The sequence below is a fragment of the Oryx dammah genome, unplaced genomic scaffold, assembly GCF_014754425.2.
Source record: "Oryx dammah isolate SB20612 unplaced genomic scaffold, SCBI_Odam_1.1 HiC_scaffold_17, whole genome shotgun sequence".
Lineage (NCBI taxonomy): Eukaryota > Metazoa > Chordata > Mammalia > Artiodactyla > Bovidae > Oryx > Oryx dammah.
In genome coordinates this window covers 44,871,443-45,000,899 of record NW_024070201.1, presented here as the reverse complement: position 1 = coordinate 45,000,899, position 129,457 = coordinate 44,871,443, and the positions used below count along the sequence as shown (strand labels likewise).

General features: G+C 39.0%; 7 protein-coding genes and 2 pseudogenes across 15 annotated transcripts in view; 5 read left to right on the top strand and 4 right to left on the bottom strand.

Annotated features, from left to right (window-relative positions):
* LOC120875876 (olfactory receptor 10A5-like) lies at positions 1 to 702 on the top strand (the record flags this gene model as incomplete). The annotated part of the gene is made up of 1 exon (XM_040257634.1): positions 1 to 702. A coding segment is annotated over one exon (702 nt), but the record flags the coding sequence as incomplete, so codon positions are not given.
* Positions 703 to 12,438: 11,736 nt separating this feature from the next.
* On the top strand, positions 12,439 to 13,386 carry LOC120876529 (olfactory receptor 10A4). Its single transcript, XM_040258492.1, has one exon. The coding sequence runs from the start codon at positions 12,439 to 12,441 to the stop codon at positions 13,384 to 13,386; it is 948 nt and encodes a 315-aa protein (XP_040114426.1).
* A 1,326-nt stretch (positions 13,387 to 14,712) lies between these two features.
* LOC120875875 (olfactory receptor 2D2) lies at positions 14,713 to 15,696 on the bottom strand. Its single transcript, XM_040257633.1, has one exon. The coding sequence runs from the start codon at positions 15,694 to 15,696 to the stop codon at positions 14,713 to 14,715; it is 984 nt and encodes a 327-aa protein (XP_040113567.1).
* Positions 15,697 to 33,633: 17,937 nt separating this feature from the next.
* On the top strand, positions 33,634 to 34,620 carry LOC120876528 (olfactory receptor 2D3). The gene has a single exon (XM_040258491.1). It carries the CDS (start codon positions 33,676 to 33,678, stop codon positions 34,618 to 34,620), a length of 945 nt encoding a protein of 314 aa, XP_040114425.1. The 5' UTR covers positions 33,634 to 33,675.
* Positions 34,621 to 43,700: 9,080 nt separating this feature from the next.
* ZNF215 (zinc finger protein 215) lies at positions 43,701 to 67,109 on the top strand. 5 transcript variants are annotated; one of them, XM_040258488.1, is made up of 6 exons: positions 43,701 to 43,771; positions 52,160 to 52,717; positions 60,453 to 60,541; positions 61,929 to 62,061; positions 62,604 to 62,699; positions 65,284 to 67,109. In XM_040258488.1, the coding sequence occupies exons 2-6, from the start codon at positions 52,318 to 52,320 to the stop codon at positions 66,150 to 66,152; spliced, it is 1,587 nt and encodes a 528-aa protein (XP_040114422.1). In that variant the 5' UTR covers positions 43,701 to 43,771; positions 52,160 to 52,317; the 3' UTR covers positions 66,153 to 67,109. The 5 variants fall into 5 exon arrangements, with proteins under 5 accessions (XP_040114422.1, XP_040114423.1, XP_040114419.1 ...); XM_040258489.1 differs by having other exon boundaries at positions 43,708 to 43,959; positions 52,160 to 52,275; XM_040258485.1 differs by having other exon boundaries at positions 43,710 to 43,959.
* On the bottom strand, positions 58,355 to 59,525 carry LOC120876527 (annotated as a pseudogene).
* An 8,477-nt stretch (positions 67,110 to 75,586) lies between the features above and the next one.
* Positions 75,587 to 98,396, bottom strand: ZNF214 (zinc finger protein 214). 5 transcript variants are annotated; one of them, XM_040258481.1, is made up of 6 exons: positions 98,115 to 98,396; positions 97,711 to 97,767; positions 96,998 to 97,086; positions 89,232 to 89,279; positions 84,093 to 84,253; positions 75,587 to 82,994 (listed from the first exon to the last, which is right to left on the bottom strand). In XM_040258481.1, exons 5-6 carry the CDS (start codon positions 84,217 to 84,219, stop codon positions 81,304 to 81,306), a joined length of 1,818 nt encoding a protein of 605 aa, XP_040114415.1. In that variant the 5' UTR covers positions 84,220 to 84,253; positions 89,232 to 89,279; positions 96,998 to 97,086; positions 97,711 to 97,767; positions 98,115 to 98,396; the 3' UTR covers positions 75,587 to 81,303. The 5 variants fall into 5 exon arrangements, with proteins under 5 accessions (XP_040114415.1, XP_040114416.1, XP_040114417.1 ...); XM_040258482.1 differs by having other exon boundaries at positions 98,242 to 98,341; XM_040258483.1 differs by lacking the exon at positions 89,232 to 89,279.
* An 8,350-nt stretch (positions 98,397 to 106,746) lies between these two features.
* On the bottom strand, positions 106,747 to 107,637 carry LOC120876523 (annotated as a pseudogene).
* Positions 107,638 to 111,918: 4,281 nt separating this feature from the next.
* NLRP14 (NLR family pyrin domain containing 14) overlaps positions 111,919 to 129,457 on the top strand; it is a 36,810-nt gene continuing 19,271 nt past the window's right edge. The window contains exons 1-5 of the mRNA XM_040258479.1: positions 111,919 to 112,210; positions 113,231 to 113,302; positions 117,398 to 118,994; positions 122,434 to 122,598; positions 125,497 to 125,664. Coding sequence (XP_040114413.1) covers positions 111,919 to 112,210; positions 113,231 to 113,302; positions 117,398 to 118,994; positions 122,434 to 122,598; positions 125,497 to 125,664 — 2,294 coding nt within the window. The remainder of the gene's footprint in view (positions 112,211 to 113,230; positions 113,303 to 117,397; positions 118,995 to 122,433; positions 122,599 to 125,496; positions 125,665 to 129,457) is intronic.

The window sequence follows — 129,457 nt, the reverse complement described above, 5'->3', positions numbered from 1 at the left end:
ACCCTGATTGCCCAGGACACAACCATCTCCTTTCTTGGCTGTGCCACTCAGATGTATTTCCTCTTCTTCTTTGGGGTTTCTGAATGCTTCCTCCTGGCCACCATGGCCTATGACCGCTATGTAGCCATCTGCAGTCCCTTGCACTACCCAGTCATCATGAACCCAAGGACACGTGCCAAACTGGCAGCTGTCTCCTGGTTTCCAGGCATTCCTGTAGCTACTGTGCAGACCACGTGCCTCTTCAGCTTTCCATTCTGTGGCATCAACAAGGTGAACCACTTCTTCTGTGACAGCCCTCCTGTGCTGAGGCTGGTCTGTGCAGACACAGCACTGTTTGAGATCTATGCCATCATTGGAACCATTCTGGTTGTCATGATACCCTGCTTGCTGATCCTATGTTCCTACACGCGCATCGCTGCTGCCATCCTGAAGATTCCATCGGCTAAGGGGAAGCATAAAGCCTTCTCTACCTGCTCCTCTCACCTGCTCGTTGTCTCCCTCTTCTATGTATCTTCAAGCCTCACCTACTTCCGTCCAAAGTCCAATAATTCTCCTGAGAGCAAAAAAGTGCTATCACTGTCCTACACTGTTGTGACTCCCATGTTGAACCCCATCATCTACAGCCTGAGAAATAATGAGGTGAAGAATGCCCTTGGTCGGACCTTCCACAAGGCCCTAGGCCTTAGAAACTGCATCTCATAAGCATTAACAAATAATACCAAAGTTTATCAAATAAGGAACAATCAGTTTGATATTTAGAATCCCTCTGCCTATCTCCGTTGTGATGAAACCCACTGCTGAAATGAATATTGGAAAGCTCAGTGAAGAGAAAACATCACAGAGGTAGTTTAGACCTATCACAACCATCTGGAAAATTCCTCTGCTTGTCCAGTATAGACTACATTCTTTTCTTCTTGTCAATTTAACACTTCTGTGGCCAAATAATTCCAGATATTCACATTCCTCTTTCCATACTGTTAACAGTATGAAACTGCTTATAATCCTAGCATGGGAACACACATAATAAAAAAAGGGCAAAACCCACTGAAAATCACCATGTCAGTTTGTCTTCCTTTGGGCAAATCTGACTCTGCTCATCAGATAGGAAGCTCTACTAGTCCTCCCCCGGTGCATAACTCTCCTTACTTTAGTTTTCATGTTCCTGAAGGAGTGTTAGTTCTTTTAGGCTCACTAGTTGCAGTATGGATATTGGAAAGTAGATCAATAATTCCCATACTTACACCTTTATAATTCTAGCAACCTCTTTATTCCTCATCTATTTATCCTAGGAAGAATAACCTGAGCTTCCATTGGCTCTCTAGATTTGGGGTGTCAGTGGTTATTTGTTTAAAGGTCATTTTTAATCATTAATTTTGTTTAGGTTCTTAACCTTGTTGAAGTAATATCATAAATTTCAATCATGATGCTGGTTTCATCAAAGGTTAAAATAGATCCAGCTAACTCCAGCATAGCTCTTCTGTAACACAAAAGATTCCCCATTCTTTTTATAAATTCATAGTATTCTATTTTATAGATATGCCATAGTTTATTTGATGAGTCTTCTACAATTACAAAGAATAGTTTTATGCATAAGCCTTTTTATATTTTTGCCAGTGTACCTGACATGTGGAAATCTGGAAGTTGGGTTTATTGGCCAAAGTGTAAGTATATAGTGTTTCTATCTTGGCAAATTTCTCTCCAAACTTATTGTACTATTTTACACTCCCAACAGAAATTTATGAAGGTTCTTTTCTCCCCAGAGCCACAACAATAATACTTGTCATCAATCATTTAGAAGGTAATAGGTGAAAAAAATCATAATTGAATCTTACTTTGAGTGAATAAATTTTGAAGAATACAGAGGGGATAGGTGAGTACGTCAGAGGAAAGATGCACTTTACTTAGACTTCTGAATTCATGGTTTAGATGATTTGCAATTGGTGATGTCTTGGTACTCTATTTTCTCCACTTGAAAGCTTCTTTTGACCTTCATTTTAACCAAATCCATTTTATATTTCAAGGTCTACTACAACTCCCCAAGCAGCTAAACTACTCTTTGCTCAGTCAGTTCAGTTGCTCAGTCATGTCTAACTCCTTGCAACCCCATGGGCTGCAGCACATCAGTCCTTCCTATCCATGACTAACTCCTGGAGTTGCTCAAACTCATGCCCATCGAGTTGGTGATGCCATCCAACCATCTCATCCTCTGTCATCCCCTTCCCCTCTTGCCTTTAATCTTTCCCATCATCAGGGTCTTTTCCAATGAGTCAGTTCTTTGCATTAGGTGACCAAAGTATTGGTGCTTCGGCTTCAGCATCAGTCCTTCCAATGAATATTCAGGACTGATTTCCTTTACAATTGACTGGCTTGATCTCCTTGCAGTCCAAAGGACTCTCAAGAGTCTTCTCCAACACCACAGTTCAAAAGCATCAATTCTTCAATGCTCAGCTTTCTTTATGGTCCAACTCTCACAGCCTTACATGACTATTGGAAAAACCATAGCTTTGACTAGATAGACATTTGTTGACAAAGTAATGTGTCTGCTTTTTAATATGCTGTCTAGGTTGGTCATAACTTTTCTTCCAAGGAGCAAGTATCTTATAATTTCATGGCTGCAGTCACCATCTGCAGTGATTTTGGAGCCCAAGAAAATAAAGTCTGTCACTGTTTCCACTGTTTTCCCACGTATTTGCCATGAAGGGATGGGACCAGGTGCCATGATTTTCATTTTTTGAATGTTGAGTGTTAAGCCAGCTTTTTCACTCTCCTTTTTCACTTTCATCAAGAGGCTTTTTAGTTCCTCTTCGCTTTCTGCCATCAGGGTGGTGTCATCTACATATCTGAGGTTATTAATATTTCTCCCAGCAATCTCAATTCCAGCTTGTGCTTGCATCCATTTTAAGTTTGTCAATGGACAAATTAACTTCTGTGTATACTATCCTATACTTATTTTTATATGTTTGCCTTCCCCCAATGTACCTGTAACTCTTTGAAAATGAATCCTATACAAGTGTTTCTGTTTTAGTATAACATAGGCATTCCTGAAAACTTTTTGTTCTGCAAAAGTCACGTGGAGAAATAGGGTTAAGGCTGGCTTCTCAACTTAATGGACATGAGATTGAGTAAGCTCCAGGAGCTGGTGACAGACAGGAAAGCCTGGCATACTACAGTCCATTGTGTCACAAAGAGTCAGACATGACTGAGCAACTGAACTGAACTGAACTGAGGCTTCTCAAAATATATGCAACTTTGAAGCTAGAGGTGGAAAATGAGGGAGAAGGTTGGTATTTTAAATATGCCTTGTGGAAAAAGACAAGCAGGTATGTGCAGGCATTGTGCCAGATGCTAAGCAAACAATAATAAACAAGTCAGATGTGGCTACCTCTTTTGGTAAGAAACATGAAGTCAAACGTCTATTCCAGAAGCATTGTAAGGAATGTCTAGATATGCATTAGGCTGCTTGGGTTAAGCCATAATCAGTTGGAGGAACTTTTATCTCAAACATGGACATCATCTTACTCCTTCAATTTCAATTCCTGTTCCAGAAGGGTTAAAGATTTTGAGATGTTAGCCTTTTCATCTTAACCAGTAGTTGATAGCCTCCCCTACTGAGAGCATCCTAAACAAACTGCTTATGGTTTTCATTAATATTCTCCAGTTTGCTCAGACAATGATTATTGAATTATCCTCTTCATGCCTCTTCTGACCTCTCCTGAGTCCAGGTCAGAAACAGTCCTAAGAAACAAGCCCAATAAGAATCAAAGTGAAAGGAGATGTAAAAGAATACTAGTATGGAAGTATTAAATCATTACCTTGAAGATACCTGCACTCCCATGTTCATTGCAACACTTTTCACAATAGCCAATACATGGAAACCATCTAAGTGTCCATCAACACATGAACGGATAAAGAAAACTGGCATATGTATACATATATGCAATGCAATATTAATCAGCTGTAAAAATAAAAAAGGAAATCTTGCTACTTGTGGCATCATGAATGGAACTTGACGCATTATGCTAAGTGAGATAATTCAGACTGAGAAAGACAAATATTATATGATTTCACTTATATGTGGAATCTGAAAATACCAAACTCAAAGAAACAGAGATTAAAATGATGGTTGCCAGGATCTGGGTATGTTGAGGTTGGTCAAATGGTACAAACTCAGTTTTAAATAATTAAGTTCTGGGGATCAAATGTACTGCGTAGTTACTCTAGTTATCAATACTGTGTTATATATTTGAAAGTTGCTAAGAGAGTATATCTTAAATGTTTTCACCATATATACATAAACATACAGCTAATTATGTGAAGTAATGGGCCTGTTAACTAACTCTATTTTACTCATGTCACAATATACACATGTATCAAATCATCACACTATACGTCTTAAACTTACACAATGTTCTATGTTAATTATATCTCAATGAATCTGGAAAAAAAATTAAAAATAGTGATATGCTCCTCTAATCTCTCTTTGGTGGAAACCTTGGAGAAGAGACAGACCACTGGGTTTTGTTCCTTTTCTCTTGTAGCCTCACAAGTGCAGGAGAAGTTGAAGCTGCAATAAAATCTTCCTCCAAGGAAGGTTTCATGCAGAATCTTCATGAGATTTTGTACTCTTGGGATCCCCTCAAAACTCATACCTGTCAGAAAGTGAACCTATGACCTCTCCTGAAGAAGAGGAAGTATTGGAGGAAGTCACTTCCTTAGAGTAAACAGCAGGCACCAGGGAGTCCTGAGACCCAGCCTGGAATCCTCTAGAGTGAATGGCGCAGGCCCAGCCCAGAGCTTCTCTGGAGTGATTAACGCTGCACAGCTCAGACTGCTTTACAGCTGCCCACAGTGTCTGAGACGCTGGGACAAAGCTTCTTTGAGAATGTGACAAGGCAAACCCGAGTTCACCAGCAATGTGGACCAGGACGAGCACAAGCCAGAGTGTCTTTGGAATAACGGGTACAGACACAGTACAGGGCTTTTCTGGGGTGGCTTGAACAGACATCACCACAATTTAAAACTCCCCTGGAGTCACCCATTCAGACACAATCCAAAGCTGTTCTAGAGCGACTGACACAAACCAGGGCTTCTCTTCAATTTGAAACAGAAAAACTTCACTCACAGGAGGTAAGTGATGAGAAGGATGAGAAGGCAGGGCTCAAACTCGAAATCTGTAAAGAGTATGATGGCTCACCACCAACAAAGGTGTCCTCTTTGACACATTTCTGAGAGATAAGAAAGGTGATCAGAAGTCTCAAGTAAAACACATGGGGTTTTATAGAATTTGACAAAAGAAGTACGACAAAAGGAATCTGCTACAGAATAGAAAACAGTGATAAAATGTGTATTGTGCTTTAGACTGTTCAAAGTGTTTGCACATGAATTCTCTCATTTCATATCCACAACCACCCTCTCAGGTGGGTAGGGCATTTATAAAAACTGTCATTTTATGGTTGGAAAGAAACATAACTCAAAAAATGTCATGTCAGTAGCTCTATGTCTCACATCTAAAACACATAATAACCAGAGCTTCAGCTCCCCCCAGACCCTTGCCGTGATAACTGTGTGGTCTCAAAGTATCATTTATGTGGTAGTTTCACAAAGTTCTCTTGGGTGTGTTAACTAGTTCTTCCTTGTTGAAACAAAACAGAATCTCCAAGATGTCATCCCTGAAAGGAGACAATCTGGATAGAGACAAAGCTGGTCACACAACCTCAACTGAGAGGAGCAGGATTTTGAGTTTCCCCGTGATGTCCCCTCCCCTAGGAAAGGGACTCTCTTCCCCTCTATCACCCCTTCCTTACTTACTGGGAGAAAACAGTTACAAACAGAAGAGAGAGGTGAAAGCCATGGAAGAGGACGAGAAGGAAGTCTAGGTCCAAAGAAAGGAATATAGAGGAAGATGAAGGCAAAGGAAGGACAACATGGCATGAAAAGTGTGGGAAGGAGGCAGACACAAAGCCAAGAGTCCTGCTCTCACATTGCGCTTCGTGCAGCCCCAGGGTCCTAAGGAGACTCATGAGGGGGCCTTTTCAGGGGCCAGGAGAAAAGTGAAAGCCAAGCAAATGGGTTTCTTAGCCCCGGCCCCTGCCCTAGTTCATCCTCATTTGACTTCAAGTCTTGAGAGTTTCCCAAAGACTTGGTTTGAAAGAAAAGGGAAGGAGATCCTCCACTTTAAAAGACAGAAAAACTACTGTTATGCATACATAAATTCCCTCAGCTTCCTTAACTAAGAGTTCAGAAATTCTTTTTGATAACTTCTGAATTTGGAGCCCAAGAACCTTTTCTTTTCTGGACTCTTGTCACATACTATCTAGTGTCTAAGTAGTATCATCAGGAAATTCTCCAACTATGTTTGCTTCAGTATTCCTCTGGTTTCAACTGTCATACGACTTGGCCACACCTCATTGGATTGCTTTCTATCTGCCTAACACTGCTTTACCAAAAGGTTGGATTTAGAGGCTTCTTGTAACTATAGAAACTGTAGTATATATTTTTATATATATGTATACAAATTATATATATTTTTATACATGTATATATAAATTATATAATGGGCTTCTCTGGTAGCTCAGCTGGTAAAGAATCCGCCTGCAATGCAGGAGACCCTGGTTCAATTCCTGGGTTGAGAAGATCCCCAGGAGAAGGGAATGGTTACCCAGTCCAGTGTTCTTGCCTGGAGAATTCCATGGAGAGAGGAGCTTGGAGGACTACAGTCCATGGAGTTACAAAGAGTCAGACATGACTAACACACATACTATTTATAATATCAATAATATTAATGACTAATAATTCAACTGTTTTATAATTTTACATTTATTTCCATATCTCTTCAGCTCAGTTCAGTTCAGTTGCTCAGTTGTGTCAGACTCTTTGCAACCCTATGGACGGCAGCACGTCAAGTTTCCTTGTCCATCACCAACTCCCAGAGCTTGCTCAAACTCATGTCCATTGAGTCGGTGATGCCATCCAACCATCTCATCCACTGTCGTCCCTTTCTCTTCCTGCCTTCAATCCTTCCCAGCATTAGGGTCTTTTCCAATGAGTCAGTTCTTCTCATCAGGTGGCTAAAGTATAGAGCTTCAGCTTCAGCATCAGTCCTTCCAATGAATATTCAGGACTGATTTCCTTTACAATTGACTGGCTTGATCTCCTTGAAGTCCAAGGTACTCTCAATAGTCTTCTCCAACACCTCAGTTCAAAAGCATCAATTCTTTGGTGCTCAGCTTTCTTTATGGTCCAACTCTCACATCCTTACATGACTACTGGAAAAACCATAGCTTTAAATAGATAGACCTTTGTTGTCAAAGTAATGTGTCTGCTTTTTTAATATGCTGACTATGTTGGTCATAGCTTTTCTTCCAAGGAGCAAGCGTCTTTTCATTTCATGGCTGCAGTCACCATCTGCAGTGATTTTGGAGTCCAAGAAAATAAAGTCTGTCATTGTTTCCATTGTTTTCCCATCTATTTGCCATGAAGTGATGGGGCTGTATGCTATGATCTTCATTTTTTGAATGTTGAGTGTTAAGCCAGTTTTTTCACTCTCTTCTTTCATTTTCATCAAGAGGCTCTTTAGTTTCTCTTTGCTTTCTGTCATAAGGGTGATGCCATCTGTATATCTGAGGTTATTGATATTTCTCCTGACAGTGTTGATTCCAGCTTATGCTTCATCCAGCCTGGCATTTCGCATGATGTACTCTGCATGTAAGTTAAATAAAAAGAGTGACAATATACAGCCTTGACGTACTCCTCTCCCAATTTGGAACCAGTACGTTGTTCCATGCCTGGTTCTAATGGTTGCTTCTTGACCTGAATATAGACTTCTCAGGAGGCAGGTAAGGTGGCCTGGTATTCCCATCTCTTTAAGAATTTTCCACAGTTTGCTGTGATCCACACAGTCAAACACTTTGGTGTAGTCAATATAGCAGAAGTAGATGTTTCTCTGGAACTCTCTTGCTTTTTCTATCCAATGGATGTTGGAATTTTGATCTCTGGTTCCTCTGCCTTTTCTAAACCCCCAGCTTGAACACCTGGAAGTTCTTGGTTCATGTACTGTTGAAGCCTGGCTTGGAGAATTTTGAGCATTACTTTACTAGTGTGTGAGATGAGTGCAATTGTTCAGTGGTTTGAACATTCTTTGGCATTGCCTTTCTTTGGGATTGGAATAAGTGACCTTTTCCAGTCCTGTGGCCACTGCTGAGTTTTCCAAATTTGCTGGCATATTGAGTGTAGCACTTTAATAGCATCATCTTTTAAGATTTGAAATAGCTCAACTGGAATTCCATCACCTCCACTAGCTTTGTTCGTAGTGAGGCTTCCTAAGGTCCATTTGACTTCACATTCCAGAATGTCTGGCTCTAGGTGAGTGATCACACCACCACACCATATCTCTTACCAGCTAATAATTTAAAACATTGTTAAAAGGATTTTTACAAATAACAAAAAAGATAGTGATGAGTTTAATCCATCATGGAATCCCTAAGAATTTCATAACAAAGAGCTCCATTAACTTTTTAAGATATTAGTGCACATGGACAGGTTCAGTTGCTCAGTTTTCGGACTCTTTGCAAACTTATGGACTGTAGCCTGCCAGGCTCCTCTGTCCATGGGATTCTCCAGGAAAGAACACCGGAGTGGGTTGCCATTCCCTTCTCCAGGGGATCTTCCCAACCCAGGGATTAAACCTGGGTCTCCCCATTGCAGGCAGATTATTTTCCATCTTAGCCACCAGGTGACCCCAAGATGTTAAGCCAGTTAACAGATGGCTTTAAGATAAATGCTAACTACTCATTCAATAAACATTTACTGTTATTTTGTGGGTAATAGATAATGTAATGTGAATATAGCGATGGATATGCTTTGGTTTGTGGCTTAAAGAAGTGCACAGTTTGCAGGCAAGGACACATATAAAGATAATTGTGACACAAAACCATTATTATAATAAGAGTATTTTAAAATCTTGGAGGAACACAGGGAAAGAGTAATTAGTTATATCCAGTTAGGGGTTGGGAATGATCAGAAAAGTTTTTATTAGGAACTTGACATTAGACTTTGGGTTAAAAAATAAGTATTTATATGGTTTACATGTGTTTCACCTAAGGCATTTGATGAACTTTTTATGAGACCTTTGTTACTATTTTAAAGAGATGCATTCCAGATGAGAGTACATATAACTGTGTTTATTTATACCCAACCATGTCCAAAATGATTTAAGGTCGCTGGTAAAACTATAAGGTAGCTTTGCTATTTGTCTAAAGAGTAGAGAATAAAAATTAATTTCAAACCATTTGGGAATAAGCTTTGAGTTATGTGCCCTAGAGCCTTGGCTCTATCCTAAGAAATATTTTGATTAAATATGTGAGGGAACAAGACTTTTATGGCACACTGAGTAATGCAATGCTGTTATAATGGAGTAAAGCTTTAAAAATGTCTTCTCAGTACACAGCAAAAATAAAAATAAAACAAACATAACTTGGAAGATAAAATCTAATGTATCACTTAAGAAACACACACACACAGACCTTATATGATTATTGGTTCAACTAGAGATCCAATAGTATCATCAAACTGCTTTGAAAATAGTTAAACCTTAGGCTACATTAATTATTAAGCACTTAGAATTAAGCACTCCGCTAGCTGCAAAAGATACAATGATGAATGAATACATTTGTCCTCATGATGTTAATAATTATATAACATAAATAAATGTACACATACACAATTATAAAGATGCTCTAATAGCAGTTTACATCAAGTGTTGAAAGAGTAAAAGAATAATCCCTTGATCTGGCCAAGGGAGGACAGGGAAAGAAAGGGGCATCACAAAGAAAATGATGTTTCCACTGAGACTTGCAAAATTAGCAGAAAGTTATACATAGTTGCTGGAAGAGGTTCCCAGAGTAGAGAGCCACAGGCACAAAGGCAAGGAGGGGTGAGAGGACACCAGGTGTGCACAGAACAGAAAATATTTTGGTGTGATTAGAGCATCAGCTCTGTAGGGGATTTCAAACTGGAAAAATAAGCAGAAATCAGAGAAAAAGACCTTTTAAGAATTTTACTTACGGTATGGAGTGACTGAAAGACAGTTAGCAGGTAAATAACCTTGTTCGAGCCGCTGTCAGATCACATCCAAGTCAAGGATGGATCGAAGAGAATGAGATAGAGTCGGGTTCCTAGAAGATTCTAGGCCAAAGGAAATAAGAGCCAAAACCTAAAGCCATGGAGATAGAGATGGAGAAGGTGATGTTGAATCAGTCTTCAGGAAGAAAAATAATCAAGTTTGAGGATGAATTAAGAATTTTTAACCCAGTTCCTGGGGACACAGCCAGGTGGCATCATTTCCTGAAATGAGGTAGATGAAAGTGGGGAGGAGAGGGTGGCGGAGGTTGGGCAGGAGGAAGATATGACTCACCAATGACGTATGCAGTCTTTTGTGTCTAAACTCCTTATGAATGTGGCTCACTGTGCCTACACACTGCCTATATAGGTATTTCCCTAATTATTTTCATATCTTCTTCATTCTTCAATTAATAACAAATTACTGGGCATGTGCCTTAAAAGTTGAATACCACAATTTCTGCTCTCAAGGAATATACCCCCTAGAATATGAGATGGAGACATATATTCATGATTATTCTAAGATAAGGACTGTGAAAGTGGTATTTCAGGTCTCCAATGGTGCTAACACCTTGAAATGTTCTGCCCTTCTAGACGTAATCTTGCTTCTTTTCTCCTTTGCTACCATCCTATGCTGAGCACTCCAGCTTAGTCTCACCTGTGAGTTCAGATTCATTTCTGTTCTCAGAGAGGGGGTGAAATTTCCACCTAACAGGAAAACCCATGGTTTGCAGTCAGATAGATGCCAATCCTTGCTGGCTGCCTAACTTTAGGAAAACTACTCCTTTCTCTGGGCCTCAGATTCCTTGGATGTAAAGTGAAACTAGTAATAGTCCCTACATCTTCTGGTAGTTGTGAAACAACTGTAACACTTGCAAAACACTGAGAATACTGTCCAGTATTGACTTGGTGCTCAATAAATGTTCATTTTTACTATGAAAATAAATAAGATTTCAAAAAAGTTTCTATAAAGTAAGTGATGCCCAGCTTGAGATTTTTAAAATAAATAGGAATCAGGAAAAAAAATTTTAAGACTCTGTTTTACTCTTTACCTCCCTCCTTTTTTCGCCACCTCGACTTCGTCTTGCACCTGCTCAGGACTTTACTCAAAACTCATCTTCTCAGTGAGGCCTTCTGTGACACACCCCACACTCTAAATCCTGTCTTCTCCACTGCTTTATTCTTCTCATCATCTAACATAATAAACATTTTATTCATATAACTTAATATAACCCACATTTCCTGTTAAAAAGTGAGTTATATTTTGTTTGCTTTATTTACTAGTATATTATCTTCAATATCTAGAGCAGTGTCTGGCACACTAAAGATAATCAATATTTATTGACTAAATTATTTTTTTCTCTTAGTGATTGAAAATAAAAGGCTACAGTGATTTGGGGCAATATATTATATAAGTAGATCAATGGTGAAACCTTCTGATTCTTTTTCACAGGAGTTAACATTATTAGTCACACTTGCATGTTTGATTTGGTCTTTATTAATGTGTAAAATTTGTTTCATATTTTCTGAGAGTCAAGACCCAAGATAACCAGAAGAAGCTGATGAAAGGGTTCATACATAACATACCTGTCTGCTCTCTATGGTCTGACAGTATTTTGAGTCTACGTTCTCTTAGTCTGATCACACACAGCCACATGCAGGGTATTTAGTCCTGTGATCAGGAGAAGCCAGAGTTCCTATATTATTCATCTTCTTGTTTAAACTACAATTGTCTGAGTTTAGAATTGATTGAGTTTAGAAATGATTCTTCCAGTACACTGAACTCTTCCCAAGTATGAGCTGCTCCAAACAGGGACACATTCAGGTCTCCTCCTCAGGGATCATTGGTAACAGTTGATTCACTTTCCTTGACTTTCTCCTTCCCTCTTTCATTTTGCAGAAAACACACCCTCACCATCTTTCTGTGCATTGAGACCCTTCTCTTCAGACATGGTTGGCCTGGCTTCTTTTTTAGCACTACTGACTGTTGAAGAGAGATAGGATAGAAGCACAAAAATGAAGCTGTGTCTTTGACCATCCTCTCTTGAGTAAAGAAAAGTTAGGACATGTATAGATATATATGGTATGCTTCAGTTCAGTCTGAAAAAAAAGTTGACATTCTTCAAAAATACAAGTGACTCCCATAATCAGACTTGTTTTTAACATTGGAAAGCATAGCTGTTTGAGCTGCAACAATAATAAGAGGATAAAGAATGAAGCCATGGGAATTTCCCTTTCTAAGGGTGTAACAAAGTCTAAATAACATATGGAGACTGCCACCTTCCTGGGGTGTGAATGTCCAGTGAAATCCTGAGCAGAGGAATGATGCGAGGAAACGGGACAGTTGTCAGTGAGTTTGTTCTTGTGAGCTTCTCATCCCTGTCCTCTCAGCTACAAGCTCTGCTGTTTCTCCTTTTTTTGACCATTTACCTTGTTACCCTGATGGGAAATGTCTTCATAATCCTGGTTACTACAGCTGACTCTGCCCTCCAAAGTCCTATGTACTTCTTCCTCAGGAACTTGTCTTTCCTGGAGATAGGTTTCAACTTGGTTATTGTGCCCAAGCTGCTGGGGACCCTGATTATTCAGGACACAGCCATCTCCTTCCTCGGCTGTGCTACCCAGATGTACTTCTTCTTCTTCTTCGGAGCTGCTGAGTGCTGCCTCCTGGCCACCATGGCGTATGACCGCTACGTGGCCATCTGTGACCCTCTGCGCTACCCAATCATGATGGGTCACAGGGCCTGTGGCCAGCTGGCAGCTGCCTCTTGGTTCTCAGGATTCCCAGTGGCTACTGTGCAAACCACATGGATTTTCAGCTTCCCTTTCTGTGGCCCCAACAGGGTGAACCACTTCTTCTGTGACAGCCCCCCTGTCATCTCACTGGTCTGTGCTGATACCTCTCTGTTTGAACTGGAAGCTCTCACAGCTACAGTCCTGTTCATCCTCTTCCCTTTCTTGTTGATCCTGGGATCCTACGTCCGCATCCTCTCCACTATCTGCAGGATGCCCTCAGCCGAGGGGAAGCGCAAGGCCTTCTCCACCTGCTCCTCCCACCTTCTGGTTGTCTCCCTCTTCTACAGCACTGCCATCCTCACATACTTTCGACCCCGGTCCAGCAACTCTCCTGAGAGCAAGAAGCTGTTGTCGCTCTCCTACACGGTGGTGACTCCCATGTTGAACCCCATCATCTACAGCTTGAGGAACAGTGAAGTAAAGGCTGCACTAAGGCGGGCCATCCGCAGGACCTTGGGCTTTCAGAAACTATGACTGACTTAGATGGAAACTGAGGGGGTAGAACACATAGGCAAAGGAAAGAAAAGCAAGTTCCTCAAATACGTCTTTGGTCTCTATTCTTTCCAAGAGCCAAAGTATACACACTGGGACTTTGGACTTTCCATTGGGATCCATTAATGAATGAAAGAACATGAGTGATGCAATAAAGAACTTCAGTAGGCCCAGAACTCTCTGGGACTGGGGTACCGATGTCTCTGAGGATGCTATATTGGTTTACACAGATCGCAGTCTGGTGGTTGACAACTTCATTACTTCTTGTCATTTCTTATTTGCTTTAACTTTTCTTGAACTTCTTCATGTCATTTTATAATTTTCTGCTTTATTTTCTTTTGTACATCCAAGAATTCCACCAGTAACTTTCAAAGATCTTTCTGCTTAGAAGATAAATTAATGATAATTGTGATAATAAATAGTAGAGTTTGCTTCATTCTTTCACTCACTTTTTTTTTCAAAATCTTTGGGTTTAGAATCAAACTTTCAAAAGTTAAGAACTCAAAATGTCAACAAATTTTTATTCAGCATATGTCAGACCTTATTTAAACCCTGAAGACACATGGGTGAATAAGACAAATTCCTTGCCTCATGGAATTTATATTCTAGTGAGAAAGAGAGAAAATAAAATGATACTTTAAATCCACCATTTGCTTGTAAAGTACCCATGTTTAGAAGGGTATGATTTGAGGACTTCCTCTGCTACCATAATTGGTCTATGCCTCATATGGGGAAAACTAATTCACTACATGGAAAACAGCCTTAATCTCAAACTATCCACCTTGAATATGGGAGTTGCTTGACAGAAAGGGTGTAAAAGAATCCCAAGTTAAGCAGATGTGGACAGATTATGGGAAACTACTGTGAATAACCCAAAGATTTTTTGTTTCTAGATTTTTGGGGGAGTAATGTTATTATGATTGGATGGAATCAACTGTCCTTCTTAAGCTTGCATATCCCTCAACAAATTTTGCTGCCCCTTTAAGACTTTGTCAGTGAACATAGTTCAGTTCTAGACTCTTGGCAAAGAGCAGACTTGGGACTTGGGCACCGTAGCTTTGTGTAAAGTATTCATAAGAATTTATTGATAATTCATTGATATATTTATTGATATAAAATGGGAGTGTTTCTCAGGTAATTTTTTTTTAAAGACTGACCAGAAGGAAGCAGAGCATCCTTTCTAAAATTCCATGAATTATTGTCCTTCTTCTTCTACAAAGGGAGTGCTGGATAAAGGATGGAACGTGGGTCCACAGATGAGTACCAAGGATGAAAGTTACCATATTCCAGTCTTGCAGAGCCACCTACTCAGCCAGTCTTAGAAGTAGACAACCAGGAGGTTCTCGGTGTCTGGAAAACTCCAAACCTGCATGGGAAATTCGTGGTTACTTTCCTCAGAGCTCCCTTCACATCCTTGTTCCTCAGGCTGTAGATGAGCGGATTAAGCATGGGAGTCACCATTGCATAGAACACAGATATCAGCTTTTCCTGTTCTTTGTAAGACTTTGGTGTCATGTAGGTGACAATTGCTGACCCATAAAAAAGGATGACCACCACAAGATGGGAGCCACAGGTTGAGAATGCCTTGAGCTTGCCCTCAGCTGACCTCATCCTGACCACAGTCACTATGATGTGGCCATAAGACACAAGGATTAGAGAAACCGGTATGAGGAGAATCACAACCCCCATGAGGAAAATGGCCATCTCTGAGGTGTGGGTGTCTGTGGATGCCAGGATCAACATTGCAGGGGCTTCACAAAAGAAATGAGCAATATTATTGCTGCCTTGGTAGGGCAGCCTTAGTGTGAAGGTGGTGTCCACCACAGACACCAGAATGCCACTGGTCCATGACCCTACAGCCAGCTGGATGCACACCCTCCAAGTCATGGTGCTAGGGTAATGCAGAGGGTTGCAGATAGCCACATATCGATCATAGGACATCACCGCCAAAAGGGCACATTGTGTACACCCAAAAATGAGGAAGAGTAGAAGCTGAGCTGCACAACGTGTGAATGAAATCACTTTCTGTCTGGATAGCAGGTGGACTAGGGCTTGAGGAACAATGTTGGTAGAGAAACAGAGGTCAGCTAGAGATAAATTGCAGAGAAAAAAATACATGGGTGTGTGAAGCTGAGAGTCAACCTGAATAAGGAACATGAGAAGCAGATTTCCAAGCACAGTGACCAGGTAGACACCCAGGAATAAGGTGAAAAGCAGCTGTTGGGTGTATTGGTCATCAGAGAGTCCCAGAAGGAAGAATTCTGTCACCTGAGTCTGATTTGTCTGTCTCATAGTTTTATCAGTGTGAAGCCACTATACAGTATATATAGTTGGATATAGCCTATAAGATTATATAATTCAGAACTGGAAGGCTTAGAAATTGCCCCCAATCTTACCAACCATTTTAAGAATCCCCTTTATTAGGCTGTTAGAAAATGACTATACTGCTTTATTGGAATGTTTTCAATGTTGCAAAACTTAATACTTCATAAGATGGTACATTCATTTCTAGTGTCATCTGACAAGCATATGGTAGATCAAAAGAATCATCTTCATCATTTTCTCTATCTGAACATCATACTTCTAATGATAAAACAATAGATTGAATTCACCTGAAAGTCATGAAATTTAATTTCTCTTTATTATCAGCAAAAACATTTGAGTCTTATTTTGCTCTTGTGACACCTCCCCCATCTCATGATTGTATAGATATTTTTTTTTAGTCTCTCAAACATACAAATCTTCTTATTGTTTCTTTCCTGAAAAAAAAAAAAAAAAGTCACTCACCAAGGTATAAGAAAAAGAACCAAAGTACCTTGTAGAATTGATGTTTTTTTCTTGGACAAAATAACCTGTTTTGAAAGAGCTAGGAAACCAAGGGATAACTCTGTATGGTGTGCTATAATCTTTCTGAATGTCCTGTCCCCCACTTCAACTGGAGCTCCTGAATATAAATCTTAGCCATCAGTGAACTTCCAAAACACCATTATAACATAATTTCCATTTTAAGCCGGCACCCTGTCCAGTTTTGTTCAGACTAAACAGCACTAATCCACCATTTCCAGCACAACATCTCTCGCTTGTTATTGCCTTATCATCTGTCTTGCATTATCTGTCTACTCTTCTCAGAGACCAAAAACTCCTTTGATAACTGTGTCTATGTCTTTTTCATTTTTGTGTTCTTTAAAAGACATAGCATAGAACTTTATTCAATAAATTATGTTCCATGAAGTAAATAAAAATAATTTGACCACATAGTTTTTAGTCGAGTTGTTAAGAAAGCCTAGAGAGACTTGCAATAATGTGGGAACAATAATAAAATTTTTTGTGGAACTGTTGCAAAAAAGAAAGGAAAGAAATTTACTTAAGACGAAAGTTTAGAACCCTATGCAAGTTTTGGGCTATCAATCCTTTATGTGTTTGGTAAAGGTGATTCAAAGTATTTTTTAAAATATTTCACATTAAAAATAAATTTAAAAATACATACATCAAATAGAATGCATAAGATTACCAAGGAAACAGTTACCAAAACAGTTTTGGGGGAAAAAACTATGTGATATAATAAAATGTGTGGCTCTTTAACACATTAAAACTTAGGCAGATCTAATAATCACCTTAGTTTCAAAATGACGAGCTTAAACAAGATTTTGAGGTAACTTCAACAACTGCAATATTATTTTAAAATACTTCTAATTTCTGTTGGTGATAAAGTCATGGGTACTGCTACATCCAAACAAGAAAAAAATTTCAGTTAAAGTAAAAGCAAAGGAGATTGAAGAACCCTCATGGAATTGAAGAATCCTCATGGAATTGAAGAATTTCAAGTTAAGAAGTTGTGGGCTAAAGGAATTCCCAGGAGTTTTCTCAAAAAGTCATAATTATATTCTATGTTATCAGATAATGGAGTCTTAGGTTTCTGGATGGTTCCAGATGGGTCAATATGATGAAAGATTTCAATTCAACATTGAAATAATAAGCAAACAAATAAAACATTAATAAGAACAATCTCATCTCTGCTTGATGGTCATTTATGGTTTCCTTATCCAACCCCAAGTCACTTTTCTAGCTTTTTTTCCTGCCACATACCCAGGACACACTGCATTTTTAAACCTCATTGGTTTTTGCTCAGCGTAGTCTCTCTATTAACAGATAAGCCAGCTACACAGAGATAGCATTGTTTTCCTTGAGCATTCAACACTCTTGCAATATTCAATTACCTGATTTCTGAGCATTATTGGCCAACCACATGCTTAGTAAAGGGGATAGAGATAGAAGACCCAAAGCCAGAGACCCTCAGATAGGAGGGACCAAACTATAGTCGTGTTTCATCTCTAGTGTAATAGTCGTCCCTAGAACAACATAGATTCACAGCATATCATAGTTTAATGAATGAATGTACTGGGCCAAGTGAGTCTGTATCACCTAACAATTACTTACATCAAACTGATATAGAATTGCTTCTAAGGGAAATATTGTCTGTTGTCAAAATAGCTGATATAAAAATAAAATTTGAGAACAAGCTATGTTAAGATAGATACTTTTAGAATTGTCACCCATTTAGTGGAAGTTATTACTTCATAGGTTCTTAGTCTCCAGGATGTAGTTCAGTTTGGGTCCTTTAGACTTAAGTTATTTCTCTGCCATACATCCTTCCCAGAATAGAAATTAGTGCAATTGTATCAATCATGTGACTAGATCTCAGGGAAAATTAAATGGTAAGCAAATATCTTTCTGTTCTGATGCAAAGAAGTAGAGAGCATAGAACTAAATAAACACTTGTTGCAAAGTTCAAAGTGATGCCTACAATCAGTGGTTAACTTATTGAATGGGCAGTTACAGGATATTGGTAATTTCTATGCCTTCTTCATCTGCTATAGATTTTTCAAGATCCCGTTTGGGAAAAAATATTATTTTGGAACATTTTCTTTTCTGACCCACACATTTTCTCCACTCCCAACTCCCAGTCACTCCCAACAAAACAGACATAGACTCATACACAAACACACACATTCTCAAACATCTAGTCTATCCTAGATACATAAGTGTACCTATAGCATCATAACTCTTAATGAATTATATTGAAATTATTTTCTTTCTCTGAGACTGTAAGATGTTCGAGGGTAGGGATCTCAACTGAATCATCCTTATTTAGAGTAAATAAGATAAATCCTGGTACAGAAATAATTAACTCACCTTTTTCGAATTGATCTGACCTGAGCCAAAGTGGCAGGAGACAGAGAGGTCAATGTGAGTCAGAGAAGAGTGTGAACTGTCAAAGGGTAGCAGCTCTCATGGGCCCTGGGAGTGCAGCATTAGAGGGCTACACTCTGACCTTGCTTGATTTGTTTTTAAAAGCATATTATTCTCCCATGCAAGCATGGAAAAGAAAATGTCCCCCCAGGAGACTGCAAATCTGCCCCTAGGGTCAGGAAGCCTTTGTAAGAAAATGATGTTTATTGTCAATCTTTCTCTTGTGTTATTATACCTTTTCTTCAGATTCAACATCAGATTGTAAGTTCATTTCTCTAAAAATGACATGTGTTACTGGATGTGGAACAAGACGATAGGGTCACAGAGCCAGCCATTGTCTAATCTGACATTTCTTTTAGGAAGAGGATACTGAGGAAATCCATAGGAACCAACAAAAAAATATACTAAATTTATTTTCTGAGGCCAAGATCTTTTGGGCTCAAAATCACCTGGTTCCTATTTCCCATACCTATTTACCGTCTTCCATGCCCAGCTCAACAGAAGCATGAGAAGTGTAAGAATCCCCATGGAAGTTCTGCTTATGTCTCCGTCAGGTGAGAACCACAATTCCTCGTCACAAAGAATGTGACATTGTAATTGTGGTTTGATAAGGTAAATTCACTGTGGAAAAAACTTTGCCTAGATCTATGCCAGAAGATTTAGCAGTAAGAATCAGACTGCTGGGACAAAATTATTAATAGTTGAATTTTAAAAATCGAATCTATGAAGAGCTTTAAACCAGTTCACTCCCAATATATGCCAAGTTATCCCCTTTGTTCAACTCATACCTTCTCTTTTCCTCCCTCTAACAATCATATCAGCATTTTCTCATCCAGTGGAGAGAAAACAAACAAACAAAAAGATCACATTAGCATGTTAAAACCAGTAAAAACATCTCACTGTTGAGGGGAAAATTGCTGCAGGTGTATTGGTTGCAGAATTAGAAGAGCGGAGCCTGGGGTATTGTGTTATCAAGTTAAATTGCTCAGTAAAATCTCTGAAGTCAAGATCAAGGACAAAGCAGGAAAGGGAATCCGCACATCTCCTGTGTCCTCCTGCTTTATCCAAAGTTCTTATTGATCTGGGGGCATATTGTGCAACAATAGTTCCTTTTAAATGAGCTAAACACCAGAATATCAGGAGCAGCCTCTGGAGCAGCTGAAGTGCTCAGGAGAATCTGAACCATTAGGGTGGATCCTGAGCTGCATTCCTCTCAGAAGTTTCCCAAATGGTTATAAGGAGAACAGAAAATAACATTTAGTAAGCACCCACATCTCCATTTACAAGCCACATTACCAGTTCCTCTAACATGTCTTTTCTTTGGAGAAGTGTTGTATTTTGTAATTAAGGATCGTTTTCCGGGGATTCCCTGGTGGCTCAGACGGTAAAGCATTTGCCTGCAATGCGGGAGACCGGGGTTCAGTCCCTGAGTTGGGAAGATCCCCTGGAGAAGGAAATGGCAACCCACTCTAGTACTCTTGCCTGGAAAATTCCATGGATGGATGAGCCTGGTGGGGTCGCAAAGAGTTGGACACAACTGAGCGACTTCACTCACTCACTCATTGTCTGGAGGAAAAATTATCAGGTGGCAACCCCCAGGTCTATCACATAGTCTGTGTATGATTTTGAGGAATTTTATAATTTACAGAATGCAAATGTAGTATGTCTCAGAAAATAACTAGATCCTCTCATTATTAACATTTAATAACACTTTATTTTCACATACAGTATTTTAATAATTTAATAGTAAGCTATAGACATGATGCCCAGAATATATAAAGAACTTCTACAAATTGTTAGAAAAGTCAGAAAATTCCAGTTTTTAAAATGGGTAAAAGACTTGAATATGTCTTGCAATATAGAAAATAGTTCATAAGCACATGAACAGCATAATTAGACACCAGAGTGTATAAATTTAAACCATAGTGAAATACCACTAACCCTTAATAAAAATCCATAAAATGACTGAGGATGTGGAAAAATTTTTATTGCTGATTGGAGCATAAATTGGTACAATGGATTTTAAAAGTCTTTTTGGAAGTATCTTTGAAAACTAACCTAAGCATGTGTCTTCGTTCCAACAACCTAGTAAATTTTTTCCTGAATATATACCATATAGAGATGCATGTTTATATTTATCGCAAGATATGTACAAGGATGTCATAACTCTATTCATAATAGGTACAGGTGGAAACAATATAAATTTCCATAGACAACAGAAAAGATCTACTGTGGTACAATCAAGCACTGCAATCCTATTAAATAATTTTAAAAGGAAGAACTACTGCTATATACAACCACACAGATGAAACGCACAGCATGATGTTCTGTAAAAGAAGCCAGACATACAGAGAAGTATGTACTGCATGGTTCCATTTATTTGAAGCACAAGAACAGGAAAACCTAACCTGTGCTTTTAGAATCCCAAATAATGGTTACTGTTGAAGGAGTGTTGACTAGGCACATTTTGATATGCTGTGAATGTTCTACATTCTGACCTACATAATGGTTATGTAGGTGTACACATATGTAAAAACTTCTTGAGCTATACTTAAGATTGGTTCACATTACTGTGTGTAAGTAAATACCTCATTAAAAGAAAGAGAGGTGAGAGAGAGAAGAGAGAGAGGAGAGAAAAAGTAAAGTGATGCATTTAATTAAAGCTGCTGGGGGCAGAGGTGTGAAGTAGTAGAGTAAATCCAAATTCAAAGGAGGAGATCAATGAAATAGACAACAAAATATAAACATGATAAGATTATCAAAATACCAAACTGGTTCTTTGTAAAGATTACTAAGATAGTCAAAGTTCTGTCCAAAATTATTTTTAAATGTGAAACAGTAAAAGAGAGGATCGCAAAGGGCCATCCCGCCAAAGAAATATAAAAGAAAAAATGGCAAATACTGTCAGAAAAAAAATCTTTATCTGGACTCTGGAAAATACCAAAAGCTTACAATAAGCAGTTGCACGTTTAATCAAGAATAAGACAACTGGAATCCAACTAAGAGAGCTTTGTGCTATTTTAACCAAGAAACTGAAAAGGACAACCTATAGAATAGGTAGAAAATATTTGCAAACCATATAGCTGATGACTGTTTAGTATCCAGAATGTATAAAGAACCCATTCAACTTAAGACAAAAACAAACAGCATAATTTTAAAGTGGACTAAATAAATAAAGTAAAAATGCACAAAGCACTTAAAAGGCATGTCTCCAAAGAAAATAGCTAAGAAGAATATGAAAAATGCTCAACACCATTAGGCATTTGGGAAATGGAATTTAAAACCACAATGAGATATCACTTGACACCCACTAGGATAACTATAATAATAATAAAGACATGAAGGAAGGAAGAAAAGAACAAGGATTGGTGAAGATGTGGAGAAATCGGAACCCTCATGCATTGCTGTTGGGAATGTAAATTTGTGCAGCTGTTGTGGAAAAGTTTGGCAGGTCCTCAATAAGTTAAGTATAGAACTACCATACATCTCGGCAATTCCACTCCTCGGTAAACAATGAAGAGAACTGAAAACAAGAACTCAAACAAATACTTGTGCATAAATATTCATAGCAGCACTGGTCAAAATACCCTGAAGTTAGAGACAACCCAAGTGTCCACCAACTGAGGACTGAAGAAGCAAAATGTGTTATACCCATAGAAGGGAATTAAGTACTGATATTCGCGACAACATGGAAGGGCTCTGAAAACACACACAAGGCTCTCAATACCCTTCTCGGCCTATGGTTTGCAAATATTCTTTTCCATTCTGTGACAGATTCATTTGGGGGAAAGAACTAAGAAGCCCTTATCCCACTCCTTACATCAAAATACATTCTGGATGGAACAAGATATAAATGTAAGCAAAAATATGAAAATCTTAGAAGAAAGAAATTGATATTTTTTAAAAGCATAATGATTTAAAATATCAATAGAGACCTTTTAAATATTAAAGACTGATTGATTTGGCTAAATTATAAACACACATGTGTGATATAAAAATCCATAAAGTAGGTCAACCAACAAAACGGAAAAATACTTATTTCTGAGGGAAAATTGAAGAGTCAGTTTTTCAAAATATTTAAGGGTCTTACAAAGCAGTTAAAGAAAGTTGGGGTTTCCCTGGTGGCTTAGCAGTAAAGAATCCTCCTGCCTACGCAGGAGATACAGTTTTGATCCCTGGGTCAGGAAGATCCCCTGGAGAAGGAAATGGCAATCCTCTCCAGTATTCTTGCCTGAGAAATCCCGTGACAGAGGAACCTGGCAGGCTACAGTCCATGGGGTTGCAAAAGAGTTGGACAGTACTTACTGATTTAACAACAGAAAGAAAGTTGAGCAACCTAATAAGAGAAAATGAGTAAACCGTCCCTTTACAGAAAAGGAAATGAAAAGGATGAATAAACATATAAAATTATGCTCATCCTCAAATATAATTGAAGATTATATAATAAAATAACAGTGAGGGTTTTTTCCCTAATGGATTAGCAAAACTGAAGAGCATGACCATACCAACTGTAAGGAAAGATGTAATTAAATAGGAACTTGAATGCAATTTTAACGGAAGTATAAATTAATGCAATTGACAATATTTGTTAATATTTCAAAGGAATATACTTTTAGACCCTCAGGAAACTTACTCATCAAATATATTTGAAAAGGACACAAAGACATGTATTCAAAAGTATTCATCATAGCACTGTGTTGATATCTAAAGATTGGAAATAACCCAGAAGTTCATTAACATGAATATAGTTAAATAGATCACAGCATGTCTATACCACAAAACAAAATCCATTTATTTTTAATGAGTTGCATTTATATGTTTGTTCTGTGAAACCTCAACTAAATTACCAATAATGTCTAAGCCAAACCACAAAACCAGTAAAACTATAGAATTCAAATTAATAGCATTTCCTTAATGTCACAGATGATGTCTTGCTGAAACTAAATTGCCACTTGAACTATGACTGGGGAACTAACAGCTTCAGGACATTTTCTAGAATCTTATATGCCTACACTATCCTTCGATAACTCGATTCTTCCATCATTTTTATCTTGCATTGCTTGGCCTTTAGATAATATGTATGCCCAATTTAGATATATTTACTTTTTTTTCATTAGCTTGAGAGAACTGTAGCAGTAGTTCCATTTCCACATAGTCAAACCAGTCTTAATAGTTTAAGAAACAAAGCTAAAGTTTCATTCTTCAAAACTGTCTTTTGATTGTAAATTTTCTCCACAAAAGAAAAGCTTTGACTTTGTGTTCAGTAAAAGTATACAATTTTAATATAACAGTACACCCTGTTCTCATGTGATATCAGACAGCACTAACCAAACTCTGCCACTTAAGGTGATCACACAGCACCTAAACAACCATAAACTGAAATGAAAATACAAGCCCTTCAACCAAGTTGTATAACTCAGTTAGAAAGCTAGCATCTGCATAATCCAGTATCTGCCCATTTTCATTTCTATTTAATTATCATACCAATGAAGACACAATTTTCGATGACTTATGAACCTCTGAGACTAGATGTGCTGACATTATTTGAATAACATCATAAGGTTTAAAAGAGAGATGATTATGATTTGAAGGCTTTAGTCTGTGATTTCAAATATAACATGAAATGCCCTAGGGTGCCTCAAAGGATGGAAAGTATTTAGATAATAAGGTAAAAAGGTTGAGGGCTCTTGAACTCCAGGGATTGCCCTGTTTACATCACTTTCAGGACCTCGCTTTTAAATATTCCATGGAAGGAAAATCACCTGTCCAGAACTGGGACATAAAGAATGGGAATTTGTACCTTGAATTAAGTAAGGCAGAGAAGCTTGGGTTTGAGTGAAACTCACAGGATGACTCTAGTACAGACCTTGAGAGGCATTGCTTAACAGCCTACCTACAACTGGAGATGTTCTTCAAGAGTGGCTATGCAGGCTATAGGAATCACTCCCTCTGGCGCTTGATCCTCATTTCCTTTACCAGTGACTCCTCAGCCTTTTTCTGTTTTCTCTCTGCTCTCAGGTAAGAGTAGGAAAGTCTCTGATGGACCTCAGTCTACAGTTCTGCGATACAGGTTGGGGACTGGGGTGTGGGCATGGTGTCGGGAAAGATGAGTTTTGTCACTCTCTTACCCATTCATGTTTTCCTTGCTAGACTCCCAGAGACAATTCTATTTCCAGTCTTCTCCTCCAGAATCCCAGCCCCAAATCCTCTTCCAGAATTTCTCCTTCTGGGATGAGGTTGTTTCCAGAGAGGTCACATGACTTCCCTTTTGCTGTTGAAAAACAACTCTGATACTCCCCTGCCCTCTGCTGTCAGCCCTTCAGTCTTCACGGCTCCCCCAGCATCTCCTCTTGAACAGGCAGGGAGCTCAAGGATACTGGGAATCCTGCTTTGAGGAACCCCTTTAAGAGTTTCTTGTCTGTGAACATGCTCTGGGTAAATGTGAAGGAACCTGGCCTGTATGATACACTCTTCTAGGAATGCTGGCACTGCCGCCTCCAATCCCCTTGATGAGTCAGAGCAGATGGGGAAAAGCTACAGTCAGCACTGTCCTTCCAGTCTGGAGGAGGACACTAGCCTCCACTGCTGGGCCATCACACGTATACCTCATATTCCAATATTCTTCTCATACGAGTCAGGCACGGTGACTTCCTATATGACCCAGCCTCGGCCAGTATCCAGCTGGCCCAAAGCTTACTCTGCAACTCCTTTTGTTATGGAAGATTTGGGGGCTATGAGAGTAAGCATATAAGAATACAAAACACTCATGTGAGTCTATCTGTGATGTGTAGCTATCTGTGTGTTTGTGTGAAATATTGCTTGTGAAGTTGACTGAGTAGGTATGCATAGCATCGTTATCTGTGTATGACAAGGAGTCATTCCCAACTGTGCAGTTGTGTGTACATAAGATTAAATCACCAACAGAAGATATCTGGAAAGACCCTACCGGTTATGATGTTATTAGGGCCTCAGAGGTATAAAAGATTCACTGCCTGTCTTTTTTGTTTGGGAAAACAGCCAGACTTACAGATCTCATCCTTTTGCTTTTCTCCACATCTCTGGCTTCCTGTCCTCTACGTTCAGCCTCCCCTCCCTACTTTCTTCTAACTTATATTCCCATTAATATTTTTCCCATACATTTTTGCTTCCTCATTTTCTATCTGTATTTAAGAGAATTATTTAGTCAAGTTGACAAAGGTATATGAAAATTTAGAGAGTAAAAGAATAATTTTCCCTGAGGTTCCTTGGGATATAAATGATACTACATTTCACCTTATTTGGCCCTTTTTTCCACTCATTTATTACTCTCTCTTTCAGCTTGGAGATTAAACCAAATTCTTCCCCAACCCACATATATACACACATGGATGTTAAATGTACAAATGCTAGCTTAGATAGAGAGATAACCATTGTTCATATATACTGTACAGTTTCTACCTGAATTCTCAGTCTATTGTGTGTTAAGTTTATCAGTGTGATAAGGTGTTATTTAAAGGATTCATTGAGATACACACACACACATGTTATTTTGCAAACTACTTTTTTGATGCAACAGTGTCAGACATCTTCCTATGGAAAATATAGATCTACTTACCTTTTAATGGTTGATTGCATCATCATCATCACCCTAAAGGTAGGAAGGCATTTCTTTAATGTAGTTGCCAGACATTGAGCAAACTATTTTCATTAAGTTCTTAAGTTAATCTTGATAATCATACAGTGAATTTGTGTTATGTCCATTCTACGTTAGGAAACTGTCACATGCAAGCAAGAGATACTTAAATTGTCCAGGGATACAGAGTTAAGAAATAAGGGGGAAAGGATCCAACTTACATCTGTGAGACTCAGACATCTTTACTCTTACCTGTTTCTCTTGCTATATTGATTACATTAAATAGCAAATCTAGAATTTATTTAACATATCACCTATTGTTAAACTTTAAGTGTTTTTTTCTGGAAATAATTCTATATGTGAATATCATTTGAGACAAAGATTTTGAATATCTATAATGATTTCCAAAATATAAAGACCTAAAATTAGCATTGTTCAGAAAAAAGATAAGCTTATTTTAGAATTTTGTGATATTTTGAGATTACCTTTCAGAGATATTTTGGTAAATGTACATGTTACATACTTCAAATCTGTTTGCCCCACTCTCCAATACACAGTGGGGGGCTTCAATCTATTTTCACCTTTGCTAATCTTCTTATACAGGATTATATTCTGAGTTGGCTATTGTCCAATGTCTGAAAAATGATTGTTCTATATTTTGTTTTATATTTGCTTCCAGAAAGATGGCTAGTTCTATACCACTTATTTTATCAAGACTAAAAGTAGAAACAATAAAATGACCTTAGTTTAAAGCATCCTCAGTTAAATACTGAGATTTTCCTATTTTCATATTTTTTTCTATATTGTAACTATATGGCCTTTTAAAGAGCAACTTGAAAGCATCACAGTATCAGAAAAGAAGAAAAATAAGCCACCTATAATTCCAGTACCTAGAGTAAACTGCTCTCAACATTTTGGAAAATTTTGTTCAATATTTTCTATACATTTTGAACGTGTATGTAGTGTAGTATAGTGTGTGTTTGTGTGTGCGCGCACGTGCTCAGTTGTGTCTGACTCTTTTGCAACCCCATGTTCTATAACACACCAGGCTCCTCTGCCCATAGAATTTTCCAGCCAAGAATACTAGAGTGGGTTGCCATTTCCTACTCCAGGGGATCTTCCCCACCCAGGGATAGAACTTGCATCTCCTGCATTGGCAGCCGGATTCTTTTGCATTAGCACCACCTGGGAGCTGTTATTTTTCTCTCTCACACCACTGGAAGATTATTGTCCTCCTCATCATTATTGATAATCACTATTTGTAGGGTGTAGAAGAAATGGTGCTCAGATAACACCTAGACAAGAGAACAGAAAAAAGAAAATGACAGATTTGACTTTGAAGCTGAGCCTGCTGAGAACAGGTAAGTTATTCCCTGTGGAATTTCAAAAATACCTGGAAAAGGAAATATTTCTTTGAATAACTACAAGAACTATGCTATACAGTACATCTCTAGGACTCATCTTGTCTAAGTGAAACTTCATATCATTGGACTAATACTTTCCCATTTCCTCCTCCCCACAGCCCCTGGCAACTCTCTGCTTCTATGAGTTTGACTATTTTATATTCCTCATATAAGTGATATTACGTATTTGTACTCCTGTGTCTGGCTTATTTCACTTAGCATAATGTCTTCTCAGCTTACCCATGTCATCACAAATAGCAGGATTTACTTCTTTTTAAGGGTGAATAATGTTCCACTGTGTGTATATCCAACACTTTCTGTACCTATTTTGTATTGAGGTATACTTGCTTATGATATTATATTAGCTTCAGGTGTATAACACAGTGATTCAGTGTTTCTATATGCAGATTATACTCTAAATTTACCATAAAATGTTGACTAGATTCTCTGTGCTGTAAATATATGCATGTAGCTTATTTACTTTATACACAGTATTTGGTGCCTCTTAATCTCCTACTTCTGTCCTGCCCCTCCCTCTGTCTTTCTCCCCATCAGCGACCACGAGTTTGTTCTCTAGATCTGTGAGACTATTTCCATTTTGTTATATTCCTTCATTTGTTTTATTTCTTGGATTCCACATATAGTGAAGTCATACAGTATTTGTCTTCCTCTGACATATTTCACATGATACCTTCTAGGTCCATCCATCTTGCTGCAAATAGCAGAATTTCATTATTTTTATGGCCGAGTAATATTCCTTTGTGTGTATATACTACATCTTCTTTATCCATTCGTTTGATGGATATTAAGATTGCTTCTATATATTGATAAGTAATGCTGCTATGAACATCAGGTGCACTTATCTTTTCAAATTAGTGTTTTTATTTTCTTTGGATATATACGCAGGAGTAAAATTGCTGGATTATAGGATAGTTCTATTTTCAGTTTTTTGAGAAACTTCCATGATGTTTCCAATAATACCTGCACCAATTTACATTCTCACAGTGTTGAAGTGTTCCCTTTTCTCTACATTTTTACCAACATTTACTATATCTGTTTTTTTGTTTTTTATAATAGCCATCCTAACAAGGATGAGGTAATCATTGTGATTTTGATTTACATTTCAATGTTGATAAGTGATGTTGAGCACTTTATCATCTACCTGTTGGCCATTTGTATGTTTTCTTGGGAAAACATCTATTCAGTTCCTTAGTCCATATTTTAATTGTGTTATTTGCCCTTTTGACGTTGTGTGTATGGTTTCTTTATGTACTTTAAACATTAACCTTTTTTCTGATAGATGGTTTGCAAATATTTTCTCCCATTCCATAGGTTACCTTTTCATTTTGTTAACTGTTTCTTTGGGATTGTAGAGGCTTTTTAGATGCAGTTTCACCTGTCTACTTTTGCTTTTGTGCTTGCACTTTTACTGTCATAGTCAAGGAATCATTCAGGCAGGTCAGGTGGTCTGGTATTCCCATCTCTTGAAGAATTCTCCACAGCTTGTTGTGATCCCCACAGTCAAAGGCTTTGGCATAGTCAATAAGGCAGAAATTGATGTTTTTCTGGAACTCTTCCTTTTTCGATGATCCAGTGGACGTTGGCAGAGGTTTTCCCCCATATTTTCTTCTAGGACTTAAGTCTTTATTTTGAGTTAATTTTATATAATGTGAGAAAAGGGTCCAGTTTCATTCCTTGGTGTGTAAGTATCCACTTTTCCCAACAACATTTATTGAAGAGACTATCCTTTCCACATTATATATTCTTGACACCTTATTAACCATATATGTGAGGGTTTATTTTCAGTTCAGTTCAGTTCAGTTCAGTTCAGTTCAGTCACTCAGTCGTGTCCGACTCTTTGCGACCCCATGAATTGCAGCACGCCAGGCCTCCCTGTCCATCACCATCTCCGGGAGTTCACTCAGACTCACGTCCATCGAGTCGGTGATGCCATCCAGCCATCTCATCCTCGGTCGCTCCCTTCTCCTCCTGCCCTCAATCCCTCCCAGCATCAGAGTCTTTTCCAATGAGTCAACTCTTCTCATGAGGTGGCCAAAGTACTGGAGTTTCAGTTTTAGCATCATTCCTTCCAAAGAAATCCCAGGGCTGATCTCCTTCAGAATGGACTGGTTGTATCTCCTTGCAGTCCAGGGGACTCTCAAGAGTCTTCTCCAATACCACGGTTCAAAAGCATCAATTCTTTGGCGCTCAGCCTTCTTCACAGTCCAACTCTCACATCCATACATCACCACTGGAAAAACCATAGCCTTGACTAGACGGACATTAGTCGGCAAAGTAATGTCTCTGCTTTTGAATATACTATCTAGGTTGGTCATAACTTTTCTTCCAAGGAGTAAGCGTCTTTTAATTTCATGCCTGCAGTCACCATCTGCAGTGATTCTGGAGCCCCCAAAAATCAAGTCTGACACTGTTTCCACTGTTTCCCCATCTATTTCCCATGAAGTGATGGGACCAGATGCCATGATCTTCGTTTTCTTAATGTTGAGCTTTAAGCCAACTTTTTCACTCTCCTCTTTCACTTTCATCACGAGGCTTTTTAGCTCCTCTTCACTTTCTGCCATAAGGGTGGTATCATCTGCATATCTGAGGTTCTTGATATTTCTCCCGGCAATCTTGATTCCAGCTTGTGCTTCTTCCAGTCCAGCGTTTCTCATGATGTACTCTGCATACAAGTTAAATAAGCAGGGTGACAATATACAGTCTTGACATACTCCTTTTCCTATTTGGAACCAGTCTGTTGTTCCATGTCCAGTTCTAACTGTTGCTTCCTGACCTGCATACAGATTTCTCAAGAGGCAGGTTAGGTGGTCTGGTATTCCCATCTCTTTCAGAATGTTCCACAGTTTATTGTGATCCACACAGTCAAAGGTTTTGGCATAGTCAATAAAGCAGAAATAGATGTTTTTCTGGAACTTTCTTGCTTTTTTGATGATCCAGCAGATGTTTGCAATTTGATCTCTGGTTCCTCTGCCTTTTCTAAAACCAGCTTGAACATCAGGGAGTTCATGGTTCACGTATTGCTGAAGCCTGGCTTTGAGAATTTTGAGCATTACTTTACTAGCATGTGAGATGAGTGCAATTATGCAGTAGTTTAAGCATTCTTTGGCATTGCCTTTCTTTGGGATTGGAATGAAAACTGACCTTTTCCAGTCCTGTGGCCACTGCTGAGTTTTCCACATTTGCTGGCATATTGAGTGTAGCACTTTCACAGCATCATCTTTCAGGATTTGAAACAGCTCAACTGGAATTCCATCACCTCCACTAGCTTTGTTCGTACTGAGGCTTTCTAAGGCCCACTTAACTTCACATTCCAAGATGTCTGGCTCTAGATTAGTGATCACATCATCATGATTATGTGGGTCGTGAAGATCTTTTTTGTACAGTTCTTCTGTGTATTCTTGCCACCTCTTCTTAATATCTTCTGCTTCTGTTAGATCCATACCATTTCTGTCCTTTATCGAGCCCATCTTTGCATGAAATGTTCCCTTGGTATCTCTAATCTTCTTGAAGAGATCTCTAGTCTTTCCCATTCTGTTGTTTTCCTCTATTTCTTTGCATTGATCGCTAAATTACATTGCATTGGTCTGAATGTCTGATTCTAACCATTATTTCACTATATGATATGAGAATGTACTTTCTTGTGAATATTTCCTGAAATTTAGAGTATTTATTTAGAATGGACTCCTAGAGTCAGATTTAGAAATTGGGATAATGTTTGGGGGTGTTAGAATAAATTAGGCTTGGTGAAAGTGAAGTTACTCAGTCATGTCCGACTCTTTGTGACCCCGTGGACTGTAGCCCACCAGGCTCCTCCGTCCATGGGGTTCTCCAGGCAAGAATACTGGAGTGGGTTGCCATTTCCTTCTCCAGGGGATCTTCCCGACCCAGGAATCGAACCCATGTCTCCCGCATTGCAGGCAGACGCTTTAACCTCTGAGCCACCAGGGAAGCAGGAGACCTTAATACTACTCTATTCCGAATCATTCCTCCCCTTAGAATTCTATAAAGGAAATATGAATTAATGAAAAATAAGATGCCACTTTTTATTAATCAGGCTAGTCCCTAATGCCACTGAAGTTCAGAGCTCTGAAGAGCATGGGTTGGGCTACATGGTCTAGTCTAAAGTTCTTTAAATTTCCTGTATGGCTTAAATCCATATTGTATCATAATATTGCTTTCTGGCTGGCAAAGTGATGATGAGTACACTAAGGAACTAGTCAAAAATGAGTGAATAGAGCAAGTAAAGTTCTAAAGCACGACCTTGTTCAAGGTCCATTAAGGGACATTAACAGTCCTCTCTTTGGAAGAAGAGAAAAAATAGAAATGAGCATGGCCTTTTAAAGCACAATAACTCTACCTAGTAGTAAACAGGGACCAATCAACATCCTCATGTTACAAATCAGATTTTTACTCCTCCTGGGGAGAAAGGACTAGTAAAAACAGTTTCTTCCTTACCCATGCTACTGAGAACTGGGTCAAAGCATAAGAGTATTTGAGTCATTTAATGTATTTAACAAAATTGTTTCTCAGAAATACATTAACTTTCCTACTTACATTGTACAAAAATGCCTTTTTCTCTGCATTTTTGTCATACAGCTAATGAATTCTGACATTTATTAATTGGGTGATTTAACCTCTTTGTGCCTCAGTTTTCTCATCTGCAAAATAAGACAGTGTCTACTTCAAGATGTTATTAGGACAATTTTACCAAACAAAACCCTTAAAGGAATGCCTGATATGTGTTAAATGCTCAATAAAATACTAGTTATTATTTTTTGTTGTGACTTTTTCTATTAAAACCTTAGCTAATTTCCCAGGTAAAAGATGTATCTCTCATTGTTGTGATTGTACTTAGTCATAATAATATTGAAGTCTTTTCTTATGGTTAGTATTTGCATTTTTTTCTTTGTAAATAGTCTGTTCATGTCCTTGGTCCATTATTTCTTAGACTCAACAATTTTCATAGTGTTTTATATAGAATCATAATGTAATAAACTATTTTAAGTTTTTTCTGATATCTCCCTCAAATATTTTTCTCAGTTTGTAGTTTAATTTTATTCATGATATTATTATCTCATTTATGTTGTAAATTCTACACTTTTCCTTCAAGGTTTCTTAGAAAACTTTTGTGATTTTCAAGTCTAATCCTAATCATATTTCACAACTTTAACCTATTTTTCCTTTTTTTGTGTTGTTTTACTTTTACTATTTTATTCTTTAATCCAAACAGAATTGTCCTTAGTGTTAATATGCTAAGGCTTTATTTTTAAACCCAATAAAAGTTTGCTGTTTCTTAAGAGGTCAAATTAAACTTGATGCCTGAAATTGTTTCATGTTTTTCAAGCATATGTTATAACTTAACACGTAGTGTTTTGAACAGTTAGTGGCACATTTGTTACACACGGTGATAATAGTAACAGTATACACAGTCATTTCCTAACAATCTGTGTATAGCCATTTAGTAAAGTTCACATGAACTTTAATACCCTCATATCAGAACATACAAAACCCAAGAAGGTTTTAACACCATATTTTATCTGTAAATAAGTGGTACTGGGGAGCGAGATTTGGGGAAAAAATAAAGTGAATTTAAATTATAGCCAACTAATAAGAATAAAATATTCTACTTAGTATCAATTAGAACAAGTTGGATAGCATAAAGCTAGAAATATCCAATTAGGTTTTTAAACTGAGCTTTAAATGAGCCTCTTCTACAGGTTGTTGTTCTAAGTCAGTCCAACTCTTTGCAACCTCATGGATAATAGCCTGTCAGGCTCTTTCTGTCCATGGGATTTCCCAGGCAAGAATACTGGGATGGGTTACCATTTCCTTTTCCAGGGCATCTTCCCTACCCAGGTATTGAAACTGTGTCTCCTGCATGGCAGGCAGATTCTTTACCACTGAGCTACCCAGGAAGCCCAATATCATAAACCCAAAGTTTGTTATTTTTGTTTGTGCCAAACAGGGAAACAAGCATAAACCTCAATGGGAGAAGAAAACCACACTTTTGTGGCAGAATTTATCTTCCTTGGCCTTTCACAGGACTCACAGATCCAGATCCTGCTGTTTATTCTTTTTCTCATCATTTATCTGTTAACTGTGCTTGGAAACCTGCTTATCATCATTCTCATCTTCATGGATTCTCGACTTCACAGCCCCATGTACTTTTTTCTTAGAAACCTCTCTTTTGCAGATCTCTGTTTCTCTACTAGCATTGTCCCTCAAGTCTTGGTCCACTTCCTGGTGGAGAATAAAACTATTTCTTTTGTGGGGTGTATGACACAGGTCATTGTCTTCCTTCTGGTTGGGTGCACAGAATGTGCACTTCTGGCAGTGATGTCCTATGACCGGTATGTGGCGGTCTGCAAGCCCCTGCACTACTCCACCATCATGACCCCACAAGTGTGTCTCCAGTTGGCCATAGGGTCCTGGGCCAGTGGTGCAGTAGTGTCTCTGGTAGACACCACCTTTACTTTTCAACTTCCTTATCAAGGACAGAATATCATCAATCACTACTTTTGTGAACCCCCTGCCCTCCTGAAGCTGGCTTCAGCAGATACTTACAGAACAGAAATGGCCATCTTTGCAATGGGTGTGGCCATCCTCCTAGCTCCTGTCTCCCTGATCCTGGTCTCCTACTGGAATATCATCTCCACTGTGATCCAGATGCAGGCTGGGGAGGGGCGGCTCAAGGCTTTCTCTACCTGTGGCTCCCACCTCATTGTTGTTGTCCTCTTCTATGGCTCAGGAATATTCACCTACATGCGGCCAAATTCCAAGACCGTAAAAGAGCGGGATAAAATGATATCTGTGTTCTATACGGTGGTGACTCCAATGTTGAATCCAATAATTTATAGCCTGAGAAACAAGGATGTCAAAGGAGCTCTCAAGAAACTGTCTGGAAGAAAGTCCTTTTCTCAGAGACAGTGACCTTTAGGTCTGACTTTCGGAGGCATGGTAACATCCTTAAAAGAAGAACAGTCAGCAGTTATGAATTAGGTCATTTCAGGAAGAAGGATAAAAGTAAGGAACACATTTCAGAAACTGTGCCTATAAACAAAGGGAAGAAACAGAAGGATGAAAAGTTAGGTTACTTCTTGATTATGAAAAGGATTAAGTGCTATTTTGAAGGCACTTTTGGTTAATTCAGTTAACATGGACGTGTTCAAAGCATAGTCACTATTGAATCTACAAGGTTTAAACTGGATTATCCTGAGATAATATCTAATATGAGTTGAATACATTATTTTAACATCAAAGACATTTCAAGTTTGGATGTCCCAGTCATACAAACCTAGGAATAGTCTGATCAAAACCATCAACATGTTTGGAAGAGTCTTTAATACTGGGATCATTCACGGCCCAGAGCATTCCAGTTGCAAAAAGGTTCCAGAGACAACCCTACTTCCTAGCTCATGATGTTCTTTTCTGAAAGCTCCAGAAAATTTATTTCATCACCCCAAAGTTCATCAACCACAGATTATCAGAGTAAAAAGGGAATTCAGTCATCTAATCGAAACATGTCTGAGGCTTAAACTACTCTATAATATTTCTATTAATTGTCCATCATCTGTCTAAACAAGAATGATATAGCTAGCTCCGTATGCTCTAGGATCATTCCCTTTCATATATAGACAGTTTTTTACTATCAGAAAGATCTTCCTTCAGTTTTCCTGTATTTTCAACCAACTCTCACTACTTTTACTCCTAGAATAATTTTTCATTATCCTTCTGTACTAAAACTCACTGAAGTCAATTTCTATATCTACCCAAATTCATTTCTCACAGCCAATCACTCACTCACTTGTTCTTTTAAAATTCCTTTATCTAACATTCTTTGTTACCCTATATCCATTCAGATCATCTTCCTTTGAATGATCCCAATTTACCCAATGAATATCTCTTCTGAAAGTAAAACAGAATTAGAATTTTAGAAATTGGAGTTTACCAACTCTAGGCTGGTACCTCCATAAACTTAGCTGTCTCTAACTACATCTCACTGTGGCTCATCTTCTCTAGAATGGTCAATTCTGGAGTTCACTTCAGGTTCTCATGAAATCTTAATCCAAATAAACGGGCTGACAACTGCTTGGCTCTTTTACCCAAACTTTAATCAGTTACACATTTAGAGGCAATTCCATGGTAACCATTCCATAGTTACCATAAACATGGATCAGGAACAACATGCCTCAGATTGATTTTGCAGTAGAATATCTCCCCATTGAGGAGATATCTAGTAGCTAAAGTTCTTATTTCTTCCATTCATGTATCCATGAAATCATTTAAAAACCATTTATTGAGCTCTTATTTCATTTTATCTTATCCAACTCTGAGTGTATGCAATACACCCAAAGAAATGACTGACACATAATGTGTTTTCATACACATGTTTTGCATTTGTCACTATCCTTCCAAAATTACTAGAATAGACAAACTCTAACTGGAGAATAAGGATCAGAGAAAACCCCTGTTCAAGCTTGTGATAATTGAGGTGATATAGAAAAGGACAAAAAATTCATAGTTGAAGTTTGTAACTTGGCTGCCAGTGATGATCCAGATGAAATCTAATTCAGTAACTGGAGAAAAAAGAAAAAAACAGAAAATGTACGCAGAAAATGCAGACACTAATTTGGAAAAGTTTCGCCATGAAGGCGAAGGAAGAAATAAGATATGACTGTGAAAGTGGGATTGTGGACTTTTAATTTTCCTTTTTTTCTTTTATTTTTTTTAGATTTCTAGGCCCCTTCCCCTTTCCTTCAGACTTTAACCCCTTACTGCCACTTTCCCTAACACACTGCTCTTTTAAAAGCTCTTGGTTACTTTAATTTTCACACAGAATTAAATATTCAGATACTTTGCATTCTCATAATTCTTTGATCTTCATTCCTTCAATGATTTCAACCGTGGTCATATCTTAAATATTGTTGTTGCCTATAGTTGTCATCCCCACTTTCCAAACTGTGGAACTGCAAAATCCTGAGCAAATAAAATGACTGCTGCTTTAAGGCACTAAGTTTTGAGATGGCTTGTTATGCAGCAGTGGATAACTAAAGCTCAGAGAGAGTCATCTCCATCCCATTCAAATAGATGTCTGTGGGGCTTTTTCACATTGCCAATGAAAACTACTACCTCTCCTGCTATTGAGGGAGATGGGGATAAAGGACCAAGAAGCTTCTAAAGAATTATAATAAAGATGATGTATCAGTCAGGGTTTTTAGTTGCAAGTAACAGAAACTGTATGATTTAAGCTAAAAAGAAAAATCACTGAATAATATTAATTTCTATCTTCGGCCAGAACCACAGGTCTAATTCATTTATCACAGAATGGGTCAGAATCCCATGCACAGAGGAGCCTGGTGGGCTACAGTCCACAGGGTCACAGTCAGTCAGACACGACTGGTAACTTTGCACGCACGCATGCACGCACAGGTCAGCTGAGGATATTACTGCCATTTAGCACTAGGTGGCGCAATTTACACAGTCAATACCGTCTTCAGGCTGGCGCAGCAATTCGCTGAACCCGGAAATTGGAATATTGCAGCTTCCTCTACCGCTGGTAGAAAAAAAGAAATTGCTAACAACACAACCTCAACCGAGTGATCAACGTTAACATAAATAGTGTTAAATCCTGTTGACAGTATGTTCCCTTGAGATGATGTGATGGAAACAGCACTTTATGATCGGAAGATCTTCAAACCCATAACCTCAATCTCATTAGGAGAAAATTATCAAATTCTCTTACATGGGCTTCTTGTAAAATGTATAACCTTTACTCCTCAAAACTTTAAACGCCCTCAAAAACAAATCTGAGAAACTGTAACAGCCAGGCGGAGCCTAAGGAGACATGACAGTTCAGTTCAGTCGCTCAGTCGTGTCTGACTCTTTGCGACCGCATGAATCGCAGCACGCCAGGCCTCCCTGTCCATCACCATCTCCCGGAGTTCGCTCAGACTCATGTCCATCGAGTCCATGATGCCATCCAGCCATCTCATACACGGTCGTCCCTTTCTCCTCCTGGCCCCAATGCCTCCCAGCATCAGAGTCTTTTCCAATGAGTCAACTCTTCTCATGAGGTGGCCAAAGTACTGGAGTTTCAGCCTCAGCATCAGTCCTTCCAAAGAAATCCCAGGGCTGATCTCCTTCACAATGCACTGGTTGTATCTCCTTGCAGTCCAAGGGACTCTCAAGAGTCTTCTCCAACACCACAGTTCAAAAGCATCAATTCTTCGGCGCTCAGCCTTCTTCACAGTCCAACTCTCACATCCATACATCACCACTGGAAAAACCATAGCCTTGACTAGACGGACCTTAGTCGGCAAAGTAATGTCTCTGCTTTTGAATATGCTATCTAGGTTGGTCATAACTTTTCTTCCAAGGAGTAAGTGTCTTTTAATTTCATGGCTGCAATCGCCATCTGCAGTGATTTTGGAGCCCCAAAAAATAAAGTCTGACACTGTTTCCACTGTTTCCCCATCTATTTCCTATGAAGTGATGGGACCGGATGCCATGATCTTCATTTTCTGAATGTTGAGCTTTAAGCCAACTTTTTCACTCACCTCTTTCACTTTCATCAGGAGGCTTTTTAGCTCCTCTTCACTTTCCGCCATAAGGGTGGTGTCATCTGCATATCTGAGGTTCTTGATATTTCTCCCGGCAATCTTGATTCCAGATTGTGCTTCTTCCAGTCCAGCATTTCTCATGATGTACTCTGCATAGAAGTTAAATAAGCAGGGTGACAATATACAGCCTTGACGTACTCCTTTTCCTATTTGGAACCAGTCTGTTGTTCCATGTCCAGTTCTAACTGTTGCTTCCTGACCTGCATACAGATTTCTCAAGAGGCAGGTCAGGTGGTCTGGTATTCCCATCTCTTTCAGAATATTCCACAGTTTATTGTGATCCACACAGTCAAAGGCTTTGGCATAGTCAATAAAGCAGAAATAGATGTGTTTCTGGAACTCTCTTGCTTTTTCCATGATCCAGCAGATGTTGGCAATTTGATCTCTGGTTCCTCTGCCTTTTCTAAAACCAGCTTGAACATCAGGGAGTTCACTGTTCACATATTGCTGAAGCCTGGCTTGGAGAATTTTGAGCATTACTTTACTAGCACGTGAGATGAATGCAATTGTGCGGTAGTTTAAGCATTCTTTGGCATTGCCTTTCTTTGGGATTGGAATGAAAACTGACCTTTTCCAGTCCTGTGGCCACTGCTGAGTTTTCCAAATTTGCTGACATATTGAGTGCAGCACTTTCACAGCATCATCTTTCAGGATTTGAAACAGCTCAACTGGAATTCCATCACCTCCACTAGCTTTGTTCATAGCAATACTTTCTAAGGCCCACTTGACTTCACTTTCCAAGATGTCTGGCTCTAGATTAGTGATCACATCATCATGATTATCTGAGTCGTGAAGGTTTTTTTGTACAGTTCTTCCGTGTATTCTTGCCACCTCTTCTTAATATCTTCTGCTTCTGTTAGGTCCAAGCAACTCAAGACGGGCGGGTCATGGTGAAGAGATCTGACAGAATGTGGTCCACTGGAGAAGGGAATGGCAAGCCACTTCAGTATTCTTGCCTTGAGAACCCCATGAACAGTATGAAAAGGCAAAATGATAGGATACCAAAAGAGGAACTCCCCAGGCCAGCAGGTGCCCAATATGCTACTGGAGATCAGTGGAGAAGTAACTCCAGAATGAATGAAGGGATGGAGCCAAAGCAAAAACAGTATCCAGTTGTGCATGTGACTGGTGATAGAAGCAAGATCCGATGCTGTAAAGAGCAATATTGCATAGGAACCTGGAATGTCAGGTCCATGAATCAAGGCAAATTGGAAGTGGTCAAACAGGAGATGGCAAGGGTGAACGTCGACATTCTAAGAATCAGCGAACTAAAATGGACTGGAATGGGGAATTTAACTCAGATGACCATTATATCTACTACTTCAGGCAGGAATCCCTCAGAAGAAATGGAGTAGCCATCATGGTCAACAAAAGAGTCCGAAATGCAGTACTTGGATGCAATCTCAAAAACGACAGAATGATCTCTGTTCATCTCCAAGACAAACCATTCAATATCACAGTTATTCAAGTCTATGCCCCAACCAGTAACACTGAAGAAGCTGAAGTTGAATGGTTCTATGAAGACCTACAAGACCTTTTAGAACTAACACCCAAAAAAGATGTCCTTTTCATTATAGGGGACTGGAATGCAAAAGTAGGAAGTCAAGAAACACTTGGAGTAACAGGCAAATTTGGCCTTGGAATGCGGAATGAAGCAGGGCAAGACTAATAGAGTTTTGCCAAGAAAACACACTGGTCATAGCAAACAGCCTCTTCCAACAACACAAGAGAAGACTCTACACATGGACATCACCAGATGGTCAACACCAAAATCAGATTGATTATATTCTATGCAGCCAAAGATGGAGAAGCTGTATACAGTCAACAAAAACAAGACCAGGAGCTGACTGTGGCTCAGATCATGAACTCCTTATTACCAAATTCAGAGTTAAATTCAAGAAAGTAGGGAAAACCGCTAGACCATTCAGGTATGACCTAAATCAAATCCCTTATGATTATACAGTGGAAGTGAGAAATAGATTTAAGGGCCTAGATCTGATAGATAGAGTGCCTGATGAACTATGGATGGAGTTTCGTGACATTGTACAGGAGACAGGGATCAAGACCATCCCCATGGAAAAGAAATGCAAAAAAGCAAAATGGCTGTCTGGGGAGGCCTTACAAATAGGTGTGAAGAGAAGAGAGGCAAAAAGCAAAGGAGAAAAGGAAAGATATAAGCATCTGAATGCAGAGTTCCAAAGAATAGCAAGAAGAAATAAGAAAGCCTTCTTCAGCGATCAATGCAAAGAAATAGAGGAAAACAACAGAATGGGAAAGACTAGAGATCTCTTCAAGAAAATTAGAGATACCAAGGGAACATTTCATGCAAAGATGGGCTCGATAAAGGACAGGAGACATGACAACTTAGTGTAATATGGTATCCTGAGTAGAATCCTGGATCAGAAAATAAGGATAAAAAAAAACAAAAGGAAATCCAAGCAAAGTGTAAAGTTTAGTTAATAAAAGGTATCATTCTTATATTCTTAATTGTAGTAGATGTGCCATAATAATGTAAATAATAACAATGGACTGTGGATAATGACTGAAGCCATGAAATTAAAAGACTCTTGATCCTTGGAAGAAAAGCTATGACAAACCTAGACAGCATATAAAAAAGCAGAGACATCACTTTGCTGACAAAGATCCATATAGTTAATGTTTTTTTCCAGCAGTCATGTACGGATGTGAGAGTTGGACCATAAAGAAGGCTGAGCACCAAAAAATTGATGCTTCCATACTGTGGTGCTAGAGAAGACTCTTGAGAGTCCCTTGGACAGCAAGGAGATCCAACCAGTCAATCTGCAAGGAAATCAGACCTGAATATTTATAAGAAGGACTAATGCTGAAGTTGAAGCTCCAATACTTTGGCCACCTGATGTGAAGGGCCAATTCATTGGAAAAGACCCTGATGGCTGGGAAAGATTGAGGGCAGGGGGATAAGGGGGGTGAAGGAGGATGAGATGGTTGGATGGCATCACTGACTCAATGGACGTGAGTTTGAGCAAACTCTGGGAGATAGTGAAAACCAGGATAGCCTGGCATGCTGCTGCAGTCCATGGGTCACAAAGAGTCAGACACAACTAAGTAACTGAACAAAAACAAGGTCAATAATGGGAAAAGTTTATGGGGAGGTATCTGGGAATTCGTTGTACTACCAGGTCAGTTCAGTCGCTCAGTCACGTCCAGCTCTGGGACCTCATGGACTGTGTAGCACGCCAGGCTTCCCTGTCCATCACCAACTCCCAGAGCCTACTCAAATTCATGTCCATCGAGTCGGTGATGCCATCCAACCATTTCATCCTCTGTCATCCCCTTCTCCTCCCATCTTCAATCATTCCCAGCACCAGGGTCTTTTCAAATGAGTCAGTTCTTCACATCAAGTGGCCAAAGTATTGGAGTTTCAGCTTCAGCATCAGTCCTTCCAATGAATATTCAGAACTGATTTCCTCTAGGATGGACTGGTTGGATCTCCTTGCTGTCCAAGGGACTCTCAAGAGTCTTCTCCAACACCACAGTTCAAAAGCATCAATTCTTCAGCACTCAGCTTTCTTTATACTCCAACTCTTATATCCATACATGACTACTGTAAAACTATAGCCTTGACTAGACGGACCTTTGTTGGCAAAGTAATGTCTCTGCTTTTTAATATGCTGTCTAGGTTGGTCATAACTTTCCTTCCAAGAACTAAGCGTCTTTTAATTTCATGGCTGCAGTCACTGGTGCTGCTGCTAAGTCACTTCAGTTGTGGGACCCCATAGATGGTAGCCCACCACCAGGCTCCCCATCCCTAGGATTCTCCAGGCAAGAGTACAAGAGTGGGGTGCCATTGCCTTCTCCAGCTGCAGTCACTATCTGCAGTGATTTTGGAGCCCAGAAATATAAAGTCTGACACCGTTTCCATTGTTTCCCCATCTATTTGCCATGAAATGATGGAATGATCTTAGTTTTCTGAATGTTGAGCTTTAAGCCAACTGTTTCACTCTCCTCTTTCACTTTCATCAAGAGACTTTTTAGTTCCTCTTCACTTTCTGCCATAAGGGTGGTGTCATCTGCATATCTGAGGTTCTTGATATTTCTCCCGGCAATCTCGATTCCAGCTTGTGCTTCCTCCAGCCCAGCGTTTCTCATGATATATTCTGCATATAAGTTAAATAAGCAGGGTGACAATATACAGCCTTGACGTACTCCTTTTCCTATTTGGAACCACATATAAGTTAAATAAGCAGGGTGACAACATACAGCCTTGACGCATTACTTTCCCAATTTGGAACCAGTCTGTTGTTCCATGTCCGGTTCTAACTGTTGCTTCCTGACGTGCATACAGATTTCTCAGGAGGCAGGTCAGATGATCTGGTATTTCCATCTGTTTCAGAATTTTCCACAGTTTATTGTAATCGCCACAGTCAAAGCCTTTGGCGTAGTCAATAAAACAGAAGTAGATATTTTCTGGAACTCTCTTGCTTTTTTGATGATCCAGCGGATGTTGGCAATTTGATCTCTGGTTCCTCTGCCTTTTCTAAATCCAGCTTGAACATCTGGAAGTTCACAGTTCACGTACGCTGTACTATAGCTTCTCATTTTTTCATTAACTCTAAAACTGACCTAAAAAATAAAGTCTGTTTTTAAAAAAGCAAAGGAACTGATGCTCTTGCTTTAATCCCATGGACAGAGGAGCCTGGAAGGCTGCAGTCCATGGGGTCGCTGTGGGTCGTAAACGACTGAGCGACTTCACTTTCACTTTCATGCATTGGAGAAGGAAATGGCAACCCACTCCAATGTTCTTGCCTGGAGAATCCCAGGGACGGGGGAGCCTGGTGGGCTGCCGTCTCTGGGGTCACACAGAGTCGGACACGACTGAGGCGACTTAGCAGTTCTTAATTTACAGTCTAGACTGGGTGTATCTAATTGATTAATTCTTAACTCCAATGCAGATCAAGGCATTTAATATCAGATGTATTCAGTTTCTACGGACAGAGACAGGCTCCAACTCTCCACAACACTCAACAGAAGACTATAATTATAGAAAGGTTATTCAAATGATCAGACGCCTAAAACTAACAAATATCCATGGCACATAGCCCATGAAACTACCCCTTCTCGTATCTTGACAATCTACAAATTCCTGACTGCTTTTTGATTCCAGGAGAAAGGGGAGATGAGTAGGTGGGGCAGTGAAAACGTGTAAGAAAGATTTCGGCCAGTTTTAGATGTAGATAGAGGAAGCCACAGAAGTTTGACAAGCCTTTTTCCCACCTACCCTAAGGGCGGCCCTCGGTTCTAGGCTCTAGAGTCAAATTCAGTCTACAAAGTGCGGGGGGGGGGGGGGGGGGGGGAAAGGGGGGGGGCTGGGAGAGGCCCCACCCTCTGTCAACTTTACAAATGGGTCGCGGGTGCTGCTGGGAGCTCAAGCCGAGCCTGGTGAGCATGCGCTGCTGTGTCGGCCTGCTTCCGGAATTTAAGAGGTACGGAATCGGCGCCGGCGAGTAAGGGTCAAGTGTGATCCACGGTACTACAGTTCTGGAGTGTTTACCAACGCAAAGCTCCCTTCCCCGACCGGGCGGGCGACGTGTGCGGCTCCTCTAAACTGGCTCCTCTGAACTGGCTCCTGGGTGTGACTGAACCCAGCCCTGGCTGGGAACGGTACTTGCAGGTATCGCGCGGCTCAGCGGGCAGTGAGGAGGCGGGTGAGTGGAATTGGGAATCACGCGGGCATTCACGCGGAACGCACGGGCCTTCTCGGCTTGTTCGCAGTTGCCCGGATTCCAGCTCTGCGCTCTGCAATTTCTGCTGGAGACGCTGGAGGAGGGCGCGACCTGACGGGTGGAGGCCTGGGCTGTGGAAGGAAGTCAGCGCATGGGAGAGGAGAAGTAAGCAGGGTATGGGTGGGAATCAGCAAGGCTAGGTTTCATGTCCAGCTCCCCTGTCTCCCCTTCAATTCTGCGATGCGGGCGGTCTCCAGGCGCTTACCGTGGTAAATATATCTTGCGCAGCTTGATTTTGGAGTGAATCGTGGATTCCAGATCAAGTGTGATTGGATCCATTAACTGGAAAAGAAAATGGAGAAAAGTTCATTCCAACTTGCCTTGCTTTCTGTCATTCTTGGCCACACGCTGAAAGTAACTTAGTAATTTTATATTTAGTAGTAAATATAATGAATAATTTATTAAATTTTAATCTATAAATCCCTGTTTTTTTATTTTTCTCACTTTGAATGTGTAATTCATCTCATTCTTGTTTGTTTATATATGTAAGGCTTCACCTTTGCTTAACAATAGAACTTGAGCTGTGCTATATAGATTTTGAAGTGCAGTGTTAGGAAATGTTTTTAATTTGAGTTGTGTTTTAGAAGCAAAAGTTAAATTTCTAAGTAGTTGAGATTGTTTTTTTCTATTTCTACTTGGTGTTAAGATCTAGTCTTCATTCTGGTAATAAACGTGGTTTGAACAACTTTTATTTACTTTTTGTTTATTGAAGAATTTTTTGGTACCTTAATGAAGTAGCGGCTTTTGTAAGCATTCTCTTTATTCAGATACTTATTGACACACTGCTTTATGCTCCTTTTTACAAGCTAATCTCGGAAGGTAAGATTCTCCTTACCTCGAAATATTGCTCTGCCTATGACGTATTTGATTAAAAACAACCCTTCTTACAGATACTACCTATTCCTCATAATTAGCGTCTGTTCCAGTTCCTTGACGCTGTAAAATCATTTGAACTTGTGTCAGCTGGCTATTTAATCTAACTCCAGATTCCTGTCACCTGCGCCTTACTGAACCCTTCCTTCAGAGGTACTGGCTTAGCGCCTTAACTCTTCATCCTGAGTTACACCATCGTCCTTAAAGGTGTCTGTTTAGTACTTTAAAGTTTAAACTTAAACAGTTCTTGACTGTTCCATTGCTCCTCCCAAGGAGCACTTAAGCTATTCGCACTCATGGTGGTACCTTGGTCCGTTTATCATCCCTGCTGTTCCTCCTTTGAAATCTTCCTGAACATCTCTAACCTGCTCTCCTAGGTCTATAATTATTTATACTGAGTAATATATTTTTAACCTATAAATCCCTAGTGTATTCTGATGCTTTTTCTCTCTTTGAGTTGAATGTGTAGTTCATCTCATTCTTGTTTAATAAATGTAAAGCTTCACTATTTCCTAACAGTAGAACCTGAGCCGTGATATATAGATTTTGAAGTGGGGTGTTTGAAGTGTTTTTAATTAAGTTGAATTGTGTTTTAGAAGCAAAAGTTAAATTTCAAAGTAGTTGAAATTGTTTTTTCTATTTCTACATGGTGTTAAGAGCTAGTTTTCATTCTGATAATAAATATGGTTTATGCAAGTTTTGTTTACCTTCTGTTTATTAGTTTTTTTACCTTAATAAGTAGCAGCTTTTTAAAGCATTCTCATAAGAGCTTGAATAGAAATTACATTCTATCTGGTTTTATATATCAAAGTAAGCATATTCATGTCCACTGTGCTGTTAATTTTAGTTTACTTTATTTGCTAAGGACTGAAAAAATTGTCTTAGTTTCCTATTTATATTGTGCTATTATTGATCACATCTCTTGTCTGGAAGTTTTGCTATAAATATATTTCAGTTATGGATTTGATACAGATAGTAGTAGTCATAATGTCATGAGTCATGCCTTCAATCATTAAAAAGTTTCCTCGTCTAATTTCATTCATTTGAGCTTTCAATTCAATATATATCTTAATTCAGGTTATCCCTGCATATTTTGTTGTTTACATTTGCTTGTTATTTCTTTAATCATCCCTTTAAGCTTTGGAGTTCTTTTGGATGTCTCTTGAGTTTTTATGTAATTGAGTTAAATTTTTACTCAGTGCATTTATCGTTACAATGGATATTCTTGTTTGTTAAATCTACTTTTTTTTTTTTTAATGCTCCCTTGCTTTTTGTTTTTAACATGTGATCTGTGAACTGTTTCTTCTTTTTTCTCCTTGTATATTATTAATTCTTAGAGTATCTGGGCCCATAGTTAACTCTGCTGAAACTCAGTGAGTGATACCTCTTCAGCACTTGGAACTTTTTTTTTTTTTAAATAAACCCATACATTCCTAAAGTTTGGGAGAAGGTTTGTGTTGGATCTCAGAATCTTTCCTCAGTTGATCCACTTTGCCCTGTGTCCCCATTTAATGGGGACCTTAATGAGTATATAAATGGTTTCAAATATTTGTACAAGACAGTGAAAATATGCTTTAAAGAAACAGTTTAGCAAAGGCTACCACTTAGAATATGCTAGGTGGTGACCACAGTGAAGGTGGAAACTCATCTGCCTGTGTGAATCTTAAACTGTTTCAACAGAGCAGGCAGGCCGAGTCAAATAGAAGATAGGGATTGAGTGAAGGGTTACATGTGAAACATCTATTCCAGTTATCTCCCCAAACTCCCAGCCCTCTTTTCACATGCATAGAGAAGCAGTTTAGCTCCAGTACCTTCTTCCCACATATGGTTCTTTTCTAAATAAATTGATTAAACCCTCTGAGAATAATGAAGACTTTCAGGTTTGATGTTGACATTTTTTATAGTAAAACCTTTTCACTCTGTTGTGTAGGGAGCCCATAGCTTGACAGCCAGCTCCTCCTCTCACCCTAAATCAAAGCCTACCAGTGTGTATGTCTCACTGATATTCACATGAGTTCAGTTCAGTTACTCAGTTGTGTCTGATTCTTTGCAACCCCATGGACTGCAGCACACCAGGCCTCCCTGTCCATCACCAACTGCCAGAGTTTACTCAAACTCATGTCCATTGAGTCAGTGATGCCATACAACCATCTCATCCTCTGTCGTCCCATTCTCCTCCTGCCTTCAATCTTTCCCAGCATTAGGGTCTTTTCAAATGAGTTAGTTCTTTGCATCAGGTGCCCAAAGTATTGGAGTTTCAGCTTCAGCATCAGTCCTTCTAATGAATATTCAGGACTGATTGCCTTGAGGATTGACTGGTTGGATCTCCTTGCTGTCTAAGGGACTCTCAAGAGTCTTCTCCAGCACCACAGTATGGAAGCATCAGTTCTTTGGTGCTCAGCCTTCTTTATGGTCCAGCTCTCACATCTGTACATGACTACTGGAAAAAACATAGCTTTGACTATATGGATCTTTGTTGGCAAAGTGATTTCTCTGCTCTTTTATATGCTGCCTGTGTTGGTCATAGCTTTTCTTTCAAGGTTCAAGCGTTTTTTAATTTCAAGGCTGCAGTTACCATCTGCAGTGATTTTGGAGCCCCCCAAAAATAAAGTCTGTCATTGTTTCCATTGCTTCCCCATCTATTTGCCATGAAGTGATGGGAACAGATGCCATGATCTTAGTTTTCTGAATGCTGAGTTTTAAGCCAGCTTTTTCAGTCTCCCCTTTGACTTTCATTAAGAGGCTCTTTAGTTCTTCATTTTCTGCCATAAGGGCAATGTCATCTGTATATCTGAGGTTATTGATATTTCTCCTGTCAATCTTGATTCCAGCTTGTGCTTCATCCAGCCCAGCGTTTTCTCATGATATACTCTGCATTTAAGTTAAATAAGCAAGGTGACAAGATATGCAATAGCTCTTGGTAAGTCTCCCATTCAGGGCAAATACCCATTAGGAAACCAGTCTACTGATACAGAAGAAGTAGAAATTCATATGACAATCTAGAATAATCAACCTAACGCTTGATTCTTAAATATGAGCAGACAACTGGGGAAGACTAGATGTCTAAAAACCATAATGATTAAAAACCTTGCTCACAGAATCAAAGGGAATTTAGGAAACAGGAAAATCTTCAGAGAAATTTGAAATGATATTGTAACTGTGCAAGCACAATGTTATGGGAAGAGAACCATCAGTAAGGAATAGTTTATAAATTTAAAGTGACTGATAGAAACATTTTGTTTCTTTATAAAAGTAAATTCTTCAAAGTCAAGTGAAAGAAATCCCCCATAACTCAAAAGAAAAAATAAAAGCTTTCATCAGTTAAAAAAACAAAACAAAAAAACACTTCTGTGGAGTAAATCTGGAGGTAGAAATTAAGATAAGGTAGAAAATGGTTGATTTTTATCATAAAAAGTTCTCATGTGCCATTTGATTGTTTTTCCTTTTGCCATGTGCATGGATCACTTTGATTTGAAATTTTTTTCCCATATTTTATTTTTTACCATAAATTTTTTTTCTCCCTTTTCCTCCATATTTTAGGAGACATTTTTAGGCTTTTCTGTCATATCATTGGTTCGATGAAATGTCACTTCTGCTTTCTACTGCTTCCAATCAAGATTTTAAGTCTGCTATACTTACTTTCATCTCATTCCTGTTTTACCAACAGGATTTTTAATTCTCTTTTGTTACAGTACGTCCTTTTGAATCTGTAGACATTAGGCAAGTGTCTTATTTTTTTACATAAAGATTGTGTTTTAGAACAATTTTACATTTACAGAAAAGTACAGTTCCCATATACCCAAACCATTTTCTCTCTTAATGACAAATTAGTATGGTACACCTGTTTCAATTAATGGGATAATGAAATACTATTTAATTATATTTCAATTAATGAAATAATATTGATACATTAACTGAAGCCCATACTCTATTCATATTTCTTTAGTTTTTACCTAATATCTTTTTTCTTATCCGTGGTCCCAGCAGGATGCTGTATTTTGTTTATTTGTTTTATATCCTTAAGCTCCTTGGCTATAACAGTTTCTCAAACTTGCCTTTAATGACTTTTACATTTTGAGGAGTATAGGTCAGGTATTTTAAAGGAAGCCCATCTATTAGAATTTGTCTGATTATTTTTCTCATGATTAGATTGTAGTTATTGGTTTAGAGAAGGAAGATTACAGAGAGAAAAGTGCTATTTCCACCACATTGTCTCAAGGGAACATACTGTCAATGTGACTTACCACTACTGATGTTACCCTTCGTCACCTGGTTGAAATAGCGTTTGTGAGGTTTCTCGTGTGTGCGTGTGCGTGTGTGTGTTAGTTGCTCAGTCATGTCTGATTGTTTGCAATCCTGGAGACTATAGCCCATAGCTATTCCCTTCTCCAGGGGATTTTTCTGACCTAGGGATTGAACACAGGTTGCCTGCATTGCAGGCAGATTCTTTACTGTCTGAGCCACCAGGGAAGCCCTTTCTCCACTATAAATGCACTTTTCTCCCTCTCCATAGTGTACTCGTTTGGTAGGAAATCACTACAAAGAGCCCACACTCAATGGAGAGTTATGCTCTACCTCTTGGAGGGCTGAGTATGTAAATATTTGGAATTTTTCTCCTGGGAGATTTGTGTATTCTTCCGCACTTATTGATTGATTCTTGAGCTATGTTAATGTACTATGCATTTACCCTAGACTCTGTCTTCAAGTCCTTTCTGCCTAATGGCTCAGAACCTACTTGACAAACCAGCATGTTATACTCAGATATTGTTCCCCTAATCTATGTAAATAAAACTGTTTGTATGGTAATCTGCCCTTCTACAAGATTCAGGTCAATCGTTTTATGGCCCAGAATGAATCATCCGGTGCCAAGATTATCCCAAAATGCATCTTATGGATAGGGGCTTGGTGCCATTCTGAGTTTTAAGACATTCCTTTCTTTCACTAACAGACCGCTAGTGACTACAGCAGTTATAAGAAGTGACACTGTCATTTCTGTAACATCCAGCTGAAGACTAGCAGGGGGGTACTCTTTCTGCCCCCTCCCATGTCTATGTCAGAAGCTTTCTCTATCTCCTTTAGACTTCAGTAAAACTTTATTACACAAAAGCTCTGAGTGATCAAGACTTGTCTCTGGCCCCAGATTGAATTCTCCAGAGGCTAAGAACCCCCAGGTCTTTTCGTTCAGCAACAACCTTTCACTACCCCAGTCCTCAAAGCATCCATTTGTCCATGGAACCCTGGTTCCTTTTATTACAGAATGGTTTTAGAAACCAAGATCTGGGGGTTAAGTGTTCCTTCTATGCCTACTCTGCTGACAGAGCAAGGAAATGTATGTGTGTACACTAACCCCTATATATTCATATATCTGTAAATATTTCTATATGTAACTTCTTTACCTGTATTAAGCTAAACATAAGTTCATACTGATATCTCCAGCTCTAATTCATTACCACATGGATCATTTGGCCTCCTTCCCTTGGTTATCTGAAAACTCCCACTCAAACATTGAGAAACCTGGCTCTCAGAAACTGCACTCCATTTACTTATTATTCAGTTCCAGCACAAGTGTATATCAGTATCAGAATTGTTCATTTCTGCCTTCATGGAAAATAACTGTCAACTGGAGCATGTTTCTTATGCCTTTAGTCTTATGGATTCTGCTTATTTCCAAACTCCTTTTCTCCCCGTCCTGGAATGTCATATTCTAAAATGTTTTCTTGTCCTCTCTAGCATTGTGTATTTTTCCTTCTATTGCACTGTCATTTCAAAGGCCTTCGTATATCCTTCCCCTGCTGCTGCTGCTGCTGCTGCTGCTAAGTCGCTTCAGTTGTGTCCGACTCTGTGCAACCCCATAGATGGCAGCCCACCAGGCTCACCCATCCCTGGGATTCTCTAGGCAAGAACACCGGAGTGGGTTGCCATTTCCTTCTTCAGTGCATGAAAGTGAAGAGTCAAAGTGAAGTCGCCCAGTCGTGTCAGACTCTTCGCGACCCCATGGACTGCAGCCTACCAGGCTCCTCTGTCCATGGGATTTTCCAGGCAAGAGTACTGGAGTGGGGTGCCATTGCCTTCTCCAATATCCTTCCCTTACTTTGTTTATTAATCCTTACTTGAATGTTGATTGATCTATTCAAGTGGACATTGCCAGTAGATGAGGTCAGGAAATACTTTTATACATAAACTTTTGGCCAGATTGTAAGGTATACTTATAGGCAGACACATCTGTGTTGTGTATGATAATATATGATAATCTATTGAATGCTTACTATCTGCTGAGAAGTGAGGTGAGTATTCTTTTAATCCCTATAATTCAATCAGACAGATTTTGTTACATTCATTTACAGTTGAGAAAACTCAGACTTTGGCTAAACAATTTGCTCAAGTTCATACATGTAGTAACTAGTACAGTCTGGATTTAACCTCATGTCTACAACTCCAAAGTGTGTACTCTTCGCTACTATATATAGACTATATCAGGGTTTCTTAGCTTCAGAATTATTGACATTTGGGGCTGGATAATTATTTTTTATAACGGAATGTAATGTGCACTGCAGGGTGTCTAGCAGCTTCCCTGCTATACCCACTAGATGCCAGTAACAGCCCCCACTTGTGACACCCAGAACTGTCTCCAGGCATTGCCAGATTTTCTGTGTTGGCAGAATTGCACCTGAGAACCACTAGCCTAGTGGCTTACAATAAACATGACTCCTGAATGGTAAATTGCATCTGGACTGGGAGAGCTGTAAACCTGATGGAAAGTTCGATCTGAACTTCTCTGACTGTAGTGACTCTTACAATCAGGCATGTTCTTTTGGGGAGCTCTTAGAGCTTCACTTGTAAAGTTGTTAGATATTGGTCCTGTGGAAGGAACCTTTCAGTCAAGATGCTTTCTGCCCAACCCACATGGGCCACATTGCCTTGCACTTGAGCTATACTCTGTGAGAACTCCCACTGAAGAAAAATTCCAGTTCCTCAGTCTTCTGCTAGCAAGCATTGTTTTCTGTCTAGTAGCCTTCTTAGTAGCTGGGGCCAAATATGATGTGTGGTAGTCTTGTAAGTCTTGAATGTTGGGCTGAACCTAAGACCTCCCTGTTGCACATTGCAGACTGGTTCATAGTGAATCCTAACAAATGAAAACTTGTAATTATTATAGTCTGGGAATATACTTTTTGACCTAGATCTCGTTTGTCTTTTTTTTTTTTTTTTTTTTTTCAGTTTCTCAGTTACCTGAATATTGGCTGTGTGTCTGAAGCTCCTGGAACTTTTCTCACTGCATATATACATTGTACAAAAGTGCTTAGCCCCAGCCTGAGAATTATTGGAATCTTCTGGTAAGACAAATTTGAACTGCAGTGGGAGTTCTGTGGAGGAGGATGCAGCCTTTGAGCAAGCTGATGACTGTCTCAAAACCTCATAACCTGGCTCCTCATGAACAAAGTGAGGTCCTGAGAGCAGATACGTCTTGGCAGCAGGAAACCATCCCAGTCGTGGAGACAGATGACTGTGAGGCCTCTCGTCAGAGATTCAGGCATTTCCAGTATTTGGAAGTGTCTGGGCCTCGTGAAGCCCTGAGCCAACTCTGGGAGCTCAGTCTTCAGTGGCTGAGACCAGAAATTCATACCAAGAAGCAGATTCTAGAGCTATTGGTGCTGGAGCAGTTCCTGACAATTCTCCCTGAAGAAGTCAGGACTTGGGTGAATTTACATCATCCGAAGAATAGCAAAGAAGTGGTGAGCCTCATACAGGATGTGATTGATATGCTTGAAGATGAAGGTGAGAATATAGAAAATTGGAGGTGAAATAGTTGACCCTCTCCCATATGAGGAAAAATTATCTTAAAAATTTTTTTATTTGTATATAGTTGATGTACAATATTATATAAGTTGGAGGTTTATGATATGTTGTTTAGTCCCTAAGTTGTGTCTGACTCCTTGCAACCCTGTGGACTGCAGCGTGCCAGGCTCCCTTGACCTTTACAGTCCCCCGGAGTTTGCTCAAACTCATGTCCGTTGAGTGGATGCTACCATCCAGCCATCTCATTCTCACTCCCTTCTCCTCCTGCCCTCAGTCTTTCCCAGCATCAGGGTCTTTTCCAGGGAGTCCACTTTTTGCATCAGGTGGCCAAAGTATTGGAGCTTCAACTTCATTATCAGTCCTTCCAATATAGTGATTCACAATTTTACAAGATTATACTCCATTTATAGTCATTATAAAATATTGGCTATATTCCTTCTGTTGTATAATATATCATTGTAGCTTATTTTATACATAATAGGTTTTACCTATTAATTCTCTACCCTTTTACTCCCCTATTCCCTCTTCCCACTGGTAACCACTAGTTTGTGAGTCTGTTTCTCTTTTGTTATATTCAGTAGTTTGTTGTATTTTTTAGATTCCACATGTAAGTGATATCATAGAGTATTTGTCTTCTTCTGTCTGACTTATTTCACTTAGCATAGTAACTTTTTCTGAAGCTGAATGGTGTCAAGGGCCAGATCATAAAGAATTTTACTAGGAAGGCTGAACTGAGAACTCAGAGATTGAGTAGGGGAGTAAAATAATTTGATTTGCTTTTCAAAAATACTCTGTTGGTTTCATTGTAGAACAGGGGTCAGTAGACCATGACCACAGGCCAACTATTTTTGGAAATAAATTTTTATTGGAACACAGGTACATCCCATTTGTTTACATTTTGTCTGTAGCTGCCTTCCTGCTATGGCTGGAGTTGATTGGTTATAGCAGAGTTATGGCCTGGAAAGCCTAATTAAAATATTTATAATCTGATCTTTATAGGAAGAGTTTATCAACATCTGCAATAAAGGATAGCACTGCGAGCTCTGAAAATAGGAAAACCAGTTAGGAGCTATTGTAGTAGTCAGGTGTTAGAGATGAGGACGCATTGGGAAAACAGGAGATTGAACCTAAAGGATTTACATATTATCTGTGAATGGGATAAATATTCTGGCTTGCATGAATGGGGTGTTAAATAACAGATTTTGTTGGAGGAGAGATTGATATATTAATTATGTGATACATTGAATTTGAGGTCTTTGTGCAGCAGCCACAGTGAACCATCTAATATGTAATGAACAATTTGGCTTTAATGTTGAAGCCATTTTAGTAGAAGTTTAGTAGTTTTTGTTGCTGCTATAACATGTTACCATTAATTTTATTTCTTAAAACAATATGAATTATAGTCCTACATGTCTGTAAGTTAGTGGGTCTTTCTGCACTAAAATCAAGAAGGAAAAATACGTAAACTTATAAGTATGAATGGGAGTAGAAGAAATACAGATTCTTAGGAAGACCCAGTATTTAAGAGCTGGTATAGATAATAACTCCCTGGAGGAAGAAATGGCAATCCACTCCAGTATTCTTGCCTGTAAAATCTCATGGACAGAGGAGCCTGGTGGGCTACATATTCCATGGGATAGCAGAGTCGGACATGACTGAGCACACACACATAGCTTTAACTACCATTATAGAAAACAGATCTAGGATAGAGGAATGTGTTAAACTATACCATGGGAATGCAGTTAGTAAAATCTAATTTGTCAGAAACTGCAAAACAATCCAGTTTCTAGAACAAAATTCTAAGGAAGTAGGGAGGGGCATGGAAGAGGGATTTAGAGATTAAAAGAAACATGAAAGATATGTAACTGATCATGTGAATGTGTGGACCTTATAACAAACACATGAGGTAATTGATTGGGTATTTGACTAAGGATTATTAATTAGAAACAGTGATGATATAGGTGTTGGAGTTATATTTAGTCTTTATCTAAAAGGTAAAAATGAAGGACTGAGAAAAATTTAAAAAACTCAAAATAAGGTCAGCAGGCTAGAAAGGAGTAATCCAGAGAGTCAGAAAACCAGGCAAGATTGGTGTCTTGAGCTAAGAAAGAAGAAATCTGAAAGAAGGGATTGGTGAACACTGTTGCAACAAAAAAAAAGTCTTATAAAAATGAGTACTGAAAATAATTGATTGAAGTTGTTGGTTAGATCAGTGGTCCAGCATGGGTCTGTCTGGGCTAAAATCAAGGCTTCAGCAGTTCTTAATTTCTTTTTGGGTCTCCTGCTCCCCTTCCCCCATCTTCAAATGGGCCATGGTGAACTGGGTCCTTTACACACTGCCGTTTCTCTGATGCTCCATTCTATTGTCAAAGTGTGTGCTGGCACACATGCAGTTGCTCACACTCATTCATTCTTTCACTTTCTCTGTCTCACTGACCACAGCTGGGAAAGGTTCTCTGCTTTTCAAGAACTATGTGATTTGATTGCGACCACCCAGATAATCCAGAATCATTTCTTCATCTCAAAGATCTTTAATGTTACAGAATCCCTTTGCCATACTATCCAAGAGTTTGGGCATGAATATCTCAAGGGGCCTATTATTCTGCCTATCACATGGGTAAAAAAAAAAAAAAAGAAATATGAGGTGAGAGTGTGATAATGATTATAGACTATTCCTGAGAAGTTTAATTGGGAAGGAAATGAGAGGTTGCAGGGTAATACAGGACTGGGAAAGGCTTTTGGTTTCTTTTAACATGCCGTGGATCCCTGAAAAATCCACTTAAAGCGTTTGCCTTTATTTTTACTTAACTTAGATCTCTCAGGAGGGCTTCCATAGTGGTTCAGACGGTAAAGAATCTGCCTGCAATGCAGGAGACCTGGGTTCGATCCCTGGGTTGGGAAGATCCCCTGGAGGAGGAAATGGCAACCCACTCCAGGATTCTTGTCTGGAAAATCCCATGGACAGAGGAGCCTGGCGGGCTACAGTCCATGGGGTTGCAAAGAGTTGGACAGGACTGAGTGACTTAGCATACATAGATCTCTCAGGGCTGAGAAGCTACTGGCTAGCATTTGTTGAAAACATTTAATGAAAACTGTATTAGCTACTGCCACCTGGAACAGCAAATAAAGAGTTGGGACAAACATAAACCAAACAAAAAGATTGGGAGGAAAGTTGCTTTAGGGAGTAAAGAATTTGAAAGCTCCTACAAATTCTTAGAGATCTAGGAGGCTGGGTATGTGTTCTGAAAGACCTGAGGATTCCCTGATTCTCACCTCTGTCCAGTCTTCAGGCTCTGCTCAAGCAGAGGTGATGACTATCTGGCTGAGTGTTGAAGGCATTCCCTATGCAGACAGCCCGTCTACAAAGGCTAGGGAATGATTTTGAGTTTTTTCCCCTTCCGTAGTTCAGTTCAGTCACTCAGTTGTGTCTGATTCTTTGCAGCCTCATGGACTGCAGCACACCAGGCTTCCCTGTCCATCAGGCTTCCTCTCCCTGTTTCAAGCATTTAAGGGAATCTCTGTGGAATTGCTAGCTAACCACTAAGCTGACAAAACACACTAAAGTGGACACAGAAAACAAAGAATATAGGCTTTATAAAATTTTTTAAAAGTTGAAGATAAGCAATATTGATAAAAGTTTAGCTACAATGATCAAGAAAAAAAAAAGACTAAAATCACTGAGATCAGGAATAAAGGTAGGGAGATTATTATTAAACTTGCATAAATCAGAGGACACTGTGAAAACTTAGATGAAATAGAGAATTTTCCAAAACGACCCAAACTGATTCTGAACCCATCTATAACAGCCGATTTTTTAAAATGTCAAGCAAGTAAAAAATCTTTTTGAGGAAGTGGAGATGGAGAAAGTATGACTATATCTAAGCAACTACCAAGACCATAGTAGTGGAGAATGAGAGGAGGTGACTTTGGTGGGCAAGATCCATTTTAAATTAAAAGAGAGAAAGAATATAGAAACAGCTTGAGAATGTATGAATTTTTCTTTGAATGGCATGAGAGTTTCAGAGAACACAATTGTAAAGGTTTAGAGAGGAGGTCAGGAAGGAAAAGGAAAGGAAACAGTACTCAGTGAGAGTGATAAAATGGAGGATGGTTGGCTTAAGGCTTTTGCATCTTTTCAAGATATATCTTGCATGGTTCCAAGAATGACAGACTGAAAAAACATGGACTAGTCACTGTCCGAAGAATTACGGGACCAAGGTTTCACAAAGTGTTACAGGCCTGAATAAAGTTAACAGACTATAATCTTATTGGCAACATTCAAATGGCATGTTGCTGAAATTTGGGGGTTTTTTCCCTCAATTTTGCCTTTATTTACAAAGTGGTCTCATAAATATTTCTTGCATTGTTTTTGTTTTTTCTTATTTCACCCTGAATCAATAAGGGTGAAATACTTACAGACCAGTATTGGTCCATAGTCTGACATTTGAAGATTAGTGGTGTAACTAATGAATCTTGGAGTAACATTAGAAACTAGCCCTTGGGTGTGTGTATATATATATATGTCTCACCAAAGGGCTGGAGAACAGAATTGGTCACCGCAAAGATTTTTACATCATGGAAGAGTCATTAAGTCTGTGTGTAGTATACACAAAACAACTTAGAGGAAAAGAATCCTTGCGCAGAGTAATCCCCAATGTCTTTGAGGACGTGATTGGTTAGGTAAAATATTATTAGCTCCCAGTAGAATTACAGCCTGTGGTGGCTAAGCCTTAATAAGGATTTAGTTTTGACAAGATTAAAGTTTTTATTTTTTTGATCTGCTATAACCACAGATGAACCATGAACTTCCTGATGTTCAAGCTGGTTTTAGAAAAGGCAGAGGAACCAGAGATCAAATTGCCAACATCCACTGGATCATGGAAAAAGCAAGAGAGTTTCAGAAACACATCTATTTCTGCTTTATTGACTATGCCAAAGCCTTTGACTGTGTGGATCACAATAAACTGTGGAAAATTCTGAAAGAGATGGGAATACCAGACCACCTGACCTGCCTCTTGAGAAATCTGTATGCAGGTCAGGAAGCAACAGTTAGAACTGGACATGGAACAACAGACTGGTTTCTTTCTTTTTTTTTTTTTTTTTAATTTATTTATTTATTTTTAATTTTTACTTTACAATTCTGTATTGGTTTTGGCATAGATTGACATGAATCCACCACAGGTGTACATAGGAAAAGGAGTACGTCAAGGCTGTGTATTATCACCCTGCTTGTTTAACTTCTATGCAGAGTACCTCATGAGAAACGCTGGACTGGAAGAAGCACAAGCTGGAATCAAGATTGCCTGGAGAAATATCAGTAATCTCAGATATGCAGATGACACCACCCTTTTGGCAGAAAGTGAAGAGGAACTGAAAAACCTCTTGATGAAAGTGAAAGCGGAGAGTGAAAAAGTTGGCTTAAAGCTCAACATTCAGAAAACAAAGATCATGGCATCTGGTCCCATCACTTCATGGGAAATAGATGGGGAAACAGAAGAAACAGTGTCAGACTTTATTTTTTGGGGCTCCAAAATCACTGCAGATGGTGACTGCAGCCATGAAATTAAAAGACACTTGCTCCTTGGAAGAAAAGTTATGACCAACCTAGATAGCATATTCTTTTTTTTTTTTTTTTCAGTTTTTACAAATATTTTGTTTATTTTAATGAAGCTGGTACAGACACTGTCCATTTAAAACCCATATCCCAGGCCAAAAAGTACAAATAAAGTCAAAAAGAGCAGTGTTCTGTTGTATACACTTCTGCATGAATAACTTTAACTGCTAATGAAAATTAGATCTTTTCTGGGATCTTCTGACAAGATTTTTCTTTCATCTTAAAATGCTTTCTCTTCAGTGAAGCCATCTTTGGAGTTAGTCATTATTCTCTGTCATTTTGACTCCAACTGGATATTCCTCTTCTTTTGGTCCAGACCCTCAGATTTTAAAAGTAGCTTCAAGTTAAGGAAAGGTCATTTTTCCACAGTTCTATTTTCGGAAAAACTTCCATCTCCCACTGAAAGTCATAGTCCAGGAGTGAAGCAATCACATGCTAGAACTTCAGGGCCAATTGGAAAGTCATTAAGAACACTTGCATTAGTTGATCTTATTTATCACAAGCCTGCAAATGCACAGTCCTGGAAAAGGCGGGCTCTCTATGCACACATGTAATTTTTAAAAAGGAGAGAGTGATATGAAGGGGGCTGAGGTTTGATCACCAAAAATCAGCACAATGAAAAGAAACAATAATGAATAATGGGCACTAGAATTCAAATTACCAGATGTTTTAAAGAGATGGGGTGCCAGTTTTCAATTATGTTTTGAACACCACATTACAAAAGAACTATTTTTAAAAATAAAGGATTAAGGGGAAAGAAAAAAATAAAAAGAATATCTAAACCGTTGAATGACCCCCTGTTTGTTCCTGATAAACTTCAATCACATCTTCTTCCTCCATTCCCAGTTCTTTTGGAGTGTGATTATCAGCAATTCTCTGACCTTCAAAGAGAAACCTGAGTGAATCATGGGAACTCCCTGTCTTTGACAGTATGATTCTTTGAGTTTCTTGAGATGTGTCGTCATTTTCACTTTGAAGTGAATCTCACTGCTGTCCTGTCCAGTGACTTTGAGTTCAGTATATTCTCCTTCCTTCTTATCCCCCACGTCCTCGGTTGAAGGGTTTGCTTCCTGGTCAGACATGGTGACGGTGGTTTCCCCTGGGGTCTCCGCACACCAGGGGCCTCGGGCAGGTAGAACCTCGCTCTGGGGTTTACAAATCCGTCTCTCTACCCGACAGCACCACAACACCGCGGCTCTAGATAGCATACTCAAAAGCAGAGATACTACTTTGCTGACTAAGGTCTATCCAGTCAAGGCTATGGTTTTTCCAGTAGTCATGTATGGATGTGAGAGTTGGACTGTGAAGAAGGCTGAGCGCCGAAGAATTGATGCGTTTGAACTGTGGTGTTAGAGAAGACTCTTGAGAGTCCCTTGGACTGCAAGGAGATCCAACCAGTCCATTCTGAAGGGGATCAACCTTGGGATTTCTTTGAAAGGAATGATGCTAAAGCTGAAACTCCAGTACTTTGGCCACCTCATGAGAAGAGTTGACTCATCGGAAAAGACTCTGATGCTGGGAGGGGATTGGGGGCAGGAGGAGAAGGGGACGACAGAGGATGAGATGGCTGGATGGCATCACTGACTCGATGGACGTGGGTCTGAGTGAACTCCGGGAGTTGGTGAGGGACAGGAAGGCCTGGTGTGCTGCGATTCATGGGGTCGCAAAGAGTCAGACACAACTGAGTGACTGAACTGAGTGATAACCACAGATGAGGCATCAAAGTATTATTTTCCCTCTTCTCTCTGACCTAGTAGTTCTCCACCTCTGGTAGAATATCAGAATCACTTTTAGACCTTTTTAAAACTATAAGATCTGGGACTTCCCTAGTGGTCCAGTGGTTTAGACTCCTCGCTTCTACTGCAGGGGTTGTGGTTTCCATCCCTGGTTCAGTGAACTAAGATCCTGCATGCTGCATGGTGCAGTCAAAAAGTAAATAATAACAATAATAAAGAATTAAATAAAAATCTGGGCCCCACCCCTGGAGATTCTGGTTGCTGGTAGAACTTGACATTTTTTTCAACCTTTGAAGTAGCATGGTGAAACTGCTGTAATTATTAGGGGAAAAATGTTTTTCCCTAATGTTTTCTTCATCTTCAGATATAACCTGCAAGGATTCTGTCCTACATCAGAAGGGGAGCTTCAAGAAAGAGAAAATGGAAGCTGACTTAATAACAGACAAATCCCAGGTAAATTAGGATTCCAATCTTTATTGAAAAATCCTGCCCTTCCTTTTTGGTCTTTGAACTTTTGCCAAACATAAGGCCATGACTGTTATACTCCCACAGGACACTGGACCTATTTTAGCTGATGATACACTTTTTGGAAAATATTTAATTTTGTATATTCTCTGTGCATCTATGCCCTCAAGATTGTAGATGATAACTGAAACTGTAGGCATAGGGCCTCCCCAGGGAATATTTAGAATTCAAAGTGAAGAGAACCAAGGGCAGAATCCTGAGCAATGTCAATTAATAGGCAAGAGCAGAAGAAACCTCAAAGGATACTGAAATGAAGGGACCAAAGTTGTAGAGGAAAACCAGGTCAATATGATGTCACCTTGAAAGCAAAGGATGAACATTTTCAAGTATATTTCATATTTTAGTTCTTCAAAAGTTCAGGAAAGTACAGCTGAGTAGTGTCTGTTCTCTTAGCATAAAGGAGATATACGCATGCATGGGAACAGAAGCCAGATTGTTGAGGGTTGAGGAGAGGAAAAGTGAGGAAGTAGGCCGAACACACGTAGACAGCTTATTCACAAAGCCTGGCTCTGAGGCAGAGGAGGGTTTGTGTGATTTGTATTTCAGTGTGATTGGTGGTGCCTAGAAGGACAAGGTTAAGAGTGCTGAACAGAGAAGTGCAACAACTAGTGGGATGAGGGCCTGCAGTATTTTTGCAGTGCCTAACATTTCTAAGGGCTGGGAATATGACAGTAAAGCAAACACCTGCCTTTGTGGAGATTACACTCTAGTAGAAGTAGACAGACAAATACAAGCAAATAAGATAATTGCAGAGAGTAATAATTATTACAGAGAAAAATAAACATAACCCAGTAGACTAATTAGGAAGAAGGCTACTTTGTTGGGTAATCAGAGGGGGAAAGAAAAAAAGTATTTAACAGAGTGACATTGGGCTCTGAGACCTGAAGGATGAGGCATTAAAAGGTTGCATTTCCCAATTAGAGATGCTCCCTCTTCTGCTAGGGGAGCCTATATCTTCATTACAAATTTCCCACATTCTACCTTAAACTCTTCCTGTTCTGAACTCTTTGTGTAAGTTATTTGTACTCTAATTTTTTGTTCCACAGTTATTCCAACTGTTTTTTCTCTTCAATTAAAATATAAGTTCATCTAGAGTTAGGACGGCCCTTCATTTTCCTTTTGCAGCCCTCACAGAGTACCAAGTTGATAGGGCCCTCATGTAACTTGATTTTTTACCACTTAGAACTGCCAACACTGTCGTATCAATTATTTTTGTATATTCTGACCACCTACCCTCTTCTTTCCAAATTCATTTCTTCTCTAGTAATACTGATATTTTGGAGACCTTTAATTAAATAGGAACTTAATGTTTTAGGAACCAGTGAAATTCGAAGATGTGGTTGTGGAATTCAGCAAAGAAGAGTGGGGGCAACTGGACCCTGCTGTAAAGAACCTGTACAGGCATGTGATGCTGGAGAACTATAGGAACCTGAATTCACTGCGTAAAGGTGATACCTGTGTATTTACCTAATCTGCCCTTTCGTAGTCTCTTCGTGCGTGCGTGCTCAGTCGCTTCAGTGGTGTCCAACTCTTTGCAACCCTGTGGACTGTATGTAGCCTGCCAGGCTCTTCTGTTCATGGAGATTCTCCAGGAAAGAATACTGGAGTGAGTTGCCATGCCCTCCTCCAGGGGATCTTCCTGACCCAGGGATCCAGGCCTCATCTCTTATGTCTCCTGCATTGTTGGGTGGGTTCTTTACCACTAGCGCCACCTGGGAAGCCCAGTAGTCTCTTCATCTTCTGTTAAAAACTAGGACTGCTGAAGTGGTTGAGGGCATTTGAGTTTGAGTTTAGATTTTCTAATAACTTTTGGGAACAATAGCAGATGTTCTTGCTGAATGTGATTGAAAGTCCTTTCTGATGTAGAGCTAGAAATATACAGGTTCACTGGCCTTATCTTTTAGCAGCTCAGAGACTACTACTTTGAGATTGAATTCTCTTCTCTCTAAAAATGTCTAAAATGTCTTTGTTTCCTTTTCCCCATGAAAAGAGCATCTACTTTCCAAACCAGTTGAGACCTCCAAGTTGGAGAGTAAGAAAGAAAGTTGGATAATGGAGCAAGAAGTCCCAAGAACAGCTGTTTTTGGTAAGAATCAGGCAGATCTGAGGCATTTGTAAGAAGCTTCTGTTCATTAAATACACAGATAATGTATGACCCAGTTTGAGTTGGTAGTCAGGAGGTGACAACAAACCAGCTAAACTTTGAAGAAAAAGTCATTGCTTTTCATTCATAGACTTTTTTTTTTTTTTTCTTATGTGAACAGGCAAAACAGTGGTGTGGATTAGAAACACAGACTCCTTATTTTTTTTTAATTGATGTGTAGTTGATTTACAATGTTGTGTTAGTTTCTGGTGTACTGAAAAGTGATGCAGTTAGGCATGTATATATATCAAAATATATCCTAGTATCAAAATTATTATATCTGTTAAGGATTTTGTAAGATGGCCAGATATAAAATAAATAGATTAGTAGGTTTTCTACATCTTAGAACTAAGTGACTTGAAAATAACAATACATTAAAGTGATTTTTTAAATAGAAGTAAAGAAATTACGTGAAAAATGAGTTGTACAAATGTAAAGAGAGCATAGACTTCTTAGGGAAATACAACCAGGAATTTTGCTGTTCAGTAAATCCTGCTAAAACAATTATGGTTTTGATCATCTATTACTTCTTACAGATCATTCTAAAACTTGGTGACTTAAAACAGTTATCTTAGTAATTCTCACAATTTTGTGAGTTGACTTAGGAATTCTTACATTCCATATGATATTGGCTGAGGATGCAGTGTTCTGGCCACTTGACTGGGCTGGAATGGCCAAGATGACTCATCACATAGCCGGAGGTTGATGCAGGCTGTCATGGGAATTTTGGTGGTCCTGTGGACCAGAATACCTGTACCTGGGCTCCTGAGGCAAGGACTCCTCACAGCACAGCAGCCATACTCTGAGAGGACACATCCTGAGAGGAATTGGAAGCTGTCAGTCTCCTAAAGGCTAGGCCCAGAAGTAGCCTAGTATCACTTCTGCTACATTCTGTTGGCTAAGCAGGGACAGAATCAGCCCAAATTCCTGGGGAAGAAAAAAAAAAAAAAACACTAAAAAACACTGCACTTCTCTATGAAGAGCATATCAGAGAATGTGCCATAATTTTGATCTGCTGTAGTTTGTCCTCTGACCACAAATTGACTTCATTTTCCTCGTTAATTACATTTACTCTCTCCCCAGATGTCATCTCATTATGGCATCAAGTTTGAAGTCCAGAAACTCATTCTGTGAATTAAGTCCAGGTTTGGAAGAGATTCCTCTCCCTCTGAAAACCTGTGACTTCAAGGAACAAGTTATCTGCTCCCACACATCCAACATACACTGGTGAGGTAGAGACAGGAAAACGGCAGTCAGTATTCCCAGTATATGCCTAGGCTCCACCCTAGGACACTGATTTAATAGTCTACTTTCTAGCATGGGCATTGTATAGACAAATGATGATTTCTCCTAGAAATAGACTAAAGGAGGCTGAACTGATACATACTTGACAAAGTTGGATGTGTCAGTGGGAGCTGCTTTGAGGTAGAAGTCATTTCATCAAGTAAAACAGTATTACCTAAGGACAGATTAGATGTGAGACGAAGAGCCGTGGTTATTCAAGTTTTCTTTATAAACTCCAGTGTAAATGTAAATGGAGGGAGATGGTCTCTCATTTGTTGAGTTTTGAAAGAGAGTAGAGATAGTCAAGTGGAGATGTCCTAGAAACTGTGTGAAACTGCAAAGCTGAAGATCTTACTTAGCTATTGATAAATCATGGAAGATAAGAGTGTTAGACATATCTGAAATTATGTGGGAAAAGAGAAAGGAAGGTCATTTAAATTTAATTTTTAAAGAAATGCTAGAATGCACAGTTTACTGGGTATATATAAACACACAGAAACTAAGTGAAAAAGGAATTTTGAGAAAGGAAGTGAAACTTTATCAAAAGAAATAGAGAAACTAAAGAGAGGTGGAAAGAGAAAAACCCAGCCTGAATCAGGTAAAGTTTTGAGTCCTAAGAAACACATAGAAAAATGTCTGAGCACTTTTAGAATCGGGAGTGATTTTTGCACCCAGAATAAGAATAGTTTCCATGCTATCATATATTTCAGTTCTTTCTGCCTCTGTTAAATACAGGGAATAATTGCTGCTGTAAGGATAATAGGGGCACTATGATTGCAGGTTTGCTTTAAGGTACGGGGCCTATAAATTTAGACATGTTCCTAAAGAAATGATTAAATTGGTATTTTAGAAGGGTGTATTATTTGAAACAGCTTGGGTTAAAAGAGACAAGTTACTGGAGAAAGCAAGATTAGGTAAAACTCATAACAGACTAGTTATGAACCAGTGATGGCTTGAAATGTGATATGCCATGCCATCTCTGTGTATTTACTGATACTCTGCCAAGTTCTGTGTATTCTCCTTAGTATTCCTAAATAGCTCTCCTCATGTTTTATGATCTCCTCATCCTCTTTTTAATATTTTTATCTCGTTTATTTCTTCTATAATCTTTGTTTTCTAACCCCACCTCACATTTTAATTCTGTATTTAAAGATCCATAAGATATACCCTTATGTGGCTTAGCATTCCTTTCCTAATTAAGGAATTTTCCTCCCAGTTCATGGCATTTTTTATTTATTTTTAGACAGAGAGAGAATTTCAGAAAATCAGGAATTAGTCCCCACACAGAGAATTTCTGGAGAAGAATCATCCCGTGCAGTGATTATGACAAGACTGACTGAAGGTGGACATTTTCCTATAGATGCCCGGAACAGTGATGACTGGTTATATAGGAATCAGGAACCCTGGGACATAAATTTGCCACAAGAAGTTTTCATTCCTAATATAGTCTACACAAAGGAGGGAGACTTTGAATACAGTGAAAATAAAGTAAGCTCTGATGTTAAGTCAGTTAAGTCAATTTTTGATACACAACAGGGAATTCCTATGAGAAAGGATTCCCCAAAGTGTGATCAGCTTAAAACTAACTTTGAATTTAATTTAGACTCAGTAGGTAAGCAGCATTCAGCATATAAGTGTGGGAGTGCCTTGAGCCTGAGTACAGATATTCAGCTCCCCAAAAGTCATACCGTAGTGAAATTCTATAAATGTTATCAGTGTGGAAAGGCCTTCAGCCGCAGTTCATCGCTCGTTCGACATCAGATCATTCACACAGGAGAGAAACCCTATAAATGCAGTGAATGTGGAAGATGCTTCAACCGACGTTCAAACCTTACTAAGCATCAAAAACTTCACACTGCAACAAAAGCCTGGGGAGGCAGTCAATGTGGAAAAGCCCTCAGTGAGCATAAAGACAGTAATAAAAATCCAGGACTCCGTTCTCCAAATAATCTCTATGAATGTGTTAAGTGTGGAAAATCCTTCACCCGTAGCTCCTCACTTACTCGACATCAAACGATTCATACAGGAGAGAAACCATTCAAATGTAAGCAATGTAAGAAAACCTTTACCAGAAGTTCAAACCTGCTTAAACACCAAAAAATTCATGCTTGAGAGAAGTCCTGTGATAGCAACAATGTGGGATTCCTTCAGTCAGAGTGCAAAACTCATTCAAAGTCTGTGAATTTCTTCTGGAAGGAATCCTGTGAATATAGTAAATGGAAGAAATATTTGTCAGAGATTATTCTTTAATTGATATGACTGAATTAATACTGGAGGTAAATTGGATATAAATCTGAGGGAGCTTTTCCAGGTTTCATATGAAGCCATAAGGGTTCGGAATTAAACAGCAACGTGGTAGTGTTTGTCATTATTCTGATGTCCATTTACCATCATCTCTCCCTAGTTCATAAATGAAACCTATGGAATAATTACATTCACCTGATACGTTGATGAAGTAGATATAAGGGCGGAGCCAAGCAATACCCTTGGAGTTGAAATCTAATTAAACTCAAACTTTCAGTCCTTAGAAGAAGGTCACAAGCAACCAGGAGCTCATGAGAATATAGAAGGACACTTCTAAGGACTGACTCTGAATTAATGCAAAGACCACAGAGACCGCCAGTTACCCCGCCCGTGGTGATGTCCTTGGGTGTCCTGGTGCTGAGTGGGGACTGGAATGGAAGAGTATTATCAGCTGCAATGGTGGGTAGATATGTTGTTAATCTACATGTATTCTCAATATCTGCATTTGTTAAAGTACTCTGGGATCTAGGCTTGAGAGACATCCATAACCCTAAGGCTGTCATTTATCCCAAACATTAAAAGGTCAACAGAGTCCTAATCCTCTGTGTATCAGAACTTCCTCTTTCTTCTGTAAGCTGCCTCGGGATCCCAGAGGATTCTTGAACCAATATGCTTATGTTAGTTTGCCCCCAAAGAAACATACTGGAGACATGCCCAGTGAATGTTGATGGTGGCTTTTGTCAGGGTTCATACCTTATCCAAAGGCGGAAAATGTATTCTGAAGTGAACCCCTCCCTACAATGAGTTAATAAATGTGAAAAATTATTCTGTGTTCATCTGTTCATCCTTTACACCACAAGCTGTTAACTTAAGACAAATCCCTACACAAGTAATTGGTAGGATTCTCCACAAGTTGTCTTTTATTTATATGAATTTCCCAAACAAAAGCAAAACACTCCAAACATAAGAAATTCTTGAGGTACATAGTTCAGTCATTCATCAAAGCAATGACACATTTAATATAATGGGTTATGACACTCATTTTAGGCATTCTGAGTCTAATAGTTTACCTTTTTTATAAGCTGTTTTCTTTTGGGTAATTGAAAGATAAAAGTACTATTTTCATTTTTTATCTTTTTTTCTCAGGAGCTATATTGGCCTAAGTAAAATGCTTATTTTTTCTCCTAGATCTCTAAGCATTCCAAAAAAAAAAAAAAAAAAGATATGTATACTATTTACTAAGTTAAACATACTTAGCTTCAAAGAAAATCATAGATTTAAGAAGTGAATTTAGATACAGTACATACATCCCTCTTCCCTTAAAAAAATACCTTGAACAAGTAGGAATATGTTTCTAGATGAGAAGATTATTGTAGAGATGTTGAATCTCCCCACATTAAACTTTTAAATTTTAATTAAACATTTTACTAGGAAGATTTCTTTCACAAAGTGATGAAAAGTTATTTTGTAGAAGTAACAAGTTAAAATAACTATGAACTTTTTATTAAAGAGGAGTGATAATAGGAACCTTAATAACATAGTATGGTACTAACCTAGGAATTGAAATCTCTGGAACAGAACTGTAACTAGACCTAGATGTTTGTAAGAATTTAGTATATCATAAATTATCACTTCACATTGGTGTGGGAAAAAAACTAGTTAATATTACATTTATATCATGCAGGTACATTCATTAGATGAATTTATAATGTAGGTTGATATTTATTAAAAGCAAAAATTAAAAGTTGAACATCAGTGAAAACTGGTCTAAACAGTGAACTGTCAATACATGAAAAAAGGATAACCAATAAATGGGAAACACTGTTTTTACTAATAATAAAAACATAGCATTTGGTGGTCATAACATATGAAAGGAATAATAAAGCTTATTTTAACAGAACTGTCAAGAAATGGCAACTATAACCATTGGCATAATGGTTAACCAAATGGCAACTAATAACCACTGACTTACTACCTTTCTGGAGAGCCAGTTTGACAACGTGTATGAAGAACCTTTAAAAAGAATACATTGACGGGAACAGGTCAGGAGGTAAGGATTCAGGAACCTCAAGAATGCATGACTTTTCCCTAGAGGGCAGGCAGCACAGGATCACAATCTACAACAGAAAAGCACAGAAGAGTTGCAGAAAGGACCAGGCATCCAGCCTATAAAGTAAGGGAGTAAGCAGAGCTCAACCTGAGATAGCAAAACAAGCATGATTCAAGAACCACCTGACTTAGCAACAGCAGCAGGAGCAGCAGCAACAATCAGTGAGGGACTAGGTCAGAGATGAGCTAGGGGTGAGCACATCACACGGGTTCTCTGATAACCACTTAAATATAACAGTAATCACTTAAATATTTGTCCATCTGCTTCATATTTAGGGAGCTGTGATCAAGTTTTCATTGGCACAGATTCCTCTGGATCAGAACACTGATAACTCCTACCTTCCCATAACTTATTGCAGTAATGATGATGATCATTTGTCTCTAACACATGTACACCATCTGGTCATCTGCCTCTCTTGAATTATATGATTATGATCAAGAAACTGCTGCATTTCCTTTGCAGCAGTTTTCACCATCATCTCTAGCCTAGACAGACACTGCAAAACTCTTCAAGAATGTCTTTTTCAAAACATCTCTTATCTTTGGAGAAGAGAGTAATAATCCATTCCAACATTCCATCACCCTGAACCTCTTAACACTGTCCCTATGGTATTTGAGAAGTTATTAGAAGTAGGCCCAGTTTGATTCCAGGTTCTAATTAGCCAGTTTAACAGAATAGGTTTTCTTGTGTTTAAAGCAACACATTAAACTCCAGGCCCCAGATGTTTGCACCCATGACAGTGAATTCAACCCAAATGTAATTTACATTTGGTCAATCTTAGAATCTACTCCCACAATTTCTCTCACGGCTCTTGCTAATACAGAGATCTTGCAGTTTTTACAAAGCTAACAACAGGTAATCTCTAGGAGCAGGGAATGCTCACATTTTTTCTATCAGGGCTAAGTTGAGATCTAAGTCTCATTATGGGCCTGGAGCCAGTGACGGTGGTGGGGGTGAGTAGTGGAGAGGTATGGTATCAGCTTGTGAGGCAAATGCTCCAGGTGTAGTCAGGAGTAAGCTTGAATCGTCTGGGAGGTGTGACATGCTCAAATAAGTAGATCAGGGATACTGTTTCATTGAAGAGAGGTTCTGAGGAGTGGGGTGGCCGTGTTAGCCTCATTGGTGTCTACCCAAGTGCCTGTCCATTTTCTTCACCAATTTTTTAACCGTATTTCATACCAAGGTACTGCAGTTCTGCAACTGTTTCAATCAGAGTGGGGTTCAACCCTTAGTCATGTTTGCCTTGCAATTGTTGAAAATCAGAACTACTTCAAAATTTCCATAGGGTCCCTCTGGTGATCCTCCCCTGGTTCTGAATCGTATGCTCACAGCTCTTGTTCTCTGTGTTTATTCTCTAAGGTGACAGAAAATCCAGATGGCTCCACATCTTTAAAATCATTATTTTCACCATAGCAACTGAATGCCATGGCCACTTGATCTCTCAACACCTTGCCCTCACCTGCACTTTTATTCACTTCTACCACTAGTGATAATTGGAGAAATCTCTATGCCCTGAAATTATTTTCCCCCAGCAAGGAGGTTATCTCTGTGCTGCTCCTAGCAGCCCAATGAACCCCATTTAAAGGATCTGTTTTGTATGTCCACATTGGTCCCAGTAAATATTTCAGTCTGGGTCCTAGCCGGAAACAGATTCTAATTTTAGAATAATTTGATGACAGTTTGACAATATAGGACTATTTAGGAGGTATGGACAGAGTTTAGGGAAACCCCAAGAAATAGGGGAATATTCCAAGGGTAGTAACAAGGGGATATCTTATTGCTAGGCCTGTCTGAAGAGGCAAGAGCAAGGAGAAGCTAGAAGGAGGTCATGTAAAGAAGGCACTTTGGTAAGAAATGTGACTTCAGATCTAGAAAAGTAGCCTGTCAAAATCAACCCTCCAGTCTGTCAGGGCTCCCCATTGGCCAAGCCTAGTCACAGCCGGAGTCCTAGGGGAGCCATGTAGGTCTGTCTTTTCATGTTAGAGAAGGATAGAGAGTGGATTTAGAAAAGCAAATGGAAGACATCCTGGCAGTGGACAGGATCCAAAATGATCTGATGAGAGACTTTGAGTGGACCTCAGTCTTTCTTGATGTATCTGTGATATATATAGGGTGTCCAGATCTCCTTGGAGTGGCTTCTGTACCCAATTAGATTATCTGTAGCATAAATAGAAGTGTTTTTGTTTTTGAGATACAGTTGACATATAACAGCTTCAGGTGTACAACATGATGGTTCATTATTTGTGTATATTGTGATGACCACAAGCAGACTAGTTAACATTTGTCATTGCATGTAACAGTTTTTTTCCTTAAAATGAGAATTTTTAAAATTAATTCTTAGCAACTTTGAAATACACAATACAGTATTATTAACTATAGTCTGTCCATACTGTACATTTTATCCCCAAGACTTATTTATAACTGGAAGTTTGTGCCTTTTAACCACATTCATTCATTTCATCCATTCCCCGCTCCCTGACTACTGATAACCACCAATCTGTTCTCTGTATCTGTGAGTTTGTGGAGTTTTGTTGTTGTTTAGGGGTGGTTAATTTTTTTTTTTAAGATTCCATACATGAGTGAGATCATACAGTATTTGTCTTTCTGTGTCTAACTTATTTGCCTTATCATAATGCCATCAAGACTTCCCAGGTGGTGCTGGTGGTAAAGAAACCCTCTGCCAGTGCAGGTGATATAAGAGACATGGATTCAGTCTCTGGGTTGGGAAGATCCCCTGGAGAAGGAAATGACAACCTGCTCCAATATTCTTGCCTGGAAAATTCCATGGATAGGGAAGCCTGGTGGGCTATAGTCAGTGGGGTTGCAGAGTCAGACATGACTGAGTGCTCATACCCACAATGCCATCAAGATCCATCTGCATGGTTGCAGATGGCAAGATTTCCTTTATGGCCGAATAATATTCCATTGTGTATAAATATACATACCACATTGGACACTTAGGTTGCTTCCATGTCTTGGGTATTGTAAGTAAAGCTGCTGTGAATATGGGAGTGCAGGTGTCTTTCTGATTTAGTGCTTTGTTTTTTGGCTAAATACCCAGAAGTGGAATTGCTGAATCTTACAGTAGTTCTGTTTGTAGTTTTTTGAGGAACCTCCATACTGTTTTCCAGCAGTAATGGCTGTACCTATTTACATTCCCACCAGCAGCGCACAAGGGCTCCCTTTTGTCCACATCCTTGCTGATACTTGTTATCTCTTGTCTTTTAGACAGCCATTCTCATAGATGTGAGGTGGTATCTCCTTATGGTTTTGAGGATGTCTCCTTGATGATTAGTGATGTTAAGCACCTTTTCATGTACCTTTTAGCCATTCATTTGTCATCTTTGGAAAAACATCTGTTCCAATCCTCTGCCTGTTTTTTCATTAGATTATTTTTTGCTACTGAGTTGTGTTTATGTATTTTTGATATTAACCCCTTATCAGATATACTTTTTTATTTTTATTTTTTTACAATTATTGTCTCCCATTTGGTAGGTTGCCTTTTCATTTTGTTGATGGTTTCCTTGGCTGGGCAGAAGCTTTTTAGTTTGATGTAGTCTTACTTGTTTCTTTCTGCTTTTGCTGCCTTTGCTTCTAGTGCCAAATCCAAAAAATCATTAAATAAGTCAGATAAAACTGAGATGCTTAAAGTATACATCCTGGTGATTTGCTGCCTATACATTGTGAAAGGATTCCTCCCATCTATAGTTAACACATCATCTCCAGGCCAGCCAAACTGCTTGAAGGTGTTGTCCATACTGGCTCTGTACTGATGATTCCACTAACATATACTAGTACTTTTTTCAAGTTTATATGTTCCTTTGAATTAAAAAAAAAAGTATTTGTATTGTTCACACTAAATTACAGTGGTCCTGATATCTTCATGAGTGAGTGTGAAAGTTGCTCAGTCGTGTCTGACTCTTTGCAACCCCATGGACTATACAGTCGATGGAATTCTCCAGGCTAGAATACTGGAGTGGGCAGCCTTTCCCTTCTCCAGGGGACCTTCCCAACCCAGGGATTGAACCCTCCCACATTGCAGGCAGCTTTGATTGATTCTTTACCAGCTGAGCCACAAGGGAAGCCCGATTATCTTCATAGATGTGATCTTTAAAGTTAGTAATTTACCAATACTAGTTGTGCTCTTGGAGAAGGCAGTGGCAACCCACTCCGGTTCTCTTGCCTGGAAAATCCCATGGATGGAGGAGCCTGGTGGGCTGCAGTCCATGGGGTCGCTAAGAGTCAGACACGACTGAGCGACTTCACTTTCACTTTTCACTTTCATGCATTGGAGAAGGAAATGGCACCCCACTCCAGTATTCTTGCCTGGAGAATCTCAGACACTGGGGAGCCTGGCGGGCTGCTGTCTATGGGGTCGCACAGAGTCGGACACGACTGAAGCGACTTAGCAGCAGCAGCAGCAGTTGTGCTCTATCAATTTTCTCTTAGAACTCTTTGATATCCAAGTTGATTTCTCTTGCTCTTATTACTTCATTTTGATGCTGTAATGGCGAAAGCATTGGTTATTTCTTACAAGAAAGATTTACTTTTGTTTGTCAGAGATAACTAGGTTACCATTCTAGCAAGTGAAGAAAATCATAAGAGATACCACTTACTAAATATATCTGACAATGAATTTAGTGACTAAAAAAAAGTTTCTGAGGAAAATATGTAGGATTTGTATTTTGATACTCACTTTTCAATGAAAATTTTTATATATCTCCTAATATAGTCTTAAGAGATGGAAAGGCAAACTTCTAAGTTTTAATTCTCAATTTGCCACTTCGTTGTTGACTGAGCCACTTCAGTTGCTCAGTCATGTCTGACTCTTTGTGACCCATGGACTGCAGCACACCAGGGTTCCCTGTCCTTCACTATATCGCAGAGTTTGTGCAAACTCACGTCCTTTGAGTTGGCGATGCCATCCAACCATCTTGTCCTCTGTTGTCTTCTTTTCCTCCTGCCTTCAGTCTTTCCCAGCATCAAAGTCTTTTCCAATGAGTTGGCTCTTCGCATCTGTAAGGTCGGACCCCGGTTGCCATGACGAGCCGCCCCTTCCTCTCCCCCCGCCGGCGGGGGAAGTCCCTAACAGAGGGAGCCTCCCGGGATCGGGACCAATGACAGCACACTCCACCAGCTAAAGCCGCCCCGCCCCAGCCGCATAGAGAAACCCATCAGCTCCTGACGCAGCGAACCAGTAACCTATAAACAAACCCCCTTCCGCCAGCCCAGCCAGCCCTCACAGCGTTTTATATAAACAGACTTCCAACACGGCCCCGGGTGCGGATTCCCTCGACCTGCCCAGTTCGGCTGGGAACCCCGCCCGGGAGCGCTTCGCCATTAAAGCCCGTTAGACATTTTTTGGTGTACCTGGTCGTCTTTTACCTAACAGCATCAAGTGGCCAAAGTATTGGAACTTCTTGTCCTATAACCAGTTATTCGACTTGGGATTCTAATTTTTATTTGAGAAGGGATAGTGGGTCCACATTTTGATTGTTATACAGCTCAAATGGAATAATATGTATTATGTAAGTACAGGAATTGCAAATGAAATGCAGATATATGACTTTTAGCAGTGTTTGACTCATTGTAAATGCTAAAAAGTCACAGCCATTATAGATGTGTATCATTGACCAAAGAAGCAATAGCCTGGCTCAGAAATTGTTAAACAGTCAACCCTCTAAAATATCAAATACAATAAACAAATTCTAGCTCCAGGGATGAAGGATTCCTCAGCGTATGTGTTCAGATTTTCTAAGAGTGAAATTTATTTTTCTCTGGGAGAACCTTTAGCCCTAGAATTCATCACTGATACAGCAATTCATTTTTGACAGGGATAGATCCCACTCTGCCCCCACTATTTACTTTAGTAATTTTCCGCTGTGAAATGATTTAATTTTTTTTTCAGAAGGAGAGAGGCTTACCTTTACTTTTCCTATCACTGAACTAGAAAAGGAAAGTAATAACTCCTGGAGACCTGTTCAGAGATGAATATCAACTATGGAAAAATCCATTCAAAAATCCTATGCCTGTGGCAGTACTCTCAATAAAGTGTGTCTATGTTTACACATTCAGACTTGATTTTGGGGGGCTCCAAAATCACTGCAGATGGTGATTGCAGCCATGAAATTAAAAGACGCTTACTCCTTGGAAGAAAAGTTATGACCAACCTAGATAGAATCTTAAAAAGCAGAGATATTACTTTGCCAGCAAAGGTCCGTCTAGTCAAGGCTGTGGTTTTTCCAGTGGTCATATATGGATGTGAGAGTTGGGCTATGAAGAAATCTGAGCACCGAAGAACTGATGCTTTTGAACTGTGGTGTTGGAGAAGACTCTTGAGGGTCCCTTGGACTGCAAGGAGATACAACCAGTCCATCCTAAAGGATGGACTTCCCTGGTGGCTCAGATGGTAAAGCATCTGTCTACAATGCGGGAAACCCAGGTTCAATCCCTGGGTTGGGAAGATCCCTTGGAGAAGGAAATGGCAATCCACTCCAGTACTATTGCCTGGAAAATCCCATGGACAGAGGAGCCTGGTAGGCTACAGTCCATGGGGACTCGCAAAGAGTCAGACACGACTGAGCGACTTCACATTTATCCTAAAGGAGATCAGTCCTGGGTGTTCATTGGAAGGACTGATGCTGAGGCTGAAACTCCAATACTTTGGCCACCTCATGTGAAGAGTTGACTCATTGGAAAAGACCCTGATGCTGGGAGGGATTGGGGGCAGGAGGAGAAGGGGACGACAGAGGATGAGATGGCTGGATGGCATCACCGACTGGATGCACATGAGTCTGGGTGGATTCTGGGGGTTGGTGATAGACAGGGAGGCCTGGCATGCTGCGATTCATGGGGTCGCAAAGAGTCGGACACAACTGAGCAACTGAACTGAGTGTTTACACATGTGAATGCAGGCTTACCAAGGATAGCAGATACTGACTAGATCAAAGAAATTATTTTGAAAAGAAAAACCAGCAGAAACTAACACATGGGAGCATACTCATCTGTTGTCTGACAATCGGAAAGTGGGTGTTGATAAGGATCTGCCCAGGTGGAAGACAACAGGAAAGCAAAGGGGCCTTTTGCCCACTGGAAGATAAAACCAGCTATCTGGTCTAATACTAAAATACAGGCATACCTTGGAGATACTCTGGGTTTGGTTTCAGACCACCTCAATAAAGCAAAAACTGTGGTAAAGCAAGTCATTTTTTATTTTTTGGTTTCTCAGTTCATACAGAAGTCGTTTACACTGTACTATAGTCCATTAAGTGTACAACAGCATTATTTCTAAAAAGAAAATGTATATAACCTTAATTTAAAAATACTTTATTGCTAAAAAATGCTATCATCTTACGAGGCAAGGTTGCCACAAACCTTCAATTTGTAAACAATTAATAAAACCCAAACCTCAACATCTGTGAAGAACAGTTAAGGGAGGTGTGCCTGTATGCACGTCATAGAGGAAACCATAACTAAAAAGGACAAGAGATAAAAGGGTTGAGGGAAGAAAAGGAAGAGGCTATTAGATTAAACTTCCCAGAATAACAGAATTTTCCTTTGTGTCTTCATGGATACAAAATGGTAACATCTCAGTGGTTTTGATTTCTGAATGAAAATGTGTAATCCCTTGGAATTAAAAAAATCTAAATCAATATTCTGCATCAGCTACTATTTGATTCTTTGATCCTAAAGTAATTCCTTCATGTTCACCATTTAGTGGATAATACAAAAGTGGAGAAAGAAAGCTGACCTAAGGACAACCTGCACAGTGATCTGCTTGATGCTGTTTTAAAGTTTTATTTCTTCTCAACTGCATTATGAATATAAAAAATGCTGTAGTTTAAAGAGTACAGGAGTTTTTAAGTCAGGTTTCTCTTTCTATGACTCAGTTTTCATATAAAAGGAACTGGAAATAACAGGCTTCCTTGGTGGCTTAGACAATAAAGAATCTGCCTGCAATGCCAGGAAACCTGGGTTTAATCTCTGGGTGGGGAAGATCCCCTGGAGAAAGGAATAGCTATCCACTCCAATATTCTTGCCTGGAGAATCCCATGGACAGAGCAGCTTGGCGGCCTGTGGGGTCACAGTCAGATGCGACTGTGCAACTACATTTTAACTTTTTGTGGGGCACCTGTAAAGATTTTAATGGATTCTTTGCTCCTAAACCCCCCAAATTATTTTCCTCTCAATAGACTTGAAATCATTCAAAGATGTGAAGTTAATTAAGATGATGTTGTCTCTTTAACAGTAGCCACCCCTAAAACATTTATAGTATGTCAACACTGTGCTAGAAGTTGGAGACCCTCCAGGAACTCATGATACCTATATAGAAGGTACTATACGAATGATGTGAAAACACAGGATTCCAAAGACCAGATTTGGCTAAGTTTAAGCCTCCACCTTGAGGATAAGATCTTTGAGATGACTCTGAAACTGCATTTCAGCATGAAGAAACAATAAACTCATTTTTTAGTGACTGTGTTTTCCAGTTTTACTCTGGTGGGCATACTAATGAAGTAAAAAACAAATTCAACTTTTATAAAAGGAAACTGCTTCCTATTATCAAAACTCATTGATACCTCCTGGTTGTCATGTCTACTGTATGGCCTCATGACCTCCATGCTTGCTCCTTCTTTGACAGTAGCTGGTTGTATCATGTAATTTCATTATTCCATTTCTTTACCAAATTATATTTCTGCTTCCTTTTAACCCAATAACTGAACATAGAAAATCATTATAAAAATTATCTAAAGTAATAGAAAACTTGATACATGAGCACATTTATGGCAGTTCAATTCATGATATAAAAATTAAAAATGTAAATCCCTGATAATATAATTACATATTATGATACAGTCACACAATGGAATATGTAGCCATTATTTACATTTTCAATTTTATGTAAAAAAGTTTATATGAAACTAAGACACCAATAAAAATATAAAAGATACAGAAAAATATGAAGAACATTAAGAACCACAATTCAGCCTATCAAACTCACTAACATTTTTGTATATTTCCAATATTTTCTCCATGAAAATATAAATACATATTTATATATAAATAGAATCTTATCCTATATAGAGTTCTATATATATCTTGTACTTTTTCTCTTAATACCATAAGTATATTCTTATCCTTACAACATTCTTGGAAAATATAAGTTTTAATGACTGCATAATATTACATCATGTAGATGCATCATAATTTGACCTTTCCCCTATTTTGGGGGGGGGAGGACAGCATAAAAATATTTTTGTAAATATCTTGAACATTTATCTGTGTATGTGTTCTAATGTAGTTCAGAATGCTTGGCCCAGACCCACCACTTTCTGGAGAAACCTAATTGAACATCAGTGCTCCCAGGGCATGTTTGAAAACACCAGAGTTAACATCTGAACAAAGCTAGCCAAACCAAAGGCTTACTTACTAGCCTATGGTTTGGCCCAGACTAAAAGACTTGTCAGGAGGTAGTAATTATAAGTTGAGCCAATCATCTCCCTGCCACTCAGAAATCTGGAGACCCAGAAAGAAGTTACGAGTTAGTGGTGGACAATAAAATTGAAAAAAAAATATATATATATTCAAGGGTGTGGTGCGATTATAAGCATGCACAGAGTGAATAAACAGGAAGTCAGTCTGTAGAGGAGTGGATAACCAAAGAGAAACAAAAATAAGTTCTTGAAAGAGTAGCCTCGTTGTCTAATGGCTTTCTAGAGCAAGTTTTCACATTTAAGCTTCTGTCCCTGTGGGTTTTGTTGTTTTGGTGAGATTATGAAACATAATGTTATATAACACTTTTTGTATGAAATAAGTAGAGCTTTGCTCTTTGCAGATATGATTTCCATAATAGTAGGTAACTCTATTTCCATAGAATATATGCCTAGATATGAAATCACTGTAGGAGAATAATAACAATTTTAAGGCTTATGATTCACCAAATAGCTTTTCCAAAGTCTATCAATTTACTCTCAACAAAAGCAGTATATAAGTATCAATCATTCTGTACTCACTGAAAATACCTTTTATAATTTTTGTTAATTTAAAAAATGGTATTTCATTGCTTTAAGGGGCTTCCCAGATGGCGCTAATTGTAAAGAATCTGCCTGCCCAATGCAGGAGACAAAAAGAGACATGGGTTTGATCTCTGGGTTGGGAAGATCTCCTGGGAAAGGAAATGGCAACCTGCTCCAGTGCCTGGAAAATTCCATGGACTGAAGAGCCTGGTGGGCTACAGTCCATGGGGTTGCAAAACGCTGGAGATGACTGAGTGCACATATACACATTGCTTTAATCTGTTGGTGTCCTTTGCCATCTCTTACTACAAGGGCTTTCCCTGTGGCTCAGCTGTAAAGAATCTGCTTGCAATGGAGATCTGTATTCGACCCCTGGGTTGGGAAGATCCCCTGGAGAAGGGAAAGGCCACCCATTCCAGTATTCTGGCCTGGAGAATTCCATGGACTGTATAATCCATGGCGTCGCAAGAATCAGACACGACGGAACGACTTTCACTTTCACTTAGTATTACAAACTCTATTTTGCACCCATAGTATTTTTAAGATTATTGTAATATTTAGAAAGTTATTGGTTTTTATATTTTTACCCACCTTAATGGGTTTATAATTAGTTCATTTAAATTAAGTTTTAAAACATATTGTAGACATGCCTTTATGTTTGCCTAATAAATATTTGCCTGTTCTCTTATATGAATAAGATTAATCAATAAATCAATACTGAGAAGTTGAAAATTGGTCAATTAACCAGTATCACTTTGCTATAGTCTTTGAATCACATATAAGTAAAAATTTTAATTCAAGGGTTTTCAAAACTTCTTAAAGGGAGATTTAAGCTATTTTGATAAATCTGATTTGCTCTCACCTAGATATGTGTTCTCTAGTTTTTAAAATCATATTGTTTTTGTTTTCTGCCTTTTGCTTTAGGGACTGAATATTCTTTGTTTTTATCTTCCTGTTTTGAAATAAATGTGCTTTCTTTAGTTCTTTTAATTGTAATTTTGAACTCTGTAAAAAAATATTTTAGGCCTTTATTTCTAGAATTGTTAAATTCAAGAAAATATAATGAATCCATGCTATTTAAGACCATAAATATAGCATACTTTCTTTTGCTATTCTTCCCTCCTCTTGTTGGCAAATTTAGCGAATAAAAACACAGGGTGCTGTTAAGTTTGAATTTCATATAAGCAAATACTTTCTTAGTATAAGTTCTATGCAGTATTTGGGACATGCTTATAAAAAATGATCATTGTATATCTGAAAAATCAGATATATGATGAAAATTCAGAAAAACCTGATTGAAGGCAGGAGGAGAGGGGGACAACAGATGAGATGATTGGATGGCATCACCGACTGGATGGATGTAAGTTTGAGCAAGCTCCGGGAGTTGGTGTTGGACAGGGAAGCCTGGTGTGCTGCAGTCCATGGGGTCACAGAGTCAGATACGACTGAGCGACTGAACTGAATTGAACTGATCTGAAAAATCAGACCTAATTGGGTGTCCTGGATTCCTTTACCTGATAATCCTACTATCTCATCCAGTCTTTAACATATAATGTTCTTATACTCAGCATTTCTATATTAATACCTTATTGTACAACTATTTTAACATTTTTCAAGTTTTGTAAACAAATTAACAATTCAGAATTAACTGCATGTTTAACTAATTTTAGTGTTTGTTACCGTCCTTTTACATTATGACTTCCACATTCTTGAGATCTGTTTAAGAAAGGTACATATATGTTTTCTGGGTTTTGTTTTTGTTGTTTTTGCTTATCTGTTACCTATAAAGACAATTTAGTTGATAAGAAAAAATATAGGTGATAACAGATTTTTGAGTCTCACAATTCTGAAGGTGTTATCACACTGTCTCTTCACATTTACTATTGCAGAGTTCTGTATCTATTCTCCCGCTTAGGTTTTGTAGATAACCAGAATTTTTCCACACCTCCTAGGGTCTAAACGAATGCATAAATATAGAAAACTGGGCAGGGGAATGGGTGGGAGTGTGTTATGGTAACTTCAGAGTGTAGCACCCTTGCAAGAAAAGGATGGCTCTTGAGTTTTCTGGCTGACAGAAATAAATTATCTAAGATATCCTGTCTTGGATAAAGGGAAATACAGTGTTTTCTGATCTTTTCTCATAAGCAATTGAAATTTACTGACCCTTTAGTTAATTCTTCCATATCTGAGTTGTCTGCCAGTTTGAGTTACAAGTTTTGCGTATTTTCTTTTTTTCTGTAGCTTCTAAGGGACTTTACAGTTGAGTCAAGATTCTTGCTGTTCATTGAGAGCTAGCCAATTTCAATTCAAACCAAAATACAAGCAAATGTTTTGAAGTCAGTGAAAACACAAAGTTGAACGTACAGTATGGTTTCATGCACATGAAAATGCACAGAAAGAAGACTTAGAATGAAACAGGATGAGACGTTTTCTTCTTGACTCATTTACATATTTTATAAGGACTATGCATATGGGGTTTCCCTGGTGGCTAAGATGGTAAAGAATTCACCTGCAATGTAGGAGACCTGGATTCAATCCTTGGGTCAGGAAGATCCCCTGGAGAAGGGAATGGCTACCCACTCTAGTATTCTTGACAGGAGAATTCGATGCACAGTGGAGCCTGGCAGGCTACAATCCATGGGGTTGCAAAGAGTCGGACTCAACTGAGCAACTAACACACACTATTATACCTAATATATATGATAGAAAAAGAAAATACTTCAAAATACTGTCCTATGCATCTCTTCTTAAAGCAAATGATTCTTAGTAGGAATTAGAGGAAACTTTAAATGGTGCTTGGGATTATTTGGGTTATTTATAGCACTTTTCCAGCAGCATTTACTAGGCTTAAAGTGAAGCTTTGATTAAAGCCGTTACAACAAAATGAACAGAATTACAAGGTTTCTCTTCTGAAGTTATTGTAAAGATGTGAATTCTGATTGAATCCCTTGTAATACTCATGGCATTTATAAGTTTTCTCTCCTGTGTGGACTCTCTGATGAATTCGAAGAGCTGAGCTGTGGCTGAAACCCTTACCACACTTAGCACATTGATAAGGCTTCTCTCCTGTGTGGATCCTCTGGTGAATATGAAGATTTGAGCTGTGACTAAAGCCCTTTCCACAGTCACCACATTTATAGGGTTTTTCTCCTGTATGGACTCTGTGATGAATGAGAAGATGTGAACGCTGACTGAAACCTTTACCACACTGTTCACATTTATAGGGTTTCTCTCCAGTATGCACTCTTTGATGAGTGTGAAGTTTTGAACTCTTGCTGAAGCCCTTCCCACATTCATGACAAATATAGGGTTTCTCCCCCGTGTGGACCCTCTGATGAATGCGAAGATCTGAGCTGTGACTGAAGTCCTTCCCACAGGTGTCACATTTGTATGGCTTCTCTCCTGTATGCACTCTCTGATGGATTTGAAGATTTGAGCGCTGGGTAAAGCCCTTACCACAGTCGCCACATTTATAGGACTTTTCTCCTGTGTGGACTAACTGATGAATTCGAAGATTTGAGCTCTGACTGAAGCCTTTGCCACACTCATCACACTTATATGGTTTCTCTCCGGTGTGGACTCTCTGATGAACATGAAGTACTGAGCCCCGACTAAAACTCTTCCCACACTGATCACACTGAAAAGGCTTCGCTCCTATGTGAAGTCTCTGGTGAATGTGGAGCAATGAATTTCTACCGAGGTCCTTATCACACTGCAATTTGTAGAGCTTCTCTTCCAGGTGGAATCTTTGATGATGGTGAAGCCTGGGGATCTGACTGAAGCTATTACTACACAGGTTACATATATAAGGTACCTCCCCTGGGTGGGCTCTCTGATGAAAGTGAACACCAAAGCTCTGACTAAAGTTACTGGCAACTTCATCACATCTGTACAGCTGCTTACCTGTGTGGATTCTTGGATGTCTGTATAGGTCTGATCTCTGAGGGAAGCATGTGGGGCTGATGGAGCATGGATACCACTTTTCTCCAAGCTGATTTCTCTTGTGGAGAACACACTGTGAGTTCCAGTAATCAATTTCTTTACATTTTTTACATGCACAGTATTTCTCTTCCATAGAGCCTTTCAGCAGGTAATTTTGGCATATCTCCCCAATGTACTCTGGAAAGGCTTCCTGTCCTGGGATAGAATGCTGATGTATGAGCTGCTGTTCTTTTTCCAGAGAGAGATTTTTTCTGGATATGCCAACATGGTATCTGAGTCCTTGAAAACCACATGAATCACTCACATAGATTTTTCTACCATCGTCTTCAGAGTGTTTTCTTTCTAAGGACTGACAAGGTATACACTTGGTATATTTTAAGTTCCTGGGACTTTTGCTTTCAAAAGTCAGTTCATAGTTCCCATACCCTGCTACTTGTGTGGGGAGTGTTGACCATTCTTGATAGTGAGAAAGGTTTTGCTGCTTTAGGTCTTTGGAATCTATACCTTGAACCATTTCCACATAGTTTTTATTCTCATATATCAGAGTGCTGGCAGTCTTCCAGCCTTGCCAGCAGGAAAGATTTTCATGGTCTAAATAGCTGAATCTTTCTTCCTGGGGTTTGCAGCTCTCCTTCCAATTTCCTAAAATATAAGCAGATAATCCAGTGGTGAGATGAGAGCTATATTTAAAAATTTCCAAGTATCTCAGTCAACAAGCTCCAGAATTATAGGAATATATGTATGGGCACAAGTGAGAAAGAAGGGCTATGATTTAGGCTGCTCCATATTGGGTGTGAAATTCATTTGTTTATTCATTCATAGATGTATTCATTTCATTCATTCAATAAACATACCTTGAGCATCTACTACTTACTAAGTACTATTAGAAATAAAAAAGAGAGTGATTGGCTGCATGGAAATCCTCTTAAAGACTGAGATTTAATTAGATTACTCCATTTGGAAAATTATTATAAGAAATAAGATACCTCTTTCTCTTTTTTGTTCTAAAATAGTGTAGTAGATTGTGTAAAAAAAAATTATCTGCTTATTTACATTTTTGGGTGTTCCTCTTACACACTGACTCTCTAATTTGCTTTGGCCACTGGGACAAAAGTGAGACAAACAGAAATCTGAAAAGTACTTGTATTTGGGGTTGGTTTCTTTTGCTGGTTTTGATAGTCCTGTGATCACAAAATGAGCCTGGGCTGGCCTCCTTGAAGAGAGACATATGGTCAACAAATGGCCATTATAACACTGATACTGACCAGACATGAGACATCTGAATAAGGCTCTTCAGCTTCATTTTAGACCATCTAGCCCCAAACAAGTCACTCCTGATAGAAGATCCATGTAACCAATTGGAATCATGAAACATAACAAAGTTTTAAGTTACTAAGTTTAGGGTAGTTTGTTATATAGCAAAAGCTAACTCATACAAATAGAACATGAAGCGAGAACAAACTTAGGACTGCACAAAATTATAGGTGGAAATCTGTGCTTTATGTGTAATCCAGAAAATATTCACAAATAATAATAATCACAGACACCTATTAATTACATAGCCAAAATGTTTTGGAAGATACCTTGTTTTCTTTATCTGTTATTTTTCATGTGATTTAAGACCCATTTTTGAGAATCTCTTTTACCTCAATACAGCAATCAGATAAAGAACCAAAATACTCAACAAAACAGGTCCCAGAAAAAACTAACCTTATTCCCTAAGAGTTGGGATAACTTTACCTACTAACATGACATTTGTGTAATTCTCCCACATGACCTCTCTGTAGAGCTTTTTCTGAGAAGAATCCAAGAATTTCCACTCCTCCCAAGTAAAAATAACAGTCACATCTTCAAATGTTACTGCCATCTGGTCGAAGATTAGCTTTTCAGGAGGAAGCAATCTAAATAAGATGGACAATAAAAAAAACATTCAGCATGTAACATAAGTGGTAAACCAAAAAGAAATAACTCTAATAATGAAGAAAGACAAGAAAAGTAAGAAGAGACATAACATAGGTCAAGTGGTTAAATAATGTATATAATCACTGAATACCATCACCATCATAAGAAACATTTATATACCATTTATCTGCTAACCACTGGGCCAGGTAAGTACTTCACATATATCTCAAGTAATCCTTATAGTGATCCTTTGTTGCAGATACTATTATTATCCCCATTTACACATTAGTAAATAATGGTTGAAAAAGATTAATTCCCAAGATCATGAACCTGGAGGTATTGCAGCTAGGATCCAGGTCTACACATTTTGAAAAAGAACTGTTTGCCAACTATAACAATATCACTTCATGTTGCTTGTATTATTGCTTCATGATTGGTCATTTTAGACATTATCTATTTACTTCCTACCTCTACTTTTCATCCTCCTATAGCATTATTGCTAATTTTCTGGTTAAATCAATAAGCAGCACTTATATAATTTTGAATATGATTATACACTTGGGGAGGATTACCTGTTTAATTTTCACTTGATAAATTTACTGTCCTCAAATTCTTGCTTTATTTAAAAGGCTTTATCTAATCTGTTTTGTCAGGTGTCTCATTCCCTTGCCCACCTCTTTTATTTTGGAAAGTCTATCCTCCTGCTCCAGTCAGGGCCTGCTGCTCTTTAGTGCTCCATTTTCAAAATCACGTGACTCTTCCTCTTTTGTGATTTACTCCATTAGTTGGAGGGCACATAACAACATGAGTTCAATCAAGCCTGTGAACATTACCCTTTTTAGCCACTGAAAAAAGCAAAGGTGAGAAACAGGTGAGGTTTTCTTCAAAGAATCTCCAAACATAGTTACTAGGAAAGATTCCCAAGAATCATTTCAATCACTGTATACCTGAAGTCCCTCACAAGTGGCTGAGTGTAGAATTCTAGAGTGAAAATATTTTTCCTTAAAACTGTTTCACTGTCTTATAAGGTTAGTGCTGCCAAGACTGATTTAAAATAATAATAAACTGTAATTCCTTTGTAGGCAACTTTTTCTTTCCTCTCTGGAAATATTTTAGGGTGGTCTTTAATGGCTGGCCTTCTGCCCCAAATGGTATATGGATTTGAGCTTCTCCAAAGTTCACAGGGCTCATCAGTTCCTTTCTTGTCTGTTTTACTCTGCTGTACTCTGGGATATAACATCTTTAGCCCTAAATGGCTCTTACCACTATTCCTACTGTTGCCATCCAGTTTTTTGTTGAAATTTCTCATTTGCTGATGGCTCTTCAGTTTCATCATTGTAAGTTCATTAATTTCTTGGTTTTTTATTAGTATGCAGTTTTAGAAAGTTGAAGGGATAAATGCATGTATTCTGCCTAAAAATAATTATTTTAGTAGAACAGATCATAAGTTGGTTGTGTAACAAATTCATTTTATTTCTTTGATGACATATTCTTAATTGTAAAGTTCAATTTAAAATGTTCAATAAATATTAAGAATAAAAGAAATAGATACTTTTAAGGAGATTACAATAAAATGAAAAAAACTAAACTACCGTCATCATAAAATTATAATCATAGCAGCAGCTAAATATTTTCTAGCAGTTAGGGGAAGTTATGTGAAATTGGCTACATTATCTCATTTATCATCACAACAATCCAGTAAGGTATTATTATCAACACTAAAAGAGGAATCTAAAATTTAGCAAGATTGAGTAACTATTACAAGGTCTTGTAGTTACAAAGTAGTGGTTTTTTTAACACAGGCCTACTGCTGCTTTACCTCCTAAGCAAAAGTGAGAGAAGTTAAAAACAACTTGTGAAGGGTGGTAAACCAAGATTTCCCCACACAGCCATATGATGTTAATATAGAAGGACAAAAGGAAGATATACTGCAATATTCAAGGATTCAAAATATACCACCCAGGTACCATTTTCCAAATAAACTAAATAAAAACCCATGCCTAAAAAGTGAAACATTAATCACAAATATGAATTCAAGAATGAGAAAATACAGTGCTATTTATTTTTTAAATGTTTATAAATGCTAAAAATTTTAAAGACAGTAAGTCTACTTAACACATACAAATTGGGATTCTCAGAAACTGACAAACTGGTATCAGTATGAAAAATAAATGAACTCACTGGTCCTTCACTTTTTAAAAAGTACAGGATATAAAACTCAGTCTGTTGTTACTGGTTTTGATGGTCATTTTAAGACAGATTTAAGAATTTATTTTTAAAATATACTAGAGATTAAGAATCTAGTATCTTTTACTGAAAGTAAGTTCATAAAAATTGTAACAGTGCTAAAATAGTATAAGTAAAAATTAAGTCTACCCTCCACAAATAACTTATGAAATAACCACTATTATTTTCATTATATCCTTTCTGACCTTATTTTCACACATACCCCACTAATGTTTTTTTCATAACAAAGACATCATAATTCTGCAGTTTGCTTTTTCAGGTAATGTATAGTGTACAACTTCCCATTTCAGTACATATAGGCCTGTGTTATTTGTGGTGATTTTTGAGTATGTCCAAAATTATTTGATTTTGTCCAAAAATTATTTGATATGCTTCCCTTCAAAAGGGAAAGTTCCCCACTTCCTTGAATGTGGCCTGGTCTTAGGGACTTAGTTCTGATGAATAGAGGAAAATGGAGACGAGAAAGCCATGGTGTGCAACGTTTAAGACTAGCCCATAAAAGGCACTACATCTTCCTCCTTGTGCTTGCCTGATAGCTCAGTTGGTAAAGAATCTGCCTACAATGCAGGAGACCCCGATTCAATTCCTGGATCAGGAAGATTCCCTGGAGAAGAGAAAGGCTACCCACTCCAGTATTCTGGCCTGGAGAATTCCATGGACTGTATAGTCCATGGGGTCGCAGAGTCGGACACGACTGAGCGACTTTCACTTTTCTTCCTCCTTGCTCTTTTCTTGGATCAGTTACTCTGGGAGAAGCTACCTAAAATACCATGAGAATACTTAGGCAGCCCTGTGGAGAGGCCCATGGGGTGAGGAATTGAGGCCTTCTGTCCTCAGTGAGAAATGAGGTATCTGCCAACAGCCATGTGAGAACCATCTTAGAAGTGGATCCTCCAGCCCCAGTGAGGACGAGATGGCTGGATGGCATCACCGACTCGATGGACGTTAGTTTGAGTGAACTCCAGGAGTTGGTGATGGACAGGGAGGACCGGCGTGCTGCAATTCATGGGGTCGCAAAGAGTCGGACACGACTGAGCGACTGAACTGAACTGATCATGTTTTTTAAATCTCTCTTGTTCTGTAAGTCACCTCCTACCTTTTAAAAAATTCATCGCACCACTGATTTGTTAAAGAAACCCAGACATTTATCCTGTAAAACAATGGTTTTCAAACTTCATTAAGCATCAGAATCAACTGGAGAACTTGCTAAGAGTTTCCTGGACATCATCCCCAGAGATTCTGATTTATTAGGTCCTAGAGAGGAACCAAGATTCATTTGTGATAATATTCCCATGTGATGACAATGCTGCTTCCAGGGACCACACTTTAAACAGCACTTCTACAGAACATCCACATCAATAATTTGGCTAATTGTTTCCTTGTGGTGTTTTAACTTGTTCTTTATTCCATTCCTGGTACTTGGTCCTTTTATTCCAGAAGTCTGTGAAGACTAAAGTTCTTTTTTTTTTTTTTTTTCTGTAAAGAATACCTGTTATACACTTCCTGTTACAATACTTGAGGGCTGCTAAATTAACTAAGTAGTGGGTTCAGGTGCTTTCAAGTTCCAACCTTCCGTTTTAATGTTTCCCATAAATCTTTCACTTTAAGTTTTGGAAGTAAATGATGATCATTTCTTAGATATGTTATGTCATTAAACATTGTAAATTGGTTTCCTAATTCTACTATCCCTTGTACACATGCAAGCTATAATTCTTCTAAAGAAATCCCCATCACAAATTTTCTGGTTACCCTGAAATGTAGTCCAATCAAAAAAGTCAGGATAAATATTTATTTCCCAAACTACCCCCTTTAAAAAATTAATTTGCAGAGTAATTAGATGGTAGATTGGGACAAAGTAACCAACAAATGTGACTAGTATGATTTGAATTGTTTTGCTTTTAAGCATTTTTATGAATTCATTGATTTTTACATATTTGATGTGTTTCAATCAATTGCAGTCATTTTACTTTTAGATATTCAAACCTCCCTTATCTTAAGCTAGTGGGAATTCTTTCAGGTTGGCCTCAAGTTCTTGTGACATAACCATTTTTAGTGTTTGAAAACATCCTTACGTTCTTGGACAAGTGTCTTAGATTCAGTTTTGTTGTTTTTCCGGTACCAACCAAGATTCACCATTTCTCCAAAATGTTTGAAAACCTCAGTTTTTTCTTTTCTATATAAATGAACCTCCCCCACAATATGTAAACTTGATAGCCCTCTTGTCTTCCATCCATAAATATAGTTATCTCTCCAATAATTAAAATTTTCTTTAAAGGTCCTTTTCAAGAAGATGTTAAAATTATTCTCTAAGTATTTGAAATTTTGATTCCTTATAATTTTTTCAGGTTTTGCTATATATAATTTGAAACACATTCTTAGCTACACGTTTTGTTCATGATTAATACATCTAACCTTTTTCATGGCATTACTTTAGGTAGGTCTCCAGTAAATAGCACAGAGCAAGATCATGTTTTTCATCAACTCTCTCTGACTCAGTTTTTTTATAGGTAAGTTTTATCCATGTTCATTTATTGTGATTACTAATATATTTGGACTTATTTCTAAAATCTTACTTATTATTTTTAAAAATTCTTCCATCCATTCCTGTCTTTAGTTTTTATTTTTTCATTTCCTCCCATTTTGTCCTCTATGATTTTGATTCCATACATATATTAATAATTTATATTCTTTAAGAGTCACCCTAAATATGCTTTAAACATATACGCTTACCTATTTTTCTAATAAGTCATTTAAGAAAAGAAACAAATCCAGGAAAGGCTGCATGAGATATAATAAGGAAAGATGATCAAATGCCTTGGTAAAGTTTATTGTTATCGTAAAACAAGTAAAAACAATAAAATAAAATCTAAGAACAAAAAAGGAAAAAGAGAGCACATCTACACCTACCCTACAGTTCTTGAAAATACAAGCACTAATGCTTGGGAGGTAAGAGAAAAGGGACGTGGTGGTGGGGGTTTAATCACTTAGTCGTGTCCGATTCTTTGCGACCCATGGACTGTAGCCTGCCAGGCTCCTCTGTCCATGGGATTCTCCAGGCAAAGACACTGGAGTGGGCTGCCATTTCCTTTTCCAAAAGGGACATGAGAGGGTGCCAAAGTATTTGTCTGTTTAGAAAAATGACTTAGATATAAGTTTAAGAAGTCAATAGGAGTAAATAAAAGTCAACATGGGTTTTAAGAGCAATTACCAGAAGAACCATAGTAGAATCTATAAAAAATAAAGCAAGAACAGAAGACAACCTGTTTCAAAGGAAAACAGAAAGGAGAAAGGCATATGATAGCAAAAATAATAGTATAGCTGAATCTCACAGATTAAAAGACAGATTTGTAGGTTAAAAAAATAAAATTCAATATGTGGTTTAGAAGAGATACACTAAAAAGGAAAAACATGGGAATAAAAGGATAGAAAAACATATTCCACACAAATATGAACCAAAAGAAAGTTGTAATAAATTTAATTTCAGCTGAGATAAAATTTATAGCAAAAAATTTGTAACTGTGTATGGTAATAGATGTTAACTAGACATTGTGATCATTTTACAACATATAAAAATGTAGAATCATTATGTTGTATACCTGAAACTAGTATAATGTTATATGTAAACTATATCACATTAAACGATTTATGGCAAAAATACCATAAGGAACAAAAACATAGGTTTTTATATATTAGTAATCCTGGAGAAGAGAACAGCTACCCACTCCAGTATTCTGGCCTTGAGAATTCCATGGACTGTATAGTCCATGGGGTCACAAAGAGTCGGACATGACTGAGTGATTTTCACTTTCACTTTCAAATAAATAGTAAGAAAATATCCAAAATAGTTAAATTGCATCCACAAATAAAATTTCAAGATGTATGAATTATCATAAGTTCAAGGAGATATATACATCATTGATGGTAATTATGGATTATTAATAAACTCCTCTCAGAAAATGATAGATCAAGCAAAACCAAAGAACTCAACAATATAAAGACTAGACAGTACAATTAATACACTAGTTATTTTTATCTGTGTTGAATTCTTTACTTCTGAAACACTAAAAACACATTTTCATGCACCCTCAATACTATTATAAGATTGGCCATGCAGTGGTCCATTAAAGAAATCTAAATAAACTCCAAAGGATTAATATAATGCTAAATACATTCTTTACATAAAATGTAATAAAATTAGGAACTATTAACAATAAAAAACCAAGTAATATATTAAATAGCCCTTAAACTTAAAATGAAAATATAATGATAAAAATTTGAATTGAATAATAATAATTACCTATCCAACTTTTTAAGATCCAAATAAAAAAGTACTTAAAGGAAATAAGAATGGCTACATATAATCAACCTAAGCATTCAACTCAGAAACTTAGAAAACAGAAACCCTCCTGCTTTAAAAAAAATAAGCAAACTTCAGAAATGGAGAATAAAGCTGAGAGTCAAAGGTGTAATAAACAGATGATGAGAAAATGCATAAAGTCAAAAGATACTCTTAAAAATTTAAGAAGTCAATTCTCTATGTCTGTTTCTCCACTGCTGCCTTGCTTTGTTATGGACATGGGGAGAGGGTGAGATGTATGGAGAGAGTAACATGGAAACTTACATTACCATATGTAAAATAGATAACCAAAGGGAATTTGCTTTATGGTTCAGGAAACTCAAACAGGGGTTCTGTGTCAACCTAGAGGGGTGGGATGGGGAGGGAAATGGGGGGAGGCTCAAAAGGGAGGGGGTATATGTATACCTATGGCTGATTCATGCTGAGGTTTGACAGAAAACAACAAAATTCTGTAAAGCAATTATCCTTCAATTAAAAAAATTAATTTTAAAAAATTCAAGAAGTCAGATCTCTGCAAGTCTGATTTTCTTTAAAAGATTATTACAAACAAAATATAAGACAAAATGAGTAACCACAGGTATAAGTTTTTAAATAAAAGGCATTATGAACTGTCTACAAATACACTTGAATATCTATATAAAAGGACAAATTCCTAGTAAAGTACACAATGCCAATATAAATGCCAAAATAGATTTTAAGAGTAATAGGCTTCCCTGGTGGCTCAGAGGTTAAAGCATCTGCCTGGAATGTGGGAGACCTGGGTTTGATCCCTGGGTCGGGAAGATCCCCTAGAGAAGGAAATGGCAACCCACTCCAGTACTCTTGCCTGGAGAATCCCATGGAGGAAGGAGCCTGATAGGCTATAGTCCATGGGGTCCCAAAGAGTTGGACACAACTGAGCGACTTCACTTTCTTTCACTTTCAAGTATTAAGGAAACTGAAATGGCAGCCAGGGTTCTTTCTCTCTTCCCGAAAATCACAGGCCCTTTTATAGTTGAGTTCTAGCAAATGTTTACATAAACATTTGATTAAATGTTTAATTAATTACTATTACAATCAAATTATTTTAGAAAATAGAAAGTGAAAATTATCGACTCATTATATGGCCAGTGTAATCTTGATTACAAGACCTGATAAGAACAATACAAAAAAATAAAACTACAGGCCCATTTTTAAGTTTGATAAATATGTAGAAAGTCCTAAATAGATATTAGCTAACTTAATTCAGAAATATATGAAAACTGTGCATCATGATAAAGCATAATTTATAACAGGAATGGAGAACAGTTCAACATGAAAAATTAATCAACATAATTCACTCCAGTAATAGACTACAGAAGAAAACCATGATTATCTCAACTGATGCAGAAAAATTGTGTACTAAAGATAATAATTTTTACCACCTATATAAGTCCTAAACTTTTAGCTAACTAGAAATAAAAAGAAACTACCTAAATTCGTAAAGATTATATACTAAGAATCCACATCAAACAATAAACTTAAGGGAGAAATTTTACATGTATTCCTTTTATGATGGTACAAGATAAGGATATACACCATCATCACTGCTTTCAAAATAGTACTAAGAGTTCTGACAAATACTAGAAGAAAAGAAAAAGAGATAAGCATAAAGATTAGAAGAAAAAACATAAAATGTCATTATCTGCATATGTTATGGTCATTTACCTAGGAAAACAAAAGTATATAGATAAACCATAAATTAATGAGCAAGCTCAGCAAAATTACCAGACAAGATAAAGCAAAAGCATCATGATAGCAGCAATCAGTTACCAGGTAATAAGATATCATTCACAACAGCCAAAAAAAAAAAAAAAGCTATCTTATAATAGTTTTATCTTTGACGACAACTTTCAGATTCCAATGAAGTAGTAAAAAGATTATCTGAATAAAAGAAGAAGCATGCCTACATGTTCTTGGATGTGATGACTCAAATTAATATACCTTCAGTCAAATTTCTAGCTGGATTTTTTGAGGAATATACTTTCCCCCCTAAAATTATAGGGAGGGAAAATAAGTCCATAAAGACTTAAGTAAACCAAGGAACACTTGTCTTCCCAAATATCAACATATCAACAAACGAGAGCAGTAAAATCAAAATAGGCCAGTAGAATGGAATTGAGGATTCAGAGAATAAGGAATGTACTTGTTTATATATGAAAACTTATTAACAATAAATATGGTATTAAAAATCAAGAAAGAATGGATTATTTATATTAGATAGCAGTGAAACTGATTATATGAAAAAAAATAAAGTTGGATTCCAACTTGATAGCATATACAATGAGAACACTAGATGGATTAAACATTTAAATGTTAACATTACAAAGTCAGTAAAAAAGGTGTTGGAATTGAGAAATATTTACCATTGTTAAATGAATCCAAGGGACAGTTCTTTGTGAGAAAAATATTAACAAGAAAATATATCAATCCCTGACTAGCTACAAAAAAAAGAAAAAGGGATGGGCACAAACAAAAAAGTTAGAAATGAGATTAGTGAAAAAACAATAGATACAAGTTTAACTGAACATGAGGTGGGCACTTTCCATAATTCTATAGAAAATAAATCTGAAAATCTGGATGGGAATTTATCTTCTCCTGGCAACCTTTTGATATGGCCCTAAGAAAAGGGAAAAGCCATGAACAGATCAGATATTTTGAAACAAATTGGTTATCGAAGGCATGTGACTTTCACAATAACAACCCAAAAGTTTCCTTAAATGAATTCTTTCAAATTTTCAGAGAGTAGATTATTTGATTCTATTAAATTATTCCAAGGCATATAAAAAATTATCAAAATTTTAAGAAACTCAAGAAAATAGATGGCAAAAGGCTGAAGACTATAGATTTATATTATTAATTAATACTGACAAGCTTCAGAAGTAAATAAAGTAAAATATAAGGTCAATAAAATTCAGCAACACCTGTATTTATAATCTACTGCCACATAACTAGTTACTTCAAAATTGAGTGGCTTAAAACAGTGATTATTATCTTTCATGGTTTCTCTAGGTCAGATATTCAAGGGAGGCTTGGCTGGGCAGTTCTGATTTGGACCTCTCATGAGATTCTGTGGAGTTGTCAGCTAGCTCTGCAGTCGGAAGGATTCATTCCCAGGGTGGCTCACTCATGGCTGGCAGGTTGGCTGTCTCAGTTTCTTTCTACTTGGTCCTTTCTTGTGGCCTGAGCTACCTCTCAACATGGTGGCAAGTTTCTTGAGCGAGACAGGCAAGCACAAGTTGCATCCTTTTAGTGACTTAGCATGGGAAGTCACATAGCATCACTTCTGCTGTTGTGGTATTCTCCACTGAGTTCTCCATTGTTCTTCAGTGTTCTCCAATTGTTCTCCAGTGTTGTTCTCCATTGGCTGAGGCAAACACTCACCCCAGCCAGATTTGAGAGGAGGGGTCATAAATCCCATCTTTGGGTCAGAAGTGTGAAAGTCACATTGTAGAAAGAGCATGAGGATAGGATAAATTATAGGTATGGCCATCTTTGGAAAATGTAATCTGCTACAGTACCAAAGTATATTATAGCATGATGAAATGGTGGCTCATTCCAAAAAAGCAAAGGAAGGTTCATAAGAGAAAATCTATTAGTTATAAGCCATAATCATAATGTCAAATAAGAAAAGCCATATAATTATTTTAATCAATGTTCAAAAGGTATCTCTTAAAGTTCAACATTGGTCTTTCATTTAAAGCTACAAATAAAGCAAGTTATCAAAACAAAGACATGCAAAAACAGTACAAATCCAAAGGTAAAACAATAAAGGCATTCCCATCAAAACTGGAAACAAGGATACTACAAATTCACTATTTTACAGCCATTAATATGAAAGCATTTGCTAGTGCAAGCAGACAAAATTATCTGTAGAGGGTGTGATTGTTTTTTTCTGGGAAGTCCAAGAAAATAGGGAGTTCAACATCCCAGAAATTCCATTACAAGGTTTGTATCCTAAAGAAACTTAGATATGAATACCAGAGGATATGTGTAAGAGCATTTAGAGTATGACTGCTGTAGTAGCAAAAACACTGGAAAAAATCCAGAAGGCACAATTTATGTTGGATAAATGAGCTATTTTTTATACTGTGAAATAGTGCACAGCAGTGAAAATAAACTACAGTTACATGAATCAACATGGTTGCACTGTAAAAATCTTAACTTATGCTAAAGTAGCCATTCACAAAATGTATACAGTGATTCCATTTATCTAATGTTAAAACTAGGCAAAACTAAACAATTTTGTTTAGCAATACAGACATAGGTAGTTAAAACTACACACACACACACACAAAAGCTAGAGAATGCCAAACACAACATTTAAGGTATCAGTTGCTTCTTTAGGAGAAGGAAGAGTGAAGTTGTGGGCTTATCAGGGGGCTTTTAAAAGTATTTGCTGGTCTATATGGTGGGTACCCATGCTATCATTGTATTTTAAATTCCACATATATGTTTCCATATATTCTTTGTATTTTTTTCTCACACCAAAATAAATACCTGATAGGTTTAAGAGTTAAATTATAAAAATACTTGAAACCATAAGAAATAATTGAGGAAAAGTAATTATGTATTATTAGACTTGGGATGAAGAACTTTCAAAGCATAAAACTATACATATAAATTAAAAGAAGATTCACTTATGCAAATTTAAGTTATATAAACAAAGTCTTTAAAAGTAAAAGACAAATAACTTAGAGTAATGCTTATACCATACAACAGATGGTTGCTGCATTTTATATACAAATTACACCTTTTATCACATTGAAAAAAAATCAATAGGAAAAAAGGTAATGTATGTCCAGTCATTTTATCAAAGAAGGAATGCAAATGATCAAGAAGTATATGTTTAAAATGATCAATCTTAATAAAGACTGAAAAGATGCAATTCAAGGCTAAATTTTAAAAATATTCAATGCTGGTAAAGGTTCAGCAACACAAGATCTTTCATTACATGGTTGTACCAATTAGTTTATGCAGTATTTCTAAAAAAGAACTTGTTTTTCAAAAGCCTAAAACATGTTTGTATTCTTTGATGCTGTTATCTTATTTCCTAGAACATATCCTGAGGAAATAGAAATACACTTAATAAATTATAAGAATATTTATTAGAAGTTGCTTATAATAGCAAAATATTGGGAAATACTTAAGTTTTTCCCAATAAAAGAAAATTTAAATAAAGCATGGTATACACTTGGGATGAAAGATTATATAGCCATTAAAACTCATGCTACCAAAACATACTTGGAAAAATGTCCACTTCATATGTTAAATGAAAAAATGAAACATATAACAGCCATTCACATATTCAACAGCTATTCATTGAGTGCTTACTATATGCCAGGCATATATATATGCCAGGGAACATTCTCTGCCCTCATGGAGCCTATCTATCATGATTCGAACTTTTTAATGTATATTAATCTTTCCATGTGCATGCGTGCTAAGTCACTTCAGTCGTGTCTATTTGTGACCCTATGGACTGATTCTGCCAAACTCCTCTGTCCATGGGATTCTCCTGGCAAGAATACTGGAATCGTTTGCCATTTACCCCTCCAGGGGATCATCCTGACTCAGGGATCAAAACTGCGGTTCCCGCAGCTCCTGCATTTCAGGCGGATTCTTTACCACTGAGCCACCTCAGTGGAAGCCCCTCATATTCTGCTGGAGACTAAATGATGGTCTTCCTGCTGGAATGATATCTTCCAATTCATAATAATAATTCAAATTTGAGTACCTGCTCCTGTCTTTTACTTAAAATTGCCACTCATTCCAGCACTGTTTAACATATGGTAACTTTAGAAATTCTTGTTAACCTCATGTGGTTTATTTGCCCAAGGTTAAAGAAATACATTCTGACATTTATTTATCTCAGGGTATCAAAGACAGTACGAATTATATAGTAGACTTGAATGGTTGGCTGGCTGAATGAGTAAATGTCAAGAAAAGACCCTGGGCGGGAGGCAGGGGCTTGCTGCGTAGGAGGCTTGAAAGCTTCCCAGGCAAACGAGGAACAAGTTCCATTCAGTCTGGTCCCTCCATCCCTGCTGCCACTTCTACTCCTGCTAGCCACGGAGAAGTCAGGGGCATTTTATAAATAAGAGAAGACAGTCCTACTCACCCAGGATCAGACTGTGAGGGAAAGAGTGGCCATTCTTTCCTCCTTTGTGCTCCTTTTCTAGGGAACGCTGGAGTGTTGAGAAAGCTGAGCTGAGAGAGAAGAGAGAGGAATGAAAAGACTGGCATGACTTGAAATTCCCAAACTCACTACAATCCCCATGCACTAAGATTTGAGTATGACCCCCAAAACTGCCAGAAAGATGTCAGAAAGAGCCCAAGAACATTTCTGTGCCCTTTCAAAGACCAGGAAGGAGACTTATATGAATTTTCACTCAGGACCTCATTTCTGAACATCTAGAAAAGTACAGTTCTAGCCTGGGCATGAAAACATAGAATTTGATCTCAAAGTTTAGTCGCTCCAGGAATACAGATGCTTTCCATGTAATTTAACCTCTCTGAGCATCAAAATTTGCCTAGTTTATTATTAAGAAAAATAAAAAACAATTGGAATAACAGCACACTTAAAAAGCTTCTTTCTAAAAGTATTTTTAAAATTTTGTTCAGTCAGTGAAGTAGAAAGGTTAATTCCATCACCCTCTTCCGCCCCACTTCTTACAACATAAATACTGGATTTACTATTAGATCAAAGTATAGAGTCTCAGCAGAAGATCTCAGATCTAGGGCTTCCACGACGTGATCATAATCCCACCAACCACTTGTAGAACTCTGAAAAAGACCAAACTTCTAGACCTCCTAGGACCTCACGTTCCTCACCTGTAAAATGGGGGCATTAGTCTGCCACTGTGGTCCTCCCTTGCGGATCACAGGTCCCTGGAGAAAATGATAAACAGTTAAGAGCCCTCTTTCTCTAGAGAGAAAACTGATTCATGGTGTTCCAGGAGCAGGACAGGTTTGTACTCCCCCTTACGCACCAAGGGCCGCCAGAGTTTGTACATGTGAAGCTCCCGGTTCAGACGTACAAACTGTTCTCGCAGAGCAGGATCCACAGGGCCTCTGCTCCTGCCGCGGAGACACAGGCAGCCTCTGTTCCGCATCCAGACCTCCGTCTCAGCACCTCCCAGCCCCGAGCACCCCGGCCCGAGAATCCAAATAGCCTCTGCCTCCTCTCTCCTTCCCCTTCAGTTTTAACGTGGGGAGGGCGGTTGTGAAGGACTCACCTACACGGGAGTCGGAGATTTCTAAGCCTGAGCGACTTCTCGACACCTGGCCCTCTCTCTTCTGCCACAGCTCTTCTCGTCCTTGTCTGCTTCTGGTTATGTGCTCCTGAGAGTCCAAGTCACCTACCGAGCCTCTGGAGAGGAACAGGGACCAACTCAAATACTCCGTCCAAACAATGTCTGCCACCCTGCTTGACCAAAACCAAAGCCTCAGGCCTCAGACTGGACACTCAGAGCGTTCCCATGGAGACGGGAGGGGGCGGGGCAGGAAAGGAGCGCGCCGGAGGACGTGGCTCCTGATTGGCCAGAAAGATCGGGGCGGTGGCTGGGTCTTAAACCGCCAGTGTTCTAGGGCGGGAGGACCGTGCCCTACTGAATGCACTTTGAACCGAGGATGGGCTTGAGCCATCTAAGATATTACTAACCTTAATGGACAATTCTAGGTTTTTTTTAGGACCCCTGGGAAGGGGGCAGGGCTGGGGATTCTGGGAAATAGTCACCCAGCGGGGCGAGGGGTGGTAGCGCCTGCTGTCCGCGCATTCAGCGAAATAGGCACCCCACTAGCTCTGGTTGTAGCATCCTCCCCAAATTCGAATTACAGAGCCGCGAAGAAGGCTTTTCAATTTTCGGTTTATGGTTGCCGGGACCCGCTTCTCTCCTGCTAACTCGTTGGTCGGGTTGGGCTTTTCTCCCTCTTCTCTTCCTGCTAAGTCTTAGGCTTCTCTGGTATCATCGTGTTCTCTCACCTGGATTCAGTCAATTTAGTCCCTCAGTCGTGTCCGATTCTTTGCGACCGCATGGACTGCAGCACGCCAGGCTTCCCTGTCCATCACCAACCCCTGGAACCTGCTTAAACTCATGTCCATCGAGTCTGTGATGCCATCCACCCAACCATCTCATCCCCTCTCCTCCCTTTTCCCTCCTGCCTTCAGTCTTTCTCAGCATCAGGGTCTTTTCCAGTGAGTCAGTTTTTTGCATCGGGTGGCCAAAGTATTGGAATTTCAGCTTCAGCATCAGTCCTTCCAATGAATATTTAGGACTGATTTCCTTTAGGATTGATTGGTTTGATCTCCTTGCATCCAAGGGACTCTCAAGAGTCTTCTCCATCAGTGTGGAGATTCCTTAAAAAACTGGAAATAGAACTGCCATATGACCCAGCAATCCCACTGCTGGGCATACACACCGAGGAAACCAGAATTGAAAGAGACTTGTGTACCCCAAAGTTCATCGCAGCACTGTTTACAATAGCTAGGACATGGAAGCAACCTAGATGTCCATCGGCAGACAAATGGATAAGAAAGCTGTGGTACATATACATAATGGAATATTACTCGGCTATTAAAAAGAAGGCATTTGAATCAGTTCTAATGAGGTGGATGAAACTGGAGCCTATTATACAGAGTGAAGTAAGTCAAAAAGAAAAACACCAATATAGTATATTAACACATATATATGGAATTGAGAAAGATGGTAATGATGATCCTATATGCAAGACAGCAAAAGAGACACAGATATAAATAACAGACTGTTGGACTCTGGAAGAAGGCAAGGATGGGATGATTTGAGAAAATAGCATTGAAACATGTTTATTACCATATGTGAAACAGATTGCCAATTCATGATCTATGCATGAGTCAGGGCACTAAATGCCAGTGTACTGGGATGACCCTGAGGGATGGGATAGGGAGGAAGGTGGGAGGGGGGTTCAGGATGGGGAACACATATACACCTGTGGCTGATTCATGCCAATGTATGACTAAAGCCACTACAATACTGTAAAATAATTAGCCTCCAACTAAAATAAATTAATTAATTAATTTTTTAAAAAGAGTCTTCTCCAACACCACAGGTCAAAAACATCAATTCCTTGGTGCTCAGCTTTTGTTTAGTCCAACTCTCACATCCATACATGACTACTGGAAAAACCATAGCCTTGACTAGATGGACCTTTGTTGGCAAAGTAATGTCTCTGCTTTTTAGTATGCTGTCTACATTGGCCATAGCTTTTCTTCCAAGGAGCAAGTGTCTTTTAATTTCATGGCTGCAGTCACCATGTGCAGTGATTTTGGAGCCCCCCCAAAATAAAGTCTGTCATTGTTTCTATTGTCTCCCCATCTATTTGCCATGAAATGATGGGACCAGATGCCATGATCTTAGTTTTCTGAATGTTGAGTTTTAAGGCAACTTTTTCACTCTCCTCTTTCACTTTCATCAACAGGCTCTTTAGTTCTTCTTTGCTTTCTGCCATAAAGGTGGTGTCATCTGCATATCTGAGGTTACTGATATTTTTCCTGGCAATCTTGATTCCAGCTTGTGCTTCATCCAGTCCGGCATTTCTCATGATGTACTCTACATATAAGTTAAATAAGCAGAGTGACAATATACAGCCTTGATGTACTCCTTTCCCGATTTGGAACCAGTCGGTTGTTCCATGTCCAGTTCGAATTGTTGCTACTTGACCTGCATACAGATTTCTCGGGAGGCAGGTCAGGTGTTCTGGTATTCCCATCTCTTGTCAAATTTTCTGCAGTTTGTTGTGATCCACACAGTCAATGGCTTTGGCATAGTCAATAAAGCAGAAGTAGATCTTTTTCTGGAACTCTCTTGCTTTTTTGAGGATCTGACGGATATTGGCAATTTGATCTCTGGTTCCTCTGCCTTTTCTAAATCCAGCTTGAACATCTGGAAGTTCACAGTTCACATGCTTTTGAAGCCTGGCTTGGAGAATTTTGAGCATTACTTTGCTAGTGTGTGAGATGAGTGCAATTGTGCATTCTTTGATTTGAGCATTCTTTGGTTTGAGCATTTTTTGGTATTGCCTTTCTTTGGGATTGGAATGAAAAGTGATCTTTTCCAGTCCTGTGACCACTGCTGAGTTTTCCAAATTACTGTGGGCAAGAATACCTTAGAAGAAATGGACTAGCCATCATATTAAAAAAAAAAAGAGTCTGAAATGCAATACTTGGATGCAATCTCAAAAATGGCAGAACGATCTCTGTTCATTTCCAAGGCAAACCATTCAATATCACAGTAATCCAAGTCTATGCCCTGGCCAGTAATGCTGAAGAAGCTGAAGTTGAACAGTTCTATGAAAACCTACAAGGCCTTCTAGAACTAACACCCAAAAAAGATGTCCTTTTCATTATAGGGGACTCGAATGCAAAAGTAGGAAGTCAAGAAATACCTGGAATAACAGGCAAATTTGGTTTGGAGTACAGAATGAACCAGGGCAAAGGTTAATGGAGTTTTGCCAAGAGAACGCACTGGTCATAGCAAACACCCTCTTCCAACAACGCAAGAAAAGACTCTACACATGGACATCACCAGATGGTCAATACCGAAATCCGATTGATTGTACTCTTTGCAGTCAAAGATGGAGAAGCTCTATACAGTCAGCAAAAACAACACTGGGAGCTGACTGTGGCTCAGATCATGAACTCCTTATTGCCAGATTCAGACTTAAATTGAAAAAAGTAGGGAAAACCAGTAGACCATTCAGGCATGACCTAAATCAAATCCCTTACGATTATACAGTGGAAGTGACAAATAGATTCAAGGGATTAGATCTGATAGAGTGCCTGAAGAACTATGGATGGAGGTTCATGACATTTTACAGGAGACTGTGATCAAAACCATGTCCAAGAAAAAGAAATGGAAAAAGGCAAAATGTTTGTCTGAGGAGGTCTTACAAATAGCTGAAAAAAGAAGAGAAGTGAAAGACAAAGGAGAAAATGAAAGATATACCCGTTTGAATGCAGAGTTCCAAAGAATAGCAAGGAGAAATAAGAAAGCTTTCCTCAGTGATCAATGCAAAGGAATAGAGGAAAACAATAGAATAGGAAAGACTAGAGATCTCTTCATGGAGAAGGCAATGGCACCCCACTCCAGTACTCTTGCCTGGAAAATCCCATGGATGGAGGAGCCTGGAAGGCTGCAGTCCATGAGGTCACTGAGGGTTGGACACAACTAAGCGACTTCACTTTCACTTTTCACTTTCATGCATTGGAGAAGGAAATGGCAACCCACTCCAGTGTTCTTGCCTGGAGAATCCTAGGGACGGGGGAGCCTGGTGGGCTGCCGTCTATGAGGTCACACAGAGTTAGACATGACTGAAGTGACTTAGCAGCAGCAGCAGAGATCTCTTCAAGAAAATTAGAGATACCAAGGGAACATTTCATGCAATGATGGGCACAATAAAGGACAGAAATGGTATGGACCTAACAGAAGCAGATGATATTAAGAAGAGGTGGCAAGAATACACCAAAGAACGGTACAAATAAGATCTTTACAACCCAGATAATCACGATGGTGTGATCACTCACCCAGAGCCAGACATAAAGGTTGTGCATTTATGTAAACTCAAATATGGCCAGATATTTGTAAATTAAATAAAAATGCAGATGTCTAATTCATTTTTACTAACGTACAGTTCTGGGACCCTCAGTTTCTAAAACTTTGTTTCTTTAACAGTTTCCTTTTTAAATTTTTCACGAAATAAATGTTCTATTTCATGATTTTATGAGCATGTTAGAAATGGTTTCAGAACCAAAACTTCTAACATACATAGCTTCTCTTAAGATGTATGGACTTGTGAATATAATATTTAACACATTACTTGTATAGCTGTTAGATAGCCAATACATATAGTAAGCTGGAGTCAAACCAAGAGAAGGTACTTGGTTTTCTCTCACCCTCACACTATTGGTTATCCTTTTGAATTAATTTTTATATGAATCTTTACAATCTAGGACTCTAATTTCTGAGTGTGATTGAGGTTGTTGGATCCATCTTGCTAACCAGCATGCCTGAACCCTTAGTATCAGTTGCCTAGAGTGTACATTTACTTAATGACAATGGATTCTGGCTCCTACTTTGACAATAAGGTTTAAAACTCTCCATGAAGATTCCAGCTGGAGAAATACTACCTTAAATGAGATTATGGACAATTCTAGAATCTCCCAAATCTTGCTGCTGTGTCAACCAGAAAAGGTCTTTACAATGGTTAATCCTGAGAAAAAAAAGACGCCATCCTAAAGGGACACATGTTTGCCTTTTTGCTCTAAGGTCTCCCATCCAAGAATTAGACAATTCTAATTCCATTTATTAGGGTGGAAGTCAACTTTGAAGGACCAAGGCCATATTGATACAAGAGCAGTTCTAGTCATGTGGGATTTGGATGAAATTGCACTATCTATATATCAACACAGAGTCATGGTGCCCATGATGTTTGATTTAACTCAAATGTTCCTCATGTCTATCAGTCAGGCTCTTGCTGGAGGGGTTCCCTGGCTGCTCCATCACCAGGATCTCTTATCTGCTTGGCCCATGCCCTTTCTGCAAATGTTACCTTAGCAGTGTCTTCCCTTTCCACCCTAAGAGAAATAGGACCCTCACTATCCCCCACCTACCAGCAGTAGGTCCCTTACCCCCCTGTTTTTCTCCTTAGCAAAGAGAGCATAAGATATACTACACTTCTGATAGATCTCTACTTCTTCAATAGACTGTAAGCTCCATGGGAGGGGTGGGAGTCAGGGGGATGGGAGACAATTTTGGATATTTTATTCCCTTCAAGAGAAGACCCAGAAAACTGTCAGACAGGAAACAGATGCTCAAAGATTACAGGAATTATTGGATGGATGAATAAAGGGACGTGGTTTATTAGGAATCCTCCAGTCTAGGAAAGGCCAGATGAACTAGGGCCCAACTCCCAGACTCTCTTCCCCACCTTATTGATTATCTGGAAAGAAAAGAGGCTGTGTGCTCCAGGGTGTGCTGCACACAGAGGATCCCATAATGAACAATGTATCTTTTCCTAGCAGCAATGTGTCATAAAGCTGTTCTCGGAGACTCAGGCAGGGCGCGGGAGGGTGAGAGGAGCCCCTTGCCCCGCCAACTAATGGGAAGACTCTCTTGGCCAGGCCTTGCGGGTCCAACCGCCCCAGGCGGTCCACGCTGCCCTCGGCGCGCTTTTGCAGCACTCGAAGCTCCGGAGGGAGTTTTAGTGTAACGATCTAAGAATGAGTTTCCCTTTCGCATTAGAGGGTACCACTTCTCTTTTTTCCTTTCTCTCTTTGGTTCGCAGTTTTCAGAGCTGGAATGGAATCTTCGCCACCAATGTCCACCGTGTGACGCAAGGTATGGAATAACCCTCTTAACTGTGTGTGTTTTGCCCAGCTCTAAAATACAAAGTTGCACCCCGTGAGAGTCTTGCCAGAACCCGCATTCTGTGTGGAAGACAAGGAAAGGCAGGCCGACCCCAGCTCGAGGCCCAGAAGCGGAGCTGCTAGGACCCCCAGAGTGGAGAACGCAGCCGGCTGGAGGGGGCGGGAGACGACCGGGCGGGAGAGGCCACTTTCCAGGTTCCGGTCCGCCGCACCTGGGAGGCGGGGAGCCCGGGACGAGGTGCGCACGTGGGTAAGGAGTCCAGTTTGGTCGAAGACCTAGTGTGGCCTTTAACTCGAGTGCAACGCCCGCTTCTTAACGGTCAGGTGGTATGATTTTCCCCTCTTTCGTGAATCCTAATGGATTCAGGCCCTCCTCTCGCCTCTCTGCCCCAGCAGGTGTTTATCCTTCAATCTCAGATGCTTCCCTCCACCTGTGCTTCGCCTTTATTTCTCCACCCCGTGCAGCCTCCGCCCCGTTCTCGCCGCACTGAAAACAAAACTGTCAGCTCTGCAGTCTCTGGGCTCCTCGCTGAAGTTCTTTTTCCCTCTGTAAGTAGCAAAGTTCTGAAAAGAATAGCGCCTATTTGCTCACTGCATCAGTCACCCTCTACCCCCATAGTATTGAGACTATCACTCACACTCCTTCTCCCCCAGCAGAGACCTAAAATTGCTCTCTTGACAGAGGTTTCCCTTGAACTCCCACTCGCCAAATTCAAGTACAGGGACTCATTTCTTTGTCTTTTTTAACATTTGACACATATATTGGCTTTCACCCTTTTATTTTTTTTTCACTTATTTAAGTAATGTAATTTGATTAAAGAAAATTGTCACAAATTGTCCTAAGCCCAAAACGCAACCGTGGTTGATACTTTGGTGTATTTGGTTTTGTTTTGTTTTCTTTTCTTTTTTTTTAATGCAGGGGTTTCAGTTCTTTGGTTGTAATCTTTATACTCCTACCATTTGCTTTTAACCATGCATGTGTTGCATATTGCTGTATGAAGAGATCATTTTAATAGCTGAGAAAGTGTTTCATTTTTATGCATTCATTTCATTAATCATCTTTAAATTTTAATTAGTTGACAATTATTTATGTTATGCACAGGAAATTATTCTGTTATGTCCAACACTTTCTTTTCTGTATTTGTAATTCTTCTCATTGGTTAATTTCCCAGAGAGAGGTTACTGATTGAAAAGTCATGCATGTTTTTGAAGTTCTGCATAGTTGTGTTAAACATGCAGCTTTCCAAGAGTGTAGCAAATAACATTTACACTAACAATGTTCCATCCCATTCTCATTGTCAATGTGGTGTTGTTTTTAAAGTTTATTTTTTGCCATTTTAATAAGTGTGGAGTGGTATCACCTGGTTTGTGTTAGTTTGGTATCTGCTTAAGTTTGAGCATTTTCTGAAATATTTATTATCTATTTTCCCCTCTGTCTGAAGCGCTTATTTGCAATAATTTTATTTAAGTGCTTTTCTAATATATTTATCTTCTTTCTGGTCATATGAACTAAAATCGTTATTTTAGAGGAGACTATAACTCATATAGAAGACAGTATTCAAAATAAATGTGCATTTAGTGAGTGATAACTCCATGATTACCCATGTAAGTTGTCACCAGATCAAGGAATAGAACATTACTATTACTATACTACACTATATTAACTTATTACCATTACTATAGAGTGCCCAAGAGCCCAGGGGATCTTTCCTGATTACAAATTCCCCCCTCCCTGCAGAGGTAACACTAAACCAGTTTTTTTTGGTAGCTACTTCCTTACCACTAGCCCATTTTTTACTTTTTTAGTTTTGATATTTTTTTTATAAATTATATAGTTTATAATCTTTGGGGGGTTGACTTCTTTCATGGGTTATGTTTGTGTGATTCATCCTAATGGCATGTAGCTACAGGTCATATATTTTCTTTCCTGTCTAGGATTTTGATGTATGAATTTATTGCAGTTAATTTATTGGTTCTACTTATAGTGTTACTCTGGATCTTTTCCAGTGCTTAAGAATTGGCAAACAATGCTGATGTGGCTATTTTTGTATGTCTCTTGGCATATACTTGCACACACACATATTCCTGTTAGGTATATTCTGAGGACTATAATTCCTAAGCCATAGGGTATACATAAATTCAACTAAAAATAACCATTTTGTTTTAGAATAGTTTTAGATTTATGGAAAGAGTTCTCGTGCACCCATCACCCAATTTCCCCTATTTTTAACATCTTGTATTACTGTAGTATATTTGTAACAGCAAAGATATGAACTAAAACTATTACTTCACACTTAGTTCAGATTTCACAATATTTTTCCTGGTATTCTTTCTGCTCTTGAATCCTTTCCAAGACACCATATTGCCGTTAGGCATCTTGTCTCCTTAGTCTTCTCTGGTCTGTAACAGTTTCTCAGTCTTTCCTTGTTTTTTTTTTTTAGTTTTGTGGGGTTTTTGGGGGGGGTGGGGGTGGATGTACAAGTTACTTAATTAGGCTCTTTGTAAGAAGTTCAGAACACTACTTGGTGAGGGTAAATTCCATTTGTGAGAGCAAACACAGAGTGGGGGTAGCCCTGGAGCTGAGGAGCAGCTTTGATTCTTTGCAGAATTTGAGTCCACACCCTTTCTGATCAGCCTGTGCTGCTCTGTAGTCTTCTATTTCTCCCTCTGTGGGTCAGAGATCTCACCTTCCTGTTGCCTAGACTTACATAGCTTCTTCTTGAAGTAAGCATCAGTGAAATGTTCTGGGATTTTCATTCCACTGGTATCAATTTTAGAGGAGGTGGTAATGACAAATTTCTGGTGTGTTCTGTGCAGAGGAACTTGATTGAGGGACAGAGGCCCAGTCACATGTAGCAAGCTACTGCCCGGCTTGCTTCAGGACAGTGACCGCTTGCCTCTGTGATGCCCAGTGAGGATGATCTGTATGGCCCCTGGAGTGATGCTGGTGCCCTGCTTTCTCACCAGCTTACTGAAGGGTTTTCTGCCATGACTCAGCAGCTTTCCAGGCACATCTTCAGTACGATAATACCTAAGCATTTTGCGCAGTTTGACCACTCAGGTACCACCATTGTTGTCACCACCAACTGCTTTTGTGACAGTAGCAAGAACCTGCATCTTCTTTTTCTTTTCAACCTTGGATTTCGCCACTGAGTACTTCCTCTTGTACAAGCCTTTCTGTAACACATAGCCGATTGGGAATATCTACCAATTCCTCTGATCTGGACAGGGTTTCAGCTGCAGTGGGGTTTCCCCTTCTTAACCTTCTTCACTTTTTAAATTTTCTCACCAGCATCAGCCTTCTTGGCTTTGGGGTTTTTACCCTTAGTATCTGGCTTCTTAGCCTTTTCACCCGCCATCTTGCAAGATAGGAAAGAGCTCAGTCTTTCCTTATTTTTGATCTTGATAGTTTTGAGAAGTACTGGCCAGGTATTTGTAGCATTTCATTTAAGTTTGTCTAATATTTTCCTCATGGTTAGACTGGGATTACGGATTTAGGAGAAGAATATCACAGTGGTTAATAAGCCTTTCCCATCAATCACATCAGTGGTACATACTGTCAGTGGTGACTTACGGTTGATGATATTAACCTTAATCACCAGTGTTTGTCAGGTTTCCTCATGGTTCACACTCCTAGGTGGTAGTGGGCTGGGGGTAAGATCTACCTCCTAGAGGAGGAAACTGCTACAAAAAGTATTTGGAATTCTTCTGTAAGATTTGTCTCCCCCCACCCCACCCCCATTAATTTATTTTTATCAGTTTGGATTTATAGACACTTGTTTTATCCTTTAGGTTATAATCCAATACAATGTTATTTACTTTTGCCACTGGGAGCTCTTTTGGGTTTGATCTTGTGTATTTCTGATGTACCTAATCCTTTTCCTTTCCTTACTTTCTGGCATAACAAGAAGCTCTAGACTCTCAGCTCATATACTCCCAGCCTCAGCTCTAGAATCAACAGTTTCTCCAAGGAACCCTCATTAGTAGTTAATGCCAACAGTTCTAAAGTGGTTTTACTAATTTAAACTTCAGCCCTTTGTTTGTCAAATTTCCTATAAACATTAGCTGTTTTCAGTTTACTTTTTGCATTTGACTTCCTATGGACAAGAAGTTTTATTTTCAACATATTTAACAATGTATCTCCTGATAGTTATCCTGATTCTTGATCATTTCCCTTAATTTTCCCAAGCTGCGAAATTCCTAATCTCCTAAAATGTAATGAATATGCTCTGCTTTATCCCAGTCTACTTTGAAGTATTAACAATATACTGATTTATGTATCTGAGATTTATTATGTGAGGATACTAATTTTTGTCTGAATTATTTACAAGTTGTCCTAATAATCTTCACTGAATGTTTCCCTTCACAGTTATATTTCTTGTCTTATATGCTGCCTTTTCTTGAGCTGTCTACTCTGTTTCTTTGATATTACTCTGTAATAACATGGAGAAGGGCTGATGAATCGTATATACAGCAGTAGAGGTTAAGGCTTTGAAATTGGTTTCAACTGGGGCAATATGCTCCCCTGGGGACATCTGGCAATGTCCAAGGCCATATTGTCACAGCTGTGGAAGATTGAGGTTCTAATGGCATGTGGTGGGCAGAGTCCAGGAAGGTCACTGAACATCATACAGTGTACTGACAGTGTCCCCCAAATAATCGTCTGGCAAAAGATGTTAATGGTAGTGAGGTTGAGAAACTGTTATAGGAGATTCCAGTGGCCCTATAAAGGAAGTCAGGCAGAAACACATGAAAAGGGTAGGAATATCCTGTTTATTAGATAGAATGCAACTTTTCCAAGACCTTGTCATCTCTACCCTCTTTGGAAAAGAATCCCTCCTTCCTTTATGTTCTGCCATTATATATTTAGAAGTCTTCCCTTTCCCCTAGCCCAGTGTTGAGCAAAAATCAGGTATCAGAGAATAGTCATGCAGATTTCATTAAATCAGAATTCCCAGTGCCTGAAAAATAAAGTAAAATTAAAAGGCAAGTGGTTCATAGTAGAAAGAAAATGAGCTTTGTAGCCTGATAAGTTCCTTGTCAACTCTGTAACCTGGACAAACTTATTAAGTTCTGAGTCCATGTATCTATAAAATGTAGATAAAACCAAGCTTTGGGGACTAGAGAACATTTTCATAAACTATCTCAGTAGGTTCTCAAGAAATATGATAATTATTAATACATGCTGAGAGAATAACTTATTTTGAGCAAATATTCTTTAATTATCATAGGTGGTAAAAATTTCCATCAATAAATTTGCAAACTGAAATAGATCCTCTTAGGCCATGGGTTCCCATTTTAGTTCAGAACATTTTGGAATTTATGAATGCCTTCCCAGAAAAGGAGTCACACCAGATAACATCTGCTTTCCTCTTCCCAAAAATATAAGCACAGGAAGATCACAAAACAGGAAAGAAAGAAAAATCCTTAAAGAACAACATAAAATCTTTGGAAAGGAGGCCAAGGCATATTGTACTCTATCAGAGTTGTAGATATCATTCCGTAGAAAGCCAAGGGATTCAGAAGTTACAAATCTTGGCTCAAAGGAGCACCTAGAAAGACGGGAGGAAGATGAAGTATGAGGTATTATAAGAGCCAAAGAGAACATCAAGAATTACAACACTGTTAAAACTGTAATACTATATATATGAGACCCTATAAATTAGGGGCATGCATTATCTTCTAATCCTTGCAGAGGTAGGTACTGTTATTTTTCCTACTTAAAAATATAAAAGTTGAATCCCCCAAATGCCTACCTATTGAGTTTTACAACAGTGATCATTGGTATGAATTTTCCCAGTGAAACTGGGGTAGCAAAAGTTAGATTGCAAGGGACTGAGGAGGTATAATAGGTAAAGTATAAAAGACTGAGGATGTTTGAAGATGAAGGAGATGTGGAGTAAAGGAAATATTTGTAAAAGATTAAGGTGGACTTAGGCATGTTTAAATGCTGGTGAGAAGGACCTAGAGGACAGGGAGAAGTTGAGGCTCGAGAAAGGAAAGGAGATTTTTGATGGACTAAGTCTGTTTATTCCTGATGCTGATGAGATTCAGATCACAGGTGAAGGAATGAGCTGTAGAAAAGGAGCTAGCGCTCACATCTTTTGTTACAGGAAAAGAAGGAACAGATAAGCCCCCGTGCAGTGATAACTGTACTTTCTGGGCAGGAAGTTGAGGGTGTGGTATTCTCTCTCGCATTTTCCCTCACCTACCATATTTTGTATGTTCTGGAGAAATTTTAGTGTTCCTTTGAAGTTTCCTCAAATTGACTCCTTTTTGCTTCTTTTAAAAAATTATTGTAGAACCTGTTTTGGTTGGATTCTATCGATAATGTAGAGTATCTCTACAGTGCCATTAAAGCAGACAAAAACAATCCTGAAACAGCTGATAACTCACCAATTACTATATGAGAAAGTCCTGATTTACCTTGTAATTTTGAGATAATTCACCTTCTGTTTAAGAAGTAAAATTTCCCTCTGTACATTTTTTTTTTCTTCCCCCATTCATCTTTTCCAGTCCCACTGGCAAGAGTAGCAAGTGGCATATGAAAGGCTGGAAAGGAGAGGAGGGCTTGAAGAAAGACCTAGGGTGAGTTCCAGGTGTATCACTTACTACCTCTGTCTCTTTAGGCAAATCACTGAAGAGGTAATGGGGAACTTGAACATAAGATTTAAATGATTAACTGGAGTTCCTGTGCTAAATGAGAAATTGAATAAGGCTCTTAAGATGGCTGATAAATAAGGAAAACACAGGGCTCAGAAGACTAAGATTTAATAGCATCTGAAGAACCATCATGGGAGTGAGGGGATGAAACTTCAGTTAACTAGAAAGTATTAGTTTAAGAGTTTAAAAGATTCTACAGAGTTTGAGTAGTTGTTGATGATAAAGTCTGAGTGAGAGCACTGGAGTGAAGTGCTGGGGTGGAATGAGGTTGTGAGAGTCGAGGTCAGGGATGGGTGAGAATGCTCTTTTGGAAGGGCTTTACCTTTGAACTCATCTATAATAATTTTGGTATTGAATAGATGTGAAAGGAGCTTGTGAGCTAGGGAACACAGATCATCAGGAGCTGGTACGGATGTATGATTAGAGTTGACCAGACAAGAAAAAGGTGATATATGCCACTTGCATGTCATGCTTTAAGAGTAATGGTGGAGGTACAATAATAACATTTTATAGTTTGAGATGTATATTGGGTGTTGGTAGGGGAGAGAGTGAATGAAGAAATTTGCCAGTACTTAGTAGGAGCCTGTTCTGAGCCAGGTGATACATGAACTCTACCTTATTTAATCCAGGCCATAGTCCTCTGAGATTGGTTCTGATGTCCTCGCTTTGCAGAAGAGTAATGAGAGATGGATTGCCTTCCTTGATTTCTTATAGCTCATAAGCATGGGGCTGGGAGCAACTCTGGGGAATGTGGAAGAAACACAATTAGACAAATGCTTTTATGATAGAAAATATATTACAGTGGACAGGAGGTTAGTACGGAGCCTGAAACAGTGGGCTTCAATAAGTTTGTTGAATTAGTCTGTGCTTTTAGAGGTATTTCATTCTCTAATCTTACTTTTCCACAGGTCCCAGTTATCCCATGTTCTTTGGATTATCTTTCCCCACTGAAGCTTGAATATTAATCCATAGACAAGATGACGCATTTGTCGTCTTCCTCCTTCTTTTCTGATTTTGGGCTGCTATTGTATTTGGAGGAGCTAAACAAAGAGGAATTAATTAGATTCAAGTCACTTCTAAAGAATGAGACCCTGGAACCAAGGTCCTGCAGGATACCCTGGTCTGAAGTGAAGAAGGCCAAGCGGAAGGATTTGGCTGACTTGATGAGCAAGTATTATCCAGGAGAGCAAGCCTGGGAGGTGGCTCTCAGTATCTTTGGCAAGATGAACCTGAGGGATCTGTGTGAGAGAGCAAAGGCAGAGATCAACTGTGAGTGATGTTGGAGATATACCTGGGGGTGGGGAGAAGGGGGTGCTTCCTGGAGCCCATTGATTCTGTGAAAGGGACTTGGGAATGAAGTCCAGGCCATTCTTTGGTTCACAAGTTCCATGGAGGTCAGGTATATAATGGGAGTTTGTTAGATCATTTGAGGAGCACTAAAAGGCTGAAGAGTTTTGAGTACTATTGTTCAGTATGGCTCCTTAGGATATGCGATGCTAAGTCACTTCAGTTGTGTCCAACTCTGTGCCACCCCATGGACTGTAGCCTGCCAGGATCCTTTGTCCATGGGGTTCTCCAGGCAAGAATTCTGGAGTGGGTTGCCATGCCCTTCTCCAGAGTATGGCTCCTTAATTGGCAGTAATTCATCCATTTTCAGTATTGTAAAGTAAAAAATAAAGAGCACACACACACAAAACCAAAACTAAACATGAAAAAAAAAAAAAAACAGAATGATTAGAAAGAATTGCCCCATCTAGTGTTCCTTTGCCTAAACTACAAATAAAGTAATTAGGCTGGCCTACATTTTAAGAATACTCAAATATGACCTTAAATCTTTGCTGAAATATGAGGAATGGGCAAAAAAAAAAAAAAAATTAAGGGACTTAAAAACTATTTTTTGTCATTCCTAGGTGTGAAATACTGTAGACATCTAAAATTCCTTACTCACATTTAATGCTTTACAGCTCCAAAATGTATATCCATTATTTCTTTTGAGGCTCACCACATCCCCATGAGGTCAGTACAGACAAGGAAACTTAGGCTTAGGCTAGACCACGTGCCTCAGAGTTACAGGGTGGGAGGCGTGGCAAGAAGCATCCTGCCTCAGTGTTCACACCGCGTCACTTTCCCGTCAGCTAAGCTGGTGGAATTTGCGGCTCTGTTGGCTCTAGTTTCTTAAATCCAGATGATCACAGAATTGAACCAGTGAGGAAAACTCTGGCCCCTGTGTGGCCGTCAGCAAATAATTGTTTTTGGTAAATCTCATGTTCCTTTTGGAACCTGTTGCAGGGACTGTCCAGACCATGAGACCAGAGGACACTGAGGCTGGAGAGGTACAGGGTGATCAGGAAGCAGCGCTGGGTAAGTAGGTGGGCTTTTTGTCCGATTTGGGAGGTTTGAGCTTTTGAAGCACGATGAGGGAAGATTATCTCTCAGGGGACTTCTGTTCAACTCTTGCTAATTTCTTACGATATACTACCTGCTCAGTGATTATCATGGAGAAGGTGATGGCACCCCAATCCAGTACTCTTGCCTGAAAAATCCCATGGACGGAGGAGCCTAGTAGGCTGCAGTTCATGGGGTCGCTGAGGGTTGGACATGACTGAGCGACTTCACTTTCACTTTTCACTTTCATGCATTGGAGAAGAAAATGGCAACCCACTCCAGTGTTCTTGCCTGGAGACTCCCAGGGACAGAGGAGCCTGGTGGGCTGTCGTCTGTGGGGTCACACAGAGTCGGACATGACTGAAGTGACTTAGCAGCAGCAGCAGTGATTATCTTTCAGAAAGAATTGACAAAACCAGCTCTCTGGACAAAATCAGACACAGGCCCATGTTAATTCAGAGTCTTTAGAAATGACCCTGTCACAGTTGATAGTCTGATGAACAAAGGTATCTTGATATCTTGTTTTATGGACTGAAGAGTTCATAAGAGTTCGTAAGAGTTAGCAGGGACAGTTTGGCTTGTTGCATCTCTTCTCTTCTGTTCAAAATGATACTGTAATTGAGTTCCAGGATGGTGACCAACTAATCTACATAAAATGTAACTTCTAGGGCTGGGTTTTCTTAGTCCTAATTCAATACCATTTCCAGTCCCCCTGCTTTGTTTTGAATTCTATGTTAGCTGAATCCCAATTTCTATAAATTGAAGTATAATACAGAGAAAATGGGACCATGTGAGAAGCGTTTGTTCTTAACTCAGCTATGCTGCTTTTTAATGGGCTACATGATTTCATTCAAGAAATAATTGAGAGCCTACTTTGTTCCAAGAACTGATAAATAAAAATTTCCTATTGTGTTAAATGATTCTGAAGATAAGTTCCTGCTTGGGCTGTGATTTCTGATACAATATAAGGAAGTTTATTTTTGTGGTATAATGAGCTGTAAATTTAGGAAACCAAGATTCTACCTCGATAGAAATTTACTTTGTAAAATTTGGAAGATAAAGTATTACAAAGAAAGTAGATTATCCTTGTAACTCTGATTTTTAAGAAGTGCAGCAGTGTCTGACTTCTAATAACATACCTTCCCCTGAGGGAGAAATAAGGATAATTTAGTGGGATCTGAACTTTGTTAGATGTTTGTACTGAAGGCCTTAGTAGAACAAAGAAAAGAATGATATACTTTAAAAAATTAAAGTAATTCCAGCTTGAGATATGTGCTGTGAATGAAAAATATACTATGTTCTGAGAGAATGTATGGAGAAAGGAATCCCATTAGTATTCAGATTGTGATTGCATTGAATCTGTAGGTTGCTTTGGGTGATATGGTCATCTTCACTTTCTGGAGAGTTTTTATTCTAAATGGATATGAATTTTGTCAGACGCTTTTTTGGCATCTATTTAAATGATTGTATGATTTTTGTTATTTGTTTATGCAGTCTCACACTTATTAATTTGCAGATACTGAACTTTCCTTGGGGATAAATCCCATTTGATCATGGTGTATGATCCTTTTAATGTGTTGTTGAATTTGGATTGCTAGTGTTTTGTTGAGGGTTTTTACATCAATGTTCAATGGTGATATTGGCCTGTAATTTTCTGTGGGATCTTTGTCTGATTTTGGTATCAAGGTTATGGTGGCCTCATAGAATGAATTTGGAAACATTACTTCCTCTGAAATTTTTTGGAATTGTTTCAGAAGGGTAGATTTTAAGTCTTCTCTAAATGTCTGATAGAAGTCACCTGTGAAGCCATGGTCCTAGACCTTTGTTCTGACCCACAGTTTCAATTTCAGTACTTGTGATTGGTCTGTTCATATTTTTTATTTATTCCTGGTTCAATCTTGGGAGATTGTATCTTTCTAAGAATTTGTCCATTTCTTCCAGGTTGTCTACTTTATTGGTATATACTTCCTTGTGGTAGTCTCTTTTTACCCTTTCTATTTCTGTGGTATCCCTTGTAATTTCTTTATTTCTAATTTTATTGATTTGAGCCTGCTCCCTTTTTTTCTTGGCATGTCTGTCTAAATGTTTATCAATTTTGTGTATCTTTTCAAAGAACCAGCTTTTAGTTTCATTGATCTTTGCTATAGTCTTCTTTATCTCTGTTTCATTTATTTCTGCTCTAATCTTTATGATTTATTTCCTTCTTCTATTTTTAGGTTTGTTTGTTCTTCTTTCTCTAGTTTTAGGTGTTATGTTGTTTATTTGTGATTTTTCTTGTTTCTTGAGGTAAGATTTTATTGCTATCAACTTCTTAGAACTGCTTTTGCTGTATCCCATAGGATTTGGATCATTGTAGTTTCATTTTCATTTATCTCTAGGTATTTTCTGATTTCCTCTTTGATTTCTTCAGTGATCCATTGGTTGTTTAGTAGCATATTGTCTAGCCTCCTTGTGTTTGTGTCTGTTTCTAGGTATTAGGTAGGTCTGTCCTGCGAGGCCCAGCAGCACACTTCCCCTGGGTCAGCAGAGCCATGTGGTCTGGGGGTGGCCCCTGTGCAGGCCCCATGGGCCCTTCTGTTGTGGCAGGGCTGGCTACTGTGGACGCACTGGTAGGCATGGCTGGCCCCTGGTCCAGTTGGATGCTAGGCCCTGCCTCGTGCAGAAGCTACTGACTGCTGGTGGAACTGATCTCAGAGGAGCTGGCTGCATGACCTGGGGACTCCTTGTCCTAGTGCTGTCCCACGGGTGAGGGGGGCTGGGTTGTGGCTGGCTTCAAGCCCAGGTTTGCCAGAACTGATGTTGACCTGCCATTGGGAGGGGTTGGGGCATGTTGTGACTGGTTGCACGGTCTGGGATGACCTGGTGGTGGGTAGGACCAGATCACAAGTGCCTGGCTTTGGGAATACAGGGGGGCCAGGACTGGCTGGTCTGTTGTTGGGTGGAGCCAGATCCCGATGTGACCAGCTGTGGAGCTCTGGGGGTTCCAGGGCTGGTGCTGACCCACTGATGGGCAGATCCAGGTTTGGCTATGGCCTGGGGGTCCTACAGGTGGTAGATGAGACCAGATTCCAGGGCCATTGCTGGCCCCCTCCCTGGTGGCTGGGGCTGGATTCCGGGGAAGCTGACTGAGGAGCCCAAGATATCTTGGAGCTGGTGTTTCCCTGCTGGTAGGTAGGGCCCCAGGGACTAGTGCTGACTAGCTGGTGGACATGGCTGGGTCCTGCTGCTAATAAACTAAGGGAAGGATTCCAAAATGGCTCTTGCCAGCACCTGTGTTTTCCTGGTAAAATCAGCTCCCAAAGTGGCTGCTGTCAGTGTAGTGAGGGTAAGTCCCAGGTGCCTTCTGCCTCCCTGGGAGGCTCTCCAAGATCAGCTACTTACTCAAGTTCCTTTCATAGTATTGCTTCTACTCTGGGTCTCAACATGTGAGATTTTGTGTGTGCCCTTTAAGAGCAGAGTCTGTTTCTCACAGCCTTCCAGGCTTTCCTGAAAGTAAGCCCTGCTGTCTTCAAAGCCAAATGTTCCATGGGCTCATCTTCCTAGGGCAGGACCCCAGGGCTGAGAAGCTCAGTGTGGGGCTCAACCCTCCTGCTCCTTGAGAAACATGTTTGCAACTGTTCATGCCCATTAATGTTTTATCTGTATAAAGCAGATTACTTTGATCTATAGTTCAGATCTGTCTTCAGATCCTGTCTGGCTGTTATTGTTAATTGTTGCCTATGTTCTCTTTTTATCTGGAGAATGGCTCTGTTCTCCATACATACCTTTTTTTTTTTTTTCTCTATAGAAGTACAAAGAAGAAAAAATACTTCTGGAATGAACCTAATTTTTATTTTCCATCATAGATTTCTGCATTGTCAATTCTCTTTTTCCCACAATTGATAATGTGCGTTTTAAACCCACAGGAATATTTGTTTTATTTACATTCTTTTCTCATCTAAACCAGCTGTGCTTTGATTTCAGCCTGTATCACTCCTACTCTAGTCCAATATTCTTAACATTGCAAATCATAGAATTAGTTTTGATCATGTGTATCTTTTTTTTTTTCAATCTCCCTTCTAACTGACTTAGGTGATGGAACAGAATACAGAATTCAAATAAGGGAAAATTTTCGCATCATGTTAGATAAGAACCATTTGCTTGGGAAATCTGAAGATTTCTGTCATGAAATTGCTCAGGAAGGCCGAGAACTGTTGGAACGTTTGTTTGACGAAGATGTTGGAACCGAAGAGCAGCCACAGACGGTGGTCCTTCAAGGGGCTGCTGGAATAGGCAAAACAACGTTGGTGAGAATGATGATGTTAGATTGGGCACAGGGCAACCTCTACCAGCAGAAATTTACCTATGTTTTTTATCTCAATGCAAGAGAAATTAACCAGTTGAGAGAGAGAAGCTTTGTTCAGTTGCTGTCAAAGGACTGGCCCAGCACAGAAGGTCCCATTGAAAGGATTATGTCCCAGCCAAGTCGTCTCCTTTTTATTATTGACAGTTTTGATGAATTGAACTTTGCCTTTGAGGAGCCTGAGTTTGTGCTGTGCGCAGACTGGACCCAAGTGCATCCTGTGTCCTTCCTCATGAGTAGTTTGCTGAGAAAAGTGATGCTCCCTGAGTCGTCCTTGTTGGTGACGACAAAACTCACAGCTTGGAGGAAACTAAAGCCTTTGTTGAAGAATCAGCATTCTATACAGTTACTAGGTATGTCTGAGGATGCAAGACAGGAATATATTTACCAGTTTTTTGAAGACCAGAGTTGGGCCTTGCAAGTATTCAGTTCCCTAAGAAACAATGTGATGCTTTTTAACATGTGCAAAGTCCCTGCAGTATGCTGGATCGTTTGTAATTGTCTGGAGCAGCAAATGGAAAAGGGTGGTGATATCACGCTGACTTGCAAGACAACCACTTCTCTGTTTGCCTGCTGTATCTCCAGCTTGTTGACACAAGTAGATAGAAGCTTTCCTGGTCTACCCAGCCAAACCCAACTGAGGAGCCTGTGCCACTTGGCTGCCAAAGGAGTATGGACTATGACATATGTATTTTACAAGGAAAATCTCAGAAGACATGGGTTAGTGAAATCTGATGTTTCAATTTTCCTAGACACAAATATTCTTCAGAAGGACACAGTGTATGAAAACTGCTATGTGTTCACCCACCTACACATTCAGGAGTTTTTTGCAGCAATGTTCTATGTGTTGCAAGGCAGTTGGGACACCAGGGATGATTCCCTTCAGTCTTTTGAAAATTTGGAGCTGGTGCTTGAAAGCAGCAGTTATAAAGACCCCCATTTGCTACAGATGAAATGCTTTTTGTTTGGCCTTTTGAATGAAGATCAAATGAAACAACTGGAGGAAACTTTTAACTGTACAATGTCCCTGGAGGTGAAATGGACGATACTTCAGTGGATGGAAACGCTGGGAAACAGTGAACAGCTTCCATCACACCTGGTTTTTCTGGAGTTGTTTTTCCATTTGTATGAGACTCAAGATGAAGTATTTGTAAGCCAGGCAATGAGATATTTCCAAAAGGTTGTCATTAATATTTGTGAGGAAATCCATTTGCTTTTGTCTTCATTCTGCCTGAAGCACTGTCAGTGTTTACGGACCATGAAGCTGATGGTAACTGAGGTATTTGAAAAGAAGATGTTAAACTCAAGCTTCCCACCTGAAACTTGGTAAGTGGGTTAGGTCAGTTCCCTGGAAGTGCTCTGCAAGGGAGAGGACGTAGGTGTTGTCAGAGGGAGGGGAGGAGTTGTTTAACTGAGGTCCCAGAGCCAGGATAACCTTTCAGAATTGTCCCACTTTGAGACAAGGAGGCCAGGCACTGAAACCCCCTCTTGACCAGTCACAGCTACTGGTCAAAAATGTGCCTGCAGTTGCTGTCTTGGCCTGAGGGCAATCCCCAGAGAAGCACTTGGCTGAGAGCTTCCAGCAACTAGGGAATGAATGTTTCAGTTCTCAAGGAGGGAGGCAGCACAGTGCTAACTTCCATCCACTATAATATATTCTTTTTAAAAAATAGAGACCAGGAATTTCTTGCTGAACCCAGAGTACATAGCTCATTTGTCTGGGCTGTTTCACTTTACTGACCTCACTCACCTTCCCTATTACCTTGATATAGTTTGGCCTTTGCATGAAAGATTTAGCCCTTTAACACCATAAATAGTGAGATAAAAAGTAGGTGCTGAAGGAATGTTTTGAAAGACTAAATGCACCTTCAGCATTTCATGCATATTATTTTACCCTCTCTCCTTTCTCAAATTACTTTTTCTAACTCTCTTGAACTATGGTATCAGTTCCAAATTTAATTGATTAAGGGCTTGGGGCTTCCCTGATGGCTCAGATGGTAAAGCGTCTGCTTGCATTGCAGGAGACCTGGGTTCGATCCCTGGGTCAGGAAGATCCCCTGGAGAAGGAAATGGCAACCCACTCCAGTATTCTTGCCTGGAAAATCCCATGGACAGAGAATCCTGGTAGGCTACAGTCCATGGGGTCGCAAAGAGTCGGACACGACTGAGCGACTTCACTTCATGTGGCACACAGCTATATAATCACAGAATATTTAACATGTTATCCAAGCTAATGCTGGTCAAAACCATATCTCAATTTATTTTTAAGATTATAAAACTGAGATTCAGAGAAGTTCACCCAGAAAGTTAGTTATCAATTATTGATTCAAGCACAGATCAAATAATAGCTAACATTTGCTTAACACACCCAATATCCCTCTAAGTACCAGCTCATTTAGTCTCCAATAATCCTACATAGATGCTGTTATTTCCATTTTACTTATAAAAAACTGAGGTACCAAGAAGGAACATAACTTGATTGAGGTTACACATCTGATTATAGGTATTTGGTTTTCCAACTTTACCCAAGTTTTCTCATTGCCATTACATGCAAATGTATTCCTCTTATAAGAACATGCATTTCATTTCTGTTGGAACTGTGGGAGTATGAATTGTAGGCTGGGATGCTATGACCTTTCCTGTCCTTAGGGAGTTGTGGGTAATCACCTGCAGTCAGTTTTCTTAATTCTGACTTCATAGTTCTACTTATAGAAGACATGATTGAACCCAGAACATTAGAATGTATTTTATGCCTAATAAAAGTATTAGGAAGGAATTCTAGCAACTGTATTGCTAGTCTTTGTGCTACTTTCCCCTCATCTATGTTATCAGTTCAGTTCAGTTCAGTCGCTCAGTCTTGTCCGACTCTTTGCGACCCCATGAATTGCAGCATGCCAGGCCTCCCTGTCCATCACCATCTCCCGGAGTTCACTCAGACTCACGTCCATCGAGTCCGTGATGCCATCCAGCCATCTCATCTTCGGTCATCCCCTTCTCCTCCTGTCCCCAATCCCTCCCAGCATCAGAGTTTTTTCCCAATGAGTGAACTCTTCGCATGAGGTGGCCAAAGTACTAGAGTTTCAGCTTTAGCATCATTCCTTCCAAAGAAATCCCAGGGTTGATCTCCTTCAGAATTGACTGGTTGGATCTCCTTGCAGTCCAAGGGACTCTCAAGAGTCTTCTCCAACACCACAGTTCAAAAGCATCAATTCTTCGGCACTCAGCCTTCTTCACAGTCCAACTCTCACATCCATACATGACCACAGGAAAAACCATAGCCTTGACTAGACGGACCTTAGTCGGCAAAGTAATGTCTCTGCTTTTCAATATGCTATCTAGGTTGGTCATAACTTTTCTTCAAAGGAGTAAGTGTTTTTAATTTCATGGCTGCAGCCACCATCTGCAGTGATTCTGGAGCCCCCAAAAATCAAGTCTGACACTGTTTCCACTGTTTCCCCATCTATTTGCCATGAAGTGATGGGACCAGATGCCATGATCTTTGTTTTCTGAATGTTGAGCTTTAGGCCAACTTTTTCGCTCTCCTCTTTCACTTTCATCATCCTCTTTACTTTCTGCCATAAGGGTGGTGTCATCTGCATATCTGAAGTTCTTGATATTTCTCCCAGCAATCTTGATTCCAGCTTGTGTTTCTTCCAGCCCAGCGTTTCTCATGATGTACTCTGCATATAGTTAAATAAGCAGGGTGACAATATACAGCCTTGATGTACTCCTTTTCCTATTTGGAACCAGTCTGTTGTTCCATGCCCAGTTCTAACTGTTGCTTCCTGACCTGCATATAGGTTTCTCAAGAGGCAGGTTAGGTGGTCTGGTATTCCCATGTCTTTCAGGATTTTCCACAGTTTATTGTGATCCACACAGTCAAAGGCTTAGGCATAATCAATAAAGCAGAAATAGATGTTTTTCTGGAACTCTCTTGCTTTTTCCATGATCCATCTATGTTATAGTGTTATCTAATTCTAGAGTTGCCATTGTTGTGAAAATAAGAGACCGAGAATCCCATGTTTTTTTTTAAAGAGACATTATAGGTGACCTCAGCCTATTTTATGACATAACTACATTGTAAACCTCACAAGAGCGGGATCTCTTGTTCACCATTTTATACATAGTATGCAGTAAGCACTTGAATGTCTGAATGAATGATTTACCACCTCAATCTCAAATTTAAGTTTTCTCAAATTTAAGACCCTGAGTGATGTAGAGACCACCCCTCTGCAATGTCATTCATCCCCAATTTAAGCAAGGCATGGGGGAACCAATATTTATTGAGTAGTGAAATGGATCACTATATTGCCATTTCAAACTACACATAAGAATTATTTTGAATTAAAGGCATCTGAGTTCCCAAAATTCCTTATTTGCCTAAAAGCAGAGCCTTCCAAAAGATCTCAGCTTTTTAAATTAGCTGTCATAAATCCCCTCCCCAGAGTAACTCTGATCTTGTCTTTGTGAAGGCAGCAGTTGGCACCACACTCAGACATTATTATCACCATCATATCTTCAGTCTGTCCTCCGAGGGGCCTGTTTACCTTACCAAAAAGCCATCTGTTTTCCTATAAGTGCCCTTTCTCCCTCTGCCTTTCCTCTAGTAATTGATGTATATAGACGCCAAATTCCAGCCACTCCTTTGAGTTATTCATAACTGAGTAACAAAGGTCACTTGTTTTCACTCAGTACCATCTTCTGAGAGTTGCCTGAGCTGAAACTGATTTTTTGGTCTTTTCTTTTTCTAATCATTTAGGCAAAGGGCTGGCAGTCGCATTTTTCATTGGTGGCAAGACCTCTGTTCTGTGCTTCATACAAATGAACACTTGAGAGAAGTGATCTTGTGTCACAGCAACCTTGATGAATTCGCAATGAAGATTTTTAATCAAGAACTAAGGCACCCAAACTGTAAACTACAAAAACTACTGTAAGTCTGGCATGAGAAAATGGAGTTATTCTACTCTCTTTCTTTATCCCACCTCCCACTCCTACTTATTAGGGGGAACTAGTAAGTAGTAAACAGCGGAGAAGGCAATGGCACTCCACTCCAGTACTCTTGCCTGGAAAATCCCATGGACGGAGGAGCCTGGTGGCTGCAGTCCATGGGGTCGCTAAGAGTCAGACATGACTGAGCGACTTCACTTTCACTTTTTACTTCATGCATTGGAGAAGGACATGGCAACCCACTCCAGTGTTCTTGCCTGGAGAATCCCAGGGATGGGGGAGCCTGGTGGGCTGCCGTCTATGGGGTCGCATAGAGTCGGACACGACTGAAGCGACTTAGCAGCAGCAGCAGTAGTAAACAGAAATTAAAATCTACTGCATAAAATACTCTTAAGAACACCAACTAAGGAAATGTCTGGAGTTGTGGGAGCATAAGGAACTTTTTCTGGGGAAAACTGCACAGAGTATAGAAGTGGTTGACCTGGTTTTTGAGGCTTGATTAGGAATTTTCTAGATAAAGAGGAACATAGAACTAAGGCATTCTACTCAGGTCAACAAAGCATTTTCAAAGATAAGTTCTGTATTTTCCCCACTCAATACAATGCACAGATGTTAAGTGTTTAGTTCATTAGGTTTTGACAGTTGCATACACCTTTGTAACAAATACCCAAAACAAAGTAGAGAATAATTTCCTCACCTCATAAAGTTTCCATGTAGTCTTTTCTCTATTTATGTCTCTCACTCTGTCCCATCCTAAAGGCAACCACTGTCTGACCTCTGTGACTGTATATTAGCTTTGTCTGTTCTTGGAACTCATTTAGATTGATTCATGTGTTCATCTTATTTTGCTCAACAAAAGGTTTTTTGAAATTCATGTTATTGCATGTTTCAATCATTCATTTCTTTTAATTACTGATTAGCATTCCCTTGTAATGATATACTCTAACTTGCTTACTCATTTTCTTGTTAATGGATCTCTGGATTATTTCCAGTTTATGGCTGTTATGAATAAGGCTTCTATGAATATTTTGTACCAACCTTTTTTATGACATGTTCTTATCTCTTGGGCTAATACCTAAGGATGAAATTGTTAGCTCATAGATGTATATTTAACTTTTTAAAAAATTCCCAAACAGTTCTTCAAAGTGGTTATACCATTTTATAATCTTCCCTGCATTGTATATACGTTCCAACTGCTCCTCATCCTTGCCAACATTTGCTATTTCCTTTTCAAAATTTTTATATCTTCATTTTATTTTAGATACCCTACCACGTTTTTACATTTGCTTGTTCACATCTCTCTCTTGTCTGTTGGCTCCACCAGGAGCTGGAACCGATCCTGTTTTTCTCTGTATTCAATGCCCATCAGTGTGCCGAATGCCTGATGGTGCTCAGTAATATGTAGTGAATGCTGAACAAATAATTGAGACTTGTTGTTTCCATTAGCACTGGAGATGAATGTTCTTTTTTCAGGAAACAGGCTTCCCTTTAAATATTTCCCTTAGAATCTCAAGCAAGTAGATGAAGTCTGGTCTTGCATATATTTATAAATGTTGACATTTGCCCATATGTGATAATGAAGTAGTTAAGTCCTTTTCACTTACCTGCCTTCATCTCCCCCACAGTGACCCTTCACTGGATGCCACCAACTCAGTTCTCAACAACAGCTAATACTGGGGCTTCCCAGTTGGCGCCAGTGGTAAAGAACCTGCCTACCAATGCAGGAGATATAAGAGACATGGGTTTGATCCCTGGGTCTGGAAGATCCCCTGGAAGAGGGCATGGCAACCCATTCCAGTATTCTTGCCTGGAGAATCCCGTGGACAGAGGAGCCTGCTGGGCTACAGTCCAAGGGGGTGGCAAAGAGTTAGACACAACCGAGGCAGCACAGCATGCAGTGTCTTCTGTGGGGTTAAATGGCTCCCTCTTTTAGAATGTGAGAGTCTTTTATGGGGGATAACACCATGAAGACGGCTCTCAGTCTTTCTTACCTCAGTGTCACCTTACTTCCTCAAATCCCGCTTCCCTGGTAAGGGGATTGTACTTTCAACTTACGTTTAGTGAGGGCATTAGGCACCTTTACTATATGATGAAACCTAGCACTCTAAATGGGTATAAAGCTTTATTGTTTTGGTGAGCTTGGCTGGATGGGGGGTGAGGGTGAAGGGTGAGTAATCTGCAAAAGTGAAGGGAGATGATATCACAGAGGTTTCTGAATGGTTTGAAGTATGACTAGACTGGGCATTTGGGGCCAGCAGTGGCACTGGAGGACCCAGTCGTAAGTCTCTGACAAAGTTAGGAGATGGAAATTTAAAAATTGGCTGATTTAACTTACCTCATATTTTGCTTTCTGCTGTCTCTCTCTCTACCTAACAAAGCCCATGAGATGATAGGAAATATTTGGAAAAAATGTGTTTTGCTAATTATGCATATCAAATAGTTATTATTAACTGTGAACTCACGTTGGCTTACTTAAAGGATTAATGTTGTGAATTAATGTTGTAATACAGTATTTGGAATAGCCCCAATAATATTTGGTCATTGTTCCTGAGACTAAAGAGTTAAACAAAAAACAAAAAAAAAAACCTCTTCTGCTTTCCTTATGTTACACCTTCTTTTCCTTCAAGGTTGAAAAAAAAATTGAGAGTATTGGTTGTCAGGATACAATGGACATCTAAGTCATAACCCAGTCTTTTTCCTAGGCAGCATGCTGAATCCTGAGTGTATGATCTTGACCTGGAATATGAGAAACCTAGTGTCAGATAGGAGATGGCAGAAATAGTTAGACAGTGTCTAAGAGCTGGGCTTGAAAAGAAAAGGATGTTGTAATCAGGGACAGAGATGATGTTGTAATCTCTCCTGTGTATTTTTTCTTCTGAAGGTTGAGATTTACTTCTTTCCCTGACGTTTGTCAGGGTATCTCTGGTTCTTTGACTCACAATCAGAATCTGATACATCTTGACCTGAAAGGGAGTGATATAGGGTATGATGGAGTAAAGTCATTATGTGAAGCCTTGAAACATCCAGACTGTAAACTACAGAATCTAAGGTAAGTCATGATATGTGTGTGTGTGTTTATAATTGAGACTTTTGTCTGTCCAAATAGACTCTTACAGCCTGGACTTGCTATTCTTTAGGCTAACTTAAATTTACTTTCCTGGTATGAAATAGCAGGGATTCAGGCTTCTTTCCTCCCGACAGGACCTACAACTTCTCCCACCTCCCCCACTGAAGAACTCCATTGTATAGTTCTCTGTGTCTCCATCTTCTAAGTCTGGGGGAAAAAATGGGAGCAGACCCAGAATTTGTTAGTTTTTCATACTTAAATGCAGGCATACTCACTGTATCTTTGACCTCTCACAGAAAAGAATGCACCAACAGTGGGTGAGGTGTGCAATGCTGTGGTGGACTAAATTTTTTTAACTTAATTTTGGATAATGAATCCCCTTACCTTATAATTGCAATACAGTGACCAGGTCAGAAAGTTGGGGAAGATCAGTATAGCAGCTGTCAAGGTACTTGCTAGCTTTCACACACTACTGACAGGCCTGACTTTCTTTACAAAAGTGAGAAGGTTAGCAATCATACTTGGTCTCCACATTGTGTAACAGATTTCAAGAAAGATCTTATTTTCCAAGGAAAGGCACTTAAATCAACTTCTCACAAAATAAAAACAACCAAAAAGGAAAAACAAAAAATCATTACAGTAAGTTTTACCTTAGAAGTTTTTGAAATCCTTAGGTTCAGTTCAGAGGAGCAAGACTGAACCTTGATACAGGAAGGGCCAAGGTAAGGCTGTATTTGTGGGGAGCAAATTATAATCTCTATGTGGACAAAAACAAGTGAAATCTGAAACAAGACCTTCTTTTTGACAATAGGCAAAAATATCATTGGGATTTTTAAAAGTCTCATCAGTTTTTGCGGGATGAAATTCACAGGATATCTGCAAAGTTTTTGGTTAATTCTTGATCATGTGTAGAGTTCAGTTGTCAGCAGGCCAGCCTAGGGTATTGGTTTTACCAACTACAAGGACATTTTAGGTCACTTTGAGGAAATTTCTCCTCTATCCAAGCATAAAACATGTTAGCAGCAAAGAGTTGTTAAATAGAGGGAAAGATGTTTTCTTGTAGTGGGAGCCATGGATCCAAGAAAAATGCCCTGGCACTTGACAGATCAGCAGGACGTGATAAGATCCCTTTCATCAGCTGAGATCTAAATAAGGCATTCCACTGATGAACCTTGGTGTAGGCCCGATTACTAGACTTTCAAATAGGAAACCATTTCTCCGAGTCAACTATTATAGGGCTGTTGCACCAGTGCATAGAATGTTTAGAGGCAGAAGTCATCAGAGCTTTGCATATTGTCGAACACTATATTCTGTAGGACTGGATGTTCTCTCAGCGTGGGTGGCCATTGGGGAGTAATCAGCCTCATAAACATTCCATATAAATGTTCCTAGGAAAACCTCCAGTTCTGTGTTTGCTTTAGGCCTCCTGTTATGAGAGTTAGAAACAGCTTGAGTGGCCACGATTGTCTAGTTTAGGCATAGATCATGCTGAGATTAACATTTAGAATTGCATTTTGATGTTTTATTCTCCCTGCTGAATGTATATGATGTGGGCAGCGAAACTGTTGATAAATTAGTGGGTCTTTGCCAGTTTGTTTCACCAAATATGATATATGATCCCTAATTGCTACAGGGACTTAGCAAATTTAGAAATAGTGTTTTAAAATGATTTAAATTGTAAAGACTCATATCAGCCCTTGCAAATGAACATATTGGAAAGGTACACACAATCACTAATTTTCATGTGAATATTTCACTCTGATATTTACCAAAGGTTTTCCCCCACAAGAGGAGAAAGATCTTGTCTCCCTGTCTTAATAACTTCTTCCACATTGTGATAACAGGGTAGCTCTTAAAATGTGTTGAACACATGGGAACGGGGATCTTGGACATGCATTTACTGCCTAATTGTGCCCAGAATCCTGTCTTAGTTTGCCTGTACTCTGCTGTTGTGGTTACAAGCAAGGTGAGGGAGCAATCATTGGTTCCACCAAACAGCCACCTGAAGAATGCCAAAATGGTATAAATGCAAAACACCCCTTAGATCCTCAAAGGTTTTGAGTTAGAGGACTAACATTCTAGAAAGGGAGCATCTAAAATGGTTGCTAGAAGAAACTGACTAGTTGCCAGTTATAAACAGAAGGTACTTGAGAATGTCAAATATCCACAGTCTTGGCTCTATTATTAAGTGGAATAGAATACTTTATAATATTAATAGGTAGAGTGCATATGGTCCAGTAGAAATGTTTGCTTTTCCAGGATTGAGGAACTTGCAGTTTATTACAATTGTATACAGTCCTTAAGAGCTCAAAGCATAATGAGTCATGATAAACATGCACAGACTTTGGCAAAGTGAGGGTATACACTTTGAAACTAGAAGTTCTGCCATCTGCATAGGTGATACAGCAGGCAGAGACTTGACAACTGAACTACCAATCCTCTCTTCTCTATTACAAAAATCTTTCATTCATCAGTTTTAATAAACCTTCATATGTTTATTTATACAGCTTCATAATCACCCCAAATAAGGTTTAAATGAAGTATCATTTAAACATTTAAGCCCTAACTTTAAAAATGCAAATAATATGGGACATAAGACAATTCATTGATTTGGGGGAATTATTTGATCTATAAGGGAACTGTAAGATTTTGCTACCATAATTTGAGTAATATGAACAAGAAATGGTAACAGATTATTGTAAGAATGTAATTTATTTTCTGTCTTTGAAGTTTAACTTCTGTATATGTGTTTAGATAAGCACACATTACTAATTCTTAAAATGTTACATTACTCTGAGCCTCCAAAATCAATGAGTAGGTTTAGAAAATATATTTGACATTAAGGATAGTATAATCACTGTTGCTAACTACAAATTTAGCAAAACAGTTTTATATCTCAAAGCTTAACCCAGATATCATGACGTTTATAATATTATCTGATTCTAAGATTTATAAAATTATAATTTTATAAAGATGTCATTTATTTAACTCATTTAAATTATACACACAGATTTACATTTATATTCTTTTAAATATTAGCATAATCTATAAGAGAACTGTAAGATATTTAAGTTCTTTAATTTAGATTTATTGTTAAAGAAATGGAAAACCTTATGTGATCTAAAAAACCATGTGAATTTTTATTTCTCACTTTCGTAAAATTAGGGAGAAGTCCCATAGACATTTTAAGTCTCAAATTTTGGACCAAATTAACTTATCCCATGATTTACCTTACTTGTGGCTCAGACGGTAAAGCATCTGTCTACAATGTGGGAGACCTGGGTTCAATCCCTGGGTTGGGAAGATTCCCTGGAGAAGGAAATGGCAACCCACTCCAGTACTCTTGCCTGGAAAATCCCATGCTTGGAGGAGGCTGGTGCAGGCTACTGTCCATGGGGTCGCAAAGAGTTGGACACGACTGAGCGACTTCACTTTCTTTCACTTTAGAACAGGCCCATGAAGCCTATCCCACTAATGTAAAGGCCCTTTCTCTTGTGAGCATCATTTCCTTGGCACCTGTGGTACATTCAGCCCCTATGTGGGTAACAGACAACTTCTGCAACCATTCTGCTTTGGCAACAACTCCATTCTGCTTATCTCAATTTCTAGTTCATATCAGAAAACTCATCTCACACTCAGCAACAAAAAGAAATAACCTGCAAATTAAACACACATTTTTAGAAAAGAAAAATACACTCAGACAGCTGTTCTGAGCTCCCCAAGAGTTCATGCTCTAGGACAGCAGGTCCTTCTCACTGAGGAATGCTGGCTTTCT

Bases quoted from the DNA above. Each gene is read 5' to 3' on its own strand.
- LOC120876529 (XM_040258492.1), top strand. From the start codon at position 12,439: ATGATGCGAGGAAACGGGACAGTTGTCAGTGAGTTTGTTCTTGTGAGC.
- ZNF215 (XM_040258488.1), top strand. From the start codon at position 52,318: ATGCAGCCTTTGAGCAAGCTGATGACTGTCTCAAAACCTCATAACCTG. The intron at 60,542-61,928 runs GTAAATTAGGAT...TTAATGTTTTAG, and splicing joins TAATAACAGACAAATCCCAG to GAACCAGTGAAATTCGAAGA. The intron at 62,700-65,283 runs GTAAGAATCAGG...ATTTATTTTTAG, and splicing joins CCCAAGAACAGCTGTTTTTG to ACAGAGAGAGAATTTCAGAA.
- ZNF214 (XM_040258480.1), bottom strand. From the start codon at position 97,122: ATGCCAGTCTTTTCATTCCTCTCTCTTCTCTCTCAGCTCAGCTTTCTC. The intron at 84,254-96,997 runs GTGAGTAGGACT...CATCTTATTTAG, and splicing joins CCCTCACAGTCTGATCCTGG to ATTGCTTCCTCCTGAAAAGC. The intron at 82,995-84,092 runs GTAAAGTTATCC...CTTATATTTTAG, and splicing joins CACAAATGTCATGTTAGTAG to GAAATTGGAAGGAGAGCTGC.
- LOC120876528 (XM_040258491.1), top strand. From the start codon at position 33,676: ATGGGAGAAGAAAACCACACTTTTGTGGCAGAATTTATCTTCCTTGGC.
- LOC120875875 (XM_040257633.1), bottom strand. From the start codon at position 15,696: ATGAGACAGACAAATCAGACTCAGGTGACAGAATTCTTCCTTCTGGGA.